This window comes from Watersipora subatra, chromosome 4 (assembly GCF_963576615.1).
Source record: "Watersipora subatra chromosome 4, tzWatSuba1.1, whole genome shotgun sequence".
Lineage (NCBI taxonomy): Eukaryota > Metazoa > Bryozoa > Gymnolaemata > Cheilostomatida > Watersiporidae > Watersipora > Watersipora subatra.
The window spans coordinates 9926817-10044819 of record NC_088711.1 but is presented as its reverse complement, the minus strand read 5'-3'; the positions used below and the strand labels follow the sequence as shown (position 1 = coordinate 10044819).

The following is a 118003-nucleotide window of genomic DNA, read 5'->3' as shown; positions in this document are numbered from 1 at the left end:
AAATTATTTCAAAAGCTATTCACGATGGTGAATAAGAAAAGGTGAGGTACCAGTTCTTGGTTGGTTATCAATTGGTTATCGAATGAAGAAAACTCGTTAGAATGGGGTGGGGACAACTCTCACTTTTTGTGTATTAATGAGACTATAATACGCACTTGGGACCAACTCACTTGTGCTTGCTGAAACCAACAGGGTGCACTAAGCCCAACACTTCCTAAAATACAACCCGCTAGAACCAACAGGAGGGAGCTGAAACCAACTCACTCGTGCTCTGCTGAAGCCGACAGAGTGAGCTGAACCCAACGCTTTCTAAAATACAACCTGCTGAAACCAATGATATACAGCCCCCCATGGGGGCTGTATATCATTGCTGAAACCAACAGGAGGGAACTGAACTCTTAGTAGGAGCAATAAATCTTTAATTAATTAATTATTGCTGCAATCTCCTCCGACCTTGGTGCTAGTCAATTAATAATGATCAGAAGTAATATTTCTCCACAAATGATATTATTATATTAATAATATCATGTGTCTCTTTCAAGAGCCAAACACAAGCTGCCTTGCCTAACAAAGCTGCCTTGCCTGCCTTGCCCACCTTGCATAAGCAGGTGGGCTAGAGTTTGACAGTTATTGGTCAAACTGACCAATTATATCACTTTGCTGACTGCAAGTTTTTCACAGTCGCAACAATAAAAAATTATTGAGTGACAACTAGCCATTATGGTGCAACTAACTAGACACCAACAGAAAGCCGGTGAAAAATTACATATAATAATATTGGAACAATATTCTTGAGAAACAGTAACGCGCAGCCTGAAAACAAAAAGTAATAAATACAAAACCTTATTTCGAGAAAATGCAAAAACAAAAACAGAAAAATAGTAATTAAAAAAGCTTTGGCAGCTAGTAACTAATTAGAACACATACCTATAATATTCCGACAGCAAATTACAACCATAAATTAATTTTACAAACATGCAAACAGTACAAATAAATTTGTTAAAGATTCTCAATTGTGTAAAACTTTCTATAAATCTTGGTGAAAGGCATCTGTCGTCTTTTTAGACCAGCCTCTGTGGTAGAAGTCTCTAGTTTATATATATCGCCCCGGTTGCCTCGTCTTTTTATCAGTCCATCGGAAATTAGTATACCTTCATTCAGTCTGGCCTACTCTGCACAGTGGCTCTCCCAAGGCCCTTTTCATCCTTCGCGACCTTTAGGTTTACTACAAGTGTAAAGCAAACTCGTTTTGGAATGATAGAAACATCTCTTACTTCTGGTGTATCTGTAATACGTTTTTGAGACGACTCATTAGGGCTCTGCTGAGACAAACAGAGTGCTCTGAATTCAACGCTTTCTACAATACAACCTGCTGTACCCAACAGGAAGGAGCTGAAACCAACTCACATGTGCTCTGCTGAAGCCAACACGGTGCGCTGACCTCAACGCTTCCTACAATACAACTTGCTGGACCCAACAGGTGGAGGCTAAACTCTTTGTAGGAACATTTGTTACACTTTAATTTTAATCATCATACCTTCTCTTAGCTTGCGGTCAGTTGTTTAACTGACGATCAGAAAGCGATAACAATATATAAATAATACTATAATAGTAATAAACAATTATATTAAAGTAATATATCCATGTGTCTCTCAGGAGCAAAACACAAATTGGTTTGCTTACAAAAATTGCAGGAGTATTTATATTGCATAAGTGGGCTGGCTAGAGCTTAACAGTTATTGTGTAAGCTGACTAATCATATCGCCTTGCTAACTGCCGACTTTGTGAAGTTTTTACATTTGCAACAACAAAAAATTATTGAGTGACGACTAGCCATCGTAGTGTGAAATTTACATACAATTTCTAGGAACAGTACGCTCAAGAAACATCAAAACGTATCTTGACAATGAAAAAAATAAATACAAAATCTTATTTCGAGAAACGTATAAACAAAATATTACTCAAAGGAAATTTAACAGCTAGTACTCAATTAAAACAGATACGTAGACTATTCCAACAGGCAAGGCTCTGTCCCCGAAGTTCTTCCCATATATATGTCGGCATGGTTCCTTGTCTTTTCATCAGTTCATCAGAAATGAATGCCCTCCCTGCATTGGATATCGCATAATATTGAATAATTGCAGCGTCATGAGACACGGCATCTAGTTTGGGCTACTCCGTTGAGTTGCTCCCCTATGACCCTTTTCAGACCATCACTCATTTCATATAGCTTGTTTGCTTGAATATTTTTCAGGATTTCTAGGTTTACTACAAGTATTTGTGACTACGTGGATTAATGCAAATGCATTGATAAAAAAAGAGTTCATCATTGACTTGTCAAAGGTAGCATATATTTGATTTAACGAAGGTTAGTGTTTTATCAACAAGTCAGTTATTAATCAGTTTGTACTCTACATACCATTTATAGGCGCTGAACTTGTCATAGATCGAAGATAAGATAGGAGCTGAGGTGCACTGCTAAGGTGTTTGCTGCTTGAAAACATTGTGGCACAGCATGTTTACATGGTATGCCCAACTAAGTGCTTACTTTTGGTCAAGTTGTTCACCCGATGTTTAGTCAATCAATTCACCAACTTCAAGTTAGGTTTATAAAAATCCACGGTGCACTTTTTTCTGTTCTCACATACCGTATTCTACTAGCAAGTTTTAATGTCTTGATCATCTCAATTTTTTGCTTGGCCGTATAATCACTAAAAGCAAATATGCTTTTAGTGATTATACTTACTACTGCATATGTGTGTAAGATCACCATAGGTGTCACCATATCTCCTACAAGCGTTGCTAGGACAGTTGTGTCTAGCCTTGCAAACCATATACCATAACTTACCTCCATTCCCATGCACCAGAGACTTTTTTCCACATTTGCGCAACTATATATGTACGACTTGTAGCCAATTGATTTCTACCTTTTCTAGTACCTTGCTGCTTCCTAAAATCTCTCACCATTGTTTCACCATCTCTGCTTGCCATTATTGCTTTTCTTCTGGCATCCACTCTTACTATCTTTATCTTCCTATGATTGTTTAGTCATGTTTAGACTTTGATAGGATCTTTAACATTGCAACATTGCTTACAACCATGTGCTCAGCAACTCTTATGTGGAACTGGTAATCATAACAGTCAGTCTACTTTGAGTCTGTTGGCTCGACCATGTTGGGTAACTGTACCCCTTAAGATCATTTCATCATAGGACTGGTTCAGGCTTGGGTCTCTTAACTAAAGTCAGTCAAGTCACCAATCTTTGTGCCACCATTTACCAAGGTTGTTGGTGATTCTGTGATTGAATCATCAAAACGTGTGGTCTCTTCACCAGCTTCATGCTCAACTACTATGTCTGCCAGGTTACAACTGGTGCTAGACGCATCACCACCATCAAACCGTTCACAGAAACTTTTGGCGATGTTATGCTCAGTATAGCCTACTCATAACTACCAGTGTAAGCACTAGTATTGTTTTTTATTGGAAACATGCAGATGCCGTATGTTTCTCCTAACTTTGCTCAAACCAATTGTTAAACAATAACTATCTGGTGTGCAGTCCCTCCTTAATACTGTTTTTAGGAGCCAGCATTCATAGGTGCCTTCACCTACACAACTTGCCATGGTTCTGACTCGGGCATTGTTGATGCCCTATCCTTAAAATCCTAATCACTTGTACACTTTTACTTTTTACTCCTCTTGTTTTAAGTTCTCTCATATTATATTTTACCTTTACTGCTAATACCCAAATTGGCTTAACTAACTCTTGACTTTAACTCTGCCAAACATTACATGTAGTTAACTAGGAGAGTAAACTGGTGATAAAAAGGTTGTTCTATATACCAAGAATGCCATATTCTTTTTTCCCTTCCCTTTAGCGTTTCAACATTTTGACTGCACTCTCTGCTAAACCATTACTCTCTGTGTGGCATGGACTACTAGCAAGTAGTTTGCTTCTGAGAAAGTCTGCAAAATATCTTATTTCTTAGCTGTCATAGCATGATCTACTGTATTATCTGAACATATAAAGTTCAATACACCAAAGGAGGCAGATACTTGTTATGTCAGCGCTATTTTCTGCTTAGATGTGTGAGCATTATCGCAAAGCGCTTCAATCCACTTAATATAGTATGGGATTAGAGCTGGAATGAGACCAAGGAATGCAGGGTCGGGCCAGACTCAGGGTTAGCACTGAGGGCCAAGATCGAGTCGGGCCTGGTCAGCATGCGCGATCTTTTATTCATTTAAGGTTAAGAGATAGTTCTATTACAGCCTAATGTTGTGACATCAATAACCTAAAATAAAAGAACCCATTATCACACCAATCATTATATTTTGTGGCTTGGTTTATAGATGCAATCTACAATTTATGGCTAAACATTGGTGGATCAATGCTATTCAATGGGTGATAGATTAATGGCACGACTTTGGCTAGAGGGTTTTTATTACAGATTTTATTTTCAACTTTGCTATTATAATCAACAAAAAAAGATTAGTTAAGAAATACTTTACAAATACAGAAATAGATAACCCAGCATAGTGGAAAGCAAAAATCCATCACTTCCCTAAAACTTTTGGTATTAGTGAAAGACGATGCCACCAGGTCTCTGAATTCCTTGTTCTCTGTGAAACTAAGAGGCTGCAAGTCTACTGTGATCATCTTGATGATATTCTTCATAATACCTATCGCCTGTAGGGTGCTTGCTGACAATTTTGATTCTTCATTCATAAAAGCAGCTAAAGTCGATTGTTTACCTTCTTTTTTATCATTCTTCTGTTCTTTGCTGGATTGAAGGTTCTTAGATGCGCTTTTAAGTTCCTCAGGATGCCTTCATTGTAAATGCCTCAATAGTATTGTGGTAGACCCTTCTTTGTAGCTTAACTTGCTTTTGCATATTGTACAAATAACTTGGTCTTTTCCTTTTGTGACTGACTTCTGATTGATTATTTCTTGCCAAAAAACGGTGTGAAACCTATAGTCCAAAGACTATTGTCGCAGACGTAAAAATATAGTCTTGACTCACCTTGTTTTATTTTGCCTAGTCCTTCAGCGCTAGGACTAAGCGCGACTCTATTTCAATCACACTTAAAAAGCGATATACAATCGCTCTCGTTTAGCCATAAACCTACCCTTGTCTGTGTATAGGAAGACTCGAGGGTTGGGTAGCCTGATCTGGGCACCTCTGACCCGATAGGTCAAAACCGGACGAGCTACCTGTGCCAGCTCTATATGGGATTATAACTATATTCAAATAATACAGTCATACCTCGACATACAAGCTTAATGCGTTCTGAGACTGAGCTCATGTCAATTTATTCGTGACTCACGCATTATTTCTTATATAAAACAACTAAATACAAATTAATCTGTTACCATACTATGAAAAAACCACATAAAACCAGATATTATGGTGGAAAAACATGTTTTCAACTGTTGTAATTCTGTAAAAAGGTAACAAATACCTATTTAGCTATTAAAATCTGCAATAAAATGTAATATCGCTACGTACAGTACTGTATGGAGTTCTTATCTCCGAGACAGATGTAGCGGTTAACGGCGGTTTGAGAGGTTTGACGGCAATGCGTTCGGTACACTAAACCTTTGTGACACTATACGTAACAGAAACTGAATTTAATTTAAATTATTTTAGCTTAATAGATACACACTTGAAGCTAAGTTTTAATCCTTTAATAAATTTACTTCAATGTTGTTGTTTTAATTTTGATTATCTGTTTTTGGTTTGGTGGGTTTTGACTCGTGATCACTATAACTTTTAGCCAACCTTTTAAAAGCTTTTCAAATTGATTTGAGGAAAAAACCGACCGGTGCTGTTCTTGAACGCGGTATCTCGCATACTTGGCTATATAGTGGCCATCGAGAACCAGTCGGTATGTAAAAGATTACTCGTATCTCAAAGAAGAAATCTGCTCAAAATTCTGTCCGTATCTTGATTTTCTCGTATACTGGAGCACTCGTATGTCGAGGTATGACCGTCCAACATGCCACCAAATACCAATGAGTCATTTCTAATAACTTCTCAAAGCCTTGCCGCTAAATATTATTTAGCCATAGGTTTATGTTTAGCAGTCTCGTAGATGATGCAAGTATTGCATTACTTGAAGGTTGTCTTGCAACAAAATTCACATTACAGTTATTTGATATGAAAAGATTCACCATGTCTTACTCTGTTGTGTTGTAGGTGCAAAATATGTGGGAATGTGATTACAAGCTCTTAAAAGCTAAAAAACGAACAGTTATTCGCAGCCACACGAGACCGCCATAGTTTGGATTCGCTTTCCAAAATGGCTCAAATGGGACGTAGTTGTTACAGGATGGTTTCTGTTTACACTTTCATGCAACCTCATTCGTCGAAATATTTTCACAAATATACTTCACGCATTCAATAAAACCATGTCTATTGTTCTTACGCGTCTGTTTTATCGTCATTGTAATGCTGTCACTTTGAGCAGTGATACCTTATAACTTACCGTAAAAATTCATTAAACTTTTCAACCTTAGCTCGAATGAGTACATATCATTGTCTGATAATCATGACGAGCCTGTTAGTTACTTGTGATAATCCAGAAGTGATGGAAAAATTATTTTCGAAGTATTGGGTCACATGATCAGGTTACGACTTGACAATTAGTCCGAGCCGAAACAAAACTGTAAAGTAGCGAGCATCTATATTTGATACGGGGTCTTCGGTAAAACCCGAAGTGTTTGTCATAAACTAGTGCTACGATGAGTTTAAAATTGAGCTTTTGATTGGCCTTTCAATTCACGTGATAACGTTACGTGACAAGACGATAACCAAACTGTAATGGCTACGTCAGAGAAATAAAGAGATTCCAATCTACGGCGGCTTTTCGTTTTTGAGCTTTTAAGAGCTTGTAATCACATTTCCACATATTTGGCACCTACAACACAACAGAGTAAGACATGGTGAATCTTTTGATACTAAATAACTGTAGGCCTAATGTGAATTTTGTTGCAAGTCAACCTTTAAGAATTCAAAAATGTCAACACACACTCTTGGCAACACAAAAAATCCCACTGAGCCTTTTTCCGGCACTCGTCCATCAATGTCAATCACTTGTCATCAATGTCTTGATGACCAACATGAGACGTTTTAAAATAGGATTGCATCATAAACTTGGGTATGTACACTTCGTACATAAAAATAACAAATTGTCATGGTTGGTAAGCTATTCTCTAGCACTATAAAGCTTTACAAGTTTATTGCTAAACTTTTTTCACATCTCAGCCAATCAGCAACCTTCTATACAACATATTTAAACACTCTACAGCTACACTGTCCTTGAGCATCTCGAACCTTATTTCTATCATTAATGTGTCTGTGGAATCATCAGCACTCACGCAGCTGATAACAAAATTATCAATTTCTTTTCTTTCATCTGTGACATTTTCAGAACGATGCTGTCCATTAGGTTGGCTCAATAAGTCAGCCAAATGCATCGCCTCTAGCTGTACGTAAAACCATATAATCGTAGCTTTATTAACCTCAACTTTAACCTCAGCCCTAGCTAGCTAACCTAACCCCTAGCTGGCCAAAAACTGACAAATCTCACCTACAAGTGAAATTAATAGCCTATGTTCAGTTTCAATTAATATATTTATTCCTCTGTCATAGCAAATTTTCACTGCTTTTTAATTTATGCTGAGAAAGTTGAAACTAACATACAGTTGTCAATTGTATTAATACTAGCAATTTGACTTGTTGACAATTTGTTGTTTCATAATAAAAAAATTTTAATCAACAGGATTTTCCAATACGCACCGTGACTATCGAAAAGATATATGACTCTACACTGTCTAAAGTAAAAACTACAAAATATCAGTTGTGTATAATAAAAATGAACAAACCAAGTAGTTGTAATTTTACTTAGTTTAAGTAAGAGTAATTTATATTGTGTACCTCTATCACCACCTCTACCTCAGCACCAATCACCTTCTGCATTGGTAAGTGTACACTTCCATTTATCTGTCGCAAAAATAAAGTAACAATGAAACCCTTCTGTTATTAGATGCTCTTTTAATTTATTTTTGTCCTATCTTTTTATACAAGGCTTTTAGTTTATTGATATGTGTAATAGTGTGCGGTATTTATTAAAAATTTGCTGTAAGTTTCTCAGTTGTAGAACAAATTATAATTTATTACCAGGACAACTACTGACCAGTGTAACGATTCACTGTCAACGTCAGTCGCTTCATTTGAATATATATGAATGTCAGTTGTCGTATAGCCCTGCTTTTTTATTAGAAGCCATAAATATTGTTCCACATCATGTTGAAGTCTAACTGTTCATCTCGCATACCAGAAGTGGGACAGCCATGTACTGGTTTGAAACCATAATTGTTGCAATTTTCTTATTACGATGTATTACTCTTTATATAGCAGTTGAGTCAGTTTGACCCTAGTTACATAAAGTAATTCTAATAATGACGTGTCGTTATACAAGTCTGCTAAGAAGTGTCTCTCACAAAAGTTCAGGGATAGGCAATAATACAGGTGGAATACAGCAAGTGGCTTTGTAATCTTCATTACCAATCTTGGATTTCACACTGGAGGGGAAACTCCCTTGTTGTAGGAATTGGGATTTTCCAACACAATTAACAAAGTAATCAGATGACGTCAGCATTAGGTGACATTAGAATAGAAGGTTCTAGGCTTGTTGTGATCGGTCAGCTGAGGCTGCTACATCTTGATCAAACATGTCTCTGGCTCCAGGCCTTGCTAGATATACAGCAATGAATAGCCGAAAGCAAAGATATTTGAACACCTATGGCGGGAGGTATCGCAAAAAAAATCAGGCAGCAAGACGGAAAGCAGAAATACAAATTCTGTCTGAAATAGCAGAGATCTACTGGAAGAAGGGAAATGCTGATCCTAAAATAAACTGGTCCGACATGTTGAAGGTAAGTTTAGTAAATTGCTATGTATCAATTTTTTCGTGTGTCTATCCGTTTGTCCAGATGAACCAAAATTGGAATTTATGGCAATTCACCCAAGTTGATTTGTCCAAAGTTATTAAGGATTTAGGCCATTCAAGATAAATCATTGTTTCGAATATTGCTGGAGTTAACATTAAGAAGTTATAAAATAGTTAATTATTTGTTGAAGTTGAATGGTATCCACTAAGCAGTACTTGTTGTTTCCCTGGTTGAAAGATTTGTAGGTTAAAATAACCTTCAGGCTTATTGTGGTTGTAATCAATTGATAGTCGTTGTGCAATGAATGAGGTCTGTTTATAAAGTGGTTTATAATTATATCAAAGGATGTCTTAACATCAACTTGTGTGAAGAGTTCAAGGCACTAGCTAGCATGGGCAACATTTAACAGTCAAAACTAACTTACAAATATCATTAAGTAGATAGATAATCGATGCATTTGATGATGCTCGTCTATAGAGTCGTGCTATCCTGATTATAAAAAAGTATATTTAGTAAAATGCATGAAGAGAGCCATTTAGTAAAACAACAACATAATAAGCTTACTTAGTGTAGCGCATTATTTCTGAAGTGGAAACACCATTCTCACCATGCTGTTTCGTACTAAGATTGTTAGTTAAATACAATACTGTGTTAAGGCTTTGAAGCCTGGCCCCGAGTTGACTCAGAAATATTTTTCCATCTGATCCTACACTCGAGTAAACTCGGATTCGTAGTTTCGCTTGATCTTTACGTACGTCCGATTTATGAAAAATTATTAAACTCACGTCTCTGTGGGATGTAGGATTTCAGTATAGTTCCAAAGCTTCAAGTCGATTGGAGTATTAGTTTTTCAGGTCTAGCAAAAATACTGACAATGCTTTTATCTAAGCAATAAATTAAAACTGGCTGCTGACGGAACACTAGTTCTGTGTGCGATTCGAGACTTCTGGCTTACTTAGAATTACAAAACCTTAAGGGCTTTGTGCGGTATGCTTTCAGTGTAGTTCAAGTTGATTGAACAATTATTTCTTAAAATATTGCTATAATAAGGGGGACACATCTAACAGACCCTAAAAGGAAAACTGGTTGCAGACAAAACATTAGTTTTTTTGTATTTCCGGTCCACGTAGCATTACCAAACTTCCATTGCTTTATGGGCATATATTGTCAGCATATTTCAAAATTTTTAAGTCGATTGAACTATTATCGTTGGTAAAATTGCCAAAATACCGAGGACACTTCTAACTAAAAAGAAATGATGAATTGCTGTCGTCAGAACAGTAGTTTTTAATGATCCACTGGTTGAAATACGGAGTCATGAAGATAACAAGTAGGCAAACTAACTAAAAGCAAACTAACAAGCTTCTCCTCAGCAACAAAAGCTTTACACTAAAACTTTTTTGTTTATTCATAAAAACATACTCACTCTATCAGGCTCGATTTGCATCAACTATTATGTTTCTTCAGCTACCTCTATAACAACACATTTTTATAAGAGTGTGAAAAAAACTATTTGCTGTATTCTATGTTTTTTTCTGTCGAGTTCTACAAGCTTGAAGCTTCAAGATGAAATTCAGTTCAAAAGAATTGTGCTACTCTAAGTACTTTCACAGTAGATTGAAAGCCGTTAATACTGTCTAGGATCAGGGGTATTGCTTGTGTGTACAAGGTTACGCTTGAAAGGGTTACTCACATTAGCCTACATTACTACATATTATTGCAACCAACTGAGCAGGTCATTGCATCAAGAAAATCAATAGATTGCTCAAAGGTAGCAGCAATAAAAACAGAAGATGTTAATGGGGTCTATGCATTAGCTTCAAGAAAGTGTTTCAATGAAAATGTTCAAGAACAGCCTTTTTGTCCCAAGTTTTTACCTTTCAATGAAATTTTATGGTGAATTTATGGCTTTTTTTGAAAATAGAAGCTTGTATGTAGATCATCAGGACAAAGTATTACATTGTTAGCGTAATTGTTTTTTGAAAAAATCATATTCTACTCTGCTAGATTTAGTACCCCAGGGTAGCTGTAGTTAAGCGAAAATGCAACTGATAAATGAAACTTTGAAGAAGTAGTGGTTTTCCTGAGACGATCATTACAAAATTGGATGTATTGTCCAGCATGTCTGCAGAGGTCAGTCAGCCTTCAACTACCATCTCTAACTTCTCCTTTCACATTAAACATTACTCTAATATCTGACAATATCTGACAGCTCACTCTTACTGCTTATGCATCAGTCACTATTTCCTTACCATGTACTCACTAGCCTCGCCTATCGATACTGTCAATAAGTAACTCATATTGATCAGTTTCAAAACCTATTATCTGACCCTGACTATTATAATTAAAACATCAGGTCGCTGTAGTGACTACTTAAGTTAGACATGTGTAATATCATAATGTAGCCATGTGTAATATCATAGTGTAGCCATGTGTAATATCATAGTGTAGCCATGTGTAATATCATAGTGTAGCCATGTGTAATATCATAGTGTAGCCATGTGTAATATCATAGTGTAGCCATGTGTAATATCATAGTGTAGCCATGTGTAATATCATAGTGTAGCCATGTGTAATATCATAGTGTAGCCATGTGTAATATCATAGTGTAGCCATGTGTAATATCATAGTGTAGCCATGTGTAATATCATAGTGTAGCCATGTGTAATATCATAGTGTAGCCATGTGTAATATCATAGTGTAGCCATGTGTAATATCATAGTGTAGCCATGTGTAATATCATAATGTAGCCATGTGTAATATCATAATGTAGCCATGTGTAATATCATAGTTTAGTCATGTATAATATCATAGTGTAGCCATGTGTAATATCATAATGTAGCCATGTGTAATATCATAGCGTAGCCATGTGTAATATCATATTGTAGCCATGTGTAATCTCATAGTGTAGCCATGTGTAATATCATAGTGTAGTCATGTGTAATATCATAGTGTAGTCATGTGTAATATCATATAGGCTGCTTTATAATATTGTCTAAAATTATGGCCCTTCATCTAAGTTAGTATGGCCTTCATTCGGTTCTAGTAGCATATACCTGTATGCACTGCGTTTTCATACATCAGCTGTAAGATTGGCCTTCCTACAATCTCCACCAGAATAAAACACACAAAATAAAAACAGTTCTTACAAAAATGCCGCCACTTATACTTGGTAGGGGTTGAACCTAATTAAAAATGTCTTGTGTAATTTTGTCGATTAGCTATGTTTACAAATAGAAGCTAATAATGACAAGTTGAAAATAACTATTGTAAACCGACATTTCAAAGTACTTGAATGTCTACTTTCACTGCAAAATATTAAGGGTTTATGATTGGCTGTTAAAGATTAGGCTAAAATATATGTATGATGTTCTTTGTTAGCATAAAACTGTAAATATGCATTCAAATGGTTTACAACTTCTGTGAAGAGTATCTTCTAATGACGGAAATGTATATTTGTGTATCAATATGCATAGGCTTGATTGCAAGTGTAATATTCATGTAATAAGATTTTTTTCATGCAGTTTAAATTTTGGTCAATATGTTTGCTATTGCAGCAACTTTGTAGCTCCGAAATGTTTTTGAATTTAAAGTTATTTGCTTTTGCTTGGTAGTATATTTCAAATGATTTACTTTAAGTTTGTCAACAAATTCATGGTTCTTTGCCTTTGATCTGTACGTGGTAGAAAACACTGGTGGAACATAACAAGCCTATTGTCCGTTTTCTCCTAAAACGATAAAACCTTTACAAGGTTTTAGCAAACAACCACATTTATTTGTTGTTGTTGTAATTTTAGGCCCATGCTCTATACAATTCATGTGCTCTCCGAAGCTCTGGTGCTGCTGCTGTGGCATTTGAAGAACAAGCTCTTCTTGTGCAGAATCGATACCGATGGGGCTACAGGACAATGTCGCTACATGAAATGATATCTCTGCGAGACAAACACAAGGCGCGCATATCAGAGATCCGAATGTGTACTCGAAATGATATGCGGCATTTGCGTTTGAGAATAAGAAGAAGCAAGTCGATGCAGAACAGCGTCTCACGACTTTCGTGCTCCATTAAAGATGCAGTCACTTCCTGCAATGAAAGTATGTTGAACTTCGCAAGGATGATCATAGAAGATGCGGTGAATGTTGTCGGAACGCCACCCTGCTTCTTTACAGCTGCTGCTAAAGGCTCGCTAGCTCGAGGTGAAGCAACTCCATATTCTGATCTGGAATTTTTCTTCATTATTGAGACGAAAACAGCAGAAACCAAGGAATATTTCATGAGCTTAGCTATGAACATATACTTTCTCATTGGAAACATGCAAGAGACGAAACTCAAGTACATGAACATAAGTGAATTGGATTGGTTTGAAGACTTAGAGATGAGTGGAGTTAAGATTGATGGGCTGCAACGAGGGGCAGGAAACATTCCTACAGGCAACGGTGTAACTCAACGAAAAAATAAATACATCACAAGCCCTGACGAATTTGTAAAAAAGTTTGAGATCATTTACAATGAACCAAATCCAGAAGATGCCCTTCGAGGAGACGATTCCGCAATGTTAGCATTTACAAGGGAGATTTACAGCAACTCGAGGAACCTGCTCCCAGGAATCGTGCGACAGCAGCAAGCTATTCCAATGACTGAGCACCGCCGTCAGTTAACTAAGGAGATGCTTGAACAAGACGTGGAAGACTATCAGTTGGATGAAGCTACATTTGTAGAAGATGGGGTGGTGGAGGTGAAACAGAAGATATATCGTTACCCATCGCTCATCATTCTAGACCTGAGTATTCTTTATGAGTTGCATGCTTCCTCTTCTTGGGATGCTCTGGAACTGCTGTCGAGTCAGCATCGGATCTCCTACTCTTTCAAAACGGCTTTGTACAATCTACTGGCCTTGGCGAGCTATATCAGGATGTGCACCTACCTAAACCACAACAGTCAAACAGAGTATATGACCCTGCGGCAGGCGAAAAGACAAAGACCTTGTTACTTTCCATCAAGCAAAATAGTGAACTACATCATCATCTACATGAAATCGATGGTCAACCACATCCTTCCTGTGAGCTCTTTGCAGTCAGACCTACATCTACGTCTAGAGGAAGGACTGCAAGCTGCTGCAAGATTAAGAACACAATAAATTTGATTTTGACACCAGCTCTTTCATGCAAAGAATGTTTCTGTAATGACTTTTGACAGTCTGTCAGTCTAGTTGCATTTTGTATGAGTTTATATAATAGTCTCAATGAATGTGGAAAATGATCGGACTGGTCAATGGTCAAGTTGTAGCTTTATACATAGACAGGTACAGGATGTACCAGTTGCTTTTTTATTATTGATTCTGTTTGTGGTCAATTAAATACATGTATTTTGTAATAATTTTATTAGTTTATTTGACCTTAACGTTATTTCATTGGCTAAAGCAGACAAAAGCAAATTAGGTCACATGTAAAAAATAAATAAAGCAAAATAGTAACATGGAAATTAAATAGTACTAGCGGTATGCCCAGCATTGCACGGGTATTAAAAACCAGCTTACATGTATATGCAGTTGCCTGCCATTAAGCCTGCCACATTGCCAATGGCTAATTTGAGTAAGCCTACAAATAAGAGCGCCGTTACATTGCACCGTAATGAAGAGCAGTAGCATATTTTCATCCACATAACGACATATATTGCTCAAAGAATACAATCAATCTCGTTTGGCTAAATTGGTAAGGTATTTGCCTGGTGAACAGTACGTTCTGTGATCATATCTTCTGTAATACGGATTCTTTATTCCAATATTTTAATAGTTATAGGCAGACATACTGAAGAGCATGTACACACACACTTAAACTTTGAGCTTTATATTTTTATAGGTTTAACAAGAAAATTTTTATAATATAAGAATGTTTTAGATATAGTACAGGCAAGATGTTTGTTTGATATGGTCAGTAGTTTTTGTCTTCAATATCTATGAAGTAGGTGGTTGGGTATAAGGGATAGTCTTAATTCGGGTACTCTACACAGCAGAGATTCAGAAATAACAAAGGTTCATCAAGCCCAAAGGCCTCAAATCATTGGTCATAAGTCTTCTTGAGACATAATCGCTCTAACACAAAGTCTACGCAAGCATTCTAGCTTCTCTATCTACCGTAAAACCTCTAATTGAACGCCACCTCTATTTGACCGTCACTATAGGAAAAGAGTTGAAAAGTAGAGCACCACCTTTTAATTGAGCGCCGCCTTCATTCGGCCTCCACTTTGACATTCTTTGATCTTTACGAACCCATAATAGCAAGTGATCAGTAAAAAAGTGTCTACAAAATCATACTAATAATGACTCGGTCGCATCAATAACAATAAATTCTTTCATTGTTTCTGTTGGTATCGAAGTCCGTTTTCCAACTCCTAAGCCTGTGGTTTTTTTCGTTAAAACTTTGAAAGCAGCACCATAGAAATAATTGCTAACTGTATCAGGCTAATACCGGTAGCAGTTTCTTGTTTAACGGAATCTTGATGCTTTGACGTATGTAAAAAATGGTTTACATTTACAATGGTACACGAACGACTAGTTTTAGGCTAAAAACTGTGCTTAACATACATGCAGCTAAAAGTTTATCATTATATGTAGAAATGTAGTGCGTAAAAGTTTTGCCCTGCTAAAAAATTGTTTGGGCGCTAATATTGACTAGTTGATCCATGCGGAAAAAGAGATGAGGTCAGAAAATATTGTGAAAAGTACTGAGCAGCCAGAAGATGTTGATTACATCAAAAGCATCAATCAGAACGCAACTGGAGGAGCAAACGATGCAAATATTTTTACTCCAAAAATGTTAATGTTAGTACAACAACAGGGTGTTGAATGAAAACATGTTAAGGTTTTGCACATGTTAAACATAACGAACATGCTCTTTGCTGTTACAACCTGGAAGCAAGTGTAATAGACAATGAATGTTCATGTTATATCAATGTGTAATTGACAATAATATTAGATGAGCATGTAATATTACAATTTTGTATGTATCGCAATTAACAGGACTAAAAAATGGACACTGTCCATGAGTTCATGGACATTTGTTTTAAATAATGTTACTTGTCCTTTTCCGTAAAATGTAAATCTGATCATAACAAGTTTTTTCAATACATTTCTATGATTCAAAAAAGTAGTTAATTCTTTAGTTTATGATCAAGTTATATAACACCATTTAAGTTTTTAGAGGAAGATTTCAAGCCCTAAAATATTACTATTTTAAGCAGTCTTAATATTTTTCTTGCTCTGCATGCTCATTTTGATCCATTATAAAATGCATCAAAATAACTTTCGTTTTAATGCATTTTAGAACTATTTACTTTGCTTCAACTAAATTCAAAGTAAGTTTGTGTTGCAGTAATTTTTAACAACCATAGTTCTTCATTTACTTTATTTATCGAGGCCGATATATTTCTACCCTTGAGAGGTTTGATGTTCATCATTTGGGCATAATATTACATCGAGCCATTTCGTGATTTCTAGTAGCTCATTTATGGTACAGTATATAGATTAGCAACTATAAAAACCCAAAATAGCCCCTAAGGCACAACTCCGATTATATCATTCAATGTATAAAGTTTACCTTCTATCATAGTGGGCTGTTGTTTTTCATTTGAAAGATAGTTTGAGATAACATAATGCTTGCTTTTAATAAGCTAAGATTTTTCAGCTCATTTGACCAGTTATCTTATCAAGATAATTGTTGAGATTTAAGAATAGTCATACCTCGTATGATGTCATATACGATCATAATGCTTTTGATTATACAAAATAGATTTAATTGCTACATAAAAATGGTAGCGATGAGGATAAGATAATATATGCTGCAGATATGATATATGGAGAGAGCTTTACTCAAAGAGCCACGTCCTCCTTAGATAGTTATAGTAATAGGAAAAACAAAATGGAAAAAATTAATGGGTGAGCATATGCTATGATGAAAACTGTTATGAAATGGACATAATGGATGACAGTAACGAAAATGATCTTAGCCTCGTAATCTGTAGCGATAGCCATGGCATTGCTGTTAATCTAGACCTAACCCCCATATAAGTGAACTGCCTAGCAAAGGTCATATCAAATAGACTAAGGTCCTGTAGAATGAGCAATTTGTGGCATTGTTCATCTATTGTAAACTAGCTAAGAGCTAGTGGCAGTAGTACATCAAACCTAACCCAAATGGCAGCTTTCCAAAAACAAAAATTGTTAACTAATCGCTTTATCAATGTTTATCCCAAGATGTTGTTAGTGTTCATCCTCACCAGTATTCACTCTCCTATAGGATTCTGTGAATGCAGTAATCGAGAGTTATCATTTCATGATGTTTATTAATAAATTAGGTGGACTTTACTAACCTTGACAAAATAAATAAACTGTACTAAGAGCTTTCTTAGCCAATTGAACCCATTCATGTGTAGCTCACTAGTCATCCTTGTGACCAGCAAAACATGCTTGCATGCCCAAGAAGTATCAGGGACATTCTAGAATCTTAGCTTTTGTTATGTTTCTGTATGAATAATAACACAAGCTATAACAAATGGAGTTTTTTCACTTTCATAGTATGTAATGAACTGTTGCCTTCAAAACTTAGTTTATATAACCACTAGCTATGGCTATTTAATAAATAGCTAAACAAATCATAAAATTCATTTATTAGGTATATAGTGCAAAGTAAGCTTGATCTAAGCTGTTTTATTACAGTAATATATCACCTCCTCACTATTCTTGAGATATAATAAACAGACGAAATGTTACGGATAAAATTGTGTTTGCTGTTTCCTTCTGGATGATCTATGTGGCTTATTTGGTCCATAACCACTGTCCAGAAGGTATCTAGGATTTGGTCTCCTTGGTTGACACGCTGGTTCATCAGGAGGTACAGGAATAGGAAGTTTGTCAATATCTTCATCTGAAGTGTGAGATATATCTCCAGGGTCTAGATCTTCTTCTGTGCTAAATCTTGATTGCAGTTGCTCTACATTTTTTCTCCATGTAGGTTCACTTGACCATACTTTAACATTAACACTTCGCTGGCCATAGACTTTAGTCACTAGTACTGGAACACATCGGGGCTGATTAGATCTTCTAGGGCCACAGTATAACGCATAGCATGGATCTCCAGCTTGATAGGTGTGAACCTTGTTTACTGTGTCATTCAGAAGCTTTGCACTTCTAATTGTCTCTCTTGAGCAGAATGAACTGGTGATGGAATAATTGTGTCAATTTTTTATCGGATTTACCCTCCATGTAGCAGTTGGCTTGGTGAATATCCTGTCTCTAAAGGTGTCTTTTTATAATGCATCAGAAATTCTAATAAGGCTGCATTAAGTGGTAAGCTAGACTTCCTCAAAGCTTGTTTAAATGATTGCACCATTCTCTCAGCAGCTCCATTTGTTGCAGGATGAGAAGGAACTCTTGATAAATGTATAATTCCTCTTTCTTTGCACCAATATTAAAACTCTTCTGATTTGAAGCTAGTAGCATTATCTGTAACTAACATGTGTAGATAGTCAAAGTGTGAAAAATCTTGTTCTAAGAGGTGAGTAGTTGATTTGGTCGAGGTAGAAATGGTCCTGTGAATGCAGAGATATTTAGTGTGAGCATCTGTGAGAACTAGCCAGTTACTTCCCATAAAGTTAATAGCATGATCTAAGTGTAGACGACTCCATGGTTTCTCAGAAAGCATCCAGGGATGTAGCGGATACTTTAAAGGTAGTCTTTGATTGTCAGCACATGATGTACACAACTTGCTTGTTTACGCCATGTCAGCATCCGTTCTAGGCCAGTATACTGTGGTGCGTGCTAGCTGCTTCATCCTTTGTATCCCAAAATATTCGAGATGCAATATCTTCAGTACTTCTTTTTGTAGGCTGCTGGTAAGGACTACTACTCTGTTTCCATAAAGTAGACAACCATTACATGCAGATAGTGAGTTTTCTAATTTCTTAAATTCTTTGATATCAGAAGTAGTTGGAGTTGTTTTCTCTCTGTGTGGCCATCCTGTTGTATATCCCATTGCTGGAGAGGTAACAATGTCTTTAGAAGATTCTTTGACTATCACTCCAGGATCTGTGGAATTTAGTTGAGCTCCAATAGTTTTAATGGTGCAAATGATGTCTATGTCAGCATCGTTTTCCTCTTTGTCAAACTCTACATCTGGTCCAACAGGTAATCACCTAAGAGCACCTGCATTCCCATGTTTGTTGGTTTTTCTATATTTTATTTCATATTCATATTGACTGAGTAAGAGAGCCCATCTTGCTAATCGGTTAGCAGCAAGTGCATGAGTTCCTTTGTTAGGTGCAAACATTGATGTTAATGCTCTGTGGTCAGTAACAATGGTGATTTTTTGCCATAGAGAAATTGGTGAAACTTCCTTAACGCAAATATGATAGCTAGTGCCTTTTTTTGAATTTGACCATACTTTCTTTGAGTGTCAGTCAATGTTTTAGAAGCATGCATAATAGGTTTTTCACTATTCTCATATCTGTGAAATAAGACAACTCCCATTCTTGTTTCAGAAGCATCACATGTTATTTCTATAGGCAGCTTTGAGTTGAAATGTGTAAGAACTGTGTCAGCAGTCAACAATTGCTTTAGCCAAAAAAACTACTTTCATGTTCTGCAGTCCACTGCCACTGCACATTCTTTCTAGTTAGCTGATGTAATGGTTCATTAATACTGATAGGTTAGGTAAGATTTTGCTGTAGAACTGTACTGGTCCAAGGAATGAGCGTAAACTGTTTATATTAGTAGGTGCAGGCATCTGTTTTACAGCATCTGCTTTCAGTCCTTTAGAAATTCCTTTTGCTGAAAGGTGATGACCAAGATATTCTACTGAAGGTTGAGCAAAATGGCACTTCTTTTTACGACATCGTAAACCTTTCTCATTCAGTCTTGTAAGTAGTTGTCACAAATTCTGTAAATGACTTGTAGCATCAGTACCACTAACCAGTATACCATCTAAATATACAGCTACCCCTGGTAGATCAGCTGCTAACTGTTTCATTATCTCTTGAAAATATTAAGGTGCTGAACTGATTTCAAATGGAAGTCTCATCTGTAGTAGTGTTCCTTTATGAGTGCTAAGAGCAAGCTTTTTCTGGCTGTTTGGTCTTAATGGGATTTGGTTGTATGCATCAGCTAGATCAATTTTAGTGTATTCGTACCCTCCTCCTAACTTGTTCTTCAGGTCTTTGGGTAAAGGTATAGGCTGTCTGTGAGTCTCAAATTGTGGATTGACTGTTTGTGAGTAGTTTCCACATACTATGATTGATCCTTGCCGACTGTTAGAGAGTTGTGCGTTCCTGACCGGAACCACAGGCATACCATATTGATTAAACTGTACTGGCTTCCAAATTCCTCTTTGAATACCATTTTTGTAGTCTAGATTTAATTCATCTTGAGTAGAAAATGGAACAGGTCAAGGTTTGTGAAACACTGGTTTTGCATCTACTTTAAATCCTATTTCTAGCTCGTAATTTTTTAGACAGCCTAAATCGTTGTTGAATAGATCACTGAATTCCTTGCAGAGTTGCTCGCAAGATTGTTGTAGACTTTTGTCAGCTATTTCCTAGTCTACTACTTTACAAGTGGTAGTAATTTGTTGGTTCAGCAGGTTGTCTATTGGTATCCCTAATATATTGATTGCTCCTCATTCTATCAGATTGAGGTTTGGAACCTGGCTAACTACAAAGTTCAAAGCAATATTGTTTTCTTTTACTGTTTTAGTATTCAGCTGGGACTGTCCAATTACTTCTATAGGATGCTTTGAAGCAGCTTCGTAGTTTGTAGTTGTTGTAGAGAGTACAGGCTTTCCAAGTTTACGCCAGACTTCCTGAGTAATAAAGTTGTCACAGGCTCTTGTATCTAACTCCAACTCTACGATCTGTTCTTCTATTTCAATAGTCTTTTGAAGTTGTTTCATATGTATTCTTCGAAAAGTTTTAAGCTGTTGTTTTAATGTAGATTTCTGTGCTATAAACTTTTGATTGGTAGTTGCTTTTCTTTTTGGGCAAGCAACTCCTAAATATCCTAATTTCTGGCAGAAACGACATGTAGCAGATCTATAAGGACATGCTTTGGCGGTATGTGTAGTTTTATTGCATCTGTAGCATTTAAAAGTCTTCTGTCTTGTTTCTTTGTTGTTTGAAGTTCCTGTTGGTTTTTTAGTTCTGAGATCTGGTGGTACCTTCTTGACTCTCTGTTGCTCTCCATATATAGTTTCTTTAGCTATCTTGGCTGCATCTTCTGTTTCAGTTGCAATTTTAATTTTATTAGCTTTTTTGAAAGATAGCTCATTTTATTTTACATTGAAGGTTTGAGAGCTTAATTATTTTTTATCAGACAAACCATGTCCTCATAGCTTCATCTAATGGATAATTAATATCAGGAAAGTCACAAGTAGTCGCTTCCTGTCTAATTCTATTTGCTAATTCATTAATAGTTTCTCCAGGTTTTCTTTACATAGTACTTCAGAATTTATAACGTACACGTACTAAAAATCGTGTATGATCATATTGTTCTTTTAAAAAATTGTCTATTTCTTTTATGGTAACTTCATTTATACGTTTCGGAGTCTCCATGTGGCCAGCCATGTTGCTGATGTTTGTAGAAAACAGGTGACTGATTAATTTAGAACACGTTAGCTTTCCTCTCTTCAGGGATAGAGTGAGCTGCTACAAAAGCGTCATATCAGTCAGTAGTTCTGTGGCTGAATCATACTCTGAAAACTTGGGTAAGGCTGCTGATGGTGCTAGCTTAGCTGCTGCCTTAGTTTGACCTTTCACCAGTAGTTATATGAGTTTCTCGTTTTCTCCCAAATAAGCTTGTACCAGTAGTTGTTCTTGATGAGTTTTTGGTTGCTCTTTCATCTTTTGGTTTTGAGCCGTAATTGCTTCAATTAACTTATCCACTTCCGAAGACATACTTGTATATATACTGAGGATGTTGTATAGGTTTCTGGATTATATTCTTGTAACTACATGTATTTAGTTGTACTGCTCAAGAATATTCCATCCTTGTCGCCAACAACTTCTGTTATGTTTCTGTAGAAATAATAACACAAGCTATAACAAATGTAATTTATTCACTCTCATAGTATGTAACGAACTGTTGCCTCCGAAACCTAGTTTATATAACCATTAGCTATGGCTATTTAATAAATAGCTAAACAAATCATAAAATATATTTATCAGATAGTATAGCGCAAAGTAAGCTTGATCTAAGCTGTTTTATTACAGTAATATATCAGCTTTAGCAAACAGGATATAATGGAGCGCTATCTTGTGTTTTATTTGGTTTGATGTGAAAACACAATGCGATTGACAAAACGATAAATTCTTCAATAATTTTAATTAAAGCCGTTGCTTCTGTCGATTCGATAAAATGCATTTCAGAAGAAAAGTCCTGTGAAGCTTGGAAGATGACATAATGACAGTCCTACTCATAGGCGAAGACTCGATAAATGCAAAAGATATGCAGAAGAGCGTAAAACATTACATAAGCGCTATGGTAAATTATATACAATGGAAAAAATTAAAAACCTAAATTCAATGACCGTACAGCAGATAAAATGAGCTTTTTTAACAGAATAATTTATGTCTTCTACTAGAAAAGCTCATTTTGCAAAAGCCTTTTAAAGTTTGCTAGCTAATACACCATGTATATGTATCAGAGAAGTGTACTGTCACTTTTTATAATGAAAAAAACTATTATTGCCATTTAGATTAACGATTCCAATATATAAAACCAAGTTTTTGTCTGTTGTTGCATGTCCAGTTAATAGCAATTGGTTAAAATATGCACACTTGCAGTACAGTGCACAACGAGAGATTATAATGTGTAAAGATTATATGTGCACTTATTTTGGAGGTGTCTGCATGGTTTAGTGGTAGTGCACTTAGCTTCTCATCTGCGCATTCGAATGTACCGGTTCGATTTTTGCGAAACGCAGCCATTTTTCATAACGTTCTTAGCTGGCTTCGGACAGACATAGCTCTTATTATAGTAAAGATTGAAATATTAGCTCAAGTTACTAGCTTAAGTTACTCAAATTCATTGGGTAAAGAAAATTAGCCAATGGCAACTACATTAAATGCTACTGTTTATAAGCTGTTTTTAATTTTAAGAGAATGTGTAGCATAGAAAGTAAGAAATTTTTTTCAACAATCTGGTTTAGCTATGTGTCGAGTTTTCAAATATTTGAATTACGCATTGGCCAGACACACACATAAATAAACCAATACCTCCATTTAAAAGTTAAAATGATGAATGTTGTGTTGTATATGTTGATTAAAAATATATTTACTATGTGAAAACTTTGTTATTACCCATGCAACACTGAAATTCGGCTAGTTAGCAAATATTTTAGTTGAATTATTGGCAAACAAAGATGTTTAAGCCAATCAAAAACAGATCCGAGCATATTCACTTGGGCAGTGGGCAAGTGGACTCATATTCCAGTGGGCAGTTCCACATATGAGGGAAGTTCATTGAGCTTACATGAAATTTACATGGTCGATAGGATAACACTTATATGTAGAAGGTTTGATCACATCCAGAAAGAAATGAAGGATTAGAATAAGAAATGGTGCACATCGGAAGTGTGTCAACAAAGTCATGTTAAAAGGATGGCATATCAGTTTGGAATAACCACATTACATATTCCATCGTCATCTCATGTTACTTGTTCTTAGCGAGCCACCTTGAAATTCAAATACCATAATGGCTATATGAGTTATTACAGCATTACCTATGCCTGCAAGCAGTATTTTTCCTATTAATTAAAAAGTGGTCCAGCAGGAACAGACAACTGCTGTTAAAAGGTAAATGTTGAAGACATGAAACCACAACTCCGATGCTGCTGGGCAAACAAAATTTCTTATTTGTATCGATTAATTTTATGATTTAAATTAACACTTCAAAACTTTATCTTGCTATTCTGCCATTTGGATATACATCTATTTTATGTTTATAATACAAATAAATGATACGATTTTGAGAATTTTTGTCTAAAATTAATTTATATGCGGTAGCTTTAGCGTTAATATTACAAAGCAAATGGCAAGACCTTTGGTGATCGAAAAAGTGTGAAGTTGATATGTTATCATAACTATTCTTTGTTACTCAGCAGCGTGCTGGTAAAAGAGGGTGGCATTTTCTCACAAGAAAATGGTTGTAAAAACAACATCCTTGAGACAAGACACATCTAGTTTTGTACAATGATGATAAAACGGGTTCAAGTGTGACTAAATATGATCTGTGAGCTGGCTTAAGACACGGGGACACCCTGTTTAGAAAATATGCATGAAGTGTCTTTGTACAAATTCTCTAGAAACCAGCAAAAATAATGGAAATTCCAAGCACAACTTTCTCAGCATCTAGATCAGTGGTTCTTAACATGTGTTCAGTGAGGCATTCTCAGGGGTTCATTGAAACTAGCATATTTTTTGCAATCACACTTATATAAATGTTTCTAACGACAAAAATTTCAAAGAGTGTAATAAGACTTGCAAGGTGCAGTACCTCTACTGGTTGGTGAGTTCTGACTCACCAACCAGTTAGTCACCATTGATCTAGAGTGGTGAGTGAGAGGTTGTAAATTCAACTTGAAGGTTTGAATGATCTTTGTTTTTCCATAATTATATTTTATAAAAGCCACAATATAGTAAAATTCCCAATTAACTCATGCAACAAAGAAATTGTGAAAGATATTTTAATTACTATCATCTTAGAATGCTAATCCAAAGGTGCCAACAAACAAAAAAATCGATCAGCTATATTATCTCCTAACACAAAATGTTGAAGACAAATCACTGATCGAAGAGTAAAATCAAGTTAGTAGACATAAGAAATAGTGCAAATGTGAGAATGTCTGGCTACAATACTGCAGCTGAATCTGAGCATCTAACCATCGCCGAGTATAACAGTAAGCATTCAATACAAAGCGGGACTACCCAGAAGCAGTTTCAGTTTAGCGTAAAAAGAAGTCAGCGCAAAAACAGGCAGCTACATGCTGAATGGCCACAAGCACTTAGAGAAGAAACTACCCCTGGCTGAATGTTACAATGACTACAGCACAAGTTTAATCGTCTTCTCCCTGTTGAGCTTCTTGGTCAGATGTCCATAACTAAAATCAAAGCAACATTGGTGCAGTAACAAGTTATACAAAGCCTAAAACACCAACCCTACAGAGCAGAAGCATTATTGTATCTTGTATAGATTGAACATTGCAGTTGAGAATACAAATAAATACACGAACAAGCCTACTGACATATTTCGTGAATCAATTTTGATATTTGTTTTGCGTGTTGGAACAAATAATCATATTAAGGACCCATTTCACCTTATTCGTGCCATAGCTTAAAAGCTTAATGGTAAATGCTAGCAAATCTTAAATCGAATAATTGTATTAATATATTTAATGAATCATGTTGAGCTGATCGAGTTTCATTTCTGTTAACAATACGACAACTAAATGCACAAAACTTCAAGCCTAGAGCTGTAGTCAATAAGCAGCGAGTGTGGTAATTACAACAAGCCAAAATTTTAAAGCAATTGAAAACTATCTAAAATAAAATGATTGTTATTATCACATTAGAGAGTTTCAGAATCCTATTCACAGACCCATTTAGAGTCTCATTCGGCGCACTTTAAGGGGAGCAGTCGTGAAGAATATAAAAATACCTTCCCACATTTCATTCAATGAGCATACATGATTGACTATCACATGCCCACTAGCTAAAAGTTGGCTAACTATGCCATAACACATCTTAAAGATCATTGGTCATATTTAAAAACAGAAACTCTGGCTACAGATTGTGTGGCCTTATCTTAAAATTGCAATCGTTATAATGAAGACTTACACTAGTCTACTCATTCTTCTTGTAATTATTAATTAAATAATGTTACCAAAAGTACATTGTTATGTTTGTTTTAACGTTCTAAATATATGCGAGTTTTTATTTTAAAAAAACTCAGAATTCATGTCTGCGCGGCTTTTCAACATGACTATGTGAATAGAGCAGAGTGTAAACACTCCTATAACGTATACCTCTTTTTAAATAAATTCTACTTAACGACCAGTATTTGTGTAAAGTTTGTGCATTTTATTACATAAAAAATTATATATTCTGTTGTTGCATGTTCTCAAATTCGATTTGAATAATGAGTCCAATAATTAGTCTTAAATATAATTTTCTTCACCGTCGCACTGACGAGAGAAAACGACATATAAGGCTATCTCTATTATATATGTATACTAGTACCAGACAGTCTAGTGTGCCATGAGAGATTGTCAGATGTGCCAACAAAGAACAGAGAATAAGTAACTGCACAATTATTAAGAACTATATAAAAGCGGTCGATTGATGCAGGTGTTTGAGTCCAGCCTACCTAGCTAAATGTCTTGTTGAAAGCTATCTCCTACCCTAGAATACATTTTTTTAGTAGTGTAGATACATTTTTTTACTTCACTTTAGCAACACAATATTTTCTTTTTTTTTTCTTTGCAGCATAGACCTTGAGATCTAAAAAATCTTTAAATTGACATTGAAGGTATGCACTCCCATTAACCTAAAGTAAAATTGGTACGGAAAAACAGAAAAGCTGTCGATACACACTAATAATACCAGTTACTGTACAGTCAGTAAAGTAAAAAGTTAAGCTCAGTTTTTTCCCTTTTTGAAGTGCTCAATGCGTGAGTTTGGAAAGTTCTTGGAAGGATTTTGGCTATTTGCAAGTATTTTATACATCGTATAACGCAACTGTTCTCGGCATGGATTATTTACGACAGTAGTAATTATTACACTGCTGCTTAACTTTTTTGCTGCTAGAAATGTCCTATTTTACAAATGTGCCAGAGACTTCATACACAAATTTATCTACTGAAGCATTTCCTCACTTCTAGTCAAGTCATCAAAAATGGCATATATATACATGTATGTATACGTCAGCTTCACAATGGGAGGCTTACATAAGTAACAAGATCTATAGCCCAGTAAAATTTATGTGACTCAAGTTTGATTATATATGGAGTTAGCTAAGAGTTTATTTTTCAAACAAATTTAGTAAAGATCAAAATTATGTGATAACCTATATGCCAAAATCTACCTACTTCACGGATCAAAAGTTGAAGGAATATAGCTGTTGACAGCTCAAATGCAATACTAAGACCAGCAAAGATCTTAAGAGTTGAAATATAAAAAAATGTTATATTGAATTAAACTTAGTAGACTCAATCATGTATTTTTCTCGCATTACTTTATTTCTGTCAACCAGAGATAAATAAACATGTAAACAAATGCAGGTATAAAACTTTACTTGATAAATGATAAAACGTTTTTCCAATTTGTAATATTCCAAAAGTTAACAAACTGAAATATTTCAATGATTGAATGATTGAAACAGAAATGTCATCAAAAGCTTTGTTCGATCAAGATGCGTTAGAACTTGTTTTAATTGCCAGTATTTGGATTAGGTACAACTTTTCAGTTTGGACAAGCAAGGGTGACTTAAGACCACATAGAGGCACTATGGAAAACAATGCCTTTTACAAATTTAACTTACTGTGAGATTGTCTCGTAGTAATTGCATTATAAGTGTGCTGTCTTTGTAAGCGTCTTCTTGTAATGTGTCTAACTCAGCTATGGCGTCATCAAATGCCTGTAATAAGATTGATAAGGAACCCATATATCTTGCAACTAATTATTTGTGGAGCTGGCAAGTTTCACAAATAATTTTATGAAAAATTATTTTGTAATTACAATAGTATTGTACCTTGTAGCACAAAAACAGCAAAATTGTACTCATATTTTTTACTCCCATGTTCAATCAAGTGATTACATAATATTAGTTTTATTATACATAAAAGTTGACTTGCAACAAAATTCACATTACAGTATCAAAAGGTTCACCTGTCTTACTCGGCTGTGTTGTAGGTTCAAAATATGTGGAAATGTGATTACAAACTCTTCAAAGCTCAAAAACAAACAATTAAATAAATGGCGGTAGGTTGGAATCTCTTGATTTTGATGACGTACTTTATTTTGATGACGTACTTTATTTTGATGACGTACTTTATTTTGATGACGTACTCCACGTGGTAACTGTTTTGACACGTGAAATGAGAGGCCAATAAAAGGCTCAATATAACACAATCAAAAATGTGACCAAACACGTCAACAAAGAAATGAGATTGTGATACTAGCAATAAGTTATCGATTATTGCTAGCATCAATTATATACCATTTACCTACCTGCTTGGCAAGAGAACAGGCTTTTTCCGGAGTGTTCAGTATTTCATAATAAAACACTGAGAAATTTAGTGCCAAACCGAGTCTGATAGGATGTGTTGGTGGCATTTTAGTTGATGCTTCAGAGTAAGCGTTGTCATATGCTTCTTGTGATTGCAATATTACTTCTGTAATTATGAATATTTCATGGTTGCTACTGTATAGCTGGATACTTCCGACAACATTAAAACCAACAAATCAGACTATGGCCTAATTTTTAAGGAAACTGTGAACTATAATCTTAAAATGACCAAAACTACTTACTTTCCCTTTCATCTGCTACAGCGACTTCGCCTAAATATCTGTAGTAGTCTCCTTTCATTTTGTAGTAAAACACTTTGGATTCTGCATCATCTTCTGGTGCGCTTGGAATGAGATGGCCATCTAGCAACATCTTCAAAAATGATAATACACAATTGAATTTTCAAGATTACAAGCAAAAAGTGATACGCATGACAGCTAATAGTTACAATTGTATGATAACGTCCGTAAAATGTTGCATTATAATACAGATTGAACAATATTTATTAAATAACTTATGACTAACAGCAGATAATATTACTATTGGCTTGCGTTCTTACCAAAACATCGTTGCATATGCTTTTTAATTCCGATTCAACTTTCTGTTTGTATTCTCTTGCCATCGCCTGCTTTTTCTCACTCCCTTCCGTTTTGTGTTCTATGCTAGATATAACTCTCCAGGCAGACCGCCTAGCACCGACTACGTTTTTGTATGCTACAGACAGAAGGTTGCGTTCCTCGCTGGCTAATTTGTCATTGCCTTTACCAAGCATCTCTGTAATCGCCTTCATGGCAGCAGCCATGTCGTCATATCTTTCGGCTTGCTCTGCATGTTTAGCTCTTTGAACAAGCTCGTCTTTACTTTTTCCAGCTATTTTATCAGCCATTGCAGACACCGGTGGTCAATCGACAAAATTCTTACGATTGTTATCATATGCACGCGCTGTTGCTGTGAATAGATGTGCGCACATCCGCCGATTGATGACACAGTGTTCATCCGTCCTTGGCGTTATAAAATCAGTCGATTGTTTGCATTTGTGCATTGAACAGTGTGTAAAATTAAATTATAATTGTATTTTTTTACATTTATCAATATATAAAACAAACGATTTTTTTAAAATTGCGTATTGAAAGAAAATATAATGGCGGAAGATATTTTAGTTTCTATGCTAAACCAAAACTCATTTTTGGCTACCGGACTAGTTTTCTTTTAACCCGCTAAGCGTTTGCGTACATGAATTCAAAGAGGACTTACGTCATTGCTGTAGTTTAACGAGTATACAACTCCATAATTTGACAACGCGATCGTACGCATTACCTATAATATACAAATGCACTAATCTGATGCTGAAAAATTTGAAAATAATACATTACCTAATATTAAACAAAAAGTCACTTATATTTAAGTATGATTTACTAAAACTAGTTATTTAACAAGATAATCAGCCAAAATAGCGCCTACTCTTTGTGAAGTTTATAAAGATAGGTAGCTGTTCGCCAAAGCAAGGGTTAGTTAATCCACATAATAAGCAACATCTATTTGCTTTGCAACAGCAACACAATTTGCTTTACAGTCACCACTAGTTAGTCAACATTAATATGCGCATTCATTAAATTATTAACAAAAAATTTGCTGTAACAAGGCGAAAAACAGAAAATAAAAACCATTATGATTTCCAATGCTGTTGAGCTTAAATAGTTCGAAACACTATTAGTACGTCATTGCTGTAGTTTAACGAGTATACAACTCCATAATTTGACAACGCGATCGTACGCATTACCTATAATATACAAATGCACTAATCTGATGCTGAAAAATTTGAAAATAATACATTACCTAATATTAAACAAAAAGTCACTTATATTTAAGTATGATTTACTAAAACTAGTTATTTAACAAGATAATCAGCCAAAATAGCGCCTACTCTTTGTGAAGTTTATAAAGATAGGTAGCTGTTCGCCAAAGCAAGGGTTAGTTAATCCACATAATAAGCAACATCTATTTGCTTTGCAACAGCAACACAATTTGCTTTACAGTCACCACTAGTTAGTCAACATTAATATGCGCATTCATTAAATTATTAACAAAAAATTTGCTGTAACAAGGCGAAAAACAGAAAATAAAAACCATTATGATTTCCAATGCTGTTGAGCTTAAATAGTTCGAAACACTATTAGTACATATACATGTAAGTAGAAGCTTTAAGACAACTCTGAGGCTAAGCTGACTAAGGCAACAAAAAAGTTTTTGTCTTAAAATCTCTTTTCTTTCACAGAGGAATTGAACAAAATACAACTTTTTATAAGCTCGCTTTGAGCAAACGCTACATCATTGTTTTTATATACAGAATATGAATCAAAGCCAATTTGCCATGTTTTGTACACATTTTCGCGTTTGAGGTCATTGTAAATAAAAGCTTTGCTTTTTCTTCCAGCTCATCACCATTACTGTTGACAATACAATAATCAGGTATTTTTTGTACTCATCTTAAACATTATTATTCAGAGAAATTGTTTAATAAATTATTTGGCTCTGTTGTGAGCTTAGGTCATACATAATTTATGGAAAAGTTGGGGAGTGAAGCTCAGGCATCTATGTTGGCAGCTCATACACCAACTGAGCTGACAAAAGGCAAACCCTTTTTTAAAGTTATTCAATTTTATTGACCACTAAAGTTTCAATACTAAATTGACTAAACAAATTGCTTGTCCAGTTGGCAAATGCTATTTTTGGTATATAATAATTGGTCTAAAAGTTCTGACTCAAAATTTTCAAGTTGTGGGCCAAAGAGCGACAATCCTAATCAGTAAAAAAGAAGGTTGTAAGACTGGTCTGGCTTTTTTTAAAAGCTTACAAGTTCAAGTTTTCATGTGTTTGTTCGGTTTTAGCAAAAGAAAAACATAAACATCATTGAAAGTGTGCACAACTCCAATGATTAACATCAAAGTTTTTAGTTGGAACCAGCAATGATCAAGAGCAGCAGAAAATAATCTAGAGGTCATTAGTGTATTAGATCAATACTGCCTATTACAGTCTAGTAAAACTACAAGATGCGTAAAACTTTTAATTGTTTTTATGAGTCTATACTATGTCATTACCAAATACTAACAAAATAGAACAATTGAGCATTATCAGGGCTCGTAAGAGGTTTATAGAATTGATTAACCGTAACCACTGCAAACAACTATCTCATTTGATAGCAACGTAATAAGCTAATTAAAATGGATTTGCAGTCGCCTGTTTTGAGACTCGTCTGTATGTTCAAGCTTATCTGCATTGGGCTTATCAGCAGTCAAGTAATAGTTATTGACCAGGATTTTTTTCATTTTTGGTCAGATAGCCCGCAGGCAGGTGTTGAAGTGATTGATCCTTAGGACCTAGATTGGGTTTTCAAACCAAATACGTTTAGTAACATGGCAGAAGGCACAGAGCAGATGAATATGAAGTTTCGATCAAATTGGTGAAAAAATGTGGAGTGTTTATGTAGACTAACACACACATATGCATGCACAAATACGCTATTGATTATGATCTATAACGCTATCTCATTTTTACTATCCCGCTAATCTAAATGATTGCGTTCAAATATTCACATAACTATATTTGCAATGAGGTACATGGGGAATTGCAAGTTGTTTACTTTTAGAGAATGTTTAGTGAGTTTAAATGATAGCAATACAAAATTTGAAAAAAATCAGATTGAATCCACTCAGCTTGATTGAATTAGCTTTCATATATCACTGCTCCAATAGTGAGCATCTTATACTGTTGAAACTAATGCTTTGCAGTATTGATTACATAACCAATCACTCTCTCTAATTATCTTTTGAAAGATTTGGTGAGCCTATCTCCAAGATGTGCGCAAACAGCAAGTTTTCTTAATAATGATTTCCAATGATGATTGCCAATTACTAATAATTAACAATGATTTATAAGGATTACCAGAACTTCAGCATAGGAATGCAACTCCAACTCTGCTGACATGAACATCATCTAACTCACGAGTTGTCTGCTAATTAGGACATGTGCAAACAACCACAAGCCATACTAAGTTACTAACCACTGTTTACCTCATAAGAATCACTGACTATATCACCCACTGGTTACCTCATAACAAGAAACACAGACTATACCGCCTACTGTTTACCGTCTAACAAGAATCACAGACTATACCATGGACTATACCAAAGATTTACAGACTGTAAAGAGCATAGGCTTTGTTGCAACGAATTGGTAATCATTAATGCTTTAAAAATTTCTTAAATAGGTAAGCTAGTTGATCTTACGCTGCTCTCACCATGGTTAGATTTAACCTATGCTGCTAAATGAAGCTATTCCAGTCTTGTATAACATCCTTATCAGGTGCATATTTTGATCATTTAATGGTCTGAAGTGAAGATGCCATTTTTTGGGAAATACGTACACCCAACTTCGTTTTTTTAATGATTGAATATCTGTATTTCTAACCCCTCAGACATCCTTGTTACAGCACCCAACATTTGAGCAAGAATTTATTAACTGACCAGATCATTCCTGAACAACAACTGTTTCTACAGCTGACATCACATTATCTAGAAGATTTGTACTCAAAAATGCTTTAATTGTTCACAGCGCAAACATTGCTTAAAATTTCAGAGAACTGCAAAATAGTAGCAAAAGAATAATATTTTTACACATAAATTTGATATTTGAAATATACATGTATATATTTTTATTTTTAGTCAGGTAAATCAATGCTCGCCGTTCTTGAACATACAATAAAAGAATAGATGTATCCGGAAGGCAGGAGCTTGATGTTAGAAAGGAGAATAACTAGTCTTAATCTGAGACATTTAGTTGTGCAAGTTTTCTATCCAAACCTTCACCATCTAAAGTTTCTAAACTGTCACTAATGACTTTATCATTAGCTGGAGTACCTATAGTAACTGCCTCACTAGCTTTAGCAATGCTAGTAATGCTTTGAGTAACATTAGTAGCACAGGAGACAAGTTCACCAATTTGACTATCAGTAGTGACTGTCTCACTAACTAGAGTATCAGTAGAGACTGTTTCACTAACTAGACTATCAGTAGTGACTGTTTCATGCACTAGAGCACAGCTATCACCGAGTTCAGTGATCAGCTTAGAGTGGCTGACGGCTCCGCTTTGCCCCAAACAGGATATCACTCCCATCTCTTCCTGATCCTCTTCACTATCATCCTCTGTATCACAGGATCCATCGTCGCTACTAGACTCTTCGACAGCAAGTAGATCCAAGCCAAGATCATCCTTACTGAGATGACAGCAACGGATTTGGTTCGAGAGAGACATCAAGGTATCATTTGAAACGGTCTGTATCCAAGTGCAGTAGTCAGTTATGTAGAGATCATTGAGGACATGGTAAGGCTCATTGTTGTTGAATAAGCGATGGATGCTTAGCAAACATTTCACCACATGTTTTCTTCCAAGACAGAGTGCAATGCATACATCCTCCAGGACCTACAAAAAGAATGTGTGCTCCAGTAGTTCCATTGCAGTTGAAGATCTATTAATGTTCTACAAACCATTTTTTTAAATAGACAACCGTGTGATGCGTTATGAGTGGGCAACAAAATATAAGGCTAATTAGTGTACAGAAACAAAATATACCTGTCATGAAGAAGGAAATTCAATCTACAGCATTTCTTTCTTAGCTGAGCTGACTTATTGTAAAAGTGATTGAAATCTGCAAACTAACGAGGGGTTAATCACCATTCAATCTATATAAATATTAGCATTTGTTTGTCTATCGTTTGTCCAGTTACAGCAATAAAAGTTATAAAACCCCCTTCACGCTGGAATTAACTCGGAACCTCAAATTCTGTGGAGAGGCATGCTATCCATTACACTATGCGTCCAACTGGCTGTACTATGGAATAATTGTGAACGTCATATTTATTACACCGGCCAATCTTTCATGCTGATTGGTTAAAATGCTCATGCCTCATGTTTCAACTAGCATGCCTGAAGATCGTGATTGCGTGCGGGATCATGGCGCAATTTTTTTCCTAACGCCGGCTTCAGAGAAACGCCCACGGCTCTTATTACAGTAAAGATTTAGACGAGGTTACGTTACTCAAATTCATTGGGTATAAAAAATTATTCAATTGAAAATAAATTTTCTATACAAAATTTTTTTTATTACATGTGCAACGCCAGGCATTCAGTACTTTTACTATAATAACAGCAGTGTCCATCCATTCATCTGTTCGAATATATCAAATGTTAAGAAAAAAACATAGCTGTTAACGGGATTCAAACTCACGATTTTTGGCTTGAAGGACTGATAGTCTAACACCTGAGCCAATCGACCACCATCAAGTAGTTCAGCATAATTGTGCAAATAGTGATTTTCTGTGCTCTATTGGCACACCTATATCTCAGTGCGCTGGACTGTCACGCTACTAGTAACATATAGTAAGTTATGAAATTATATCAACATGGAATTCATACATATATGAAAATTCATATAGCGTAGGCAATTGGGCAATAGTCAGTTATCAATTTGAGATAGGTCATTGCTAAACCAGGAATGCAGTTGAATCAATAAAATGTTATTATGTTACACTGTTGCTATTTGAACATCTTAGCTCCAAAGTTATGCGCCAAAAACTGACGGAAGATATTAAAAAACTTATAAAGTTCTTATCAGCTAAAGGAACCGACAAACATCTACAGGTTTCTCTATAAAATACGAAGAAAATGAACGACAAACAATAATAGTAAAAGTAATGAAACTTCAAGTTCTGAAATGTTAAAAAAATTAGCTAGCTAGAGTAAACTGATGAGTTTCATGGTTTGAGCTACCAATAATTTATTACTAAAAGTTTAGAGTAGGGTTTAGCTTATAAAGAGCTGAAAGCATGATGGTAAACTGGCTCACAGATTTGCTTAAAACTTCCCAGCATAAAAAAGCAGCAGATATTGGTGGAATGAGCTTTATGACCATACTGCTACGAGTAAAACTGTAAAAAAACTAATGATAACCCACACAGGCATGCGTGTTACTACTTCTCCGATACTGGTACTGTGATGCATTCTGTACTATAAGTGTACAAGTGTATAATAAACTGCAAGTTTATAGTTAAACTATAAGTGTACAAGTAAACTGTGTCTCTGCATCCATCCGAAGACCCAATTGAGTTTGCGAAACAGATTGCACCATGTGGAATTCGAACTCACAACTTTTAGCATTGCAAACCAACACTTCAACAATTGCACCAATCAATCACCCTTAGAATTTGCAGAATAATTGCACGTATAGTTATTACACCTGACTATTACTAGCAGAAATAAAAGTAGGCATAGAAGACAACACGTGGATGCACATCAGTTGAGAAGAGCTGTTCTTGCAAAGTTCAAACAAGCAAACCTTACGTAACTCTTAAAGGTTGACTTGCAACAAAATTCACATTACAGTTGTTTAGTATCAAAAGATTCACCATGTCTTACTCTGCTGTGTTGTAGGTGCAAAATATGTGGAAATGTGATTATAAGCTCTTAAAAGCTAAAAAACGAACAATTAATCGCAGCCATCACAAAAACGTCATAGTTTGGAATCTCTTTATTTCGATGACGTACTCAAACATTGTCGCTATTGTTTTGACATGTGATGTTATCACGTGAAATTAAAGGCCAATAAAATGCTGAATATAAAATGTCTCGTAGCACTAGTTTATGACAAACACTTCGGGTTTTACCAAAAAACCCTTATCAAATATAGATGCTCGCTACTTTACAGTTTCGTTTCAGCTTGGTCTAATCATTTATTCATAATTTGATCATGTGACCCATACCTCCTGCCAAATAGCGCGAACAATTTCTGCAGCATTTTTCCGACTATCACAGGTGACCAACAGGCTCGTCATGTTTGTCAGAATATGATATGCACTCCTTCGAGCTAAGGTTAAAAAATTAAATGAATTTTTATGGTAGGTTTTAAGAAACCAGTGCTCAGAGTGACAGCATTACAATGATCATGAAATAGACACGTAAGGACAATTATAGACATGGTTTTATTGAATGCGTGAAGTATATTTGTGAAAATATTTCGACGAATGAGGTTGCATGAAAGTGTAAACAGAAGCCATCTTATTCAGCTATGTCCCATTTGAGCCGTTTTGAAATGGGATTCCAATCTACGGTGTGTTCGTGATAGCTGCGATTAACTGTTCGTTTTTGAGCTTTTAAGAGCTTGTAATCACATTTCCACATATTTTGCACCTACAACACAGCAGAGTAAGACATGGTAAATCTTTTGATATCAAATAACTGCCATGTGAATTTTGTTGCAAGTCAACCTTCAAGTTTCCTCATATTTGGCACTAGGGGGAGCTAGGAATGAAGCAGGGGTTGGTATTTACTTTCATTGGTTTGTCACAACACACTGAAAACAGCATATTTAATATGTGAAAAGCTGGCATCCTTTTTCTTGATCTAGTGTAAGTTTCCTTAACTTAATGAAACGTTTAGCTATTCATTCAGCTTTAAAGGTCCAGGCGTTGCCTAAACTTTTCCTCACAGCCCGCACCAACCTACTAAAGTGATGGCCGACGACGAAAGCTTCTCTAAAAGAAGTCTTTGTACCCGATGGTTGGTGCAAGAAGTCAATTAGAATGTTGAAGTTTAGCGGTTGAACCAAGTCTCATTTTTCTGTATTGACTGCGGTCTATCTTGTTGTTACGAGCATCATATAAATCAGACAGTGAATAAAGCAAGAAGTAATATTTGACGTAGTTAATGTTGATTAAATATAATATCTAAAATTTTTAAAACCATCTACAGCAACATTTTTATAGACTCTACTCAGCTGAATAAAAGGAAAAAGGTAAGACATATACTTTACAGGCCCATATAAACCCATCTCATATAACCTTAGAAGTGACTGTACATGCCTGAGCATTACTAGTCACCCTTAATCGTATTGGACAGAATTTATATCAGGTTACCCTACGTATAATCTGAAGTTCCTTATGTGTGGACAATGACAGAAATTGAAATATTAATTAATGCTGTGCCTTATTATCCAGTGCATCTTATCCATGCAGCACATAAAATATGGTAGCTGAAGATGGTAAATATGTTGTCTATAACTAATATTCTGTACATATGACAGTTTTTAAACCTTCAATTTCTTGCTCTGAGTTGTATTTGTAAATGACGAGCACTACTAACATCTAAACAGTATGAAAACATTTTAGAAATTAATGAAATTTTACTTTTTCCCGAGATAACAAAAACTTTCTCCACAAGCGCAGCTATACGCATCTAAATATGATGAGCAGAGGCGTTCAAATCAGAGAGAATGCAGTACGAGCTCGATAGAGTGCTAGCAACCAGACTAGACACATGCCAACACCTGCTACAGCGCATCAGTATCCAGTCTGCTGCCAGCAATACAGGAGGTAACATCATATATAGCTGGCAACTAGTAACTAGAGAACATCTAGAAGGGGAAGAAAGAGAGATAGCTGAGAGGAAAGAGTAAATGAGTACCTTCATAGCAAGCACCCAGTGTCTGTAGAGAGGGTAAGACAAGGCTCGTCTAAGGCAGCCACACAGCGTAGTCTTTAGGTCAGCGTGCACGACAAGCCATGAAAGGCAGGAGCTCAGCTTCCTTACTGTCCAGCAAGACTCAACAGTGTTTTCTTCCATGCAAGACCTAGTCATATGCACACTAGTTTATACAGAGCAGACCTAGTCATATGCGCACTACTAAGTACAGAGCAGAACTTATCATATGCGCACTACTGTGTACAGAGCAGACCTTATCATATGTATACTACTGTGTACAGAGCAGACCTTATCATATGTACACTACTGTGTACAGAGCAGACCTTATCATATGTACACTACTGTGTACAGAGCAGACCTTATCATATGTATACTTTAGTACACATAATGCACCAGCTATATACAACTAGCATATTCAGATGATAAAAGAGGCTATGACAGTACATTAGACGCTTAACCTGCAGTTGATATTGAATACCCACTAAAATTGTTAACCAAATCCTCTGCCACTAGACAACAAATCTCGTTACCTAGTGGGCCTCATGCTACAGATTGATAACCTATTCTCTGCCCCTATAGAGCCTCCTAACCTACCTTATGCTACAAATCGATCACCCATTCCCTGCCTCTATAGAGCCTCCTAACCTACCTCATGGTATAGATGAGCTAGACAAAGGAATTATTGCTATATGAGATAGGTGAAGACGTTCATTTCATCATGCAGGGTTAGTTATGTCAAGACAAAACCCTTTTATATACTTTAGATCAAAAAGAGGGAGTCTCAGCCCCAGGGCTGATACTCTGAAAGAAACACCCACCTGGATAGGCCCAGACTTGGATATTGTACCCCCAATCACCTGGTTGGTCAATTTGAATTTGGATATTCTACCCCCAATCACCTGGTTGGTCAATTTGAAATACACCCCCTAAACACTGGGAGTTTTCTAAAGGGCGCCCAGGTTCTAAGCCCTGCTAAACATCCAATATGATTCATTAATAAAGCAGAAAAAACCTACAAACAAAATTCCCAATTTTATTTAGATACGTTTTGATTTCGAATTTTTTGTTTGTTTAGTATTGCAAAAACGATCGTTTTTTTTTCTGCAAACGGCTTATTTTTTGTTGCTAACAGAGACTGATATATTGTAGTTTACTATTAATAAAAAATTAAACAAAAACAGGCAATTAGCTAACCATAAATCAATTTATAAAAACCGTTCGTGTGGCGACATAATAGTTGCTCTGCCGACTAGCGTCAGTATCGCAAAACGACAAAATGTCACTAAGCCTGCAAAAAGGGTTAATAAAACTGATTCCAAACATCAACCATCAGATCATCATTTTAATTTACAAAGGAAAACATAGTAAATATCAATGAAAGAAATAGCATATCATTCGTTCTGAGTATATGGCTAAAGAGTTGCTAAGATGATTCAGTGTTGACTGTCTCTTTTCCATTTGTTTCCCGTCAGCAAGCATGCAGATTCTAATGCGATTTGTATTAAAATGAAGACTGGAATTTCGGTGCAATTTTTTGGTATTACTTTGGCTGAATAAAACCTTAATGAGCATGGGCCCTTTTACTGGCTTGGCTGTGGAAGCCACCCCTAAAGTAGCAAATTCACTGACAGTGCCTCATGGTCTGAAAACCCCCCCTAAAACGTGATTTTGGGCCGAACCTAATGGGCCTTTTAGGGAGGAGTATCAGCCCTGGGGTCTCAGCGAACAAACCTCATATCATAAAGATAAGCGAATAGCACATCTATCAATCCCAGCAGTGCTGACTTCGTCTCTCCAGAGTCTAGTATATAGTCCTTCCTTGGTAATCTTAACAGATCCTCAACTTCGTCTTTGCTGTATACAATCAGATTTGACAGCGATGCTGTTCCTGATGGGAGAAATGAGAAAAGGGATTAGGCAGATAAAAGTGCAACCAAAGAGATCTCCCATTTTAGCAGCAGATGCTTAGGAGCTCAATTCGATCTGATCTTACTTAGATATGAAGCAAAGAATATTTTACCCTACTTAGTTTATGTAAACATGTTTGACTAGGTATGAATGAAAAAATACAGAGTGGACCAGCTAAAGCACTTGGTATGGTATAGTAACCATTATATTATATTTACCCAACATTAACTACATCAAATATTACTTCTTGCTATATTCACTGTCTGATTTATATGATGCTCGTAACAACAAGATAGACCGCAGTCAATACAGAAAAATGAGACTTGGTTCAACTGCTAAACTTGGCTTCAATAAAACGCTTCACTTGAAGCTAGTTCCACTTATAAGTTACATTATACTTTTAGCAACAGCGATCAGTATTCAATAATGTGAGATTTAACGACAGGTAAGTACTTACATAAATCAGTGCCAAAGCTCATTACCTATTAGAAAAGATTTTAGCAAATGAATTGTGTATAGCACAAGGGAAAGATTTTGTGACACGAGCATTGAGATGTAACAAAACTTAAAAATTGATCCAAACCATCAAAAAAAAGCTCAAATAAATCAAACACTTTAAACTTTGTCATATATTATAATAGATATATGGTATTAGTTGAACTAGAAGCCTCTTAAAAGCAGCATAGCATATAACTATCTCTAGTCATTTACCTTCGCGATACTTCTTATAAGCTATCTCCGATGAAGACGTATATGTAATTAACTCTTCTATCAGTGAGTCGTCACAAAAGTCAGCTATGTAATGCTCTAAATTAAAATCCTTCACTTCTTGTTGCTTCTGCAGGATTGGTCGCTGTTGCACTGGTGCTTCTTCCGGATTCAAGATGTCCAACAGCTCATGAGCTTCTTCCCTCAGTTTGGTAAAAACTGTCTTGTGTTTGAGATTAAAGCCATAGTTGCAACTACATAGAGACAAACCTATATCTACCTCATCTTCCTTTGGAAGAACTTGCTCAACCGACCAATCAATTTCAGTAGTCTCATCGACTAGTTCATCATAGGTAGAGCTGTTCAGAACCTCAATGACTGCAGAACCTTTGACAGAAGTGTTCGCCGTCGATGGAGTGACCAGTTTTGTAAGCATATCAAGATTCTCAAATTTTTCACCTTTTACCATCTTAGGGATGTTAATAGTAAAAATGCCAGATTCGACGTCATACCTGGCCAATTCTGTTCCGTCTTCGAAAATCTCTCCAGAAAAATAGAGTTTTAAATGGTAAGGCTTGCAGTAAAAAGAAAATTCATTGTCCTGCATCCACATCTCTCCATCAGAGAACTTGACATACGGAGTTTCAATTTTTGCGATGATAAATTCATCATTTTGTGATAGTGTGAACCGGGGAGTCAGCATCTTAGAAATGTAATGCCTTATGTAAGGTTGGTATATGCTCTGCAACAATAGCAAACAACGTTATGACCAAATCACCGAGAGAATATTCCTATGTTTTTGATAGGTGTTGTAGTATTGAGAGTTGGGGATTAAGAAGGGAGATATGAAAGATGGCTATAACTTGTGAAAACTTTAGGCTAAAGAACTTTAATATTCAAACCTTGCCATCTATGCATTTTTATAAATGCTTGTGAAGGAATTTATGGACCTTGAACATATATCAAAAAATGTTAGAAAATGGAATCATGTAGCTACAAACAGGATATTTTGCATCATTCACCTTGATCTTAATTTAATAATGGCAAAAGTTCTTGCATTTTAAAATATTTCAATAACCATTGAACAGAGTTACTAATGATATAAATCATCATGTAGTAAACTCACAGCCCTTAGCAATGCTGTCTAAGGGCATATTTAGAATATATGCCCTTAGACATAGTCGCAGAATTTGGTCTGAATGGTTTAATCATTGGCAAGTTGGCGTTGAGATGACAAGTCTTTCACAGTGAGGCAACTAGCTTGGCATTTTGACAACTCGTGATCAAATATGATCACTTGCAACAATTGAGTCCATGGCTCTAACTTATGGCAAACTTATATAAATGGTTGTTTTATATGAAGACAATGAGTGAAAGCAGAACACTACTATTTAGGATACGGCATGATTTGCTGTCACACGTAATGCAGTCAACCTAACCGGCAGCACTATGTTTTCAGCTATACTTAGCAAAGTAAGTGGTTTTCTCCTTTCCATTAAATGATCGTTTCAGTATTTTAAAAAGTAGTGGCTCTTTGAAAAAAAAACACCACTTATGGAAGTTACACTTGGCCGAAAAGAACCCAAATGTGTCCTAAAAGTACGGGTTGTTATTTTAAGTAATGTTAGGATATATTAAACAAGGTTTCTATAAAAATATGGGTAATAACTGAACAACATAATGACAATATATATTGTCAAACATTATTTTTCAGCAAGCCAGCTACATTGTGATATTAATAACCTACATATATCATCGACTTGCGCTACTACTTGCGTGGATGAATGCACAACTAGTGATGATTGCACCAGTCTGAATAAAAAATAAGTTTTCCATTTTGTAACTGTTCCTGCAAAATGCAACTTTGCTACTGGTCCACCCCCTTTAAAAAAAATCCAAATGTTGTAGATGAGGCTCACAATAATCAAGTACAGTCAAACATGGATAACTCGAACTTCACGGGACCGAGCGAAAGTGTTCGAATTATCAGAGCGTTCAAGTTATCAGAGCACTATCACAAGTCCATGTATTTACTTATTTATTAGTAGATACATGTACATATACAAACTATAATATAAATCAAAAGCACAAATGGCTTGTTTCAAATTAAATGCTTCTAATGTAAAGTTTAAAACGTTTTTATCAAAAAGTATAGAGATTTTTCTATCACTTGAGATTGGTTTGTTGTTTGAGGTGATGTTATTGCCAGGATATTTTTTAGATTGACGTTGACAGAACTTGATCGTTGTTGAAATGCTCAAAAGAAAAGACATCTTTTTTTTTGAGCGTTTTACGCATGATCAATTTTGCCAATTTTTCTTGAAGTTTATGCAAAGATTACCTCACTTTACCTTGCTTCCGAAGGGTGATCGCTAAGCGGATGTTTGGTATAAATCAAATTTCACCAAACCGTTAGAAAAGTCGTTGACAAAAATATTTTGCCGATGGTGGTAATAACGACGCTTATGAATTACGAAAAGTTGAGGTTTACCTCTATGGCTTGGAATAAAGTGATTTTCTAAAGCGATAACAACCGTTTCGGTAGCCGTTGGGCAAAAAACAGTTCGAGTTAACAGTGTTGAGTTCAAGTTATCTATAGCAATTTATCATTACGTGGGAACGGACCAAAGAAATCGTTCGAGTTAACCATGTGTTCGAGCTATCCGTGGGCGAGTTATCCATGTTTGACCGTATTTAAAATTTCTTGTATATCATTATATGCTTGCAAAATCTGTTTGCGGAGCAATGTGGCTCAAAGAGATAGAAGATTGAAAAGCAATGTTTTAGTTTCTTGAAAGCACCTAAGAATACCACAGAATTGTTCTCCGGCTATACTGCCAGCAGTCAATTTATCCAATAAATGCTGACTTATTGGCTCGCATTATACCGAAAGACACAGATCACTCAACTAGTAAAATGTAAGGCTGAACTTAGACCTGAATGTCTACCAGTGTATAATTAAACTTCCTAGATCTATGGAAAACTAGCCAAACATGTCTAAAAAAACAGACACTTAGTGATTAATACTTAAGTTTAAGCGTACAAGGCTTGAGTGTTCGAAGTTCACTTTTATCAGTTGCAGACCTGCCAACCCAAGAGTGGGACAATGCGTGAGATTTGGTTTTGGGGCAATTGATGTATCAATGATAGTACAGTCAAACATGGATAACTCGTCCACGGATAGCTCGAACACATGGTTAATTCGAACGGTTTCTTTGGTCCGTTCCCACGTAATGATAAATTGCTATAGATAACTCGAACTCAACACTGTTAATTCGAACTGTTTTTTTGCCCAATGGCTACCGAAACGGTTGTTACCGCTTTAGAAAATCACTTTATTCAAAGCCATAGAGGTAAACCTCATCTTTTCGTAATTCATAAGCGTTGTTATTACCATCGGCAAAATATTTTTGTCAACGACTTTTCTAAAGGTTCGGTCAAATTTGATTTATACTGCTATACGATGAATAGCACGGGCTTGCCGGGTCACGCACGCAAGGATTTTCGCCACGCACATACAAAACAAAAACAGCATGTTGTTTTGTATGTGCGTGGCGAAAATCCTTGAGTGCGTGACCCGGCTAGCCCGTGATGAATAGTTTTCCGACGTTGATTCCGTGTTGAATCAACGTCGGAATGTTGAATGTTTAAAACGTCTTAAAAATTGTTGTAATTAAATGTATACGTTGTCTTAGCTAAAAAACTATTCATCGTTTGACCTAAACACAGAATACGTGTGTACATTCAATAAGTATCCATTCAAAAAGCGTGAGTGATATACAATGTACCGTAAAACCTCGTAAAACTTCTAATTGAACTGCCTCGGAGTGTTGCTCTTAACGAATCCCAGGTAAAGTAAGGTAATCTTTGCATAAACTTCAAGAAAAATCGGCAAAATTGATCGTGGGTAAAACGCTCAAAAGAAAAAAATGTCTTTTCTTTTGAGCATTTCAACAACGATCAAGTTTTGCCAATGTCAATCTAAAAAATGTCCTGGCAATAACATCACCTCAAACAACAAACCAATCTCAAATGATAGAAAAATCTCTATACTTTTTGATAAAAACGTTTTAAACTTTACATTAGAAGCATTTAATTTGAAACAAGCCATTTGTGCTTTTGATTTATATTATAGTTTGCATATGTACATGTATCTACTAATAAATAAGTAATTACATGGACTTGTGACAGTGCTCTGATAACTTGAACCCTCTAATAATTCGAACACTTTTGCTCGGTCCCGTGAAGTTCGAGTTATCCATGTTTGACTGTATATATAAAATTGTGGAAATTGGGGCAAAAATCTCACGCATTTTCATTTTTTCTTTGGGGTGATTGCGTGAGTCTCACGCCCAATCCGTGAGAGTTGGCAGGTATGATCAGTTGAGTCAATGATCACATATTTTTCCAGAAATCCTAAATCACTGCTTTCCATATATCTTTAATTGATATTGGAGCGCCATAGAATGACTGAAGGATAACTGAGGAGCCCTTTAGACGGTAAATTTAAAGCACATTTCGCTCTAGCTGTGGCAATGGATTATGCCTTGTTTATATAACATTCAATATATGTATAGGCCTATTATTTGTAAATACTGGTTTTTTTACTATTTTTATGGTTGCGTTCCTCGTGTTATTTTGTCCTCTAGCAGGTTATTGTTAGCTCGCTTGAATAGCAGGACGTTAGGAGATAACAGTGTGTCTGGAGAGTTCAGCAGTAGTAAAAAAGAAATACATGATAGCATTCTTATTCAATTGTCACACTAGCCAAAGATCTATCAAGTCCAATTAGGTAGCACATGAAAGCGGAATGCCAAAAACGTATACAGCTCATGTATGTTATTCTGAATGAGGGTATCAGACCGTTTATACACTTACGTATCAGGTGTGAAGTTGCTCTATATAGAAATCTGAAATATTATGAAGTAAACTCCTACGCAGCTGAAGCTTATTACAATGTTAATCCTGTATTAACAAAATTTGTAATACCGCTAAAACGTGATACATTGAAAAAATTTAACAGTTACGCTAACTCGCTGTTCAAATGTGTTCAATTTTGATTTACATAATCTCACAACAGAGATGAGTTTCTTTCGTATGATTCAGTGTCTAAATATACAACAGTATTGTAGCCCGCCTGAATTTATGCGTAATTATCGGTCGCACATTTATTTATACGATGAAATAAACTAGTGCCTTTAGTGTGAACGTTTAACGTACCTAAATATTAACTAATAATACTATAATACTATAAATACATGTATTGTATAAGATTTACCGTTTGGATTTTTCACGTGCCAAAATCCTTCGACGTGCTTTTTGACCTCCCTTCTCATAAAGTTTATTTTCCGTATTACATTAATACAAATTAGTGATACGACGTCAAAGGATACTTAAAATGGATTCGCTAACAACAATCTGAAACCTCTTTTTTCTTACCACGATCTGAAGCTACAAATTGGCTTCACTCAGGGGTCGCCTTCTTACGACACACTTTTGATAAACGGCTACATTATTAACATGAACAGACAACTTTTTTCTTCATGTAGACTTATTGGCATTTACTTACCTATGTATGCAAGTTGTTAAAGATTATTATAGTTTAGGCGATATATTCGTGACTCATGGTTAGTTTTTCACAAAGATATGCCGATTAACTTTGTTAGAAATCATTTAGGTTCAAAAACTTTTGAATTAATAATAATCCTAAATTAAATACTATAAATTTTATCAAGATTATTTTGGAACGGTAACTGGACTTTTGGGCGACAGTCATTAGGGCGACAGACACTTAGGCGACACTTTCAGTTCGAAAGGCGACAACTTCAGACGGAAAGGCGACATGGCAGACAAACCGGCGACAATTCTAGACTAAAAGGCGACAAATTGGTTTGCTGTGTGGTTAAAGGCAAGGTAATGTACTGACAAACTATGAGATGCTGTCGTTGTGTGCTATGCTTACGTATATTTTTGAAACGTAGCCTTGAAAGTGTTATTGTTTTTTACAGACTATTTTATAAATCGAAATTGCAACATGTATTTTTAAACGCCATTGGTGGGATTGGGATTTCTCTAATTATGCTAGCCCAGACAATTAACAAAATATTGAGGTATTTTTTTCTAAAAATGCATCTAGCTTATTCAATTAAAACACCAAAACTTGTTTTTGTATCAGCATGTTTGTTCAAAATTTTTCAAAAAGTCACGTTCTCGGCTGAATTGTCGACAATCTTGTCTCTGATTATTGAAACTTTAGAGTTATCCCTTCTCTGATTGTTGAAACCTTAGAGTTATCTTACCTCGAAAAGAAATAGTTTTATGGTTTCGATCGTCAAAATTCACCGTAGCTGGGAGAAGAGTTTGCTCTTGGTGTGAGATGAAAAGACAATTCCCTATTATTGTAATTTCTCATTTACTTGTGGAAATAATGATCTCCTTATCCTTGTTTCTTTACAATTATGATAATAATTCAATGTCATTATAATGCAGACTCAATAGGCTAAATTGCGGTTCACACGGATCTATTTTTGTTGAGATTTTATTTGAGTATGAAGAGTGAAGGCTTTTTCTGACATAGGTGTCTAAGATATATCCATATTTTACTAACTTCTGCAGCTTGTTGCAAGAAGACTAAACAGCATCACAGAAAGCTTATGGAGAAATGATCCACTTCAAAGCATAGAAATCAACTGGTCCTGATGCTATGTTACCCTAGAGTCACTTGAGATATTTGACCGAATTACCCTTGTCACAGATCCCGATGGCACACACAACCTGCAGTTTGAGACAATGAGGAGTGATCAACACCTCAAAGACCTTTGTGATATATACTCAGTTGCAGGTTAATGCTGCCATGTACCACATCATATACTATATTTTGCATTTTAACACGCACTATGAATCTTTTTTATATGCGACTATTTTAACAAAAGACAGACTTCAGAAAAGATGGGAAGATATTACATAGACAGCCATTGGCTTGAACTTTAATAACAACTTTATTAAATAGTGGTTTAGGGAATTTCCTGCAATTCTTTTTGTGTATGATTGGAAGAGCAAGTGCATTCGAGCACCTGCGAGTCACTGTGTACAATTATACTCCTGTAATTCAAAGTATCTTCTCATGTAAGTTTTAGAATTAGTAGAAAGTAATATTCAGTTGCCAGTTTATAACCGTGAACCTGATCTCGTCATTCTAGATAGGAAAGAGAAGTTCTATCGCTAGATGAGTTTATCTACATAGTATCAATCAGAATAAAGTCATTGTAAAAAAAATTAATGCTGCAAACTATTGATATACGTATTTTTAAAAGTTATATATGATAAAAATCAGCTTTAATATTTGTATAAATGTACCAAAAAGCAAATTTATTAAAATGTATAAAGCTAAACCCATATGTATGTATTTATTTTCATACTGCGACCAGAACAAGAATATACATTAATTTGAGATCTACTACTGAGGGTCCTAATACATGATACAGGAGCCAAAGGTAGTATAATGACTCATCAACAGCGGTATGCTAGTGACTCAAGAATGCATCGCTTCAAAGGGGTTGAAAAAGTTGGTACCTCTATGATGTCATAAATTAGGCGGTAAGGAATCTCAGACTCTTGCCATACTGATAAGCATCTTGCCAGTTTTTCCAAGCATTCAAGGAAGGAAGTGAAAAAGAAAATAGTGACTGGCTAAATGACTTCTGAGCGTGTTGACAGACTCTAAAGTTAAATTTGTAGAAAAGGATGAACAGAAGAATAGTTGGGCGATCAAAGACAGATTAATCTCAGCAGTTTTTTTAAATAACAACTATCTCAATTAAATAAATATTTGGTACATTCATTAATACAATACGAAATTCTACTGTGTGCAAAAGAATAGTGTAATCAGATTAATGGCATTAATGAGGATATAAGCAGGTAATAGATGCCAAGGAAGTAAGGTGGAGCAATGCGTAAAAAGTATGCAAATGCAAGATTTCCGATCTGGGCATCAATAAAGTTGGTGTCTTGTTAGTGTTCACTACTAATTCACAACAACATAACAGGCCATAGCAGGACTTAATATTTTGAATTAATCCTGCCCTCAGAATTGTCGCCTCAATGTCCAGAATTGTCGCCTGTTTGTCCGCTGTGTCGCCTTTCCGTCTGAAGTTGTCGCCTTTCGAACCGAAAGTGTCGCCTAAGTGTCTGTCGCCCTATTGACTGTCGCCCAACCGTCCATAATTCTTTTGGAACACACTCTTGCATGTGAAGCTTATTTTGAATTAACAGGTTTATAGTTAAAAGGTTAACATTCGAGTACTATTTATTCCAAATAATTCACACAGAAAATGAGAAATGTATGTGAAAATAGAGACACAGACTGTGCTAAATTGCTACATACATGAACATGTATATGCTTGCATCATACCTTCCCAACATCATTTGTACCAATAGCTGTATAGTTTCTTAACTCTGATAATTAACCATAGCAATTTATGTTTGTAAATACGTTTATGTAGATGTCCATCTCATTAGGCTTGAATATTACAACATCTAAACTGATCATTACTTACAAAGAACTCATCTTGCTTTATTACACAAGCAATAAACAATATAAACAAATTATTTTCTACTCTTCAAGTTCTCTCTTTATCTCACCTTTTCTCAAGCAATAACGATATATCGGGTTTGCCAAAATAACTAACATGAAGCAAGACTTAAACTAATGATATACAGCCCCACATGGGGGCTGTATATCATTGCTTAAACATAGCCTACAACTTCCTTGTGTCATGCTATCTATTAATGCAATTCGCTCACCAAATGTTCTGCTACTGTACTAATGTACCACCATATTTTACTTTGATGTCATACAGAAATTTCTTGTAGCAAAAACACATCTCATACTATAGGAAAAAACTTAAATTATTTTTTCAATTTGAAATGTTCTCATCTCATTTTGCTTAAAATCCTACTACACCGACTAATTCTTTAGCTGAAAACTGGCACTGACAAACATGATCTACTTTACATAGTGGTTGGTGCTAAGAAATCGTCTTCACATTGTTCTTTTGTATAAGCTCAAGTAGTGGCTTTTTATAATCTTCATTTAATTTAGGTTATTGATTGTGGCCGAAAGATAGTAAATAGAACATTTTTACATACATTCGGAGTGTTTGCTATCAAAAAAGTGAAACCTACACGTAGATGCTAGCATTTTAATATTTGAATTTTGTATAATACATGTATATAGTGCTCAACTTTCTCAAAACTGCAGTGTAGCTTGACTGCAGCTGTCTAGATTGTTTAATTTTATGCAACAACTTTACATAATAGAAAAGTGCAACCATTTGTCAATAAAACTTGGCATTCTATCCTGAATAAATGTACTGTATAATGTTATCATGTTCATGTTGTTTTATCAAATGGGAGTTGTCTGCTCCTTTTCTAATTACTATTGAAAAGAAGAATGTTTGATTTTTGTAAATGTTTGGGACAATTGTTAATTATAGATATGTACACGTATATCCACTGTCTACCTAAGTTTACTAACAATAGCTTACGTCAAGTGCTCAGTGAACAAGCTGCAAATATACTGGGTTTGCATATTTGTAAATGCAGTAGCACCTGTCTAGTTCTCATCACTATATTTTGGCTATATTATTAATTTGTTTTGCTTCTATCGTTGCTTCTGCGTTAAAACTCTTCGGCTTTCTATGAAGAAATTCAGTTTTACGCCATTGCTTGCTGTATGTCAAGTGAAATGAATGATAGAAAGTTTAACTCAAATTTTGTTTTGCTGTTTTTTGACAATAAACTAATTATTAAACTAACAAGCTATTATAACAACATATTTCTGGTATCGTAATTGTAAATTGCTTTCTATTTCTAAACTAGGTAGTTCTTTATCACTGTTTAGTTTCAAAATTCTCACATTTTAGCTATAGATTTTTGAAATTTTAGCTTTTTTCTTCTAAATAGGTAAATTACTATTTGCTACAGCATGCTAAAAATTCATTAATCTGATCTAGTTGCAAGGCAAGAATCCTTCACTTGTATTGAACAAGTTTACTCCTATAGAAACTGTTTGGAACCAAAGTATTAAGCGAAATCTTTAAAAAATACATGCAGATAATTTGTTATTATATTATAAATATATTTTTATTGTTTGAGAGAGAAAAGTTTATACAGAAGTACCAATATGGTAGTGTATCTGTATATTCACATATTTGGTTATTTTAATTATGTCAGTATTACTAGCCTTTTGCCGCGTATTAGTATTCGTCTGTACACAATCATACGCATAAAACACTTACATATAGGTATATACATGCAGGTGTAGAGGGTATATTGGTGACTGGGTATTCAAGGTAGATTAGTTAGTTGCTATAATCCACTTATATACATTTATAGATAAGTAAGTTGAGCACAGCCCCTGTTATTGTTGACATGCCAATACAGGTTATGACGATGCCATCGCTTTGTTTTCTGCAATACGCTCTCTCATTCTTTTGTTGTGCTCAACTTGATCCTTGGCTGCCAGGTGATCAAAATTCTCATTGCTGTAGTGAATAAGTTTATCTATATTTCCCTCTGCTGTCGGTACAGTAACTATTACTTTTGGTGACAACAGGCTCTCATCCTAAAGAAAATGGGAGACTAAAAATGAGTTTACAGCATTCTCACGACTCAGACTTGAGCTACTGAAACCAAACATATAATAATATATAATAATAATAATATATAATGTCACTAGCATTTTTAATAATTGATAAATTATGTCACAGAATGGGAGTTGTGCCACTTTTTACTGTTCATATAAGAGAGTACAATTCCTGTTGTGATACAAGCTCATATAAACGCTGTGAGTTAGCTTGGCATAATTATGAAAGATATTAACACAATTTATGTATTTATACAATGCAAAATAAATTTGGCCTCAGTTTCAGCGCACATCAAATGCTGCAAAATTTATGGAAAAAATAGTTCTCTTCATCATATCTTTCATGTTTGTAGTATTCTGTTTAAGTATATTTCAGATTTTGTGTCTACAGTTTGTAAAATAAACATCCAAAATTTGCCGCTCATACAAACTATTAAAAACTTCTATGAATATTTGGATCTATGCAAAAACATTTGTAAATGCTTGAAATACTGCTAGATTTTTGTTATTTGTAATCATGGCGTTTGAACATTAATTAAAAACAAATTTATAAAATTAAATTGATTTAGTCCCAAGACAGCCCAATCTTTTTGATCAAAAATTCTGCTTCAGTTTACAGTTGCATATTCTCAATTGATCAAGCTGAGATAGGAGCAACACTAATATTTTATCATAACGCTAGTACCTCATCTACCCCAGAATCACGTTCTTCATCGGTGACAGCTTGCTTCATCGAAATGGAGGAGTGGCGCGTGGCTGGAGTGAACCGTTTCCTGTTTATAAAAAGCACCAGCCCAAACATAGTGACTGAGCATAGGTCAGCGCATGCTCCGACATAAAATGCTGACTTAGTTTTGTCTGTCAACTCAATAACAAAACCTGCAAAAGATGATACGGTAATGTAATATCCAAACTTGGCAGGACCTGTTCTTCAAATATCCAAACATGGCAGGACCTGCTCCTCAAATATTTAAACTTGGCAGGACCTGCTTCTCAAATATACCAACTTGGCAGGACCTGCTCCTCAAATATACCAACTTGGCAGGACCTGTTCTTCAAATATCCAAACATGGAAGGACCTGCTCCTCAAATATTTAAACTTGGCAGGACCTGCTTCTCAAATATACCAACTTGGCAGGACCTGCTCCTCAAATATACCAACTTGGCAGGACCTGCTCCTCAAATATACCAACTTGGCAAGACCTGCTCCTCAAATATACCAACTTGGTAGGACCTGTTCTTCAAATATCCAAACATGGAAGGACCTGCTCCTCAAATATTTAAACTTGGCAGGACCTGCTTCTCAAATATACCAACTTGGCAGGACCTGCTCCTCAAATATACCAACTTGGCAGGACCTGAATCTCAAATATTTAAACTTGGCAGGACCTGCTTCTCAAATATACCAACTTGGCAGGACCTGCTCCACAAATATACCAACTTGGCAAGACCTGCTCCTCAAATATACCAACTTGGCAGGACCTGTTCTTCAAATATCCAAACATGGAAGGACCTGCTCCTCAAATATTTAAACTTGGCAGGACCTGCTCCTCAAATATTTAAACTTGGCAGGACCTGCTTCTCAAATATACTAACTTGGCAAGACCTGCTCCTCAAATATACCAACTTGGCAGGACCTGCTCCTCAAATATACCAACTTGGCAAGACCTGCTCCTCAAATATACCAACTTGGCAGGACCTGTTCTTCAAATATCCAAACATGGAAGGACCTGCTCCTCAAATATTTAAACTTGGCAGGACCTGCTTCTCAAATATACCAACTTGGCAGGACCTGCTCCTCAAATATACCAACTTGGCAGGACCTGAATCTCAAATATTTAAACTTGGCAGGACCTGCTTCTCAAATATACCAACTTGGCAGGACCTGCTCCTCAAATATACCAACTTGGCAAGACCTGCTCCTCAAATATACCAACTTGGCAGGACCTGTTCTTCAAATATCCAAACATGGAAGGACCTGCTCTTCAAATATTTAAACTTGGCAGGACCTGCTTCTCAAATATACCAACTTGGCAGGACCTGCTCCTCAAATATACCAACTTGGCAGGACCTGAATCTCAAATATTTAAACTTGGCAGGACCTGCTTCTAAAATATACCAACTTGGCAGGACCTGCTCCTCAAATATACCAACTTGGCAGGACCTGAATCTCAAATATTTAAACTTGGCAGAACCTGCTTCTCAAATATACAAACTTGGCAGGACCTGCTCCTCAAATATTAAAACTTGGCAGTACCTGCTCCTCAAGTATACAAACTGAGTGATCATTAGAGGTTATGGCGCAAAAGACTTTTACATAAGTTTGATAAACGATGATAAAACATGGTTTTGTATTACATATAATATAGTAGTTTTGTTTAGAATAAAAGTGAAAGATTGTGCTAATTTGTAAATATTGGCAACTTATTTGTGACTTGCTCACTGAAATACTCATAAGTTTGCAATTTACAAGCTGGCAATTTTGCTATTTTGTTAAAAGTGATAAAAATTATCATTTTAAAATTGTATACCCACTAAAAACTCATATTATATTATTTTGCTCCCAGATAAAACTGTTAAATTTTCTCTATCTAGTTCTTGGAATCTACAGAATATATGATATTGTATAAGAGTTAAACTTGAAATCAGCCATGCAAGTTAGCTTTCTTTTTCTAAAAATAACTTCTTTTGTGTGAGAAGACAATACACATCACCTACTTCAGCCGCATTTGAAGTTGGAGTTGTCTTGTCCCTGATTAGAGCCTGAGTATAACGTACTAGGAGAACTCACCAGCCAATGGGGGTCCTGATAAGCTCCCCATGCCTCTAATGATTGTGACTAGGCTGAAGGCGTTTGTCAGATTTTCAATTCCCAAATATTTCACGAGTATATTTGTCAGATATATCGTCACTATGGCTGCAAAATATAACAAGGTGCTAAATCACAATTGCAATAACATTATAAAATTTATCCTATGTACGTATCTCACAATTTCTGTATAATCACCAGTAAAAACAACCATAATATATCATGTTCACTAGAAGGGAACAATGTATAAAATCTGCATACTTGATGTTAGTCTATGAATCACCTTTATTTTGTTTCAAATACTTGAAATACATGTAGCTAACACAGCATTTGTTGTGCCCGAGCCTTCCTCACAACAATAATATTCTTTAGCACATTGCTTGGTGGGAATAGTTTAGATATGTGAATGTTTGATAGGATCGTTCAAATGTTTTACTCTCTGGTTGTGTTCAATTTAAATCTGTTTGCTAGTTGCTAAGGAAAGCTCAGTCCTTGTTGCCCCATGATTGTAAACGGTTCATTGATTCATACTCACATAGACACATAGTTACATAGACACATAGTTACATAGTCACATAGTTACATAGTCACATAGTTACATAGACACATAGTTACATAGACACATAGTCACATAGACACAGACTTTTTAAAGCTGATATATAACAGTTAGAGAATTCCATAAAAGACTTTGCTATGTTGAACTTCAGTTATTGTTAGGAATTAGCAAATTATGCACTCTTGAGGCCTTCCTCTATAAGTGAAATAGGAAAGCTTAGGTAACCAAATCACTCTTCTAAAATAAAAATAGTTTGGCAGAGAGATACAAATACTGCTGTACATTTTAAGTCTGTCTATCAATAATATTGGAAATTTCTTATGTGAAGATCATTTTGTCAGCATGTGCCAATGAATAGTTCACCACAGCTCACCTTGCAGTGGCAGAACTTGAGGTCAATTAATTGATTAAGAGTCGTCATCACATACAGATTGAACATATGGGAAACAATTCCTATTGAAAAAGTGCTATCAGCAAAAATGAAGCTCGAATAATACTTTTTGAATTTATTTTTAAAATCTTAAATCTTAAAATTTTTTCAAAGAGTTGACCCAAAAGTTATGTTTGACTTCACAGTTATGAGTGCTTCACACTGTCTTCATTCAGAGCACAATGTTGTTGAGGTTATAGCAACTTACGAGATGTGCCTCCATACAATATGGCAGCTAAAACAAACTGGTAGAATTCTTGACAAAATGTAATGAGGGTAGCCGCGAGCGCCCCCAAAAAAAGTGTCGTCATCACAACGTAGAGCTGCTCAACTTTGTATAATGTCATTACTCGGCCAATCAGAAGCTTGAACACAAAGTTGGACATTCCTACAAAAGCGATGGCACATGGTAAAGAAAACGTTAGTTGTTTATTCAACCGAAGGTATTGCTATTATCTTTTAAATAACCATACAATCTATGCAATGGCGTTTGTTTAGTTATTAACATCATGGCAAACTAATGGAAGAAATGCAATGATGACACATGCTGTTGTAGTGGTGAAATTGCAAGCAGCTGTTCTGATTTTAATCTACCACCATGTGGCCTACTTAATATGTGACCTAGTAAAACTACTTACCAAAGCAGATGATAAGATACTCTGATTTCTCTGGAGGAATCTGCTTCTCCTTGGTTAGACTGATGATGTAAGTGTATGGCACAAAAAATGCCATGTGGTGCAAGGTCATACCCATTACCACTAAGCAGAACGTTAAGCTTTTAAAAATTCGCAGGTTGAAATTTCGTTTAAGATTATTACGAATCTTGCCACAACGAGATTCATTAATTTGTACGCTGTCGATTGTTAGCTGACTGGCGAAATTCTGTGGAGACTCCCCAGATTTTCCTTTTATTTTCGCAATATCATACGAACTACCGCTAAAAAATAAATCGTCCCTGTTGTAGGGATTCAGCTTGATATCTCCTGTGTGGTGTCTCAAAGCTTTATCATTATGCTTAACGACCTGGCTCATGTGCATGTGCGATGAGAAGTTCCGATGGGTTATCGGTGCGATCGACAGTTTCCTTCTTCCTATTCCTTCATGAGACGAGAAAGCATTAATGTCATCTTTTTCTTTCGCGGTTGTATGCTTATCATCAGTGATTTTTGGGAGTTCTTCTTCAATCAAGGCCATTGTATCGTTATTAGCGACCTTTTTAGCGTAGAGAGGTCGTATGAGAGACGCTAGAACTAGCAGTTGTATACAGATACCAGCAAGAATAAATAAACTTCCTCTCCAACCGTAAGCTTTAATCACCATGTTGATCAAACGGGATATGAGAGTCCCGAACCCTAAAATTTTTAAGCATAGATATTGGCTAATCAAATCAGGCGACATCTTCATTAAATTTACAAACACGGATGTAGTTTCACTGATCGACAATTTAGCCTCACATTGCTCAGTTTGATTCAATTACCGAAAGGAATGTGATGGACAGGGCCACAGCGCGAACAACATGACTGAGTCGCTCAGGCGTTAAAATAAAAGTCAAACAAACTGGTAGATATTTTTGAAGCAGCCATCAGCTAACCACAGCAAATGCTCTAGCAACAAAATTTGAATATTCTCTTCTTTTAATGAGAATGATAGTTAAATTTTTTTTAGATTAACTGGTAGCATATTTGTAAGAGATTTTCCATGATGCGAATTCTGTAAATTTAACCGGTATTTATTTTACTTGCAAAATTATAAATTTCATATCTAAAAGAGCTGAGCCTAGGTTTCGCAAACCAAACTTAAAAACAATATGAAATGAATTTTGCAGTCTCTCTGTATTGACTTGAAAGCCTTTTAAACAAGTCAGCGAAACTAGTATCTTATCAAAGGATCAGCACGTAATATGGTTATATATGGTTGTATACAGCATTATTCTATGACAATGTAACTAAGGATAGTCGATGCCACGCTTAGAGCTAGAACATATTACCTGTTCCCGAGCTAGCAAGTGCTGTCGCGAATGCTCTGTTTTTATCAAAATAATATCCAACAGATAGATATGCACAGTTGAACATCAGTCCCATGCCAAGGCCTACAACAGATCATACATTACAACTGCAGCCTGCTCCAACCGATCTGATCATGTTTGAAAGTGATCAACTTGTCCGTGTAAACCACTTAGAGGTTATAAGAAAAACATTTAAATGGAATCAGTTTTAGGAACTTTTTATGAAAACCGTTTGTTCCTGGAAATTATTATGATCAGAATGTGCAGGTCAAGGAGGATGTAGCGCAACAGATGCACAATAAGTTATGAAAATTGGCAAAACAAAACTGAGATCATTATATTTTACCTATACTTGTGCTCTGTCTACCTGCTGCCACTTCCAAAAAGGCAGCAGAAAAAATAAAAGGCTTATAGCAAAAACAAAATAGGAATACAGCATACTTGAAAAAGCTCAGTATACTATCGGTGTGTCGGACGGTATAAATCAAAGTTTCTGTGAAAAAGAGGCCTTTTGTTAGACGTTGGTCAACATAGTGACAGTTTTGAAATCAACTATATCATTAGCCAACCGATAGCTCTGTGTATCAAATAGTCAAGTAATAGAGCAACAGCAACAGATTTCTCGCATATACTGTGGTTTAACAACAATGCTAAGGCAGCTTGCAAACTGCATCACTGTTTACACTGTATGAAACAAGCAAACAAAATTTTTCAATCAGCCTTTTGGCGAGATACAATGAACATTGCACTCATAAGCTGAATTCTACCAACTTTGGCTATAGTAACATATATAATAGCATATGAAAGCACTCTGAAATACATGACTTGCTGTCATAAGACAGCGTCTTCACTTTTCTCAAGTTTCTTTTCTCAAGCTGTCCTTTCATCAAAGGAACGCTGATAACTATGAAAAGCTTTTGTACTTGCCAGTCACCTTTTGCATAAGTAGCAGCAGATCTGTAAATGATTAAAATCTTTCTTCTTTGACTAGGTTTTCAATACTAAACAGTTCTCTTTTTAGTCTGATGATATGCATCAAGCAGGTATATCAACTGCAGTTATCACATGTAAGATAATTATTGTTTACCTGCTGGTTGTTACTTATATAAATGCTAACAAATTCTTTAAACAGAATGTATTGCATTTTTGTTGTGTTTTTTATCTTTTCACTTGTTTGAAGCTTATTATATCATTTCAGCAGTACTATAAAAATTTACAGTCATAAAACATTAAATTATACAAACAGTTAGAAGTGCTGATATAAGGAAATAAAAATATTTAAACTGTAAGATATAAAAAAGACTGACCTCCAATGGCTCCATAAGTGAAGGCCAACAAACTGATGTCATATACAAAGTAGGAAAGAATCAGTCCAGAGGCAGCAACTATGCAGCCTGTTATCCCAACAAGCCGAATGTCATTAAACAAATTTGTAAGTATCATGCCTCCTAGAGAGCCTGAAATATGGAAGAAGGTTCTACACTATTCTGTATAAACTCTCTAAATGGAGACGATTAGAAATAAAAATTAATTGACAATTGACAAGGCCACTGTGCGGACAACATGACTGAGTTAGTCACTCGGGCAATAAAATAAAAGTCAACAAACTGGTAGATATTTTTGAATCAGGCGTCAGCTAACCGCAGCAAATGCTCTAGTGACAAAATTTAACAACCTCCTTCTTTTAAGGACGATAATAATCAAAGTTAGCAGACTGGCCGGCAGCATGATTGTAAGAGATTTTCCATGATGCGAATTCTGCAAATTTAACCAGTACGTATTTATTTTACTTGCATGCATAGTTATAGACCGAGTAATTATAAAAAATTAGGTTAGGTTTTGCAAACCAATATTGAAAAACAACAACAAATGAATTTTGCAATAAAATTGCTTGGGTAAAAAATAAGTTCGATTGGCTACATTGTAGCCAATGATTAGTTTTGATTGGCTACATTGTAGCCAATCAAAACTAATCATGCATTTTTGAGAGCCTTTCAGTTATTAGACTAGCTTAAAACTTCTGGTGATATTTATATTTAAGCCTTTCCTGTTCAACAATAACACGAAACGTTTCACTTATGACGCTATTCAACCCAGGGAAACCACCTCGCAAACAACACCAAATGTTTCAATCCTTGATGTAAACTTTCACAGGTCAACAAGTGGCATAGATAATATCTGTGTTCAACTATTTCAAAGAATTTGCTTCTTTTGAATGTGATTAAACACTTTGTTAAAATTTCTACGTTTGTCGATATTGTCTGCGGATCAAGTATAAGTAGATACTGCTGTGATCAGTACTGTAGATCATGTGAAAGACCTTAAGGTTAAGCGACATCTAAAACATTTTGAATTTTGATGTTACCAAATCTAATCACAACCGCAACACAAGAAGTGAAAAAAAGGCTTCAAAGGAAAAAAACAAAACAAATAGTGATAAGATATTCTAAAAGATATTTGGAATACGACAAAGTTGGCTATCAAAGAACATTTCGGAAGTGCTGAAAACATTCTCGTCAACAACTCACGTATTCATTGAGACAGCAAATGGTCATTTATCAATATTTACAGTGTTGCAACTTGTATCTTGTTATGTTAAAGTCGTATAAACACTGCGCTGGCCTGTTGGCTTAATTTAACTATTGATTTAAAGCTTTAGCACTTCATTTCTAATGAAAATTCAAACATAAAAATGAACCATCAATATCAATGGAGTTTAGACCAGTTTAATGATGAATTTACAGAAAATTTTATTAGATTTTATCAGAAAGTATCGGTATGTTTCTATTATTTGAGATTGTTTTTGATGTTTAAAGTGATCTGACTGCCAAGATGGCTCAAAATTAAAACGACAAAACGTGATCACGGTCAAAACGCTAAGATGAAAAATACAAACTCTGTGTAAGACAACTTCTTATAGGCTATATATTAGTGAAGTCTAGTGTAATGCCTGATGATATATTAACACACCTTAGCCAGGGCTAGTTTTATCTCTGTTTATGAACTGTTGTAGAGTTTATTCTGGTTATATATTTATGCATACATGTATGGGCTGAATTCATTATAATCCTTGCATCAAATGACAGGCCATATATTTGTATACATGAGCTCTGCATCTGACGACATATCCACACCCCTTATCCAAGGCTAGCATGACTTATAACCTGACCTAGCTTGGCCAGTCTTATGAAAATTGTTAGTTTAAAGGGCATTGCTCGACCACTGAGGTCAAATTAAGTATTTTATTGATTTTGACTGGTTGCAATGATTTTATCAATGTCTATGTAACAAGACTGATATGGGCATATCTAGAAGCAAGCTGCTTGACGATATTTTTCTTGTAGACTAAACTCTTAACAAGACTGAATGATGCAGAAAGGTTCAATTATGCTCTCAAATATCTGTCAGTTCTCTGAATCTCTACAACACACTTACCATGTTTTGTTATTGACCTACATGTAGATAGAACTATTAGTTCATTTTGTAAATACACTTCCTGCCCGAGAATGATATTGGCAAACTATACATTTATATCAATAAATCCCATTGTGTCTGACTGTTAGTCTGCCTAAACACTAAGGGTTTCCACATTTTTTGGCAGATTTCATCTAAACTTCACACCCATATGCTCTGTGCCTTCCACCATGGGATTAAAATATTTGGTTCCAAAACTCCATCTGGTTCCTGAGAACCAGCCACATAGACACCCACCTGCTGACTATTTGATCAAAAATGAAAGAAGTCGCGGACATCGCCAGTCTGACAGCTAGGTTAGTTCTAAGAAGGTTAAAAGTTATCTATAGAAAGAATCGGACTCAATAAAGGCAATGTTTGATGTCATCTGCAGTCCAGATGTTGAAGTATTTTCTTAATAGCAGCTAAACGTTTCACATATTCTTAGGAGGATCTGTTGTAGACTCTCGACTGGATTCAATAACGGTTAGCTAGCAAGGTGTTGCCTTAAAAAATGCTGCCACAGGCATCACTGGCATGTAAAGAAATTCAATAACTGTAACTCTATGACAACTCAATTTATAAAAGACGTAATTTATCTTCTATTTGACTGATGACATGGTAATTGTCACCTGATTATCGATATGCTTCAATTTCCAATGAGGATTCATGCAGAGATGACAGCAATTTGTATCATATTTGTTAGGTCAAGCATACGTATATGTGGTATTGTGAAGTGTAGGTCGGCTAACCTTAAAAGCATTGAACAGGTGAAAGCCTTGCGCTTTCAAGTTTTCAGAGAAAATATAAAACTGTCTTGGCACAAATATTTATACCGCTACATGAAAATAGCGATTTTAACAAAATTGAGATTATAATATACATTTATTATGTCACTACAACCTTCAATTCACTATTCCAACTTCTCCAAAATACTATTGGACTATCAACTTTCAAAACACCTATGTTCAACTTACTAAATATTTCTTGATTTCTGTCTGTTAATTTATTTTTTCCTTTTGATATGTAATGAAAAACATCCTTTCATTGATGATTACCAGGTCAACAATAAGTTATACGTACAATTAGCTTTAAAAAGTTCTACGGATTGACAAGTGTGTAGCTTTCAAAATAAACTGCTGAATTTCCATTCTCAAAAGGCAAGAAATGCAATTACCATATTATATAAAGCCAGAAATATTTTTGACCCAATACTGGCTAATCATTGAACAGTCATTTTAAGAGTGTAAAAATACTTTGTCTTGCTTAAGATATTAGCTTGACTACTAGCAAGCCATCCACATACCTAGCAATGGTACGCATCCGGACCCGACTGATCCAACCAGGGATGTCCTAACTTTGCCAGCGTCAAAAACGTCGATCCATTCTTCATAGTAGAGTGCAAAGGAAGCGCTCACCCCCATTGGCATTGATATGAATGCGAAAGCGCAGACAACAATAACCCAGCCATAACCTCCATCTGGTACCTCGTATTCAACTCTCGTCACTTTTGCTTCCTCTTTCTCCTTGTGCGAGTGGTGAGAGCGATGCTTGCTCTGGTGCGAGCTGGTATTGGGTGATGCTGCCATGCTGAGATATTGATAAGCAGTGAAGTTGAAATAGTATGCTCGGCATGTGATTATGTCGAGCCTTTATAGGAGGGTAGCCGGCCAATAAAAGTGTATCAAGGGAATACATTATTTCTTATCAACACCTAATGTGATTATGTGATCATTTCTTTCCCATCATGATTTATAGAAACTGATCTATTTCAGCTGTACAGCTGTAACTGTACATTTAATCATGGATTGATTGCTACATTCTAACTTGCTCCTGTTCCGATGGAAAAACCTTTTTGTGTTTTGTACATTGGGCTAGTGTGGTTTTGTCTAACGCATTCATACAGACATTTGCATCTGACCCATCTTGACACAGTCTCACAATCAAAACCTGAAGCTTATAAAGGTTATAATATGTGGCACCTGACTACTAGCCTTAACATACTAATATACAAGAACGTAGTGTAAAGGTATAACATACTGATATATAGTAGATAGTGTAAAGATATAACATACTGATATATAGTAGGTAGTGTAAAGGTATAACATACTGATATATAGTAGCTAGTGTAAAAGGTATAACATACTGATATATAGTAGCTAGTGTAAAGATATAACATACTGATATATAGTAGGTAGTGTAAAGATATAACATACTGATATATAGTAGGTAGTGTAAAAGGTATAACATACTGATATATAGTAGCTAGTGTAAAGATATAACATACTGATATATAGTAGGTAGTGTAAAGATATAACATACTGATATATAGTGGATAGTGTAAAGGTATAACATACTGATATATAGTAGGTAGTGTAAAAGGTATAACATACTGATATATAGTAGCTAGTGTAAAGATATAACATACTGATATATAGTAGGTAGTGTAAAGATATAACATACTGATATATAGTGGATAGTGTAAAGGTATAACATACTGATATATAGTAGGTAGTGTAAAAGGTATAACATACTGATATATAGTAGCTAGTGTAAAGATATAACATACTGATATATAGTGGGTAGGGTAAAGGTATAACATACTGATATATAGTAGGTAGTGTAAAGATATAACATACTGATATATAGTAGGTAGTGTAAAGATATAACATACTGATATATAGTAGGTAGTGTAAAGATATAACATACTGATATATAGTAGGTAGTGTAAAGATATAACATACTGATATATAGTAGGTAGTGTAAAGATATAACATACTGATATATAGTAGGTAGTGTAAAGGTATAACATACTGATATATAGTAGGTAGTGTAAAGGTATAACATACTGATATATAGTGGGTAGTGTAAAGGTATAACATACTGATATATAGTAGGTAGTGTAAAGATATAACATACTGATATATAGTAGGTAGTGTAAAGATATAACATACTGATATATAGTAGGTAGTGTAAAGATATAACATACTGATATATAGTAGGTAGTGTAAAGATATAACATACTGATATATAGTAGGTAGTGTAAAGATATAGCATACTGATATATAGTAGGTAGTGTAAAGGAATAACATACTGATATATAGTAGGTAGTGTAAAGATATAACATACTGATATATAACACTTGCTATTCATTGTGCGTTAAATTACATTGATATGAGCTTCTAATCGAAGTTAAAATTGCTAAAAGCCATTATATAATTGAATATTTTGAATGTAAACTTGTACATATAATTTTCTTAGGTTTCAATCGCCTAGTAACAAGAACGTGTAAAAGAATTTCTAATGGCAAAAATAGAAACAATTATTAAATTTTTCAAAATGATAATATTCTATAATATTATATTGTTTGCAGAGAAAGGTTTGCCTGCCACATTGAAAAGCTATTAGTTCAGGAACGGTTATAAGAGCTGATACCTTGATAAACAGTAGCGGTGACTAGACCTCTGCACGCACAATGCAGTGTAGATATACTACGCAGCCGATTGCTTACGTGAAACACAGTAGCCTGCAAATAATCTAGGATAGATTTGAGCACGAGTGATTACCAATAAATCAGAAGAGTATTGTACAAATGTATGCTAAGCAGTACATATCGCAGCTCGAGCCGAGCATGAGCAGACGGTACACAGTAACGTCATTCATTCATTGGCCGAAGGGTTACCTCATTAGACTGCCCAATCAAGAGTTCAATGTATTGAGCTGCAGTGGGCATTTCTCCTGCTAAGCTTTGAATCTGCCCCAGTGTGTGTTAAGATGCAAAGAAGAGATAGCAGGGCACTTCACAAGCGATAATAACATTTCTTTTGTGTAGCCTAGTCATTCCTCACATGGGCTGTCATGTAATTACTTACTCTGATCAGAGTTGTATGTGTATGTACCCTCCTCAGCTTCTCAGTGCTTTGGTATTTTATATTTTCACTTACCTTTCTCTTCCTTATGTCATCATAATGAAATTTGAGAGTGTGTGGTTTTAACAGTATCTTTAAAAATCATGTCAAAACTAGAACTTTTAAAATTATTTCTCTCTTTTTGAGAAGAAAATGCAAATCAAAATTATTAATACAAATCTTAAATTCCTCCAAATTTGTTGTGCTATAATGTATGTTTGAGACACTGTAGAGAATGGGAAACAGTGCACTGAGTGTTATCACACATTACAGCAGCAGAGCTAACAGTGGTATGTTTAGGATTATGTATCGAGCTCAGAGACTAGTAACACTAATATACTTGTAATCCTTCATCTTTTGGGAGTTGTCTCCACTTACTCAGCACCACCAGAAAACGGCTACCGTGAATATTCTGTTGTACTGGTTGTTTGCCTTATTTGAATATATTATAAACAATCTGAAAGTAGTAACATTGATGAAGAGAAAAAATACATACGTAAATATTATATCAATTATTAGCCATGAAACTAGGGATGCAGGTCCAATCCATAACAGCATGGCTAATCAAGGTGTTGGCCTGAAAGTCAGCAAGCAACCCGGGGTGGGCTATCTCAGATTATTTAACAGATACTGTCTTAGGACCACTCTAAATTTAGTAATACATCTCATCTCTCTGAGATAAACAGAAAGACTGGCCAAAGCCTGAAAACTTTGGTATGAGACCTGACTCTGGCCACAATTTGACATAGCGGCACTCTTAGGTTAAGAGAGTTTAGACTGTTGAGTAAGGTAGTACGGGTCAGATCAATATTCAAGGTGAAAATAATATGTTGCATAAGCTAAGAGAGATAGGCGCCGTTGGTACAGCTGTTGTATAGGGATGCCTATTACAAGAGAGTAAAAGGCATCTTTCAAAATATTATTGAGATTATCTACAGATGGTCTGTATATACTTGTCTAGTATTAACTTGTAGAGTTGGATGTCAAAAGCTTCCTTTGATAAAAACAATGTTTAATATGATCTACTTTAATGAGTTCGCTGACTACAGCTGTAGTTTACAACAATACCACAATGAAACAATATAGAACATTGGCCTTGAACATTAGCGTTGGGGTTTGATTGATTTAATGCTTATGGGTATGATTGCCCTAACTTGGAGTTCAGAGATTTTTACAATTTTTGTGTATAATTATTTCATTTTTAGAAAAATACCAATACATTTGATGTCAAAATAAGTTTGCTCAAAGTGATGTATATCTACAACTGTGAATATTACAAAAAAAACACAAATGATAATAGTCAGTGGTTGCTATGAAGTTGCAATGAAGAGTGTATAATTTTTGGCAATGATGAACAAGGATGACTCTTAAACAGAAAGCTCATCACTTGAAACACAGATGGGAGAGAACGATTACCTAAACTGACCCAAGATATAACTATACGTATATGACTATAGAATCACACAAGTAGTCTTCCTATATATTTAGTCCATAAATGAAGCATTGCCTATATTATTAACTGATGTCTACACCTACTATATCTCATTTTATATCTACAGTATACAAAACATCTATATCACTGGTTCATCACTAGTCGGGATGGTTCAGAGAGGGCCTAATTTTGAGTGTATCTGGCTAATTGCTAATGTAGAATTCCTTCAGCCAGAATTCTTCCACATGTTGTTATCTAACCAAGATTTTAGACGTACTCGCTAACATCAAGTTCACCTACTGGTTGTCATTGAATTGACTTCAACTGTAAGCACTTAACAACAGTTTCTAGTTTTTCCTTACATCTTTAACAGATATCTCACATGATTTTAGTCTGTTAGAACAGGCTACCATATTCACAGCTGTCTTATATACTATCTGGTAGTAACTTCATAAATACTTTATACATCTGTTTATTCTACAACGTCAATTAGACATATACATCTTAACTGTATTCTCTCTCCATGCAATCATAATTTATAGAAAACCTTTTGGATTACATTTTGCTTTTTACTCCCATGCAATAGATTCTTCTGCTGGTTCACCTGTCCACCAGAGTTCATCAGGTAAGCGCGCTCTCATGCCATTGTAAAATAACACACATGGTGATACAGCTGTCACGACGACCACCTTCAGCTACACAGATTGATTGACTTTTTCAACATGAGCCAGCCTACATGCAGTTCTCGTGCACAAAATATTTGAAGAGAAGCAGATTCCTGCAGATTATTTCTTTTAATGTTTTTATAACCAACCTTCTGGAAAAGACTTGATCATTCTTAAACTATTGCAGCATGTCTCAAAGTCACTGAACTGCTCCTTCATATGAACATTATATTGCTGAGAGAATGAATCTCAAAGGTAACCCTGTGCTGATCTATTGAAGTTCTCATTGTTACTTTCCATCTTATACTATTCCCCAAAAAGCTACTTTGTTGCATTTAACCTTGTTTTATTACGAGCAATTTCAAGCACCAGCCATTTTGTGATGCTTGCAAAGCAAACTATGGTAAAGTATAACTGCAACCAACATTTTATCATAAAACAATAATACATTCATTACATCAACTGTCTGCAGGAAGGTATGTAAGACCTACATATTAACAAATAAAGTAATTAATGAGATACACAGCATTATTCAATCAAAGCAAAAGGATCAGCAAATAAAACCGAGTCCTGAGTTGTAAATAACTCACTACTAATAATAATTATATGATCACACAACTCGCAAGGTAACCTCAAGACTCGCAAGGTGATCACATGACTCGCAAGTTGACCATATGACTCGCAAGGCAGTCACATGACTCGCAAAGTGACACATGATTCGCAAAGTGACACATGACTAGCAAGGTAGTCACATGACTCGTAAGGTGACCACATGACTTGAAAGCCGTAATTCCTGAGAAAAAAATGTTAACTGCATAAAAAATAGACAAATCATTATAAATATTTGGTTAAGACAGAAACAAAATAAAAATAACAATATAAACTTCTAACAGAATAGAAACTAAATCTGCAATATAAGCGTAAGAGTTGAATCCACCAATGATGTCTATGGAGATTCTTGTAAATACACGATAAAAGGAAAAAGAGAGGTCAGTCGCTCAAGTTGGTGATAAACCATAAATATAGGTTGATAATGCTGTCAGATTCGGCCTCGATAGTCTGTAAGGGATGACTGTTTTCAGGGTATATAAACAACCTGCAAGAAAGTCATGCATAAAGCCAAACAAAGATGAATAATTTTTCATATTACAAAACCATTTGCAAAAAATTAATTCTACAGCAGAAACTCTAAAATAGAGCATTCATTGTTACCTATATAAATGAGATTTTTTCGAGGACAACTGGGTAAGGTAAAATATATTTATACGATGCTCCACTTTGATGTGATTTTTGGTTATTCTAATGAAGCCTTAATATTTTCAGCAAAATAACTCTTTTCTAAAAGTTCTACAGCTAGGTGATGACAACTATTCCATCCATGCAACCCTCCCACCTAATTCAAAAGTCAACATAAAAATTTTTTAGTAAGCAGCCTTTTTTTATTTATCAAATATGACATTCTCATAGAACTTAATATTAAATTAACTTACAGATTTTTTGTTCTTTTTTATCCTAGTGTGTTCAGTTGAATATGTTATAAACTAGATGGAGATGCTAGCGTCTTATTTCAACGACAAATTATTCAAAGAGAGGAAGAACCAAAACAATTAGTGCAATGGTTGAACAATGAACATAACCAACAAATATAATACTTCTCACATTATGAGTATGACCTGCAATCATTCTGAGTCTGCTACTTTTATCAACTGTTGTAGAATGCATAAGTAAGCCTTAAAACAAAAAACCAAATTGATTTATTTACACACACAATTTGATAAAAAAGTTACCAGTCGAAAAGGAAATTTTTCTTAGAATTTTTTGTAAAGTATTTCTGAGCCTTATTAATAGGTAAAACCAGCAAACCCTAGATTAAAATATGTTGGAAGGGCTCATACCTGGCTGGCACACCCCGACTTCTCAGTGCTTTGTAGAATTCTATTCCTTGAGATGGAGGAACCCTTCTATCCTCTTGGCCCAGCATCACCATCATAGGAGTCTTGATATTCTCTAGGTGGGCCACAGGTGACATGGAATAAAGCTTCGAGTATAACTCGGCATTCGGTACTGCACACGGGATGTAAGCGTTATACCCAATCTCAATATGAGACCTACACAGACATTATAAACACTTGGATGAAATTTTAAATGTCGTTATTATAGTAGGGACAAAAAATGAAGCATCCATTGTTACGTATAAGTAGTAAGACATCGTAACAATATCCAACACTTTTATTTTGGTTTAAGAGTTGGCCATATCTTAAAGAAAGCTGTGGCACTTATAAAATGGAACCACATCACTTCGCAGAACGACTGTCAAGCTGCAAAGCATCACTAAACTTTTAAGTGTTCCATAATGCCAGACACAAATGAACCTGTTACACTGAAACGTTTGTTCTACCTCTTATCTTTATAACGTTTACCTGCCCCATTCATTTATTAAACTCACAATTAACTGAATACATCATAGTAGGATTGTGAAGCTGACCCAATGACCTTCAAGCATTGTGTGCCGCCCACAGATTGTTACATCAGATCTTCCCATGATAAGATAGCATTAATAGCACTGTATATACCTATGCACCCGACACGCATACTCTGATTTTCGAATTTATTACTGCTCGCAAAACATGGGGTACAACTGCTAGAGACGCAGACATCTCTTGTGCCCCCGACTATGTTGTAGAAACTTGGGCTGAACACCAGGTCAGCTTTGGAAAGCCATGCCTCTAAAATGGGCCTATAAGATTCTGTAGCATTCTTGGCTTATGGATGCTCCAAGTATATAAACCAGGGAGTATGGAACAGCTCCCTTCATCCATTTAATGGAGACCGTGCTAAGTGTTTATATAACAGCAACTAATGAACACTTACCAATCAGGGATATCTGACAATGCAACTTTGGTGGCTAGATTGGTGACTGGGTTACGTCCCACAGCAGCCTTATAGAAGTCCTAAAACAGACATTCAAATATTTCCTATACGATGTAACAGTTGAGAGAATAGTTACTGTAGAGAAGTCCTGGTAAAATTAACTTCCTGTAAAGGATGCATTACACTCTTCTTTATCTGATATGATATCAACTGCTGCTTAGCTACCCCACACGATGAAGACCTTTTCCCGTAACATGAGGCAGTATGGACATTCCAAGCGCTTATACTGAATGTACTCACTCACTTGAGGAGTTGTGTTAACCTGCCCAGTTTCAGTCCATTTGAATATTAAAGAATGATGGCTCTGCATTTAATTTAAAGCAATCAAGAATAGATAAATAAAAGATAAACATGACATGTGTGTAGATCGGCTGAATTCAATTTTTAATAAGCTGTTTTATTAAAATGTTATTTTAAATTAAGGTCCTTTGGGGCACTGTTTGACAAAATGAATAAGTGTGTGTCCACCATCCAGAATCCTTAAACAATCAACAGCAGGACTGAGATAATGCAATATTACTTAATATTATAAGGGAATTTTCCCCTAGGTACTACCATAATCAGAGGCATGTGAGCGTAACTCCTCTGGTACATTTTTATCTATCACATAAAATGGAGATCTGCTTTTCATTTTTAGTTGAGGAACTTCTAGGCACAGCTGAAAGTGAGACAGTTAACAATGTTGATGCATTGACCAGATCCGTAATCTTATGTTCTAGAGATGGAGACACAAGTATCGAGCCACAACCAAGGTGTTCAAGTGCCAGGTATGTGCACTGGAAATAACTGAACAGCACTGAGTAAATGCTTGTGTATATATAGCTGACTTATCTCTTTCAACTGAAAGTAATGATTTTACATTCACTTAGTCACTTGAAATCTTGTATAACACAACAAATTATTCAATTATATCTGCTTAAAGTAATTTACCATTAGCCAAATGTGGCACTGGAGGATAGAGCAAAACCATTTTGAAGCAGCTACCAGCTACCTTCGGTGATTTGAACCACCCACAAAAATCTTTACTCTCCAAAGTTATTTTAAAGCAATAAAAGTGTTGAATGTACAAGAGTTTTTACTCTTTGGCATCCATTGCACTTTTTCCTTAATATATGGGATGGTGCTAGGCTTTGACACCAGTTGCAGAAACTTATAATTAATATTTACAGATATCTAAGTGACACATAGGACACAATGACAGAGAGAACACAATGAAAATGAGGGCACAGTGACGAGGAGGGCACAGTGACGAGGAGGGCACAGTGACGAGAAGGGCACAGTGACGAGGAGGGCACAGTGACGGGGAGGGCACAGTGACGAGGAGGGCACAGTGACGAGGAGGACACAATGACAGAGAGAACACAATGAAAATGAGGGCACAGTGACGAGGAGGGCACAGTGACGAGGAGGGCACAGTGACGAGAAGGGCACAGTGACGAGGAGGGCACAGTGACGGGGAGGGCACAGTGACGAGGAGGGCACAGTGACGAGGAAAGCACAGTGACGATGAAGGCACAGTGACGAGGAGGGCACAGTGACGAGGAGGGCACAGTGACGAGGAGGGCACAGTGACGAGGAGGGCACAGTGACGAGGAGGGCACAGTGACGAGGAGGGCACAGTGACGAGGAGGGCACAGTGACGAGGAGGGCACAGTGACGAGGAGGGCACAGTGACGAGGAGGGCACAGTGACGAGGAGGGAACAGTGACGAGGAGGGCACAGTGACGAGGAGGGCACAGTGACGAGGAGGGCACAGTGACGAGGAGGGCACAGTGACGAGGAGGGCACAGTGACGAGGAGGGCACAGTGACGAGGAGGGAACAGTGACGAGGAGGGCACAGTGACGAGGAGGGCACAGTGACGAGGAGGGCACAGTGACGAGGAGGGCACAGTGACGAGGAGGGCACAGTGACGAGGAGGGCACAGTGACGAGGAGGGCACAGTGACGAGGAGGGCACAGTGACGAGGAGGGCACAGTGACGAGGAGGGCACAGTGACGAGGAGGGCACAGTGACGAGGAGGGCACAGTGACGAGGAGGGCACAGTGACAGGGAGGGCTTTGTTTTAGTACTTAAGCAGTGCTGTTGTTCTTTTTACAGGCAAACCCTGTAGAAAGTACAATGAACTAGTTTATCTGTTTTAGCAGTCCTAGTGATGCAGTGGGATAGTTTACAATTTGCCAATATCACAACACTTGCTATTGTTTTCATGTATGGATTCATTTGAACAGTTAAACTTTTTTCCTTTGTAACTACAACTAGCAAATGAAAAGGATAAGGTAATTTTATGTACGGCAATTCAAAGCTATTTGGCATAATTTTTATTGTTTATTACTTTATATTCTGTTGCTTGCAATGACAAAAAAGACAAAGCATTTTCGTGTCTGCAAAAAATACTATAAAAACAGCCTATCTAATTTCATGAGAAGGTTGTGTAAAAAGGAAACAGACTGTCTTTGTGTGCAAAAAAAAGTCAAGTCAGTATTTTTTAGAAGCTCGAGTCTTCTGATGCACATTAAAAAATTGAAATTCAGTCGACTGTACAGCAGTTTCAGGATCAGCCAATAATCTATCTTTTTCATCAGTAATTGGCCAATCAAAATTTTAGCAAACTCAGGTCAATTTATGCCTACACAATTGCTGTAGACTTTTGAACAAAATCATTGACAAAAATAGTTTTTTTTATATAAAACAAGCTGCTATAATAGTCACTAAGATTTGCAGATAGGTTATCATACTTCCTGTCACAAATGAAGCTGACAAACTAGTAATTTTAGACTTTGATGGGTTTTGAATTTCTGAAAAACAGTCGCCAAAGTCCAAAAAAATCTTAAATGTATTAAAATACGTATATTGCACATAATTCTAGAATGCAAACTTACTGGGTATTGTCCAATGAGGTGGGCAGCTATAAATCCCCCGTGAGATCCTCCGAGTACAACAACTTTGTTCTTGTCCAGGCCGTACTTGACTAGCACCTCTTCTGCACATTGCTGCACAACCATAAGTTATAACATGTTGATGAACACAATATTGCATGTAGATGTGAACTTGCAAAATATCATAAAAGACATTTTGATCATTGAAGATAGTGTTGTAACATTGGTAGGGAAATACATGTTCAATAATTCAAGTTGCATGAACTTCGAGAAGAACAAGAGAGCTAGAGTGTATTACAAATAATCATCAATATTTAACTCTAATAGAGGCTGAGATTATCAACTTTATGCAATACATCTACTAAGATACATATGCAACTGTGCACTGTGTTGTACCAAATTCATTGGCACAAAACAAAAGTGCTAGCCTTTTGTTTGTCTAGTTACATTGCCTGCAGTGTCTGCAAGAAATTTGGAATCTTCTTGGTTAAAATGTTTACATTGTTAACCAGTTAGTAATAAACATACATTGCTTTGTGACATGCATATAGCATGGGCATTCAGCTACTATTACCTAATATTAAGAATTTATGTTAATGAGATATTTAATAATTATCAATAAAATTCAACGATAATCAATAAATTGTGACCAGGACAAACAAATGTAAAAATTTAAAGAAGCGCGGCATCAAGTAAACTGATATGTATAGCTAGATTGTTTTCCATTTGATCATACAAATTTTATAAATTGTCTTTATACAGGTAAATACAACATAGCATTGCATGTTTGCAAAATATGTCAGCACTGCTTCCCAACATGTATAAAGTTTTAGCAATACCCAATTCTAATTACGGAAGGAGATGATAACTTCACTATAGCCTTGAAGTTATGCAGCTTCCATGCGCATGCTTTAGTCCTTTCTATGCTAGTATAAATAAGCTACCTTCAATACGTATAACATTCTATATTTAACATTAACATGAGATTCAACATCTCCCATCCTCTTTCCTTTTTCCTCAGAGGCACTCTAAGGCCAAACAAGCAAATCTCGACAGTGTTTGGTTTTTACTGAATCATCCAGACTTCATTGTTACTCTGGTTGATGGGATGGTTTCATAAGTAAGGATGGTTACCTTGTGTTCATTGTCCCAACTGACTCTGTCATTGGTCTATTGCCGTAATTGACTTTGCTATTGGTCCATTGCCTCAATTGACTCTGCTATTGGGCCATTGCCTCACTTGACTCTGCTATTGGTCCATTGCCTCACTTGACTTTGCTATTGGGCTATTGCCTCACTTGACTTTGCTATTGGCCCATTGCCTCAATTGACTCTGCTATTGGGCCATTGCCTCACTTGACTCTGCTATTGGCCCATTGCCTCAATTGACTTTGCTATTGGGCTATTGCCTCACTTGACTTTGCTATTGGCCCATTGCCTCAATTGACTCTGCTATTGGTCCATTGCCTCAATTGATTCTGCTATTGGTCCATTGCCTCAATTGATACTGGTATTTTGCATCTGTATGCTTACTGCTAAAATCTCTATTCTACTGACTTACATTCTATCATTGTGATAATGTAATGAGAATATAATTCATACCTTAAAATGCAAGAAATATTCTGTTTCAAATCATGTACAACATGAGTGATGTAAGAGGCCTCTTTATTCTAGTGGGCAGATGAGTAGATCACCATATAAAGGATCACCATATAAGATCACCAAATAGGGGGTTCTCATAATAAACTTGTAGCTTTGATATATATATATATATATGTATATATATATATATGTATATACATATATACAGTATATATATATATATATATATATATATATATATATATATATATATACATGTATATATATATATATGAGAGGAGAGAGAAAGAGAGCCATGACTTGCTCTCCGTCATGACGGCGGAGAGAGACGGCAGCGTTCTTCTCTCCGCGTAGAGAGAAGAACGCTCTCTACGCAAAGAGAAGGCCATGGACGAGAGAGTCATGGCGGAAGAGAAAGTCATGGCAGAGAGAGAGTCACGACGAAGAGAACGTCATGGCGGAGAGAGACTGTCATGGCGGAGAGAAAGCCATGGCGAAGAGAGAGAGAGAGTCATGGTGGAGACAATGGTTAGTGATGAGGCCCAAGGATATAGGAATAAGGTTATATTCATGAATGCTGACCCACCTGTACGTCCTTAATGTCCGCATCACCAACATAACCAAGCAGTGAGTTGATGCTGTCCTCACCAAAACCTGTTGAGCCCCGATAGTTTACTGAAACAAATGCAAAAATTTCATCTCGAAACTATTTGCCTAACGCGAGTCTCTGTAAAAGAGCTTCTAATCTTCTAGTCTCGATTTTTAACAACAGTTACTCGCTTAAGGCAACAGTTACTCACCTAAGGCAACAGTCACTCATCTAAGACAACAGTTACTCACCTAAGGCGACAGTTACTCGCCTAAGACAACAGTTACTCACCTACGACAACAGTTACTCACCTAAGGCAACAGTTACTCACCTAAGACAACAGTTACTAACCTAAGGCAACAGTTACTCACCTGAGACAACAGTTACTTACCTAAGACAACAGTTACTCACCTAAGACAACAGTTACTCACCCAAGGCAACAGTTACTCACCTACGACAACAGTTACTTACCTAAGACAACAGTTACTCACCTAAGACAACAGTTACTCACCTAAGACAACAGTTACTTACCTAAGACAACAGTTACTCACCTAAGACAACAGTTACTCACCTAAGACAACAGTTACTCACCTAAGACAACAGTTACTCACCTAAGACAACAGTTACTCACCTAAGACAACGGCCACTCACCTAAAGCAACAGTAAAACCAATCTTGACCAGGAAGGCAAAGTTGACATGATAGCCCATTGTGATCACCGAGTGAGGACCACCTACAAATAGTGAACTCAAAGTGAGGCACCCCTACATGAAGGGATCATAAATGAGGTACACCTTCATATAGTGATTACAGAGTAAAGATCCCCCAGATGCAGTGAGCTTGATTAACTTCCAAATGTACTAAACATATAAAATGCACCACCAATGCTTTTATCACAAAAACAACAAGAAAATAAGAATTTGAAGAAGCTCACCTTTTCCATAAGATAAGCAGCCACAACAAATATAATAAAGATGTTAAAAATAAACCCAGCTCTTCATGTTCAGGCAAACGAGATCAACTTGTAAAAAATATGAATATGCATGCTGGTAAAAAGGGCAGATAATTCCAACTATTAAAGAGATTCCTATGAGAATATGTTTATGGCACTGCGATGTTATCTACTTTTTTCACAGTTTCACTTTGAAGTAGAAATTTGATAAACAGTTGTAAAGAAATGTATGATTATTGAAGCACAGGTCTAACTTCACCTGATCTCATCAAGTAAATGTCTGCTATTGTAACATACCATGAGGTAGTACAACAAGACCTTGACAAGCCTTGTTCACAGGCCGCAAAATGATGCTTTCATATGTCAGCTTCTCTACAATCAGAAAGATGTGGCAGCAATAAACAAATTGGCGAACAAAGAGCTAATGCATTTTTTAAAAATACGATTAATTTTATTGGTTTCCTTAATAATTGAACAATAATATATTCCAATGAACAGCAACATTCAAAACAACCCTGCTTACCACCGTATACAAGCTTAATACTTAATTTTAATGGTTACTTTCTTGTAATAGGCATCTTTCAAAATATGTTTGAAATTATCTACAGATGGTCTGTATATACTTGTCGAATATTGAACTAAAACTAAACTAGTAGAGTTGGATGTAAAAAGCTTTCTTTGATAAAAAACAATGTTTAGTATGATCTACTTTATTGGGTTCTCTGACTACAGCTGTAGTTCACAATGATACTACAATAAAATGAAATTGTTAAATTACAGCTAAATAGAACTTCGACATTTAAAAAAGTTTTATTTTCGTTATAGTAACCTCATTTGCAAAACTTTTCCAACTAGATGTTCTCAGTAAGCAGTTACACTTTATTTGGTCGATCATGAAGTTTAACCCCCGTTTAACCCACAGAGAGTTTAACAAAACTCATGAGACATGCCTTCTTATTAGCGGAAACAATTCAGCTTGATGATGAATTACCTTATTTCTTTTATGAAGGTGCATATCCTATGATATTCATTTAATTCATCATGTTTTAAATATATAACATTTTCTTATGAGACTTTCTTGCTGTCTGGTGAAATGTTTCTCTTAGAAAGAATTACTTACTAGCTAATTCCAGTAAGCATCGTTGAAAACGATACTCGACATGAACTCTCTAACATCGTACCAGCGCTATATTTCACATAACATAATGATCTGCAATTCCACTCCAACCGCGGAACAGAATCTTAAAATCGTACCATAGATAGGATGAGGCACGAGGGGCTTGTGCTGTAGGACTTCCCATGATATATTAGTTAAGGTATTCCCCGCCGCCAAATACTTCCATTGTATACCGGAGTCAGAGCCGAGCTCCTCTAGTCGACCGATCGCCTTCAAAGGTATAACATTGGAAAAATGAGAAAATCATGAAAAACCTTTTGTCAACGAGAGACAGTCTAGAAGTAGATAAAAGACCGCGAAAATCAAAAGTGAAACATGTGGTGTTCAGAGATTCCTATCCTATTTAGCGTGAGTTATAATGTGTTTCGTTGTTTTAAAATGTTGAAGAATGATTTTAGACTGAAATTGAGATAAAGTCGATGGACTCACTAATCTGGGTGGAGTGTTTATGGCAGACGTTGCAACTAGCATAAGACCAGCGGCGATGTCTTGCACTACCCAGCAAGCATCTCCAGATGTCAGTCGCTTAACCTCTCCTGTCTCAACATCCGCCGCAAAAATGCCCTAGAAAGTATGCGATAAATAACATTTTCTAAATAAAACGCCTTTAAAATGGATCACAAGAGAGATGCATTCTCAGCTACACTGAGCACTTTTAAACAATACAGAATATTAAATATTTAAAAAGTAAACACTTGACATCTACTACAGACAAGGAACAAGAGTGCATGAAGAGTGACACTGAGGCAACTGGATGCAACCGGATGCAACCGGATCCAACTGGATGCAACCAGTTGCTACTGGATGCAACTGATGAGGAGACAAACCTTTCTTGACCTTGAGGGAGTAGAGAAGAATATGTGAGAGCTATCGGGATGCCAGCAACGCGGTGGCAGGGCTGCCGTGTAAATACCCTGAAAGGCTGATTCGGGTTCAGGGCTGTGCACCAAATCTATAAGCACACTTGTCTCACCAGATTTCCAATCAATCTGCAGTGAAAGAAATACAGACTCCAAAATGTGGAAGAAATAGTTGGAGCAACTGACTATCAATATGTAACAAACAGGTAAGCAATTAAACACTCATATTAGTAAAATATAAGTATTCTATCCACTAAAGAGGAATACGGTGATATGTTGGCGTTTGACACTTCGCGTTTACACCAGCAAACTTGAGCACTCATCTACTGTGTGTTTGGCTGTAGCGTGTTGGCCTACATATACGTGTTTAATAGCATTTACAATTTATCTGCATCGATTTGGCTTTGGAATGGTAAATATAACAATTTTTTTTACTTTATTACCTATAAACTATACTATTACTAAACTATTACTATAAACTAGGCTAAAAGGAATCAAAGTATTTAGAGATGTGCACTGTACATTAAACACAAATACATTCTAAACTACACATCTATGCAATGTGCATTATACAAATACAATACACACTATACATCTATGCAATGTACACTAAACACCAATACTATATACACTATACATCTATGCAATGTACATTAAACACAAATACAATACACACTATGCAATGTACATTAAACACAAATACAATACACACTATGCAATGTACATTAAACACAAATACATTCTAAACTACACATCTATGCAATGTGCATTATACAAATACAATACACACTATACATCTATGCAATGTACACTAAACACCAATACTATATACACTATACATCTATGCAATGTACATTAAACACAAATACAATACACACTATGTAATGTACATTAAACACAAATACATTCTAAACTACACATCTATTCAATGTGCATTATACAAATACAATACACACTATACATCTATGCAATGTACACTAAACACCAATACTATATACACTATACATCTATGCAATGTACATTAAACACAAATACAATACACACTATGCAATGTACATTAAACACAAATACAATACACACTATGCAATGTACATTAAACACAAATACACTATACATCTATGCAATGTACATTAAACACAAAGACATTCTAAACTACACATCTATTCAATGTGCATTACAAAACATGCAATATATATTACACACAGTCTAGTATGCAATATAAAGATTGGAGTTGTTTTGCCATCATCATACATATAGAACATGCCATATATACATATGCAATAAGCACTGCCCACACATACGCAATGTGTACTTCACAAGTTCCAATAGTTTTGCGATCATCATTCTTAAAACACTGACAAGACAGTTTCACAGCACAAGCAACAGTCTTTGAATTTCAGTCCACAGCCTATGAATTTCAGTCCACAGTCTACGAATCAGACATATATGTTTTATGCTAACTGACCAGCCAGTAGTCTCGCAACACCTGTTGCAGCTTCTCAAATCAAATAAGCATTAAAAGAGTTGAGAAAGCGATATATGCTTACCAACATGAGCCTCATGCATTTACAATGAGCTCCTCCAGCCACACACTCTAGGTAGGCGAGCTTCGTATTGTCTGGACTGAACCTTGGAGACTTAGCCGAGATATTCTCAGCAGGAGTGAGAGAACCTTTAAAGAGGGTGAGCAAATATCCGAAACGCATCAAGAATAATATTTGCTAACAAAGTACTAAGATACATGTAATTCAGCTTGGTAGCTGCACAAAGCTATAAACTACATTACAACAACAACAATAATAACAATAATAATAACAACAACAATAACAACAATAATAATAATAACAATAACAACAATAACAATAACAACAATAACAACAATAATAATAATAATAATAACAACAATAACAACAATAATAATAACAACAATAACAACAATTTTGAGGAAGGTCTTCTCTTAGTGGAGTTGAGGAAGATGTTGGATCCTTTGGCCTTTTGTTAAGACCCGGACTCAACATGGACTACAACCAGTCACCTACCACCACACGACTGTGAAGAAAAACTTTTACGACAATAATAACAATAATAACAACAATAACAACAATAATAATAACAATAATAATAACAACAATAACAACAATAATAATAACAACAATAATAACAATAATAATAACAACAATAATAACAACAATAATAATAACAATAATAATAACAATAATAATAACAACAATAATAATAACAATAATAACAACAATAATAATAACAACAACCATAATAATAACAACAATAACACAGAGCAAGAAAGATACAAAGTGGAACTTCTAGCAAGAAGCAGTAATGCATTGCAGCAGTAACATAAATAGGAGTGGCAAGAAACATGAGTAACACAAAGCGATAACAATACAACACGAGTATAACAATAACAATACAACACGGGTATAACAATAACAATACAACATGGGTATAACAATAACAATACAACATGGGTATAACAAAAGTGTGAAATACACTCAAACTGAGAGAACTAGAAAGTCAATATTCAGGAAGAGATGCGGAGCAAAAGCTACGCAGGTAAAATATTGTGTCTAAGAATATACTCAGCCTAGCATGACTAATTCTAATAGGAACAGGAGAAAAGCCAAAGGTTTGCATGTTACTAACACATCAACCTACATGTATATCAACCCGTATTAACTGCTCAACACAACAAACTAGTGAGTCAATAGGAAACTTACGGAGTGTTTTGGTTTCAAAATTGTAGTGGTAGAGAATTGATCTAAAATAATGCAAGATACGATATTACATAAGACAATATTGCATGATACATTAGATAACACAATATTGTAATATACAGTATTCAGTATCATAATATACACTGAACACAGTTAGATAACCTAGAAGATCATATTCACAGTAATGTTAGTTGTGGGATTTAGCTATTTAGGTAAGTTAAAACTGCATTCGGAAAGTGAGCATGGGCAAATATAAAATTTAAACGATGCAAAGTAACACGTTCCGAGGGAACAAAACCAATTGAGTCTCTTTTAACATCTGAACATAAGTTAAAACTCATCTGGAACGTGTTTGTTTTTCCTCTCTCGGTGTTATTTGCAGTCAGTCAACTTTAATAAAAACGGTCACTGGTAAAGTTAATCGTGGTGTTGGGAAGGGAAGATAAATCTATCATTTAGTATGCTGATATACAAGCAAGTAAATTCAGACAAAGCATACATTATGCTGTTTAAATAGGCAAGCGTGGGTATGTGTTGTATGCATCTAGTAGTATCACAATGCAAGATGTTTGGATTAACTAGTGAACAAAGCTGTTAGAGCAAGTTGAACATTTCAACTACTAAACAAAGGCATTCAGAGCCCAGGGTTGATACTCTGAAAGAAACACCCCCTGGCTAGGCCCAGACTAGGATATTGTACCCCCAATTACCTGGTTGGTCAATTTGAAATACACCCCCTAAGCACTGGGAGTTCCCTAGGGGCGCCCAGGTTCCACGCCCCGCTAAACATCCAATATGATTCAGAAGCTAGAAAAATAATTTCCACTAGGCCTATAGCATATGTACCCCCTATGTGTTTAGGGGAACACCTAATCAGGCCATCCAATGAAATAAATTGTTCAGCAAAACTTAGTAAATTTTATTTGGGCCCCCTAAAGTAGCAAATTCACTGACAGTGCCTCATGGTCTAAAAACCCCTAAAATGTGATTTTGGATCGAGCCTTGGGCCTTTTGGGGGAGTATCAACCTGGGATTCAGAGTAGCTGAGAAAAAGCGATGAGAAGGGAAGCTCCCTATAATTTGTACAGTAAGAAGCAGTATTAAAAGCTATCAAATACACTATAATTTTAACAATGGATTCACAAAACCAGTCACTTGTTTTCCATTTGGAAACCTCCGATAATCAAGTGTAACAAACGGGATACCCTAATTGTTGTCAGATCTTACAGCATTATATGTTATATATCACAATTGTCACTAGTATGTGCCAGCGCGGTTAAACACTAGATTTAAGCCCCTGGATAAGATCACATGCACTTGTCTCAAGACAGGACAGGAGATCATCTTCTTTACATTAATAATTTCATACACTATTCATGGACACGCCTCAGTTAAAATGTCTAAATAATAAATAGGTATTCAATTACTCAGTATACTGAAGGGGACCAAAAAGACTGGTTAAGGAGAAAAACTAACAACTCACAATCTGATTGGACAATGGAGTATGCCGAGCTTGGTAGTCTGATGAGGAAGTGCGCAGAAGACCAAACCATTCTCTTTTGGACACCAGACAGCCTGTTGGAGACATTCTATTATGCATGTAAGCGACACAACAGAGATGCTTTCATAGAAGCAACCACACAGAAATTATGACTTTCTCACGACGTTAAAAAATAAATGACAAGTTTAAAAGTTTTTTAAAGCACGAGAAGATTTAAATATCTCTGAAAATATTGTTCAAATCATTGCAGAATTCTAGCCTCATTTGAGATACAAACCTAACTTACCTACATTAAAAACCTTTAAAGGCATTATTTAGATGAGCTAAGTCAGTATCTAGAAAGAGGCCGGAAATATGCAATGATTTGATTAATATTTTAAGATATTTGTGCTATATTAGTGTGTAGCATACCTGACCACATGATGAGTTAGCCAATATTTCTTCCTCTAGTACTGTGACATCACCAGAGGTGAGATCAAGCACGCATACGACTGGCTGTTCCTTGTCTACAAATGCCTCTCCCCAGTCTTCCTTATACACAAACTTTTCACCCTGCAAACAGTGAGCATTTACATAACCAAACCGTGTTGCTTTAGCACTGAACACGCTCGTACATGTCGAGAAAGTTTTATTACTGACTGTCACTATCACTTTTATGTACACAGATCTACATACCGATATAGTCTCACATTGAAACATGATACACAGAAGTCTCCAAAGTACATAACTCTAGTTTTGGTGTAGTACATACAACTACACACGCAACAATTTTAAGCATTCAAAATGTTTTGGAGAGTTTTTAACTAAATTGCAAAATTGTGGAAAAACGAGTCTGGAATATCATAGAGTCAAGAAGCTGTGAAGCGCGGCATGTGCTGCCGATTTACTCTGACATCATCAAAGAATTGGAATGCGGATAAAAGGTTGACAGATAATAGGGCATGGACAAACAGTTGAAAAGGGTTATAGCGTTCACGGCCAGAAACAAATCAATTCAATAGCTTCATATCCTGTTGGCATAAAAGCAATACAATTGACTGAAGCCACGAGTTGATACACTCCAATAGCTCTATACAAACCCGGATATCTTTACAGCCGGGAGAATCCGGATTCAAAGATGTTCATTACGCTTAATCGTTTAATCACTCCTTTGATTAGCCTGCTACATGACGCCTCATAAATATATATGTCACGCCTCATAAATATATATGTCATGATTAGTATGTCATGCCTCATAAATATATATGTCATGATTAGTATGTCATGCCTCATAAATATATATGTCATTATTAGTATGTCACACCTCATAAATATATATGTCATGATTAGTATGTCACTCCTCATACACATAAATATATATGTCATGATTAGTATGTCACACCTCATATATATAAATATATATGTCATGCTTAGTAGGTCGCACCTCATATACATAAATATATATGCCATGCTTAGTATGTCGCACCTCATATATATAAATATATATGCCATAAATAGTATGTCGCACCTCATATATAGAAATACATATGTCATGCTTAGTATGTCACACCTCATATATAAATATATATGTCATAATTAGTATGTCGCACCTCATATATATAAATACATATGTCATGGTTAGTATGTCACACCTCATATATATATATATTAATATATATGTCGTGGTTAGTATGCCGCACCTCATATATATATATATATATATATATATATATATATATATATATATATATATATATATATATATGTCATGCTTAGTGTATTGCACCTCATAAATATATATATACGGTATATATATATATATATATGGTATACATACATACTGTATATATGTAAATCTAGACATATATATATATATAAATGTATATGTAAATATATGTCATGCTTAGTATGTCACACCTCATATATATATATATTATGTATATATATGTATATACACGATATACATAGATATAAATGTCAAACCTCATATATATACATGTACATGCCGGACCTAGTAAAGAGCAAATATTTACGATGCTTCTAGTGAACATACATGTCAAATCAAATAGATATACACTGTATATGTATATATGTCAAACCTGATGAATATGTGTTATGGCCATCTTACGATGCATACAGAGAAACCGTGTGTATGTCATACTTATCTTAAATTGCACCCAAAGAATATATATGTCACATCTATCCTACATTACCGACAGCCACTAGCATGTACCTTGTAATGCATCTAAGAAAACATGTAAAAGCAAAAGAAAAGTCTCTAGATGCACCTGACTCACCGCAACTGGTTTATCTTCCTCCTTCATCTCCTTTTTAAGTTCTGCAAAGTAAGTACACGTCTTTTTCTTCTTTTTCTCTGCCACATAAAGGAGTCGGTCTTCAGCTAAATTCCACTGTAAACATCCAAACGCTCCTACAACATATATACATGTGTATTACTTGTTGGCAATAATTATTTTATTCGCAAAATGACAAATCATATTTTAAAAGTGAGTCACTCGTGAGTAACCAAACAAAGGTTACTAGTGTGCATAGTGAGAAAAAAGGACAAATACAGCAGAGTAATTAAACATATCAGGTAGCCATGAAGTGTAGTCATAGTTAGTGACCTTACATTCATGGTTAGCAATATCCTTGTAACATAATAATAACATTTTAATAAGAGTACAAGAACCATCCAATGATTAGCCAAGTGTTAAACAATAAACAGAAGAATAGGTCTCATCTTGCTGAGCTTTTCTAGAAGACCCTAGACGAAGTGAAGGTCATTTCGAACAAACATTTGTTGAAATTAAATTTGTGACACTGACAGGTTTCAAACAGTTATAAATATTGTTTTGCATATTTTGTTTCATTAATCCTAAAATTTATTAGTTTTTAACATTATTAATATAAATCATAGAATGTGAACTTGGTTCTGAATAAAGAAGATATCACACCAAATATTTAAAAAATAGGATGACCATAGAAAACTTCACAAACAAAAGTAATGGGATATAATCAAAATTTTATCATAGAAAGTTCAAACTACGCAATATATACATAATAATATATATACATAATAATATATATATGCATATATATATAACAATATATATACATATATATTTACACAATAATATATATATATACATATATACATAATAATATATATACATATATATAATAATATATATACATTGTACATATATATATATATATATATAATAATATATATACATTGTACATATATATATAATATATATACATAATAGTATATATACATAGTAATGACACATTTATGAAAGTCATGATGAAAGAAAACAAACAAGCAGTTTGCTTATTCTTCTACAAAGAGTAATTATTGTGCTTTGCAAACAGATCTTTATCGTCCAATCATCATCCTATATAAAGTAATTACAAGATTTCAATCAAAAATAAATTTAAAAAATGAGTCCAATCATAGCAACAAGAGAGCCAACCTTTTTTGCAAAAATAAAAAATATAGATATTGGTGACTGCAAAAATATGTTTGATATAGCGACTGTTAGATTATGTTAAAAAACTTCCGACTGGCCATCGATTTGCTTATTTTTGTGAATGCCAAAAATGGTTGCCTACTTTCTATTAATAGAAAAGTTGCAATGATAGTTGATTGTATATCTGCATATGCCTTTCAACACAAGAAATTGGGTGTAACAACCTAATCCAAAACATATTAAGACTTTACGGGTGTTTAACAACCTTCCACAGTAAACATTCCAAACTAACTCACGCAGTTTGGCATGTTGATTGTCACGAGCGCTAACAATCAACAGCTAGTGACACCATCAAAAGAGACACATTTCAAAGATGTCACTGTTCTCTATTTCCAATATGTTTTTGGCTAAGCATCAACAACAACGTGACAAGTAAGCCACTTACTATCTTCTCCATAAACCACACCGTGTTTGTCAGATGAGCTCACATTAAAAACTTTCTTGCAGTGTCCACTCTTACACCAGATCTGTAAAAGTAGTAAATTAGCCAATACCAAAACCAGACTCAGAGTAAATAGTACATTACATTCCATCTACATTCAAAAGCCTTATTTACCAAAATTTTTAGCTGTCAACATAACTATTAGCTGTAAGGCTGTTAAGTCTTCATATAGAATACATCTGATGTTTTCACCAACACTGAGTGCCTATTTCATATACCAAACATCACATACCTCAAAGTGGTACTTATCTTCTGATGCCTTATTTTTATCTGGTGTATGTTTGCGTACAATAACGCTTTGACTTCCTGAAGGTGATGCAACATTCCATAAGCTAGAAAGATGAACAAATACAACAAAATTGATGAAAAAAAACAACTATTGTTTTTAATACTATAATATTATAACTAAAACTATGATGAGTATAATATTATAATAACAATATAATAACTAAAGACCCCGCTGCTGGCTGTCATTTTTTTTATTACTGGCTCTTTTGCAACGATCAGCTGAAACTTTCAACTGGAAAACACTTACTACCTGTTACTTCAGTTTAGCATAAAACAGATTTGAGTTTTTAACAAAGTCCACATTAGTAAGCTGGCTACGTTTCATAAAAATACAATTTTTGCAAAAAAATTAAATGGAAACTACACAGATTCATACTCCATTGCTCCTGTAACACAATCTTGTAAAAAATCAACACTGAGCTAAAATAGACATGAACGATTATTTTAAAGACTCAGAAACAAAGTAAGGTGGCTGACAAGTTAGACATGATAACTCTTACAGACACCTGAAGGCGGCACAAAACTTCTACAATCGCTATTTTTGTGTTATTTCAGCTGTTGTGAATTATGAAATGTATTTTTCAAAAGGAACTACCAGCAAAGTAGCAGTATCAAAAATAAATATTGTTATGACGGCCTTAAAATGAGAATCTGAACTACACAAAAATATAGACACATACCATTCCACAACTACATGAGGCTTAGATCTGGAAATTGAAGTGAAGGACTCGTCGTTGTGGAGAAGATACGTCTGCATGAACTTGTGGGAGTTACTCTTTTCCAGACATCTTTGTGTCCAGACAGATTCCACAGTTACATTTGAGCCGTTAACTTCTGACAGCTGACCAGACTTGAGTTCTGGATTTTTTGCAAGTTCCCGGAACAGTGCTACTGCTTCTTCCTCCTGCAATGTGTCATAATACAAAGAAGAATTAGCAGTATCTTAGACTGGCTTGTAAATGGATAACAAAATCAACTAAGATTGCGACAAAAATGATCACTAAAATAATCTCTGAAACTTAAAAAAGCGACTACTAACGGCACGTAAACACAAGGTTATGTAATATATATATATGCAGCTGGATGACCGTGTCTGTTAATTAAAAAAACAGACTCTACAGTAGTTTCCTAAACTAAAAGAGCAAGTAAATAATCTGAGCTACTCCAATTTTGAATTTTTAAGATGCATTGAATACGATGTTTTATGTACCAGTAGGCGTATCTATTAGGTTTAAATTAGGATTAAATAATGCAGTATTGTTTTTGCTATTAATAAATTAGTAAGATGCCAACCTACCATTTGTATTCCAGGAGATAAGAGGCTCGATGCTATAAAGTTACCTATTTTATTTTTTAGTGATATTCAACAACTTTCATAAAAAATCTAAAAGGCAGTGAAGGAAACGTTACGTTGCTTTATTAATGCCTTCCTAGCGGCTGCTGCAAGTTCATTCAACCGACTGGCTTTAACGCTTCTATCTTGCCTTTGATCAGTACTCACCCTTTTATAATGTCTACTCCGCCTTGATCTGTGGAAGGTGTGTCTTAATAGTTTACTAAAAGCTGATTGGACAATAAGATTGATGCAGCCGTAAACAAGCCTAGCACGCCAACCTTAATAATAAGCTGCGGCAGTGAAAGTAATTAGGTATGTCAGGAATTGTCTAAATATTGTTCGTGAAAGATATTTCTTTTACAGTAGATCAGGCAGCTCTTCCCGCAGCTTTATGAATAATTATGTAGAAGTAAAATTACTGGCAATCTAAGTTTTATAGTTACACAAGACTGAATGTCACTAGGTCCATGGCAACCGAAAGTTCAACTTCGGTGTTCGCTTATTAACAAACAAAGGTTTTTAATTAGACAACTCATACATAACTGCCTAACTTATTAGCAAGCCATTATCAAGGATAACTGTAACATTTTGGTATTCTAATGATGAATGCTATAATTACACCAAACGTAATATCTCAACAACGCTAGCATGTTTAATGTTGTAAGAGTGAAAATATTTGGTAAAATATATCCATTGTTATCATGTCACTAACATAATTATCTGCTAATAATAGCAGCTGAATTTTCATATATCCTACTTCTTAAAAACTTTAAATGCAATACCTTTTAGACTCAGCTCATAAGCACGGTTAGTGACCATATACCTGTGCAGGGTCATGTTTTAAAACTGATGTTGTGGATAAGTATTTCAATTCTCTGCTCAGGTTCTGCTTCATATCGCTGCTAACTTACCTGAATCTGACTGAAATTCATTCTAGATGAATAAGACTGTCCACCTTGCATCTTGCGACAATTACAAGTAATGACAAAAAATTCAATATATTTTTTACACCCAATTATTCAGGATATAGCTTCATGATGGCAAAAAATAATGGTGGGTCATCTAGTTATCATAATTAAGATGTTGTAAAAAAGATCAACAATGCCACGGAGAGATCGAAGTCTACAGCATAATAAGCATACAATGCAATAGCAAAGAGACCTAGACAGGAGGGGTCACAACCGGGCAATAACCAACGCTAGTCAAAATAAACACTGACCATAGTTTTTCTATTTATAACTACCGGATATACAAACTTGGCTGCTTGACCACCACCTTTGGACCACAAACAAATGTAACACTTCGCGTGTGAAATTCGTTGCATGACTGGCACGAGAAATGTTGCCAGTCTGGTCTGTGTTTTTTAAATATTCTAATTAGCACGATTGCGTATAGAGAATGTGGAACATTTGGCAATGCGTGTCTAGACTGCTTTTCTACTAGAAAGCCGTGCATAGACTGTTTTAATGTAAACGCAGATATGTAAAGTATAATCAGGATTGATGATAAAAGCTTTGCTGTTGGAACAAGAGTGACAACCATTTTGATTTACGATAGTCATAATATGATGCTTAGGGTTGTTTGAGTAACAGATACAAGAATCAGACCCGCAAGACAGCTTTGCACATGCAACCTACAGCTATTAAATGAAAGAGGGCCTATAGGACAGACACACTAGACATTCTATAAAACATTCTATATTAATGTTTTGCAGCAAATTACTCTAGCTTGTATTTGCGACAGCAGTAGGAATATACATGTAACTTCAGGGCCTTGTTTGTGTCACGCCCAACATAAAATCGATGCTGATAATTTCTATAAACCTTTAGGTTTCATAAACATAACAAAACTAATTTGATGAAATATATGAATTCCTTATCAAATACTAACTTTCCGCAATTTTTTTCACGCCAATCAAAGCCTGGTGGAACAAGCGTGCTCATCTTTAGCCATACAATCTAAAAGAATTTAATCTTGTAAGAAATCTATTTTAATATTAGTTGCAAGATACACCATAATTACACACGGCAAAGTGTGAAAGAATTTTTAAATTCTGCGCAAAATACAAACTAAAAGTTTATTTTACAAAAAAACTATAAATTTTGAATAAGTAGAGTAGCCATCCAATGATACATGTGCATACTATAGTCAGGGCCAGGGCTAACCAAAGATAAGTCACCTCTACCACACAAGTACATTCATCTTGCAGCTCTACGTACAGCCACCAGGAAATGTCTCATTATGATGAGCAAACGGCCACAACTATAGCCCTAGTGGTATAATACGAGCATGAGTAAATGCCTAGAGTAAAGGTTCGACATAGTTTTCAGGAAATAGGCCGCAGATAGATTGGCCATTGTCAGACTCCATTACTCCTTCCCACCAACCATCTTCATTCTTTTTTATAACATAGAGCACTGCGTTCTCTCTGAACCTTAGCTCGTCATCATTCTGTGGTTCGTAATCGAATAGTGCCACAACTGCAACAATAGAATGCCGTGATGTATCTGTCAGCACATATAATGGAATACTGGCAAAATACTAAAATCTTACAATAAGCCCAACCATTTCTGGCTAAAAGGAACAGAGAGTTTTACAATGGTTAAGGAACAGAGAGTTTTACAATGGTTATTGAATGGTTTATGCAACCATGTTGCCAAGTCACCGCCGAAACTTCCCATGTACCAACTACTAATTCGGAAGGTTATGCCAAAATCTCTGTTGGCTATTTTTATTGCTACCAACCAAGTACAAAAATTGTTCAAAATGCAGATTGAGCACATTCAATTTGCAAATGATAGCTAGGATGTGACAACCAATCATAACTGTTTCATAATGATAGCTAGGATGTGACAACCAATCATAATAGTTTCATTTTCTTGGTTTTACTTTTCAAACGTAAATACAAATTCTACCTTGTTTTTGCAATGCACCAGTTTGTGGGCAATTCCTCGCAGACGGAGCGTGATGTGTGCTTTACTAACTACAAGCAGAACCTGTTTATGTTTTTAAGCGCATTGTTGGACAAACAATTGCTCTGTGATCTTGGCTGGACATGTCTGAGTCTAGTGGCAAAAGAACCTTGACAACTGGAGACATGCCCAGTTGCGGAGAGCAATTTAAGGTTAGAGGTCATTCCTGTCACCATCAGTGTCTATTATTTGGAAATTGAGCGTCAATCCGTTATTAGCAGGCGTTCTAGACCACTAGGCCATGGCTAGTAAGCCGGCACCCGTAGTTTTACAATTATCTTAAGTTCCTCGAACAAGAACCATAAAACTTGTTAGTGCCTTATGTTTTATCGCTAAATAATTCTATCATTTAGACTGCCATGAAGGTTTTAGCTGACAGGTTAGCAAGAGATAATTGAAGAACTGCCAGGAAAAGTACATAGTATATTCATGACTAACACAACTTGTTCAAAAATAATGCAGCAGCAATGTTACTACGATGTTAGATTGTCTATATTGTCTATATGAATACCATTGACAACAATAACAAATTTGCAAAACATTTTAATTAAAAAGCTGATCAATACCAACCGCATAATATTAATGAAAGATCATATGTATTTAACAGTTAATTTTGAGCCATGCTTGGAAACAACATAAAAATTTATATACCAGAACAGATGTTGTTACATGAGCTATGATGATTGTTATCCCTAAGTATCTATTCGATACTACAGTTATTTGGGCAATGCATGTCGACTCAGCTTCAAAAGATAATTTTATCTCGAGCAGTATCCTGTTAGCGCCTCCAAACTTTCTATCAGAGACCAGCAAAAAATTTAATAAATAATGTTTTTCCTAAAAGGCTTTCCTAAGTTATTTCATTGTCGAGTAATATACATGATATGCTTGAGAAAGAATTTATCAAAATTCATTGCTGTATACCCAATTATCATACTTTTGAATTTTCACTACTTGGAAACAGATTACACAACATTGGCTTACATTTATATATACGGTTTATATTTATATATACGGTTTATATTTATATATACAGTTTATATTTATATATACAGTTTATATTTATATATACGGTTTATATTTATATATACGGTTTATATTTATATATACGGTTTATATTTATATATACAGTTTATATTTATATATACAGTTTATATTTATATATACGGTTTATATTTATATATACGGTTTATATTTATATATACGGTTTATATTTATATATACGGTTTATATTTATATATACGGTTTATATTTATATATACGGTTTATATTTATATATACGGTTTATATTTATATATACGGTTTATATTTATATATACGGTTTATATTTATATATACGGTTTATATTTATATATACAGTTTATATTTATATATGCGGTTTATATTTATATATACAGTTTATATTTATATATACAGTTTATATTTATATATACAGTTTATATTTATATATACGGTTTATATTTATATATACGGTTTATATTTATATATACGGTTTATATTTATATATACGGTTTATATTTATATATACGGCTTATATTTATATATACAGTTTATATTTATATATACGGTTTATATTTATATATACGGTTTATATTTATATATTCAGTTTATATTTATATATACGGTTTATATTTATATATACAGTTTATATTTATATATACGGTTTATATTTATATATACAGTTTATATTTATATATGCAGTTTATATTTATATATACAGTTTATATTTATATATACAGTTTATATTTATATATACAGTTTATATTTATATATACGGTTTATATTTATATATACAGTTTATATTTATATATACGGTTTATATTTATATATACAGTTTATATTTATATATACAGGTTATATTTATATATACGGTTTATATTTATATATACAGTTTATATTTATATATACAGTTTATATTTATATATACGGTTTATATTTATATATACGGTTTATATTTATATATACGGTTTATATTTATATATACAGTTTATATTTATATATACGGTTTATATTTATATATACGGTTTATATTTATATATACAGTTTATATTTATATATACGGTTTATATTTATATATACAGTTTATATTTATATATACGGTTTATATTTATATATACGGTTTATATTTATATATACGGTTTATATTTATATATACGGTTTATATTTATATATACGGTTTATATTTATATATACGGTTTATATTTATATATACGGTTTATATTTATATATACGGTTTATATTTATATATACGGTTTATATTTATATATACAGTTTATATTTATATATACGGTTTATATTTATATATACAGTTTATATTTATATATACGGTTTATATTTATATATACGGTTTATATTTATATATACAGTTTATATTTATAAACAAATCCTGAAAAACAAAAAAACTGAAATCTTACTGAGTACATGAAAGCAATTGCTATTGTTTTTTTCATTCTCTCGTTAAGACATTTTTTTCGCCATACAACATCAACAAAAATGTCTCTCAATTTCAAATTTGGCGGTAGGTGTGTTGAATGCATCGTAATAATGCCAGTACGCTATTCGCCGACATCCCTCCCACAACGCACGAAATAGATGCTCTCTCTCTCAGTTTAGCATTCTTCGTGTTTCGTAAATGATTATTGATATTGCATAAAATTAGTGAAAGGTAAGTGAAAGTGAAAATTTATTGTGTATTTTAGCATTTAATATAATATTTACTGCAAACTTCAATTCATTATACGTATATAACTATATAACTACATATATAACACTAAGTTGTTAGCCATGGTTCCTAAGACTAATAACGACGTTTAAGGAAGAAGTAAGAATCATAAGCAGATCATAAAATCACTAAATAGACTAACGTTACTGTAGGTAACTATAGTGAGGAACGGAATGTAGGAATGAATTAATGTCGTATGGTTGGGGTCCACTGCTCTTTAGCAAACATTTAACAAAAGATTTTGTGGGTAATAAATATTTCTGAATTAGGTTTCAAGGGCTGTCATCTGTGAACAGCGATTGCAGATTTGCTGCAAGGACAAACAGTTTAGAAGGAGTTCATAAACTAGAAAAATGTGGATGTTAGGTAACGCTATAATCTATGATTAATTATCTTTAATATTTATGATAGATGGATAGTGAAATCTTACCGTTGAAGGAAAAAATGATATGCAAAAAATTGGAAAAAGAAATAAGTTGAGAGTGCATCCGTGCCACAATGACAGGTTCAGACAGTTCATTGATTGCAAATTGAAAAAGTTGTATTATTAATACGTTTTAGTCGCTTCAAGCACTACTTAAGTGATTTAGAAATGTCTCTATTATTATACTATTGCCATATGACGAAAATGCCAGGTGTCAAATAATGGGTACACTAGGATCGAAAGCTAGGATCATAAAACCTTAGCATATAACTCATTGCTTTTAGTACTGTTCATGAATGTGTAATTTTATACCTTTTTCCATATAACTGTCAGGTGCCCATGGAGGGTCAACGCTTGGACTCGCCTCTGGCAGCGGAGGAGGGAACGGCATCGACACCCTATCTCGACCTGAATAAATAGCGGAAAAGCTTTTTGCAGGTCAATAGCAATATGCATTATGTGCAATGCTTTCATTTGCTACTGACACGCGAGGGGCCAATAAATCTGGGCTATCATTGGAAATTAATTATGGAAGTGAGTCAGTAGGTGATACAGTCAGGCGCGCCGCATGTTTCAGCTCATCGACTGCAAAAACAAAAGGAAACAAAAGAAACAAACTACATATTAAGGATGATTGCTGGTAGTGAATATTCCGATGTCAAACCAAACTCTTTTCAAGTCGCCCATGATAGAATTGAAATAAGCATGGAGTACCAGATCAAGTGTAATGCGTTTTCAGCAACCGTAATAACTGCAATCACAACTACAACACGGCTGATAATGAATGCGAGCAAGAAGATATGAAAGGCCTGCTGATGGTAAAACTCACCATCAGTGTCATCTTGTTCTATATTGCTAGAAGGATAATTAGGGAAGCTAGCAGGTAAATCTACAGAAGGACTTGGGAAATCTTCAGGAAAATGGGAAGAGTCTACAAAGGGGTGAAGCAGCGAAACATAATCGTGCACAATAAGTGACATGCAATAAGCTGAACTGCAGACGTACATGTACATGCATAGAGTAGAAGCAGCCATACGAGGATGGGTCATGCAACGAAACTAACTCAAGCAATTCCTAGTTCACAAAGCAATTACGCACTGGTATGTTCAAAATGAACATCTCCTCAAACTCAAAATAGAAGTCAACAAAAGTTGACACTTTTATATATACATAAACATATATAAATATATATATAAATGTATATAAATATATATATGTATATATATGTATATAAATATATATCTATTCTTATATATAAATAAATACATAAATATATATTGAGTGTATTTATATAGATATTTATATAGGGCCTATAAATAAATATATAAATACATATATGAATACATATATAAATATATATATATATATATATTGAGATGAGGTCTTGTAACTTTTATGTAAAATGATAAGGTGCCACAATCCAAGATATACAAGCAAATCAGTTTATTAGTGATCTCCTAGGAATGTTTTCTTAAGTGACGTACTAGAATAATGCAGAGGAAGGTGTGGGGATGTACATGTAACAGCATTCCTTGCTACACGTAAAACAAACTGGTGGACTATGAAGCTACAAAAACCTGTGCTCAGGAGAAGCGGTAGGTACATACTAGGTATATAATATCTGAAGATATCCCTTGTAGGAGCTGAGACTAAAAAGAAGGACATAATTCAAGGAGCAGAAGGTCTAGGATGATACGAAGTGGAACATACACTCGATTAAGAAAATCACAACTACCAGGATGTCATGAAATGTTTTGCCCATACAGGATCAACCTGTCAGTTTTTGAGGAAAGCTATTGTTTTTCCAGACAGGTATGACAACAGGTAAGCAAGCCTACCCAGTGTTCAAAGCTGATGAAATACTAGTTGTAGGATTATATTAATAGCTCTGTAATTCCTGTTGGCAAATGACAATAATGATCATAGCTGCAGTTCATAATGCATGCGTAAAACCATAACATGTTTACGCGCAAACGTGACAAACTTCAAACTGGTTTTGCATTGGTACACAAAATCATGTACAAGGATTTGTATTTCTAAACAGGTGTGATAGGATTAAACAAAGTGGTGCAGCTTTATTGATTAAACCAATTGCTAAGCTTTTGACGTTAGCGTTAAGCCTGTAATCTCTACTGTGCATCTAAATAGTTCAGTTGCTAAGGTTTGGAAATATCTTAGAAATCCTTTATTTATGTCCTGACAATGATAGTGACAAATATAGATTTCGTGAAACACTCGTGATTTTTATATTTGCATATATGCAAATGCAACCAAGATTCTGATAGACACTTTAAACAGAGATTATTATTTGATGTATATCGTATATTGCGCATACAATCTCGCGAAGAATTATAGGAGCTGAGTATCGATATTCGATCGACGCCTTATTAATGAAGTTTTAAACTTGTCAAACACAAGGAAAAGCGGCATGTTAATTTTTCCCATATAAAAAAATGGAAAAAAGTATCCAGTTTACACTCTAGTTACAAGCGGAATAACGAAATTACTACAACGAATCACAAAAATATTTTTTCACGGAAGTTGATATAGGGTGAATATTAAATTCTAGATCTTGGTAAACAACGAAGACAGCTATAGCGTTGGATGATAAACTATAAACAAAACTGCCACATTCTTGGCAAGCAAGGCCATGTCCGGCTGTGAATAAAACTTCCTGTTATTCTTAGAAATGATGTAACTTAGAAATGATGTATTTTATATCCCTGCTGCCTGCACATTATAACAACCATGTACATGAAACAGCATATTCCATATCCCTGCTGCCAAATCATTCTAACAATCTTGTATAGTCCCACCTCGACATACTAGTGAAACATACGAGAAAATCAAAATACCAGCAAAATTTGGAGCAAGTTACTGCCTTGAGATACGAAGTAACCATTGATATATGATCATACGAGCCGGTTGTTCATGGCCATTAAATAGACAAGTACGCGTGAGGCCATATTTGATAACAGCATTGCTCAGTCTTTTTTCTCGGTCTTGAAAAAGTTTTGATAAAGTCAGCTAAAATTTATAGTGAAGGTGAAGCAAAAGGTGCCCAGCTGGAAACAGATAATAAAAAATTAAGACGATTATAAAAATAAAATAAAGTTTAGTAAAAGGTCAAAACTTAGCTTGAGGCGTATGTTTGGTAAGTTAAATTCAAAGTTAATGCTATGTTACATAGTGTCAGAAAAGTCTGATGAACCGGACACGTTGCTGTCGAGTCTCTCCCACACCGCCATTAGCCACAATGTCTGACTTGAAGATAAGAACTCCATACAATACTGCGCATAGTAATGTTACATTTCATTGCAGATTATAATCACTAAATAGATAATTTTTTCGCTTTGTGAGCATAGATATTGAATTACAATAATTATAAATTCATTTTTCCATCGTAATATCCTGTTTTAAAATGGTTTTTTATAGTATGGGAACAGATTAATTTGTATTTAGTTATTTCATATAGGAAATATTGCATTGAGATACAAGCACATTGACATACGAGCACAGTTCCAGATTGCATTAAAGGTTTACTTGCAACAAAATTCACAATACAGTTATTTGGCATCAAAAGATTCACCATGGCTTACTCTGCTGTGTTTTAAGTGCAAAATATGTGGAAATGTGATTAAAAGCTCGGAAAAGCTAAAAAACGAACAGTTAATCGCCGCCATCACAAAACTGTCACAAAACCGCCGTAAATTGGAATCTCTTTCCAAAACGGCTCAAATGGGACATAGATGAACGAGGCGGCTTCTGTTTACACTTTCATGCAACCTCATTCGTCGAAATATTTTCACAAATATACTTCACGCATTCAATAAAACCATGTCTATTGTTCTTACGCGTCTATTTCATCGTCATTGTAATGTTGTCACTTTCAACACTGATATCTTATAACCTATCGTGAAAAATCGTTTAATTTTTTAACCTTAGCTCGAAGGAGTACATATCATTGTCTGATAAACATGACGAGCCTGTTGGTCACCTGTGATAATCGAAAATCGCTGCAGAAATTATTCGCGCTGTTTAGCAGAAAGTATGGGTCACATGATCAGATTACAACTAGACGATTAGACCAAGCCGAAACAAAACTGTAAAGCATCTGTATTTGATACAGGGTCTTCGGTAAAACCTGAAGTGTTTGTCATAAACTAGTCCTACGAGAAGTTTTATATTGAGCCTTTTATTGGCCTTTCAATTCACGTGAGAACATCACATTTCAAAACAATAACCAAATGTAATGACTACGCCAGAGAAATAAACTGATTCCGATCTACGGCGGTTTCCTGATGGCGGCGATTAACTGTTCGTTTTTGAGCTTTTAAGAGCTTGTAATCCCATTTTCACATATTTTGCACCTACAGCACAGCAGAGTAAGACATGGTGAATCTTTTGATACCAAATAATTGTAATGTGAATTTTTTTGCAAGTAAACTTTTAAGCTCGTATGCCGAGGTGTGACTGTACACGAAATAGTGTATTCTATCTACCTGCTGCCTGCACATTTTAGCAACCATGCGCATTATAAACTTTAGCACGACACTAAAATATTGGCAAATAAAATAATTCCCAATGAGTGTACAGAACAGTTAATTTCCATAATGCTAAAAATGTAAAATGGTCTCATTTTTTTTAGTAACTAATCAAAAAGTACTTGATTTAGAAAAATTCAAATTTATGAGAGCAGTACGTATATATTTAAATCTAAAACTGTTGATTGCTAATAGATTTATTTTTAAATTTGCAGAAGAAGTCAATTCTGATTTAGGAGCTTTTTATGACATGAATCGGTACATTTCCTTGTATTGCGGTGTGACAGCATGACAACAGCTGCTACATATATGCAAATGGTAGTGCTACCTCTACACATACCGACAGTGCCTTGCGTCTCATGTTGTCTAGCAACAAAGTAGCTGTATAATGCCGAGGCTGGAATAAGTGAAACAATGAAGATCAATTGGCAACAAAAAATATTAATTTTAAGAAATGATTAAAGAATCTTTATCCAAAATAATATGACAGAATATCTCATTTGATAGCCGATTGGGGTTGACCGATATTTCAATTTCTATCCGGCATATATCCGGCATTTATAATAATCACTGGCAAAGCATCAGCCGGAACACGCGGTACTTACCTATGTGACAAATAATAGCAAGGGTATATCCGAGATCATCCCTTAGACAATGGGTTATAAAACAAAGCTGAAACTCGCCCAACCCTGCGCCGCTAATGAATAATGCTCTCCTGAAGTTTCTGACTCATACAATAAGTAAACATGAGTAGCAACCGTAATCCGTAAACCACAATGACGCCCAGACCTCGGCGTTTGTCACCAACCACTTAAGGATCCATTAGCGTTTGGTCAACAACTACAGGCTTAACGTCTTATCCATTTAGCAAAATTCACCACACAGTAAACTCATCCAACTTCCGGCTCAAGCCTGCCTCGCAGTATTTCAGCCACCAATATTTTGCAAACTACATACACGAGAGACAACTCACGGATATACGACATATCATCAGACATTTTGCATAATGCAGCGATTTAAAATTGGGTCAATTCATTTATAACCTTATTTCAAGAGTTGTAAGTTTAACTAAATAGTTTAAAAGTAAACTTACGGAGTATTTTAGTTATAAATATAAAATTATTTGATTAAGTGTTCTGTGTACCGGGATAACACACACCGAAACATTCAGCACAATTCTAACCATTAAACCCTGGCCTTTTCCGACATCCTTCACGCATAGAACCACGCAAAAAATACAAAATTTTTAATCTTCCGAGGAAGCTTCTTCCTGTGACATTTATCATTTAATGATTGGGCCCCATGAGGATTCCAACCAATGAGGGTGCATCAAGTATTTATAGGTTTCTGAATCGTCAGAATTTTATCTCGAGCATTTTTAGACTACAATCGTACTGTCAATATAATAGATAGAATTTCCTTGTTAACTTATTAATTTATTATTAATGTGTATTACAGCAAACTGGGATAACCGAATTACCACCAATAAGACGATTACATGAAATTCAAAGACATCAAGGGAGTGATGGTATTTTGGGCAGATTACGATCCTAATCATTTCAAATACTTGTCTGTTTATTAGAAGAAAATTTAAAAGTGATGACAACAGCAAAATAAGACGTTTTGCAAAAATGGCTAATGACTAGGACTTCATTTTAATCCATAGCCATTTTCTCGTGGAATAACTTTCCATCGTTCGACATGCTTACACCAAAGCACAGACAAAGATCAATGTCAAATGCAGATTATTATTGCTATGTATACGCCTAGCTAAAAAATATTGCGTGATTGGCAATGTGTTATTAGTGCACCGATTTTTTACGTAAGATATTTGGTCGATATTTGGGATAGTTCATCAGTTAGAAACGTCCTATTATAGTGCTACTCAATATCTTTGCTGCTTTGAGCAAACTACTTGAATATTATAAAAACAAAAATGCACAATTTTGTTGTTTTAGCTTTACCAGAGATATACAGACAGACTGAATATTTAATTTTTTGCAATATACAGCATGTTAATTTGAATATATATTGTTAAAAAGGTGCAGGCAGCTGTAAAGATGTCTAATCTCAAGAGTCTCAATGGAGAAAAAGCAAGGGAGGCAAAACTTAATTTAGTTTGAACAAATCAAATAATGAAAATGTTATTTCATTTTACAGTTCTAAAACCAATGGTTAAACCTCTAATGTTGTGCTTTTAACGACTATCGTTTGTGTCGACTTCAATTGTGCACATAGAAGTTCTCCAGCAGTTTCCTAAGCGCTGCAATCCATTAGGACTTAATGAAAATAAAATATTTAAAATATCCCATTTGTGTATTTAAGCTATGATGATGCCATCTTCAAATATATACATTATATAATATGTTGTATAAAATAAAACTTTTTATATAGTGATACCCAATAATATTGATTTTATTAACCCTTATAGACAAAAAAGCTTGATACGATGAGACTAAGATGATTTCGAGAAATCACTCTGGAAATATAATGACAAATAGCTTTGCAACCTGTGAACTTTTACTGACGAAATGTTGAAGCTAGGGCTAGGGTCGTAACAAATTTAGGGTAACTTGATAATATTGTATTTGCATCAGAGAATTGTTTTTCTATTTACCATTATCATGCGGTCAGCTATAAACTTGGCTGCTTACCCCATATATTTTGAGTGTTATAAAAACTACAACAAATTTTAATAGATTACACTTTGAATAAAAACTATAAGAACCATTGTACATTCAACATTTACTTTTGAAAAAAGAAAAGGCTCTAAAAGTGATTATTTTTCAATATATTTAAATGAATGGGCCAACTGACAAATTTTCTAAACATGAAGGTTAGTGTGACATGCATATAGAGGTTGTCAAAAAACTAGCCAAGTGAAAAAAACCATTGTGAGTGAAGTTTAAAAACAGACAGCGATGACAATGAATATCGAGGTGTCCTGTCTGGTTTTCAAGCACCCAGCAGAATCTACTTTTAGTATTGAGACTTGATTATCTCACAAACATGTAAACAGTCAAACCTCTACTCACAAACATGTATACAGTCTAACCTCTACTCTCAAACACGTATACAGTCAAACCTCTACTCACAAACATGTATACAGTCAAACCTCTACTCACAAACATGTATACAGTCAAACCTCTACTCACAAACATGTATACAGTCAAGCCTTTACTCTCAAAATGTATACAGTCAAACCTCTATTCACAAACATGTATACAGTCAAACCTCTACTCACAAACATGTATACAGTCAAACCTCTACTCACAAACATGTATACAGTCAAACCTCTACCCACAAACATGTATACAGTCAACCCTCTACTCACAAACATGTATACAGTCAACCCTCTACTCACAAACATGTATACAGTCAAGCCTCTACTCCCAAAATGTATACAGTCAAGCCTCTACTCCCAAAATGTATACAGTCAAACCTCTACTCACAAACATGTATACAGTCAAACCTCTACCCACAAACATGTATACAGTCAACCCTCTACTCACAAACATGTATACAGTCAACCCTCTACTCACAAACATGTATACAGTCAAGCCTCTACTCCCAAAATGTATACAGTCAAGCCTCTACTCCCAAAATGTATACAGTCAAGCCTCTACTCCCAAAATGTATATAGTCAAACCTCTACTCACAAATTTTGAAGTTAAAAATAAAATGTTAAAGCAAGAAATATATCAACTAAATTAATATATACTTTACCTAGTGTAAGTTAGGTTGGATATTTAAGGTATTTTAAACATTATATGTCAACCTATTTATTTGATTCTAGTTGCTAACTGTTACCCTTTTTGTTTTACGAGTATTGCATGGCATAATTTGAAAAACATTTCTGTTTGAAATGAACTTATTGCCAATAAAGTAATATATATAACATTTATATTATTCACTTTACTTCCAAACCTACACATTGCAGAGTCTACACTTCTGTTCATGCACCTACTGAAGTAAATTAACAATGAAAACAACCTTTTACTGATTACTTTATTAATTTAGTTTTTTTAATTTATATTTTAGATTTTTATATAAATTTTATTACATAATTTATAAAATGTATCTGTTTCAATGCAAAATTTAGCCAACTAAAGTAAGTATTATTTTTAGGCTACAGAACAAATAAAACAATATAAAATGTACAGTAGGCGCTCCTACAACGTAAATGATTCGTTCTAGGAACGTTTACGTTATAGGGATTTTACGTTATAGGAACAGTAAAATACATGTAAATTGCCTAATCCAATCCAAGATCCTTCCGAATTCACCCCTCTGGCCATACAAAAAGAAAAACCCTAAGGGCCTACATCGTTTTTTTTCTAAGTGCGACAAGAAATCAAGCAACATATAAAAGCTAACTAGAAGATTCTTGTTATTCAAATAAAATTAGAGAACTTGTTTGATACTTTGTGTTAAATGGAATTTTTTATATAGTATAAAGCAAAAACTTTACATAAATTCTCTACATTATGTGAAATTTACGTTATAAGAACGTCTACTGTATACTCATACAGACATTTACTTTGCCATACAAAAAATTAACATCTATAACTCAACGTTAACAGTAATATTGCAACTTTTAGCCCATGTAATACATTTATCATCAAATACAATATGAACTGAAAATATAAAAACCTGTTAAAGAAGAGAAAATGACAAACAATTATCTGAGCTGTCGCTAAATAGCGAGCTGTCGCTAAATAGCGAGCTGCCGCTAAATAGCGAGCTGTCGTTAAATGGCGAGCTGTCGTTAAATACCGAGCTGTCGCTAAATACCGAGCTGTCGCTAAATACCGAGCTGTCGCTAAATACCGAGCTGTCATTAAATACCGAGCTGTCGCTAAATACCGAGCTGTCATTAAATACCGAGCTGTCGCTAAATACCGAGCTGTCGGTAAATACCGAGCTGTTGGTAAATACCGAGCTGTCGGTAAATACCGAGCTGTCGGTAAATACCGAGCTGTCGGTAAATACCGAGCTGTCGGTAAATACCGAACTGTCGTTAAATACCGAACTGTCGCTAAATACCGAGCTGTCGCTAAATACCGAGCTGTCGCTAAATACCGAGCTGTCGCTAAATACCGAGCTGTCGCTAAATACCGAGCTGTCGCTAAATACCGAGCTGTCGCTAAATACCGAGCTGTCGCTAAATACCGAGCTGTCGCTAAATACCGAGCTGTCGCTAAATACCGAGCTGTCATTAAATACCGAGCTGTCGCTAAATACCGAGCTGTCGGTAAATACCGAGCTGTCGGTAAATACTGAACTGTCGGTAAATACTGAGCTGTCGGAAATACCGAGCTGTCGCTAAATACCGAGCTGTCGCTAAATACCGAGCTGTTGCTAAATACTGAGCTGTCGCTAAATACCGAGCTGTCGCTAAATACCGAGCTGTCGCTAAATACCGAGCTGTCATTAAATACCAAGCTGTCGCTAAATACTGAACTGTCGCTAAATACTGATCTGTCGGAAATACGTTTCCATGTTTTCTCTTTTTTCCCATAACAACTCCCACAGTAAAATATTTAACACATGATTTTACATATGTATGTTCAATACTCAATCATCCAGCTAAAGTAAGGGATGTTAATTAGACGTAAAGTTGCAAAAACCTTATTAAAATTATAAAAACCATAAAAACTACTTTAAACCATATAAACAGGTTTAAACCAAAAAAACCTGGTTATTTCATAAAAACCGTAACTTTTTCCAACCCTGAGGTAGATTCACTCTTCATAAATATATACTAGGTAGATTCACTCTTCATAAATATGTTCAATTGCTATAAAATGGTTTTAGGCTTGTAAAACCAGTTATATTAAAGGAATTCAAAAAAGGCGACCACTGGGCAATTGTTGTCATATAAATGGAAGAATAATTGATAAAAACATGCAGTTTATGACGGACTCGTAGTTATAAGCCTTCAAGGACTACTTTTATAATTTTACAGGAGGCATTAGTTACACATTTCAAGTGACGCATTAGTTTTTTTGTTTTAAAGATAATGTCATAGTTCATATTGTATATACAAATGGTTTACATTTCCCTTCTGCCATCGTAAGTGGTGTAAAGCCTTTCTACACTTCCTAGAGCTTCCTCATAGATACCTTGATCTACCTAGTATATATCTATGAAGAGTGAATCTACCTAGTCTATATTTATGAAGAGTGAATCTACCTAGTATATATTTATGAAGAGTGAATCAACCTAGTATATATCTATGAAGAGTGAAACTACCTAGTATATATTTATGAAGAGTGAATCTAACCTAGTATATATTTATGAAGAGTGCATCTACCTAGTATATATTTATGAAGAGTGAATCTACCTAGTATATATTTATGAAGAGTGAATCTACCTAGTATATATTTATGAAGAGTGAATCTACCTAGTATATATTAATGAAGAGCGAATCTACCTAGTATATATTTATGAGGAGTGAATCTACCTAGTATATATTTATAAAGAGTGAATAGAGCACTTCACTTATGAGTTGGTTAAAAGCTTCATCATGATAGGAAAATGCTGACAACAAGTGCAACATGGTGGCACTTATTGCCTAAGATAACCGCAACAAAACTATTTCAGAAATATTATAAAAAAGGTAATAGCCATTTGAGGTGTTTGAAGTTCGTTGTAGCTTGTTACAAAAGCCAATAAAAACTTATAACAATTTGCACTGATCCCACTCTGTTTATAGAATGATGGTTATTTTAAAGGAAGCTAGTACATATATTTACTAAACAAGTAAAATTTGCAGTTTCACTCTATAAACAGAAACAACACAGTTTCACCCTATAAACAGAAACAACACAGTTTCACCCTATAAACAGAAACAACACAGTTTCACCCTATAAACAGAAACAACACAGTTTCACCCTATAAACAGAAACAACACATGAACAATTTTTCATCTCTACAAAAAACGAGGCAAAACCAAATTATCATATTTTCTGTCAGATTGTATAATTGTTGCTATTTTTCAAAGAACGATGAGTAAGGCTATTTTCTAACCCAAACTCTGATTTTCATGAATGCGTAGAGATGCGAGCAATGTCCTAACAGAAAGTAACTCGACTGAGTTTCATAGTACTATTTGAAACTATGCGATTAAAGCCATTATACAGTAGATTGTATGTTTCTCATGCATCTAAAGCACATTTTAGCACAATAATAGACACTGCCAAGTAGGTCACTAGTCTCACATGCAATTAGATCTCTAAATGGGCTCTCAGCACATAAAACCTTCACCAGTCTAAGTGTTTAACAGTAAAAAAACCACTGTCATATGTAGAAAAACATCAATTTAAAAATATTACTACTACTACTGTTATTCATCAGCAAAATGTTGATTTAGAAGGTAACAAACATCAATCTTCCGAACCACACTTATATAAGCAGCCCCTTTCCTGCCTCAGGATAAAGTAAGCTCATCACCGATATATTCAATATCGTCCTATTTAATACGCTGGTGAACCTTGATACCTGATCAAAGCTAAACTCGCGTTAGCATTGACGAAGCTATAACGGCTGTCACAAACATGAAATATTTGATAGTAATCACATGTGCGGAGCGCTTCCACAAATAAGACAAGTTGGCAAGAAGTTGATGAAACTCCTTCCCTTTGTTCATATAATCAATTCAATATAATATCAATATAATCAATTCTGCATTACTGTCAGCTTAGACGACTGCAAACAGAATATCTGTCAAAAACTAGCAACTCCTCACATTCTGCTTCTACATTTGCCAGTGTCACAAAAGCGTTGCATCAGAGAATATTTCACGCATTAGATCGAGGTAAGAATTCTCTAGAGATATTCATGGTAGCTAACTATTGTCTCTTCTCATTTTGTATATAAAGGCCATCATAATCTACTAGCGTCATACTTGATGAGATGTTCTGTAACCAGGCAACAATGGGAGCACAAAAAAACACTTTATTAGAACTTATTAGTCCCAGAAACTCTTGTTAAATCTCACCTTCATTTGTGTTGTAAGGGTCAGGATCTGGCATTGGGGGTGGTGGGGGTGATAGCGGAGGTCCCATATTACCATTGTACATTGCCTGGCCAGCAGTCTGATACGGTGAGCTGTTCCTTCTCTCAGTAACTATTGCTTGTACCGGTGGGACAGGAGGTGGCACAGGAGGCCCCGGAGGTGCTGGTGGTGCTGCCAGTTCCGGTGCATAACCTGTGTAATAGTCAAAATAAATTCATGCCAGTTATCCTAACATATAAGGTACTTGCACTACTTGCAGAAGTTTCAATTACACAAAGACTTCTTAAAGTAACAAGGAGATGCATACTTCGAGCACTTGCATCAGATGGCATAAATCCATATTTTCACATGCTTCTGTTAGAGCAAAATGTGAAGATGTTTTATGGTGATAAATTACTATAATTGCACAATAAATGCTATGTATTCAATCACTACTCATTTAAACAGTTGAAAATCTTTCAATAGACTTTTTTTAATCTATTTAGCATTCTGTATACAAGCGTACATATGTGTATATGTGTATTGCATGAGTACTGAACAGATACAACTTACCTAAGTGCATGTATAAATTTATGGTATTTATACATTATATATCTAGCAGTGTTTTTCTATGTAGTTTTTCTTGGTGTAGTCTCATATGTATCATGGAACACGTGAATGTAATCTATGTATACACATTTTTTCTTGTATATATGTTGGAGAATGTATACACATGTTGTGTATCTACTGATCCTTCTTTTGGTGTCTGGAATGCATTCCTCCCTTCAGAAGGGATGCGTGTCATACACCTCTGAACTTTGAATCTTCGCGAAACAGAAACTAGATGTTTGTGTTTGTAAAGTATAATCCCGAATTTTAACACTTCAGAAAACTTGGACTGCTTTTTAAACTTTTGCAGTTACTAAATAAGGACATGTATGAATACGTGTACATGTCCTTGTACATGTAGTATACTTGTATAGTACATTGTATATATAATACCGATATCCGTAAAAGATCAACGAAAAGAGAAGGAGAAGCATGACTGGGGCGAGAATCAGAAACTAAGCTAATACTGCAACAAATATTCTTAAGCCAGTCAGTGTCTGGATAGCAAGATAATGAAAAGGCTTATCGGTGATTCTCTGTCGGTGAAAGAGAAATGTCAAATTCCATTCAAGTTAAAAACGTTTTTGAGCTATTCTTGTATGAGATCTTATATTATATCGCTGACAGCAAACAGCTCATTGCTAAAGAACTTTCATATCGATAGACTGCGCTCTCTACATTTATGACTTAGCCACGATTCTGACAGTGTATTGCTATTCATGTTCAAACGAAGGCCACTGCAGGTGGAAAGAACACTCTCGAGTCACATAATGGCAATAAAATATACTATACTGCTGTACGCTGTACTGGTTTTTCAATTTATTCATTTTAAAACAAGAAATGACCAAAACTTTTAAACATAAATTATCATTATTAAAGGAAAATGAAGAAACTAGTGGGTGCGTAACCTACAGTACAACGAAGCTGTGATAGGAATGAAGTAGGAGGATTACAGTAGCTACTTACAGTTAGTTAAGCAAATGTAATACGCACACATACACCGGACGAAACAGTGCATGTATACACCTGTGCGTGCGTGTAATAAGACTTACCAAATTAAGTTGACACTCAGGAGTATGCACGAGTACATGTGTTTGTAAACAGATCACTTAATAAAAATTATGTAAAATTTGAGCGCATATTCTACTCTAAACCTGAATTAATTTCTAACACCCACTTTTTAAAATTATATGAATCATTGCAGTTTCGTATGTGAAGGTTAAAAGTCTAGAGGAAAATGCAATTGAACTAAAAAAAAAATTAAACATAACATTAACTATATAGATTCAAGTAGTTTAGACTTCCCTAGTCTATGTAAGGTATGCATATCACCTTTCCATGCCGCTAATTGTAATTCTTTTTATGCTTCGACGGTGAAATGACAAAAAACAATTTTTGATTGATTATTATTCTTTATTACTATAGTTTTTTACATATATTTTATAATGTATTTGATCTGAGGTGTAAATACCTAAACTAATTATGATTACCTTTCTAAATTGTTGAACAAATTAACAAACATGATGTATTCCTATGGGAATAACAACATGTTTACGTTGTTATTCTATGTTAATAACATGTTTATGTTGTTATTCTATGTTAATCACATGTTTATGTTGTTATTTTAAGCAATATTTTATAACATGTAACATATAAAGTAGATCTTAACACCCACAGTTTCCAACATACTGTAGGTTGTAAAACCTTAGCAAATATTGTATTCTAGACTAAGTAATTTCCAACATGATGTTTGAAGTGATTTAAAAACGTGGAATTTTCCTGTGAAAGTGAAGAAGCTGGTGAGAAATATAACAATTTTTTATTATTAATCCGTTGATTAAACATTTTACTCATAGTTTGTTTTCTATATAGTTTTATGTAATATATTGGTTTTAAAGCTATATAGCTTTGCATTACGAAATTATCGTGGTTTTGTTGGCTGTGGAATGAATTAAAAGTACCATGGTGCAATCTGACGGGAACATTTGCTGCAACATTCAACACTTACAACATACAAAGTAGATGTAGGAATGAAATAACTTCGAGTGTAGAGGTCTGACTGCACGCATTTCTTTCATAATTTCAATGCATACATCATAACTTTTAGTTGATATCCAATCAGTAGCCAGAATGTATTTAAATAGTTTTATCCAGAATTGCGTCTACTATTCTAATTGTAATTATTTAGCACTTCTGTATTTTACTGACACACTAAATAAATGATAAATGAATGCAAATGAAAAAATATTTTCACCACAAGTTAATATATGATAATCCTACAGAGAAGAGATACACTAGCGCGGCCCAATGAATAATATCCATTATTTTAATATAATAGTTTTGTTCCAATCTGTGGTAGGTAAACCCGCAATGAACTACAAAAGAGACACAATCAGAAAACAATTAAACAAACTATTGTGACCTTTGTCATTTGATATTTTACTGTGAAAAGAGATAAGCCACCGCACAATCATTCGTCATGACCGCTAACGAGAAATAAAAACCGGGGGATTTTTCATACAGAAAATTTAATGACTTTTAACGGTTTATTATAAAATAATAAGCTGCAATTAAATAGACAAGCTCGTCCGGGTAACAATAGGAGGCATCAACTGTTAGTATGCCTCAGATATCGGGGTGAGGTCAGACGATCAAACTGCAGTAGCGATTGCAAAAAAAGGTATATAAGAAGCAGGATACTGGATATTTGATTTGATAGAAACAGGCCAAACATCCTCCAGCAAGGATTTGGAAACCTGAAGATTAGTATCGCGAAGTTGCCTTACTCACTCTTACGCAATAATCATTGTATCGTGTTACAAAAGTCCGGTACGATAGAAAATAATTTTTTTACCTCAACTCTAGGAACAACACCGCGTTAAAACGTTGTGAAAAAATCTTTTATGAAGTATGTATTTTAGAAATCCCTTCCGACATTCAAATTCATGACCTTAACACGCCGGCATTACAACATTCTACACTTGTCAATCCATCTTGACATATCCGCAAAAAAAGCATTAACAGCCTGATTAAGGTGTATAAATTCTATTAGCAACACTTGACAGGATGTAGTCGCGCATAAGAGATTACAGCTTCTTCAAAAAAACGTCAAAAGATCAATTGAATGCCTCAGCAGATTGTTTCTGTAAGTTTGCACAGCTAGAATAAGTAGCCCAGCCCAATGAATATTCTGGAAAATCATATATTTAATAATATTTACTATAATAAGAGCCGTGCCCAGCCGTTTATCCGTCCGAAGCCCAATTAAGAGCTTTAGGAAAAAGAATTACACTCCACACGGATTGGACCAGAATATTCAGCTTCCCAGTCAAGCACACTACTATCCGCACCATTTGATCACCTCACTAACTTGCCAAAAAATAATGATTACTATACTGATTGCACATGACGATCTCTCACAGAGCACGGGACTCGTACATGATAATACTATCCAAGTGTTTTTATAATACATGTACCTGCACTAGCACCAATAACCAGTCAATACTGTAAAAATCTTTTACAGTTATACACAATTATTAACTATTAAAATCTCCAGCTAATCTCCAGCTAATCACCAGCTTATCATCAGTTTTTCACCAGCTGCGCAGCTCACCTTGGTAGTTTGAAGGCTAACCAACAATACTTACCATATGTTGGGTTGCATGCTATATCCTCATGAAAGCTTGGAGGTTTGTTAGTTTGCAGGTACTGCGTAGGCATATAGTGAGAAGGAACCTCGGGTGGCCGAACTGGTGGAGCGATTGTACCAGATGCCTGCCGTTGTGCAGCTGATCGTAGTGCAAGTGTGCCTAACAAATACACACCTACAGTTACTGCCAGTGTTCCACAAGCTTGTCTCACGAATTTGGCTTGTAAAACAAAAAAACATCGACAGAGTTGTTTCATTTATGCTAAGACAGTTAATATATATCATTCATGTAATCATAATGAAGAATCTGTCAAGGTCAAGGAACAAAAATAGCCGTAAGACTTCTGCGTGTGCAAACAGGTGAAAACAGGTGAATGACCAAAAAATTTAAGCGAGAAAATCGAGAAAAACAAATGTGAAAATATTTAACAGTGATAACAGAAGAGGGAATAGCAGAATTTAACTAGAGTGCATCCCCAAGTTATGACGTCCCCGTTTTAAGGTTTTTTTCGCCTTACGATGTAGAACACGATGGTTTTTCATCACCTCGGCAAGGATTTTTTTTGCCATGCATGCAACATCAACAAAAGTGTCTCTCGAAATAAAAATTTGGTGGTTGGTGTACTGACTATGTCGGAATAACGAAGATGTCGATAAGCTACTCGCCGAAACCCCTCCCACAACGCCTAAAAGAGATACGATACTCACTCTCCCAGTTCAGCATGCTTTGTGTTTCGTAAATGCTTGATAATGCGTGAATGAAATAAACACTAGTGAAAATGGAGTGAGAAAATTTTTTGTGCATTTTAGTGTTTAATATAATATTTACTATAAACGTTAATTCCTTATACGTACATGTATAACTATATAACTACATACATAACCTTCGTTAGCCATGGGCCCTAAGATTGATAACGACGTTAAAGGAAGACGAATCATAATCATAAGCAGATCATAAAATCACTAAATACATCAAAGTTACTGTAGGTAATTATAGTTACTAAAGTTCATAGACAATTTTGTTACTAATTTTTAATATGTACAGTGTGTATATAAGATTTGGATGTTTCCAACCAGAGGTGTTTGCATTAGATAATTACTATGGGTTTCTATACCCCTGTATGCGACATTTTCACTTTAAGATGCCAACACCGAAACGAATTAATGTCGTATGACGGGGGTCCACTGTAATAGTAAAACTCCCACAATAGAAGCTAAACAATCAACCTTAATATCTCAGAACACTTAGTTGTTATTTGTCGTTATTTGCAAGAAAATCAAGTAAGCATTTAAATGTTTCTATTAATCAATAAGTCTTTACTAGCTTTAGTAAAACTTGTCACGCATAAACAGTGATGCACTTGCGACATGCCCAGCTGGAGTTTGGAAAGATGGACAACTATCTTTGTTCATCAACAGATTAAGTACGCAAGTGATTGCAAGAACACAATTGCTGCAGTCTTTTAGTGTACCAAACATACAGTAGATGCTATTATAACATAAACCTGTCTTAACATAAATTTCGTAATTAAATTAACGTAAAGAAATTACGTAGTTTTTTGTTACTTAAAAAATTACAGATAACGTAAAGCGCCAGTCGGGGGCGGGTTCTCAAATTTGATTTGAATAAAGTGAATTTCATAGTTAGCCTTAACAATATAGTATTCTCTCTGGCCAAAATTGAGAAAGAAAACGACGAATATGGTTATCTCTATTATAAATACAAGCCCCCAGTAGCCTGATGTGCTGTCAGAGATCATCAAGTGTCACAATAAAAAGTATGTGCACAATTATTCAGAAACACCTAAAGGCAGTCGATTGGTGCAGGTGTTAGTGTGTCAATCTACCGAGCTGCATGTCACGAGCTGGAGTCTCATTGAAAGCGATGTTTTATCCTAACTGCTAACCTTGTCTTTGAATAAACAGACAGACAACACTTTTATTATAGTGAAGATATAGTTTTATTATACTTTATTTTAGACGTATACAATTTTTTAACGTAAAATTATCGTAATTATGGACCTTAAACGAGTAAAAATGAAAAAAGCTGTTGATACAAACCACTGATACCAGCTACTGGAGAGTCATTAAATCGAAGATACATTTAGTTTTTTTCTTTTTCGAAGGGTAAGGGGATGAGTTTGGAAAGATCTAGGACCGGATTAGGCAATTTACATGTATTTCACTGTTCATAAAACGTAAAATCAATACAACGTAAACAATCTCGGAACATATTATTTACGTTGTAGGAGCGCCTACTGTATTTTGTTCTGTTTATTTGTCTCTATGTAGTAGACGCCCATAAAGCACCCATATTTCAAAAAGGGTATAAAACTAAAACAAATCCTTGAATATTTTTTGGGTTTGCATCGAACTGCCACAATAACGAAAGCGTAAAAATAAGACAAGACTTATTCACTAGTGGCAGAAATAGCGCCATGAAAAGGACCAGCTATGATTAGTAGAGCAGGAAAACAGCTTTGATGAAGGTTTAAGACCTTGGCATTTATTTTTTCATACCTGTCACAGATGAGGTAGGAACGTTGTGTCTTGGTACATTAGTGGTGTTTGCTCTACCACCGCTGCTGGTACTACTAACGCTGCCTGTGTGACTCGGAGGTCTATAATTGGAGACCGCAGTCTGCAGAATAGCAACACATAAAAACTAGAGATATAGATTCAAAGCAAGCGGACGCAGTCATAAATCAAACAGAAGTAAGATAATGTATTGTTCAAACAATGCCTTTTTTGTCCGCACAAGTTAAAGATTGGAGTGAACAACAAGGAAAGACAGGTACAAACCAGAGTTTGATGATTTGACACATGACAACCAGCGGCCAAACAGAGATGGTTACCAGCTAATGAATGTCACGCTATAGGAAGTGTACGTGTAACCACAGAAATACACGCATTATGAATATTTACTTGTTTTAGTAAACATGTCATAAGCTTGTCAGCTGTCAGTGTTGGGTGAGCAAGTTTCCAATTACAGTCAAACCTTGACACAAAGTTAATTTGTTCAAAAATTTGTATTGGCGATGTCAAAACCAGCCCATATCTGGGCCAAAGCTTTTATACACAATATTATATTTCATGTATTCTACAACCCAAAAACCTAATGGTAAATATTTCAGGTAACTACCCATACCTATACCATTGAAACAAAAGCATTATATAAACGTCAAAATAATAAAAGGTAAAAAACATAATTATATGTGAAAAACTAAACTAATAATTGAGTAAACAACAAAAAATGTTTTTTATTGTCAATTCGTTTGTGCTGTAAAGACAGGTGACCAAATGAGAAACCTTGGTGATACAGAAAACCAACAGTGCATTAGTAGAGCTGATGATAGAAATACAGAGCTAGTCTAACTTAAACTGGGTAAACCTGAATTTAACATAGCTTATGTATATTTGTATATACATATATACATTATTTGTATATATGTATATATACGTGTATATATATATATACTTGTATATACATATACAAAACTACAATGCATTCATAATCCGTGTATTTCTGTGGTTACACATACACTTCCTATAGTGTGACATTAATTATATCCATCATATTTGTTTTATATAATATCATATATAATTATGTTGTTTGCCTTTAGTATTTTGATGTGGTGTATATAACGCTTTTGTTTTAATGGTATAGGTACGGGTAGTTACCTGAAATATTTACTGTTAGGTTTTTGGGTTGTAGAATACACGCATAAAATATAATAATGTGTATAAAGGTTTTGGCCAAGATATGGGCTGGTTTTGACATCGCCAATACAAATTTTTAAACAAATTAACTTTGTGTCAAGGTTTGACTGTAATTGGAAACTTGCTCACCCAACACTGACAGCTGACAAGCTTATGGCATGTTTACTAAAACAAGTAAATATTCATATTGCGTGTGTTTCTGTGGTTACACGTACACTTCTCATAGTGTGACACTCATTATGATATCCATCATATTTTTAAATACACATACAAAACTATGAAGTTTTAAGAAACTCCGGACACAATATGTCTGAAATTACAACATATGTCAAAATAACTATTTGCTCTAATTTTACATTGAATAGCGAAAAAAATTCTATGTTAAGGTTCGACTGAATTTAAATCTTTAAAAGCAAATGCATTCTTTAAATATATTAATATATATATTAATATATTAATGTTTTACAACATCCATATCCCACAATGCAGATAGGATAGCTAAGACTTTGAGCAGTCTAAATAATAAATCAAATGCACACAGAACAAAGCTAAATGCATTAGTCCAAATATACAATTTATTAGCACGGATTAAAGTGTATTCACCCTGGGTCCTCCAGATCCCACTGAGTCAAGAATAGTGTAATCTATAGGTTTTCTTATATACTTGACAACTTTCTCAGGTTGTACTGGGAATATAATGCCTGGCGATTTGACACCGACAGGTCGATGAATGGTCTTGCTTGTTGTTAGCACTCCTATCTCTTTTCTGGCCACCTTTTCTTTGTGAATTGTCACCGTCTAACATCAAACACATCATGCAAGTTATGATGCGACACTAAAGTTGTATAAAAAAGGAAGAAGTTATGTACCCACTAAAATTCAGTCAAAATGATAAGACAACTTTGAAAAAGTGTTATACTATAGGGACTTGATACTGCTGGAATTCTAACCCAAATTAAAGGAGGAATGGGAAAAATGAGGAGACAACTTTGAAAAGACCTGAATGTCTACGATTGCAGTAAGTAATTAGAGTAGAGCTAATGAGCTGGCAGCATATCGACCTGTGACAAATGATTGATGCTTGACTCCATGTCAACAAGTTGCCTCGCTTGAAGATCTAGCAAGCTGAGAAAGCTTGTAGCAAGGGTATTTATTTGATAAGCAACACTTGCTAAGGCCTGAGTCGTGTACCCTCTCGTCTCTTCCAAAGCCGGTTTCTTCTCGGCTGCCTAAAATAAATGTTATACGTAAACAAAAGAATGCCGGCAATAAGTTTGAAGGCTGGACAACAAAGAGAATTTGCCTTACCTGAAGATATAGCCCTTCACAATAATCTGCAACTTTCTTTAAATTTACATGACCATCCTTCAGTTGAGTCATAGCTTCTGGAATCTCCTGCTCTTGCAACTGATATAGCTCCGCCATTTTTACTCTTGCTACAAAACAATGTAAATGCAAAACGTTTAAAGCACCCAATTCAACTTAAACTTAAATTCACCTCAACTGCCCAACTGCTTACTCTGATCTTTAGCAACAACTAGTTGAGCAAGCTAGCAAGTATTTGAACCTAATCAGTGACAAAATAGTACACTATGACAGACCAAGCATAAACAAAACTAGTTCTCAAGTAAAGTTTATCAGGCATCAACTACACATATTTGTTTGCACAGATCTAGCTGTTCATCACAGCCTCTCAGCTTATCAGCTGTACTGGCTGAAGCTGTTACTATGTACAAACCTAAAACAATAAGGCAAGCAAGTGCCCAAGGGTACAAGTTTGTCTGAGCTGCAAAAATTCTGCTATTTTTATGCTCGGGGAGAAAAAAAATTTAAAGCAGAAAAAACTGATAATTAAGAATTTCATTATTTAAGTGTTTTCCAGCAAATAAATACATTGAGAAACATGAGATAGTTCTTTTGTTAGAAATGCTATAGTTGTGTCTAGTATACAGCTGTCTGGCCCTAAAAGTTCTGGCAAGCTACCGAGTTCTGCAAGTTTCATTATGATATCCATCGACATAGATGAATCCTCAATAATAGACAAGAGTTGCTAAATCGCTAAACTCACACCTAGAACAGAAATCCACATCAAAAATTTAGCAATTTTTTATTGGACAAAAGATGCAACAGTGAAAATTGCACTAAGGTAGGACAAAGACAGACGACTGCAAACCACCGCTTACAAATATTCAAAAAAGTGATTAAAACCAAAAAACCTGCTGATGACATGATTTTATTGAAACATATAATAAAAAAGAGAAGATCAGAGGGATCTATACATCCATAAAACAGTGTCTACCGGTTGACGGTTCATTTTTGAAGTGAAATATATTTTTTGTCTATGATATTGCGAATATTTTCAAACATGCAAAAATGTTTAAAGCAGTCTGCGATAAGGTGCACAAACACTTAATAATTTAAAGACAAATATGATGTATGACTATAAAAAAACAATAGAGTAGAACAGCTTACTTGTGATGCATTCATTATTTACAAACAAAACAGTTATTTAATCTGACAACAGTGAATGTGGACTAAAATGAGCAGAAGGGTAGCTTTCTCATCCCTTGGCAAACATTCCAAATTTGTCTACACTCCATACATGGTCACATTACCTAAGTACATGCTCAGTTGAGAGTCACTATGATAAATTATATACATCTAGAGGGGTTTACATACTTTGAGCCACAATAGAATGCAGATCAAACTGAAGAAAAAGCAGAATTGATAGCAATTCATTCTAGTAGTTTTAAGCTAATTGATACCCATTCTTTTTAAGTTCAGCATAACATTTTTTTGTTCATACTCTATTAGTCCAGCATAACATTTTTTGTTCATACGCTATTAGTCCAGCATTAGTCACACAAGGTGTGCCAAACTATCAAGACATCATAATGGTAATGTTGTCAGCCTGTGTGTACTATCCGTACATGTGTCCACATTGTAGAAGTTTTTACTATCATAAAGGAAAACTACAGCAGATTCACAGAAATCAATGCAATTGATAGACTAAACTCGCTACTCAAATCAAAGATCTTTATCAACAGAATTAAGTCATTTACCGCATACAATTTTAATAACATGTGGAAGCTTATAAGCTGAAGTAAATTTCCACCATTTACTATGTATACTCATGCGTACACCATTTTTTGATCAATTCAACTTCTCTGTTTTTTCTAAAATTACAATCTTTCATAGCATATGCCTAAAAATAGAAGGATCGCTATAGACGAACAATTCTCATTTTAAGGTAGGTTGAAGTTTTTGTTAACTCAGAAGCCAAAAAAGTTGCTCTAATTTTTTTTTTCAAAATATTTTCATCGAAACAATATTCTGCCATTGCAGCAGTTTTAGAATAAGTGATCTTACGCAGAGATGCGACTAAACGTAGACAAGGCTCTCTGGCAGCCATGTAACAAGTGTTCACCAAAATGATTAGAATACACTTGAATTCTACGTAGATAATAAAAAAACAATCATAATTCTTAATACTAACTATATAATTTGGCCTTTATTGAATAACATTATGTGTGTTAAATTATGAATTTAACAGACCTCATTCATGAGTTGCTCATGCAGGTCACAAAAATAAAAACATACTCGAAACTACAAATTCAATAGCGTTCAAACTAAATGCTTCAACAAATCAATTGCGCCATTAGCTTTATCTTGCCTTTTATCGAGAGCCAACATAGGATATTGGGGGTATCCTATAGCATTTTACTAACAAAATTTATATTTATAGCGGAAGCGGAAATGTTGAGTTCATTTAAAACGAAAGCCCGTGACCCTGAAACAATAGATCTCAGGCCTTTTAAGGAACACAACTCCTATAGGCTGTGGGCCAAGGCAGGTTATCTTGCATTTCCGTTGGCACTCCTTTCAGTGGCAATTTTTGCAGTGATTCAGACTAATTTCAGTATGGAGAATTCAAAACTGAAAAGTTGCCGCAGCTACCATTCCCACTTCTATGAGAAATTTGATAAAAGTTATATTTTAGGACTTATCTCCCCTGTAAATAAGACTCCTTTCATAGAAGCATCAGATTTAAAACTTTTTATTATAATTATTTTGCAGTAACTTGGGATGTCAGTGGTAAAGTCAAAATTTATCTTCTATTTATTTTCAAACATTCCATATCTTATGATTGTTACACCCACATGTAAACTATATACATGTATATACGTTTATGTAAATGTGTGTATAATTGCATGGTAATAGCTGTATTTTAT

At 35.1% G+C, this 118003-nt stretch overlaps 7 protein-coding genes across 10 annotated transcripts; 1 reads left to right on the top strand and 6 right to left on the bottom strand.

The window, feature by feature from the left end:
- The first annotated feature begins 8736 nt into the window (after positions 1–8736).
- On the top strand, positions 8737–14259 carry LOC137393895 (uncharacterized). Its single transcript, XM_068080609.1, has 2 exons — positions 8737–8940; positions 12753–14259. Exons 1-2 carry the CDS (start codon positions 8737–8739, stop codon positions 14088–14090), a joined length of 1542 nt encoding a protein of 513 aa, XP_067936710.1. The 3' UTR covers positions 14091–14259.
- A 10333-nt stretch (positions 14260–24592) lies between these two features.
- Positions 24593–29247, bottom strand: LOC137393725 (14-3-3 protein beta/alpha-A-like). Its single transcript, XM_068080400.1, has 5 exons — positions 28840–29247; positions 28523–28652; positions 28223–28386; positions 27534–27629; positions 24593–25095 (listed from the first exon to the last, which is right to left on the bottom strand). The coding sequence occupies exons 1-5, from the start codon at positions 29164–29166 to the stop codon at positions 25051–25053; spliced, it is 762 nt and encodes a 253-aa protein (XP_067936501.1). The 5' UTR covers positions 29167–29247; the 3' UTR covers positions 24593–25050.
- Positions 29248–32789: 3542 nt separating this feature from the next.
- LOC137393077 (protein SHQ1 homolog) lies at positions 32790–45743 on the bottom strand. The gene is made up of 5 exons (XM_068079478.1): positions 45706–45743; positions 40431–41169; positions 39543–39699; positions 37794–37959; positions 32790–33758 (listed from the first exon to the last, which is right to left on the bottom strand). Exons 2-5 carry the CDS (start codon positions 41128–41130, stop codon positions 33099–33101), a joined length of 1683 nt encoding a protein of 560 aa, XP_067935579.1. The 5' UTR covers positions 41131–41169; positions 45706–45743; the 3' UTR covers positions 32790–33098.
- Positions 45744–50747: 5004 nt separating this feature from the next.
- LOC137394831 (monocarboxylate transporter 7-like) lies at positions 50748–55805 on the bottom strand. Its single transcript, XM_068081603.1, has 5 exons — positions 55506–55805; positions 55076–55255; positions 53864–53989; positions 51758–51951; positions 50748–51051 (listed from the first exon to the last, which is right to left on the bottom strand). The coding sequence occupies exons 1-5, from the start codon at positions 55618–55620 to the stop codon at positions 50872–50874; spliced, it is 795 nt and encodes a 264-aa protein (XP_067937704.1). The 5' UTR covers positions 55621–55805; the 3' UTR covers positions 50748–50871.
- LOC137393894 (monocarboxylate transporter 9-like) lies at positions 55620–61914 on the bottom strand. Its single transcript, XM_068080608.1, has 5 exons — positions 61632–61914; positions 58180–58329; positions 56855–56956; positions 55720–56219; positions 55620–55625 (listed from the first exon to the last, which is right to left on the bottom strand). Exons 1-5 carry the CDS (start codon positions 61912–61914, stop codon positions 55620–55622), a joined length of 1041 nt encoding a protein of 346 aa, XP_067936709.1.
- Positions 61915–67013: 5099 nt separating this feature from the next.
- On the bottom strand, positions 67014–86564 carry LOC137393893 (acylamino-acid-releasing enzyme-like). The gene is made up of 18 exons (XM_068080607.1): positions 86477–86564; positions 85741–85840; positions 85452–85533; positions 83828–83961; positions 81963–82103; positions 81534–81625; positions 80054–80094; positions 78866–78990; positions 77286–77447; positions 76888–77022; positions 76536–76668; positions 75579–75653; positions 74982–75062; positions 74328–74416; positions 72143–72253; positions 69202–69281; positions 68226–68438; positions 67014–67426 (listed from the first exon to the last, which is right to left on the bottom strand). Exons 1-18 carry the CDS (start codon positions 86551–86553, stop codon positions 67321–67323), a joined length of 1977 nt encoding a protein of 658 aa, XP_067936708.1. The 5' UTR covers positions 86554–86564; the 3' UTR covers positions 67014–67320.
- A 2631-nt stretch (positions 86565–89195) lies between these two features.
- LOC137394627 (abl interactor 2-like) lies at positions 89196–117562 on the bottom strand. 4 transcript variants are annotated; one of them, XM_068081373.1, is made up of 10 exons: positions 117445–117562; positions 115080–115207; positions 114833–115000; positions 114375–114569; positions 112572–112692; positions 110050–110211; positions 105797–106006; positions 94858–94899; positions 93563–93658; positions 89196–89612 (listed from the first exon to the last, which is right to left on the bottom strand). In XM_068081373.1, exons 2-10 carry the CDS (start codon positions 115194–115196, stop codon positions 89434–89436), a joined length of 1290 nt encoding a protein of 429 aa, XP_067937474.1. In that variant the 5' UTR covers positions 115197–115207; positions 117445–117562; the 3' UTR covers positions 89196–89433. The 4 variants fall into 4 exon arrangements, with proteins under 4 accessions (XP_067937474.1, XP_067937476.1, XP_067937473.1 ...); XM_068081375.1 differs by having other exon boundaries at positions 94858–94893; XM_068081372.1 differs by lacking the exon at positions 94858–94899 and adding an exon at positions 94080–94181.
- Positions 117563–118003: the final 441 nt, after the last annotated feature.

Coding starts and splice junctions, on each gene's coding strand:
- LOC137393893 (XM_068080607.1), bottom strand. CDS start 86,553: ATGCAGACGTATCTTCTCCACAACGACGAGTCCTTCACTTCAATTTCC. Junction 85,841..86,476: donor CCTCATGTAGTTGTGGAATG/GTATGTGTCTAT, acceptor TCATCTTTCTAG/CTTATGGAATGTTGCATCAC. Junction 78,991..80,053: donor TTTTGAAACCAAAACACTCC/GTAAGTTTCCTA, acceptor CCCTCTTTAAAG/GTTCTCTCACTCCTGCTGAG.
- LOC137393077 (XM_068079478.1), bottom strand. CDS start 41,130: ATGCTGACTCCCCGGTTCACACTATCACAAAATGATGAATTTATCATC. Junction 39,700..40,430: donor TTATAAGAAGTATCGCGAAG/GTAAATGACTAG, acceptor TTCTCCCATCAG/GAACAGCATCGCTGTCAAAT. Junction 33,759..37,793: donor ACTGGGTGCTTGCTATGAAG/GTACTCATTTAC, acceptor TTCTTTTTGTAG/GTCCTGGAGGATGTATGCAT.
- LOC137393725 (XM_068080400.1), bottom strand. CDS start 29,166: ATGGCTGATAAAATAGCTGGAAAAAGTAAAGACGAGCTTGTTCAAAGA. Junction 28,387..28,522: donor TGTAGCAGATGAAAGGGAAA/GTAAGTAGTTTT, acceptor TCATAATTACAG/AAGTAATATTGCAATCACAA. Junction 25,096..27,533: donor TACTACGAGACAATCTCACA/GTAAGTTAAATT, acceptor CTTTGATTTTAG/TTATGGACATCTGACCAAGA.
- LOC137393894 (XM_068080608.1), bottom strand. CDS start 61,914: ATGGCAGCATCACCCAATACCAGCTCGCACCAGAGCAAGCATCGCTCT. Junction 56,957..58,179: donor CACTTATGGAGCCATTGGAG/GTCAGTCTTTTT, acceptor GATCTGTTGTAG/GCCTTGGCATGGGACTGATG. Junction 56,220..56,854: donor ACTTGCTAGCTCGGGAACAG/GTAATATGTTCT, acceptor TAAAAATTTTAG/GGTTCGGGACTCTCATATCC.
- LOC137394831 (XM_068081603.1), bottom strand. CDS start 55,620: ATGGGTATGACCTTGCACCACATGGCATTTTTTGTGCCATACACTTAC. Junction 55,256..55,505: donor GTATCTTATCATCTGCTTTG/GTAAGTAGTTTT, acceptor TCGCTTTTGTAG/GAATGTCCAACTTTGTGTTC. Junction 51,052..51,757: donor GTGATTCTGGGGTAGATGAG/GTACTAGCGTTA, acceptor CATTTTCTTTAG/GATGAGAGCCTGTTGTCACC.
- LOC137394627 (XM_068081372.1), bottom strand. CDS start 115,196: ATGGCGGAGCTATATCAGTTGCAAGAGCAGGAGATTCCAGAAGCTATG. Junction 106,007..110,049: donor AGCATGCAACCCAACATATG/GTAAGTATTGTT, acceptor ACTATTACACAG/GTTATGCACCGGAACTGGCA. Junction 89,613..93,562: donor TGACAGTTATATGGAAAAAG/GTATAAAATTAC, acceptor CTATTGTTGCAG/TTGTGGCACTATTCGATTAC.
- LOC137393895 (XM_068080609.1), top strand. CDS start 8,737: ATGTCTCTGGCTCCAGGCCTTGCTAGATATACAGCAATGAATAGCCGA. Junction 8,941..12,752: donor ACTGGTCCGACATGTTGAAG/GTAAGTTTAGTA, acceptor TTGTAATTTTAG/GCCCATGCTCTATACAATTC.